We start from the raw sequence: 132,132 nt of genomic DNA on the forward strand, positions 1-132,132 counted from the left end.
CCCACCGCTCTATGCTCCTCACTGTCTCTCCCCTGTGTCACCTGTCTGCCCCCCTATAGTGTAACCTCTCATCCTAACCCACCGCTCTATGCTTCTCACTGTCTCTCCCCTGTGTGTCACCTGTCTGCCCCCCTATAGTGTAACCTCTCATCCTAACCCACCGCTCTATGCTCCTCACTGTCTCTCCTCTGTGTGTCACCTGTCTGCCCCCCTATAGTGTAACCTCTCATCCTAACCCACCGCTCTATGTTCCTCACTGTCTCTCCCCTGTCTGTCTGCCCCCCTATAGTGTAACCTCTCATCCTAACCCACCGCTCTATGTTCCTCACTGTCTCTCCCCTGTCTGTCTGCCCCCCTATAGTGTAACCTCTCATCCTAACCCACCGCTCTATGCTCTTCACTGTCTCTCCCCTGTGTCACCTGTCTGCCCCCGCTATAGTGTAACCTCTCATCCTAACCCACCGCTCTATGCTCCTCACTGTCTCTCCTCTGTGTCACCTGTCTGCCCCCCCCTATACTGTAACCTCTCATCCTAACCCACCGCTCTATGCTCCTCACTGTCTCTCCCCTGTGTCACCTGTCTGCCCCCCCTATAGTGTAACCTCTCATCCTAACTCACCGCTCTATACTCCTCACTGTCTCTCCCCTGTGTCACGTTTCTGCCCCCCCTATAGTGTAACCTCTCATCCTAACCCACCGCTCTATGTTCCTCACTGTCTCTCCCCTGTCTGTCTGCCCCCCTATAGTGTAACCTCTCATCCTAACCTACCGCTCTATGCTCCTCACTGTCTCTCCGCTGTGTCACCTGTCTGCCCCCCTATAGTGTAACCTCTCATCCTAACCCACCGCTCTATGCTCCTCACTGTCTCTCCCCTGTGTCACCTGTCTGCCCCCCTATAGTGTAACCTCTCATCCTAACCCACCGCTCTATGCTCCTCACTGTCTCTCCTCTGTGTCACCTGTCTGCCCCCCTATAGTGTAACCTCTCATCCTAACCCACCGCTCTATCCTCGTCACTGTCTCTCCTCTGTGTCACCTGTCTGCCCCCCTATAGTGTAACCTCTCATCCTAACCCACCGCTCTATGCTCGTCACTGTCTCTCCCCTGTGTCACCTGTCTGCCCCCCTATAGTGTAACCTCTCATCCTAACCCACCGCTCTATACTCCTCACTGTCTCTCCCCTGTGTCACCTGTCTGCCCCCCTATAGTGTAACCTCTCATCCTAACCCACCGCTCTATACTCCTCACTGTCTCTCCCCTGTGTCACCTGTCTGCCCCCTTATAGTGTAACCTCTCATCCTAACCCACCGCTCTATGCTCCTCACTGTCTCTCCTCTGTGTGTCACCTGTCTGCCCCCTTATAGTGTAACCTCTCATCCTAACCCACCGCTCTATGCTCCTCACTGTCTCTCCTCTGTGTCACCTGTCTGCCCCCCTATAGTGTAACCTCTCATCCTAACCCACCGCTCTATACTCCTCACTGTCTCTCCCCTGTGTCACCTGTCTGCCCCCCTATAGTGTAACCTCTCATCCTAACCCACCGCTCTATGCTCCTCACTGTCTCTCCCCTGTGTCACCTGTCTGCCCCCCTATAGTGTAACCTCTCATCCTAACCCACCGCTCTATGCTCCTCACTGTCTCTCCCCTGTGTCACCTGTCTGCCCCCCCTATAGTGTAACCTCTCATCCTAACCCACCGCTCTATGCTCCTCACTGTCTCTCCCCTGTGTCACCTGTCTGCCCCCCTATAGTGTAACCTCTCATCCTAACCCACCGCTCTATGCTCCTCACTGTCTCTCCCCTGTGTCACCTGTCTGCCCCCCTATAGTGTAACCTCTCATCCTAACCCACCGCTCTATGCTCCTCACTGTCTCTCCCCTGTGTCACCTGTCTGCCCCCCTATAGTGTAACCTCTCATCCTAACCCCCCGCTCTATGCTCCTCACTGTCTCTCACCTAACCCACCGCTCTATACTCCTCACTGTCTCTCCCCTGTGTCACCTGTCTGCCCCCCTATAGTGTAACCTCTCATCCTAACCCACCGCTCTATACTCCTCACTGTCTCTCCCCTGTGTCACCTGTCTGCCCCCCTATAGTGTAATCTCTCATCCTAACCCACCGCTCTATGCTCCTCACTGTCTCTCCTCTGTGTGTCACCTGTCTGCCCCCCTATAGTGTAACCTCTCATCCTAACCCACCACTCTATGCTCCTCACTGTCTCTCCCCTGTGTCACCTGTCTGCCCCCCCTATAGTGTAACCTCTCATCCTAACCCACCGCTCTATGCTCCTCACTGTCTCTCCCCTGTGTCACCTGTCTGCCCCCCTATAGTGTAACCTCTCATCCTAAAGCACCGCTCTATGCTCCTCACTGTCTCTCCCCTCTGTGTCACCTGTCTGACCCCCTATAGGGTAACCTCTCATCCTAACCCACCGCTCTATGCTCCTCACTGTCTCTCCCCTGTGTCACCTGTCTGCCCCCCCTTAGGTGTAACCTCTCATCCTAACCCACCGCTCTATGCTCCTCACTGTCTCTCCTCTGTGTCACCTGTCTGCCCCCCTATAGTGTAACCTCTCATCCTAACCCACCGCTCTATGCTCCTCACTGTCTCTCCCCTGTGTCACCTGTCTGCCCCCCCTATAGTGTAACCTCTCATCCTAACCCACCTCTCTATGCTCCTCACTGTCTCTCCTCTGTCTGTCTGCCCCCCTATAGTGTAACCTCTCATCCTAACCCACCGCTCTATGCTCCTCACTGTCTCTCCCCTGTGTCACGTTTCTGCCCCCCCTATAGTGTAACCTCTCATCCTAACCCACCGCTCTATGTTCCTCACTGTCTCTCCCCTGTCTGTCTGCCCCCCTATAAGGTAACCTCTCATCCTAACCCACCGCTCTATGCTCCTCACTGTCTCTCCTCTGTGTGTCACCTGTCTGCCCCCCTATAGTGTAACCTCTCATCCTAACCCACCTCTCTATGCTCCTCACTGTCTCTCCCCTGTGTGTCACCTGTCTGCCCCCCTATAGTGTAACCTCTCATCCTAACCCACCGCTCTATGCTCCTCACTGTCTCTCCTCTGTGTGTCACCTGTCTGCCCCCCTATAGTGTAACCTCTCATCCTAACCCACCGCTCTATGCTCCTCACTCTCTCCTCTGTGTCACCTGTCTGCCCCCCTATAGTGTAACCTCTCATCCTAACCCACCGCTCTATGCTCCTCACTGTCTCTCCTCTGTGTCACCTGTCTGCCCCCCTATAGTGTAACCTCTCATCCTAACCCACCACTCTATGCTCCTCACTGTCTCTCCTCTGTGTCACCTGTCTGCCCCCCATAGTGTAATCTCTCATCCTAACCCACCGCTCTATACTCCTCACTCTCTCCTCTGTGTCACCTGTCTGCCCCCCTATAGTGTAACCTCTTATCCTAACTCACCGCTCTATGCTCCTCACTGTCTCTCCCCTGTGTCACCTGTCTGCCCCCCTATAGTGTAACCTCTCATCCTAACCCACCGCTCTATGCTCCTCACTGTCTCTCCTCTGTGTCACCTGTCTGCCCCCCCTATAGTGTAACCTCTCATCCTAACCCACCGCTCTATGTTCCTCACTGTCTCTCCCCTGTGTCACCTGTCTGCCCCCCCTATAGTGTAACCTCTCATCCTAACCCACCGCTCTATGCTCCTCACTGTCTCTCCCCTGTCTGTCTGCCCCCCTATAGTGTAACCTCTCATCCTAACCCACCGCTCTATGCTCCTCACTGTCTCTCCCCTGTGTCACCTGTCTGCCCCCCCTATAGTGTAACCTCTCATCCTAACCCACCGCTCTATGCTCCTCACTGTCTCTCCTCTGTGTCACCTGTCTGCCCCCCTATAGTGTAACCTCTCATCCTAACCCACCGCTCTATGCTCCTCACTGTCTCTCCCCTGTGTCACCTGTCTGCCCCCCTATAGTGTAACCTCTCATCCTAACCCACCGCTCTATGCTCCTCACTGTCTCTCCCCTGTGTCACCTGTCTGCCCCCCTATAGTGTAACCTCTCATCCTAACCCACCACTCTATGCTCCTCACTGTCTCTCCCCTGTGTCACCTGTCTGCCCCCCTATAGTGTAACCTGTCATCCTAACCCACCGCTCTATGCTCCTCACTGTCTCTCCCCTGTGTCACCTGTCTGCCCCCCTATAGTGTAACCTCTCATCCTAACCCACCGCTCTATGCTCCTCACTGTCTCTCCCCTGTGTCACCTGTCTGCCCCCCTATAGTGTAACCTCTCATCCTAACCCACCGCTCTATGCTCCTCACTGTCTCTCCTCTGTGTGTCACCTGTCTGCCCCCTATAGTGTAACCTCTCATCCTAACCCACCACTCTATGCTCCTCACTGTCTCTCCCCTGTGTCACCTGTCTGCCCCCCTATAGTGTAACCTCTCATCCTAACCCACCGCTCTATGCTCCTCACTGTCTCTCCCCTGTGTCACCTGTCTGCCCCCCTATAGTGTAACCTCTCATCCTAACCCACCGCTCTATGCTCCTCACTGTCTCTCCCCTATGTCACCTGTCTGCCCCCCCTATAGTGTAACCTCTCATCCTAACCCACCGCTCTATGCTCCTCACTGTCTCTCCCCTGTGTCACCTGTCTGCCCCCCTATAGTGTAACCTCTCATCCTAACCCACCGCTCTATGCTCCTCACTGTCTCTCCTCTGTGTCACCTGTCTGCCCCCCTATAGTGTAACCTCTCATCCTAACCCACCGCTCTATGCTCCTCACTGTCTCTCCTCTGCGTCACCTGTCTGCCCCCCTATACTGTAACCTCTCATCCTAACGCACCGCTCTATGCTCCTCACTGTCTCTCCCCTGTGTCACCTGTCTGCCCCCCTATAGTGTAACCTCTCATCCTAACCCACCGCTCTATGCTCCTCACTGTCTCTCCTCTGCGTCAACTGTCTGCCCCCCCTATAGTGTAACCTCTCATCCTATCCCACCGCTCTATGCTCCTCACTGTCTCTCCTCTGTGTCACCTGTCTGCCCCCCTATAGTGTAACCTCTCATCCTAACCCACCGCTCTATGCTCCTCACTGTCTCTCCCCTGTGTCACCTGTCTGCCCCCCTATAGTGTAACCTCTCATCCTAACCCACCGCTCTATGCTCCTCACTGTCTCTCCTCTGCGTCAACTGTCTGCCCCCCCTATAGTGTAACCTCTCATCCTATCCCACCGCTCTATGCTCCTCACTGTCTCTCCTCTGCGTCAACTGTCTGCCCCCTCTATAGTGTAACCTCTCATCCTAACCCACCGCTCTATACTCCTCACTGTCTCTCCTCTGTGTCACCTGTCTGCCCCCCCTATAGTGTAACCTCTCATCCTAACCCACCGCTCTATGCTCCTCACTGTCTCTCCTCTGTGTCACCTGTCTGCCCCCCCTATAGTGTAACCTCTCATCCTAACCCACCGCTCTATACTCCTCACTGTCTCTCCTCTGTGTCACCTGTCTGCCCCCCCATATAGTGTAACCTCTCATCCTAACCCACGCTCTATGCTCCTCACTGTCTCCCCTGTGTGTCACCTGTCTGCCCCCCCTATAGTGTAACCTCTCATCCTAACCCACCGCTCTATGCTCCTCACTGTCTCTCCTCTGTGTCACCTGTCTGCCCCCCTATAGTGTAACCTCTCATCCTAACCCACCGCTCTATACTCCTCACTGTCTCTCCCGTGTCACCTGTCTGCCCCCCTATAGTGTAACCTCTCATCCTAACCCACCGCTCTATGCTCCTCACTGTCTCTCCCCTGTGTGTCACCTGTCTGCCCCCCTATAGTGTAACCTCTCATCCTAACCCACCGCTCTATGCTCCTCACTGTCTCCTCTGTGTCACCTGTCTGCCCCCCTATAGTGTAACCTCTCATCCTAACCCACCGCTCTATGCTCCTCACTGTCTCTCCCCTGTGTCACCTGTCTGCCCCCCTATAGTGTAACCTCTCATCCTAACCCACCGCTCTATACTCCTCACTGTCTCTCCCCTGTGTGTCACCTGTCTGCCCCCCTATAGTGTAACCTCTCATCCTAACCCACCGCTCTATACTCCTCACTGTCTCTCCCCTGTGTGTCACCTGTCTGCCCCCCTATAGTGTAACCTCTCATCCTAACCCACCGCTCTATGCTCCTCACTGTCTCTCCCCTGTGTGTCACCTGTCTGCCCCCCTATAGTGTAACCTCTCATCCTAACCCACCGCTCTATACTCCTCACTGTCTCTCCCCTGTGTGTCACCTGTCTGCCCCCCTATAGTGTAACCTCTCATCCTAACCCACCGCTCTATACTCCTCACTGTCTCTCCTCTGTGTCACCTGTCTGCCCCCCTATATTGTAACCTCTCATCCTAACCCACCGCTCTATGCTCCTCACTGTCTCTCCCCTGTGTGTCACCTGTCTGCCCCCCTATAGTGTAACCTCTCATCCTAACCCACCGCTCTATGCTCCTCACTGTCTCTCCCCTGTGTGTCACCTGTCTGCCCCCCTATAGTGTAACCTCTCATCCTAACCCACCGCTCTATACTCCTCACTGTCTCTCCCCTGTGTGTCACCTGTCTGCCCCCCTATAGTGTAACCTCTCATCCTAACCCACCGCTCTATACTCCTCACTGTCTCTCCTCTGTGTCACCTGTCTGCCCCCCTATATTGTAACCTCTCATCCTAACCCACCGCTCTATGCTCCTCACTGTCTCTCCTCTGCGTCAACTGTCTGCCCCCTCTATAGTGTAACCTCTCATCCTAACCCACCGCTCTATACTCCTCACTGTCTCTCCTCTGTGTCACCTGTCTGCCCCCCCTATAGTGTAACCTCTCATCCTAACCCACCGCTCTATGCTCCTCACTGTCTCTCCTCTGTGTCACCTGTCTGCCCCCCCTATAGTGTAACCTCTCATCCTAACCCACCGCTCTATACTCCTCACTGTCTCTCCTCTGTGTCACCTGTCTGCCCCCCCATATAGTGTAACCTCTCATCCTAACCCACGCTCTATGCTCCTCACTGTCTCCCCTGTGTGTCACCTGTCTGCCCCCCCTATAGTGTAACCTCTCATCCTAACCCACCGCTCTATGCTCCTCACTGTCTCTCCTCTGTGTCACCTGTCTGCCCCCCTATAGTGTAACCTCTCATCCTAACCCACCGCTCTATACTCCTCACTGTCTCTCCCGTGTCACCTGTCTGCCCCCCTATAGTGTAACCTCTCATCCTAACCCACCGCTCTATGCTCCTCACTGTCTCTCCCCTGTGTGTCACCTGTCTGCCCCCCTATAGTGTAACCTCTCATCCTAACCCACCGCTCTATGCTCCTCACTGTCTCCTCTGTGTCACCTGTCTGCCCCCCTATAGTGTAACCTCTCATCCTAACCCACCGCTCTATGCTCCTCACTGTCTCTCCCCTGTGTCACCTGTCTGCCCCCCTATAGTGTAACCTCTCATCCTAACCCACCGCTCTATACTCCTCACTGTCTCTCCCCTGTGTGTCACCTGTCTGCCCCCCTATAGTGTAACCTCTCATCCTAACCCACCGCTCTATACTCCTCACTGTCTCTCCCCTGTGTGTCACCTGTCTGCCCCCCTATAGTGTAACCTCTCATCCTAACCCACCGCTCTATGCTCCTCACTGTCTCTCCCCTGTGTGTCACCTGTCTGCCCCCCTATAGTGTAACCTCTCATCCTAACCCACCGCTCTATACTCCTCACTGTCTCTCCCCTGTGTGTCACCTGTCTGCCCCCCTATAGTGTAACCTCTCATCCTAACCCACCGCTCTATACTCCTCACTGTCTCTCCTCTGTGTCACCTGTCTGCCCCCCTATATTGTAACCTCTCATCCTAACCCACCGCTCTATGCTCCTCACTGTCTCTCCCCTGTGTGTCACCTGTCTGCCCCCCTATAGTGTAACCTCTCATCCTAACCCACCGCTCTATGCTCCTCACTGTCTCTCCCCTGTGTGTCACCTGTCTGCCCCCCTATAGTGTAACCTCTCATCCTAACCCACCGCTCTATACTCCTCACTGTCTCTCCCCTGTGTGTCACCTGTCTGCCCCCCTATAGTGTAACCTCTCATCCTAACCCACCGCTCTATACTCCTCACTGTCTCTCCTCTGTGTCACCTGTCTGCCCCCCTATATTGTAACCTCTCATCCTAACCCACCGCTCTATGCTCCTCACTGTCTCTCCCCTGTGTGTCACCTGTCTGCCCCCCTATAGTGTAACCTCTCATCCTAACCCACCGCTCTATGCTCCTCACTGTCTCTCCCCTGTGTGTCACCTGTCTGTCTGCCCTTTTGCGCCATGTGCTTTTCCCTCCCTTGCTTATACCATCATCTCCTCCCCTTGCGTTCAGCCACTGCTGCATATTTGAGTATTATGACTGCTGATGCAGCTATATTTATACACCTTGTAGTCAGCAATGTTTTGTACTGTAAGTCTCTAAGGTTCTTGTTATGTTTGTGAGGTGCTGCAGAGCCTTGGTGGCTGTATATGAAGGATAACACTGGGGAACAATCAGTCTGATGCCAGGGATTTAACAGTCGATTTCGATTAGTTTTGTTCTCCCGATCATGAATAGGCCATGCTGATTTCTCAATTGGCTCTAGTTTTTGAGATATGCATATATCGTTAATATTTATGAAAAATTAAACAATGTTAAAAATAGTTAAAAAGATATTTTTTTTTATTCTGATTAAATTTGATTCATAAAATGTTATAAAAAGACAGAGGATAATTACATACATAAGTGTTAGGAAGCTATGAGAACCGTTTTTTTGTAGGTTTTGCTTTTGTATTCTGGTTTCGGGCAGTTCATCTGCAGACCCCAACAGTAATCGGCCATCATGTGACGATCCCACCTTCCCTGATATCTTTCTTCCAATACCTGAATATCCTGGTGGAACCGTTCACCCTGTTCTTCACTGAAATCAGCGTCAGCTGTAAATTATTCTATATACAGGGTCTATTTCAGACAAAAAACAGCTGCTATGCTGTGAGATGTATTTATACCGTAGAATTGACTAATTGAACTGTTAGCAAAACCATATATTGATAAGACGGTATATTGTGTTTTCTGTCCAAAAAGACAGAATTTATATTTGTTAGAACTGTATTTTCTGATGATCATTGATGCCGATGGATTATCTCATAAGAATCTGGAATTACTTATTTATGACTATGATGTACCTGATGCAGTCTAAGTGGATATCTTTGAGCTGAAATAAGGAGAGATATATACAATTTTCCAGCCATCTGTCAAACTGAAGACAGTCATTGTAGCTACAGAATTATGGATATATGTATTACTAATGTCATCTATGTCTCTATGTTACACTGACCATCATCATTGCTGAATACACATCAGGTTATGGACAAGTATCAAACTCCACCTAATACTTTTCTGGCCATATCAGTGTATAAATGGCATTAGGGTATATCCATGTACAGACATCAGCCATATAGTGATTCGCTGTATTCCCGTCTTTTCTCGCTTTGTGTGTTTATTGTCAGGAACGATACAGATTACTATGAAATAAAGGCTCCTCCTCTGCGGTATAGGAAATGATCGCTCCTGTATGTTACTAGTAGCGACGTCTCTTCATAGAAAAGTCAGTGAATAATACAGAGAAAATGGTTTCCTAAATTCTGCAAACAAATATTTTCTTGGTTTCAACACGATCCAGAAACAGCGCCTCAGTGTCACAGTGCCTCAGTGTCACAGCGCCTCAGTGTCAGACAGCGCCTCGGTGTCACAGTGCCTAGGTGTCAGACAGTGCCTCAGTGTCACAGCGCCTCAGTGTCAGACAGCGCCTCAGTGTCACAGTGCCTCGGTGTCAGACAGCGCCTCGGTGTCAGACAGCGCCTCAGTGTCAGACAGCGCCTCAGTGTCAGACAGCGCCTCAGTGTCACAGTGTCAGACAGCGCCTCAGTGTCACAGTGCCTCAGTGTCACAGTGCCTCAGTGTCAGACAGCGCCTCAGTGTCACAGCGCCTCAGTGTCACAGCGCCTCAGTGTCAGACAGTGCCTCAGTGTCAGACAGCGCCTCAGTGTCACAGCGCCTCAGTGTCACAGTGCCTCAGTGTCAGACAGCGCCTCAGTGTCACAGCGCCTCAGTGTCACAGCGCCTCAGTGTCAGACAGCGCCTCAGTGTCACAGCGCCTCAGTGTCACAGCGCCTCAGCGTCAGACAGCGCCTCAGCGTCAGACAGCGCCTCGGCGTCAGACAGCATCAGACAGCGCGTCAGCGTCAGACAGTGCGTCAGCAACAGACAGCACCTCAGTGTCACAGTGCCTCGGTGTCAGAGAGCGCCTCAGTGTCACAGCGCCTCAGTGTCACAGCGCCTCAGTGTCAGAGAGCGCCTCAGTGTCACATCGCCTCAGTGTCAGACAGCGCCTCAGTGTCAGACAGCACCTCAGTGTATGGGAAAGATGTCTGGACTGCACACCCTGAATATATATAATGGGAGGTGCTACCTGATGAGACTAATTGCAGGCACAGAACAGACAGATCTCAGGTGCACAACTCCAAATTATTAATAATATATAAATGCAATTACATTTTGCAATCAATAGAGGTTTTTAGCATAATCATGGCCAAGGTATGGGCCTACCCACCATATCCAGGTAACCTCTGTAGGGTAGGTCCCTAACATACTAGGGTTCAAATCCAGAGAGCAGGACCCCCCAAAACTGGCCCAGCCAAGCCGCCCCAGGGCACCATCATAGTAAGAAAAGTGCAGTATCAGACGGCACCTCAAAAAAAATCACAATATGGATTCCACCACCTTGAAGTATTGTTATATTTATTTCTCACAAGGTAAAAACATATCATATAATAACATATAGTAAAACCAAGGTGGCAGCGTACCAGAATTGACCTTTTTAGAAAGGCACAGATACCTTGATAAAGGCTGTGGGCCGAAATGTGTTGGTACCTGTGGGAACTGCCAGTCTTCACCAAAATTAAGATGGACCTGTCATTCTGCAGGGAAGGTGAATTGCTGTTGGGGTGGCATTAACCCCCATTTGCTCTAACACTGCCTTTCTGAAAAGGTCAATTCGTGGGGAGAATTTATCTACCTTTTTCTATACTTTTTAAGAATACCTCATTTAAAAGTTAAATTTTATGTTCTGTAATTATGAATAAGTAAGATACCTGTGATAAAAAAAGTTATTTTTTACTATCTGTGTTTTAGCAAGTTTGCCCCCAGAGTCCGTTTTTTCTCTTTCCTATTTTCTAGATCTTTTTTTTTACATCTCCTAGATTGGATGGGAAGCGATCTAAATGGCTGTACAAAAAATGTACTTTAATACTAATCTTGGCACCTACTTCCTCGAAACATTTTAGCATGTTGTGGACTAATTCATAATAGTTATCTGCCTTGTGAGTGCCTAACACTTTTGAATGACAGCAGGGGCGGATTGGGCCACCGGGAAGTCGGGACATTTCCCGCAGGGCCGGTCAGGACTGGGCTGATCTCGTCCCCACCCCTCCCCCTTGCTGCTCCGCAGGCTGATTCTGTGCAGAAGCACATTGCAGTCAGAGGCAAAGTAATAAGCTGTTCCACACATGACACTGGCTGCAGCAGCGCAGCCACGGCACCTCACAGACACAGTGGCTGGTCCCTCTTCCTGCTCCTCATCTGAGTGACACTGCCAGCCTGGTGCCTGTGCTGCCTCCCCTCACCACGATGTCCTGGCTCCCTGCAACTGCTTTTTACAGTAGAAACCAGAATACCAGGTACCATGCAAGTGATCTGTGTACTTTGTGGTAATATGGGGGGAATACTGGACTGTAATATGGGGGTGCTGTGTGTACTAAACTGTAGTGTATATTGGACTGTGATATGGGCGGGCTGTGTATACTGGGGATGATATGGGCGGGCTGTGTATATTGGACTGTGATATGGGCGGGCTGTGTATACTGGGGGTGATATGGGTGGGCTGTGTATACTGGACTGTGGTATGTGGGTGCTGTGTGTACTGGGGGGTAATATGGGAATGGGGGCTGTGTATATTGGACTAATTGGGTACTGAGGGGTGATATGGGGGGGCTGTCATGTGTATTGGACTATAATATGTGTGTGCTATGTGTACTGAGGGGTAGTATGGGGGCTGTGTATACTGGAATGTAATACGGGGCGCTGTGTGTACTGGGGGTAATATGGGTGGTGGGCTGTGTTTCTGGAATGTATTATGGGAATGCTGTGTGTACCTAAGAGTAATATGGGAGAGTGGGCTGTGTATACTGGTGGTGATATGGGTGGGCTGTGTATACTGGAGTGTAAAATCGGGGCGATGTGTGCTCTGAAAGGTACACTGTGTAGATTATGAGGGGTACTGTGTATACTGAGTGGTATTATATGAGGGGTACTGTGTATACTGAGTGGTATTATATGTGGGTCTGTGTATACTGAGTGGTATTATATGAGGGGTACTGTGTATACTGAGTGGCATTATATGTGGGTCTGTGTACACTGAGTGGTATTATATGTGGGTCTGTGTACACTGAGTGGTATTATATGTGGGTCTGTGTATACTGAGTGGTATTATATGTGGGTCTGTGTACACTGAGTGGCATTATATGTGGGTCTGTGTACACTGAGTGGTATTATATGTGGGTCTGTGTACACTGAGTGGTATTATATGAGGGGTACTCTGTACACTGAGTGGCATTATATGTGGGTCTGTGTACACTGAGTGGCATTATATGTGGGTCTGTGTACACTGAGTGGCATTATATGTGGGTCTGTGTACACTGAGTGGTATTATATGTGGGTCTGTGTACACTGAGTGGTATTATATGTGGGTTTGTGTACACTGAGTGGTATTATATGTGGGTTTGTGTACACTGAGTGGTATTATATGTGGGTCTGTGTACACTGAGTGGCATTATATGTGGGTCTGTGTACACTGAGTGGTATTATATGTGGGTCTGTGTACACTGAGTGGTATTATATGAGGGGTACTCTGTACACTGAGTGGCATTATATGTGGGTCTGTGTACACTGAGTGGCATTATATGTGGGTCTGTGTACACTGAGTGGTATTATATGTGGGTCTGTGTACACTGAGTGGTATTATATGTGGGTCTGTGTACACTGAGTGGTATTATATGTGGGTCTGTGTACACTGAGTGGTATTATATGTGGGTTTGTGTATACTGAGTGGTATTATGAAGGGTGCTGTGCGTAGTAAGGGGTACTATGACAGTGATGTATATAACTAGAAGAGGATATAAGAGGGCAAAATTAGTGTTACATACATGAGCTAGTCCGACCATGTAATGGGGGTGGTGAGCAAAATGCAGCCCTTGTGTCTAAGACTGAAAATTAATATGCAGCTGAAAGACCCTGGCATCTTAGTGGGCGTCTCAATACAATTCCCCACTGCTGTGACAGATCCGCTGCATACAAATTCTCAATCCCAAAGGAATTTGTGTGTTTGTCAGGCCCTAAGTAGGGAATTTACGAAGCGGTGGTTTCTGTAAGATGCTGTTTCCTGGCGGGTTACAGGTCTATCTTTTAAATGGGCACCCGCAGTCAGTGTAAAGCCCGGCATGCCTAACCCTGACTGCGGGTGACATAGCCCGGCATACTTAACCCTGACTGTGGGTGACATAGCCCGGCATGCTTACCACTGACTGCGGGTGACAAAGCCCGGCGTGCCTAACACTGACTGCGGGTGACATAGCCCGGCATGCTTACCACTGACTGCGGGTGACATAGCCCGGCATGCTTACCACTGACTGCGGGTGACATAGCCCGGCATGCCTAACCCTGACTGCGGGTGACATAGCCCGGCATGCCTAACCCTGACTGCGGGTGACATAGCCCGGCATGCCTAACCCTGACTGCGGGTGACATAGCCCGGCGTGCCTAACCCTGACTGCGGGTGACATAGCCCGTCGTGCTTACCACTGACTGCGGGTGACAAAGCCCGTCGTGCTTACCACTGACTGCGGGTGACAAAGCCCGGTGTGCCTAACCCTGACTGCGGGTAACATAGCCCGTCGTGCTTACCACTGACTGCGGGTGACAAAGCCCGTCGTGCTTACCACTGACTGCGGGTGACAAAGCCCGGTGTGCCTAACACTGACTGCGGGTGACATAGCCCGGTGTGCCTAACACTGACTGCGGGTGACATAGCCCGGCGTGCTTACCACTGACTGCGGGTGACATAGCCCGGCGTGCCTAACACTGACTGCGGGTGACATAGCCCAGCATGCTTACCACTGACTGCGGGTGACATAGCCCGGCGTGCCTAACCCTGACTGCGGGTGACATAGCCCGGCGTGCCTAACACTGACTGCGGGTGACATAGCCCGGCGTGCCTAACACTGACTGCGGGTGACAATTTAAATACTTAAATGCTTCTATAAGCCGCTGCTTTGTAAATCTTCCCCTAAGTGTCTTTTGCACAGGGGAGGTTGGGACTTTGGGGTAATTAGGACCAAGCATATTTCTACTTCAGGGTCCATAGGGTATCCACAGGATACCTTGGGGTATAGGTGTGACGTCAGTCGCAGGGCACCAAAGAGTTAAGCTTTCAGCCTCCCAGGATGCACTAGGTCCCCCTCCTATACCCCGCCCCCGAGCCAAGGCACCTCAGTTTAGTTTGGTGCCCGGCCGGAGTCGGGTGCACCTGTTGGAGTGGGGGCTAGAAGAGCCCCTGAAGCTTATTCTTCATGCAGCTGTGGCTGCACAACTGGATGAACAGCATGGACAGTCAGTCCTGACGTCCATGCTGTCTTCCCTACACCCCGCCGGTACCAGAACGCCGGTACTGATCCGGGGATGCTGGTGGGCGTCTGGGGTCACAGCTAGCGGTGACCCCAGATGCTCCGGACCATGGCCGGATTCAAGGGGGACAGAGGTAAGCAGCGGGGTCCCGCGGTGGGTCCCCGCTGATCACATGGTCCTAAGTCCCCAGGCAGGGGGCTCCCTGGGGACTGGCTGCAGCGTGGAGCCAGGCGACCAACCTGCGCTTCCACTACCCCCTGTCTCACAGCCGGCGCCTCCCCCGCTGCACACAGCCCTCTCTGCATGCTGCCGACTGGTCCTGTGGCAGCGCTCCTCCCCCAGGCCAGCCTCCTCTCTGCTCCTCGGCGGCCATCTTCTCCAGAACGCATGGTGAACGCTGCTGGAAGCGCTGAAAGGAAGCATCGTGGTCTGGGTCCCCCCGCATACCTCTCCTCCGCTGTGGTCAGGTCTGTGTATGCAGCGCTGTGTCCTACCAGGCCCTGTGTCTGTGTAGTTGAGTGATCAGCGCTGTTAGTGCAGGAATTGTTATTTCTCTGCATTGTATGTGACTGTGCTAGCGCTGCTGCCTGTAATCTTTTCTTCTCTAAACTGTCAGCTTTATTACTGTCCCTGTTCTTTCTGCTAAAGCCCTTGCGGTGCGGTGCTGCAGGGTGGTCTCTCGCCTATTTAATACTTAATTGGTGAGAGAGGTCACATACGTGGTGCCATCATGTCTGAAAGTGATTTTCCCCTCCGGCTACAGTGTACCACGTGCAAAGTACCGTTAGCGGAGGGGGAGGGTAGCGCGGAGGGCCTTTGCCGGCAGTGTTTGTCCATGGCGCGGCCTATTACGGTTACAGCACCGGTACAGGAGCCGCCCTGGGCTTGTTTCGCTCAGGCGTTAACAGCTTTAGTGGGCCAGTTAGCTCCGCAGCCCGCGTTTACTCCGATGGGTTTGTCCCAGCAGTCTGTGGTGTCGTCACCCATGCAGGGGTTCCCACGACAATTGGTGGTACCCCACAGTCTCCCTATTTCCCCGCTCCCGGGTTCTCAGGAGCCAGCGTGGGTTAACTCCCTGACGAGTTCTGTACAGCACTTGTCGGATGTGTTGCAAGGGGAGTCTGTGATGCGGTCTCATAAAAGGCCGGTGGCGTCTCTGTCCGCTCCTTATGAGGATGACGAAGGGACGTCTGATGATGGGGAGATTCTAGATCCTTACGATCAGGAACCTCTCCATACTAAGGACGCTGATGCTAAGTCCAAAGTATATATTCCTGGACTTATTCGGGCGGTCCGCACAGCCTTGGTGATTGAGGACGAAGTTCCCCCAGCGGCTAAATCTAAGTATGCCTTTTTCAAAGATGTGAAGGGCGATGCCACAGTCTTTCCTCTTTCGGGTCAGTTGGTGGACCATTTAGAGGAGGCGTGGAAACAACCTGGCAAAAGATACCAGCCGCAGAGACGCCTGGCGGTGGCTTATCCGTTCGCGGATAATTATTTTGCGAAGTGGGAATCCCCTCCACAGGTGGATTCTCACGTGACCCGTCTTGTCCGTAGTGCCACATTGCCGATGCCATCCATGTCCTCCCTTAAGGATGCTACGGACCGCAAGGTAGAAATCTGCCTGAAGTCCGCTTATTCCCTTGCAGGGGGGGCAGCACGGCCGGCTATGGCCATTTGCTGGGTTGCCAGAGCGATGGAGCGCTGGGCGGATTCATTAGAGGCTTCTTTTGAATCCGACTGTCCGGCCGATCAGGCGGAGTTGATTGGCAATCTCCGTGATTCGGCCACCTACATCAACGAGGCGGCTCTAGACATTAGTACTCTGGTGTCTAGAATTTCTTCAGCAGCGGTAGCTGCTCGTCGCACCTTGTGGCTGCGATCCTGGAAGGCGGACGCAGATTCCAAGAAAGGTCTGGAAGCGTTGCCGTTTACCGGAGAAGTTCTCTTCGGTCCGGATCTGGATAAGATTGTGGCCACGCTGGCGGCAGCCAAATCTGCCTGTCTCCCGTCGGCCGCTGCTCCTTCTGGTTCGGGACCATCGTCCTTTCGGTCATCTAGGGCCCAGGGCAGGCCCAAACCACAGTCGTTTCCTCGACAGGCTGGCCCTAAGAAATCGGTCAAGCCCCAGAAGCAGGCATGGAGTACCAGACGTCCGGCCCCCAAGCCAGATGACAAGCCTGCGGCCTGACGGTCCGGGCCTCCCTTTGGGGGATCCCAGGGTGGGAGGCCGCCTGCTACAGTTCGCCCAGTGTTGGTCGACCACTACGACAGACACTTGGGTTCTGGAGGTGGTTTCCCACGGATACGCCCTCTCCTTCCGGCACAGACCCCCGGCTCGCTTCTTCACCACGGGTCTCCCATCAGACCGGAACAAGGCTACGGAGCTGCGGAAGGTATTGCACACTATGCTCCAGGCTGGAGTTATAGTGGCGGTTCCATTCTCCCAGAGGGGCCAGGGTTTCTATTCAAATCTATTTTTGGTACAGAAACCCAATGGGTCATATCGTCCGATTCTCAACCTCAAAGCACTCAACAAGTCTTTGCGGGTCCCGAAGTTTCGGATGGAGACCCTACGGTCCATCATTCTGGCGCTGGAACCTGGGGACTACTTGGTGTCATTGGACATACAGGACGCTTACCTGCATGTCCCTATTCTTTGGCGCCATCAACAGTTCCTCAGGTTTGCAATCAGCAGCGACCACTTCCAGTTTCGGGCGTTACCTTTTGGCCTGGCAACAGCACCACGTGTTTTCACCAAGGTGATGGCGGTCATGGCGGCTTCTCTGCGGCTGCAGGGAGTCCGCATGTTGCCGTATTTGGACGACCTGTTATCTCCAGGGCTCCTGTTACGCCACTTGGACCTGACCATTGCACTGCTGCAACGGCACGGCTGGCTAATCAACTGGCAGAAGTCCACTCTAATCCCGTCTCGGAGGATTCTGCATCTTGGAGCCTTATTGGACTCGGGACAGCAAAGGATCTTCGTGACGGAGGACAAGATCTCTGCTTTACAGTCAAGGGTGCGCAGTTGTCTGCACAGCCGCCGGGTGTCCTTACACTCGGCGATGAGGTTACTGGGCTCCATGGTGTCGGTGTTCGACATGGTGGAATACGCCCAGTTTCACTCCAGACCTCTGCAGCACCTGATCCTGTCCAAGTGGAACGGGCTGACTCAGTCTCTGAAGTCCCAGACGATTGTGCTCACCCAGGAGGTTCGCCTGTCCCTTACGTGGTGGTTACAGACGACCCACCTCAACAAGGGACGTCCGTTCTGGGTTCCAAATTGGGTCCTGTTGACAACGGACGCCAGTCTTCGGGGCTGGGGAGCAGTTTCGGGTCCACACTTGTTCCAGGGCAGGTGGACGCCGACAGAAGCGGAGCTTCCAATAAATATCTTGGAACTCCGTGCGGTTTTCAATGCTCTCCAGCAGGCACAGCGGTTTCTCCAGGGTCGCCCGGTGCAGGTCCAGTCGGACAACGCTACCACCGTGGCCTACATAAACAGGCAGGGAGGAACTCGCAGTCGGGCGGCTCTCGTAGAGGTCTCTCGGATCCTGGTTTGGGCGGAGCGCAATCTTCCGGCCATATCAGCGGTCTTCATCCCGGGAGTGCTCAATTGGGAGGCGGACTTTCTAAGTCGCCAGGACGTTCATCCGGGGGAATGGTCCCTGCACCCGGACGTTTTTCAACTACTGGTGGACAGGTGGGGTCTTCCAGAAATCGACCTCATGGCGTCCCGGCACAACAACAAGTTGCCGGTGTACGGGTCTCGCACAACAGACGAAGGGGCGTCTCTGGTGGATGCTCTGTCCGTCCGGTGGACGTTCCGGTTCGCATACCTGTTCCCTCCGGTCTCCCTTCTTCCACGGGTAATCCGGAAATTCAAACAGGAAGGAGGGACGCTCCTGTTGATAGCTCCCGCGTGGCCCAGACGGCACTGGTTCTCAGACCTTCAGGGTCTGTCCGTGGACATTCCTCTGCGGTTGCCGCTACGACCGGACCTTCTGTCTCAGGGTCCTTGCCTTCACCCGGACCTGACTCGGCTGTCTTTGACGGCGTGGCTGTTGAGACGGCAATGCTGAGGTCCCGGGGGTTTTCCAGCTCTGTGGTGCGGACCATGTTACGAGCTCGGAAACCGTCTTCCGCGAGGATATACCATCGCGTGTGGCATACGTTCTTCCAGTGGTGTCGACCGAGAGGTTATGCACCGCGGGAGTTTCGTCTGTCTCGGATTCTCGCCTTCCTGCAAGCGGGACTAGATCATGGGCTTCGCCTTGCTTCTTTGAAGGTACAGGTTTCGGCCCTATCTGTCTGGTTTCACCGTAGGATTGCTACAATCCCGGATGTGCGCACCTTTATGCAGGGTGTTCTCCGCATTCAGCCGCCCTTTGTTCCACCTGTGGCGCCTTGGGATTTGGCTGTGGTCCTGAGGGCTCTCCAAGGACCGCCGTTTGAACCACTGGGCTCAGTGGATCTTAAATGGCTAACAGCTAAGACTGTTTTCCTTCTGGCCATTGCTTCGGCCAGACGTGTTTCTGAGTTAGGGGCTCTTTCTTGTAGACCCCCTTTCTTGGTTTTTTATGGGAACAGGGCAGTGCTCCGCACTCGGCCCGAGTTTCTTCCCAAAGTTGTTTCCCAGTTTCATATTAACGAGGAAATAGTTGTTCCGGCCTTTAACTCACCGGGTCTTTCCGTGGGTGAGGCCTCTTTGGATGTTGTGCGGGCCTTAAGGACTTATGTTGACCGCACTTCTTCGTTTAGGAAGTCGGACGCTTTGTTTGTCCTCTTTGGCTTCCGTAAAAAGGGTTGGCCTGCTTCAAAGCAAACTTTGGCAGCCTGGATCCGTATGGCTATTTCTGAAGCTTATCTTCATGAAGGCCTACCGGTCCCTCCTTCTCTGAAGGCTCATTCCACTAGGTCTGTGGGTCCTTCGTGGGCAGCTCGACGCGGTGCCTCGGCAGTTCAGATCTGCAAGGCTGCTACGTGGTCTTCTGTCCATACCTTCGTGAGGTATTACAGGTTTGACACCTTCGCCTCTCAGGATGCTTCCTTCGGGCGGCGGATTCTCCTTTCTGCACAGGAGCGTCCCCACCCTTAAAGGATACTGCTTTGGGATATCCCCAAGGTATCCTGTGGATACCCTATGGACCCTGAAGTAGAAAATATGAGATATGGTAAGAACTTACCCTTGTTATCTCTATTTCTACGAAGTCCATAGGGTTCCACAGGACTCCCGCCCTGTCGCACCTGTGCTGCAGATGGGCTTTGCTCTGGTCACCGGTTTTCCGTCTCCCTCTGGTGAGAATGTGATTCTTGTATGTGTCCAGATCTTTGTTCTCTCTCTTCCTTCTCCTCCTCCGGCCTATGGCTTGGTAACTAACTGAGGTGCCTTGGCTCGGGGGCGGGGTATAGGAGGGGGACCTAGTGCATCCTGGGAGGCTGAAAGCTTAACTCTTTGGTGCCCTGCGACTGACGTCACACCTATACCCCCAAGGTATCCTGTGGAACCCTATGGACTTCGTAGAAATAGAGATAACAAGGGTAAGTTCTTACCATATCTCATATTTTTGGCTACTGAGCCCATCAGTCGCTGTTTCCAGCTCATTGTATCGTATGAGTGACATGGGCGAGGGGGTAGTGGTGTGCCTGCCTAGCAGCAATTCCTCCCACGGGCCTCCGCTCAGCTCCATTACTCCTCATGGCGCCAGCAGTAACACTGAAGGTAAGGTGCGGCCGGCACTGCTGTTCTGACTGCATCATACAGAGGTGACACAGGGCATACGTCACCGTCATACTGCACACACACAGCGATTGGTTAGCGACAACAGTTGTAGTGAGGGCTTAATCGCGAAGTGATTGACAGGCAGAGGCCTTTTGGGGGAGGTAACGGGCAGTGGAACCAAAAACACATGCGTGTCACAGCCATTTTCTGGGGCGTGTTCACCCTGCAATCCCATACACAATGTGGCCATGCTGCGCAACTATACAGCTATTCAGAACTGTGATCATTGACTAATCTGCGACCGATGCTGCATCTTCGTACGCAGCTCCTGGGATTAGTAAAGCCTCCAGTGGACGTCTCAATACAAATCCAGGCGGCAGCACCATTTGCATATGCATTAATGTACATCTCTGAATCAGCCCAAGGCAGTAAAAATTACATAATCTAATAGTTTGTAATAATATTTAACATATATGTAAATATCTATATATCTCAAAGACAAAAAGAAACGAGGCACAGAGAGTGTAGAATGTTAAACGCACAATGAAAGTTAAACTCTGGCATATGATGGGCATACACGCCAGTCAGTAGAAAGTACCGTGGTTCTGTTTTCAAACCGGGAACCAGCTTCCGATATCGTCTGGACGCGCTTTATACTGACAGGCTTGTGTGCCCCTGATATGATGCCAGATTTTAACTTTTCTAACAAAGGGCTTGTGCAAGATTGACTGTGTACCCATATATTCCACCATCGCTCAAAGCAGCATCTGTAGACATTGAAAGTGGGCATCTCAGTCCTCACACATTCGGCTGTACACCAGGGAAGGGCTTTGTAGCCGCATTAGCTTAAAGTCCCAAACGCAACTGCAGCAATAGACACAAGGAAGACTGCGCCTGCCTTTGACTATAAAAACCGCCCCTCCACAGAGCCGCCCCCATTGGGGCTGCTTTCAGAAATTTCCCGGGCTGGTTCTCCATCCCAATCCGCCCCTGAATGACAGACACATAACTCAGCCATGCTTCAGATTCGGTTTTAGTCATAGATGTGGTAAAATTTGGATCCTTCACAGTTTCAGTATCTGTGGGCGGGGCCATTAAAAATTCCTCCCTTTAAATTTTCAATACTAAAGCTGCGCACACAACGATTTAGTAAATGAACGATTTTAGTAAGCGATTTTCGTTAATTTTTTCCAGGGAAAAATTAAAAATCGTTTACTAAAATCGTTCATTTACTAATTGTAATGAACGATTTTTTTGAACTACAAACGATTTTTGCATATTCCCTTTCTGAAAATCGTTGGGTTGGTCTGTCTGACTGAACTACAAACATGAACACGCATGAACGATAATCGTTCGTTTTAACTCAGAAAGTGAACGATTTTTTCAACGATTTAACGATATCGTTAATGATAATCGTTCAAAAAAATCGTTGTGTGTATGCACCTTGAGGTGGAAATGTTCGACAAATATACATGAAACAATTGCCTGACTTGTCCAATGGTTTTATTAAACCCAGTGTGATATGGAGGCGGCAGTATGATTTTTTTTTTCCTGTCAATTAAGGGCTCATGAATGATGTTGGCTTCTCCTACAGTTACAACGTCTCTTGGAGGCCATACGGTTTGCTGCCAGTGCTTTTGTTTTGCACGACTATCCCATAAGCATGTGACAAGGATACTTAGCCGCGGGCTTATTGGATATGCGCCTAAGTAATGCGCTAGTTGGGATTCAATTAGCGGGGATTCCACACGCGGGTGCACACGAGTCCCTGCTGTTGGGCTTTACCTCGCACCTCCTGCAGTTGCGAGTTAAAATCAGCATGAAGCCGCCCTGTTCGGCCTCGCGCGACAGAGTATAACACACTGATTCCGCAGTTCGCGTGCCAGAGTCCCGTTCTAATGGCGCGGGGAAAAAGCTATTTAGTTGAATAGCTAATCCCCGCGTCACGGGACTTTTGCACAAGAATTAGCCACGGGTGAAACCCCGCGTCTAATTGGTTATGCCCCTTAGTCTATCCACTTTGCTGCCCAAGAAAGTTTACCATTTTTAAATCGACACACACAGACCACTGATGCTGAGAATAAGCTATTTTTTCTAAGACTAACTTGATATTTTTATTCTGTTCGTTAAGGTTTGTTGAATGACCGATAGGAATTGACGCAAATGTATTCCCATCATGCAGTAATATGCATTTTAAGCTCCTTTTAGAACTATCCAAAAAGAGCCGCCAGTCTTCTGCTCTATATTCTGGTAATCCCACCATCTGGAGAAGTTCCGGAATATTGTTGCAATACACAAGATTGTTATCTTGGCTAGAGAACGGCAGTATGTCTCGCTCTGTAATTCCATACGACGTTATAGTAACATCCGGCTCAAGACGCTACTTTTCTTGAAGTCTGGATGCTAAAAGCTCAGCTCCTTTTTTCTTTGATAAATTCAAGTCACAAAATAAATCGTTTAGTTCCTTTTGAGAAAATTTGTTTGGAGTACAGGAACTTTCTTCAATCTCACTTTCATCTGTGTTGTCACTTGCACTGGATGACATTAACATTTCCACATCATCACATTCAACTTCGCGCAAAGAACTGAATGTCGGTACAGGTAAATCCTCGCTATGTGGTATCGGTTGTTTCGCAGAAATCATACTTGGGTATTCCCATTTACGTTTCTTAAATCGATTCATACCCTTCACATTTACAGCACAAATAGCAGTCACTCAAGTGATCTTTTGGCTCACACCACATCATAGGCATGCCGAAATTAAGTCCTTTTCCATCACCTTTAGTCCAATCGCGGAGTGATTCCACGCAGGTTTTACAAACATTGTGAGGCACCCAAATCTGGTTTTACTGGCTTATGTGACGTCCAAAATAATCCTGATACGCTTGTTTTACCAATACAGTTATATTTTTTCTCTCTTGTAACACTATATGTGCCACAAATATAACAAAAACATCAGAGAAGTTAGTACACTGTCTCCAAGAAGAACTAATTTTTACGGCGAAAACTTTCACATTCAGTGCTAACTCCCAACAAAAGACGAGGACGTACTGAACAAAACAAACCCAAACGGCAGGAAATTGGTCGTACTGGGACAGAGAGAGGGCTGAACAAAGGAACAAGAGGTGCGCTAACTGTTTCACTCGGTACTCTCTCTGTATGCGCGGAGGAGGCGTGGCTGTGGAGTGAGAATGTCCCAGCAGGCTCCTCTCTGTATGCTGGAAGGAGGCGTGGCTGTGGTGTGAGGATATCCCAGCATGCTCAGCAGTGCATTGTTCCTCTCTGTATGATGGGAGGCGTGGCTGTGGTCTGAGGATGTCCCAGCAGTGTATTGCTCCTCTCTGTATGCGGGGAGGAGGCGTGGCTATGGTGTGAGGATATCCCAGCATGCTCCTCTCTGTATGCGGGGAGGAGGCGTGGCTATGGTGTGAGGATATCCCAGCATGCTCCTCTCTGTATGCTGGGAGGAGGCGTGGCTGTGGTGTGAGGATATCCCAGCATGCTCAGCAGTGCATTGCTCCTCTCTCTATGCTGGGAGGAGGCGTGGCTGTGGTGTGAGGATGTCCCAGCAGGCTCCTCTCTGTATGCTGGGAGGAGATGTGGCTGTGGTGTGAGGATGTCCCAGCAGGCTCAGCAGTGCATTGCTCCTCTCTGTACGCTGGAAGGAGGTGTGGCCGTGGTCTGAGGATGTCCCAGCAGGCTCAGCAGTGCATTCCTCCTCTCTATATGCTGGGAGGCGTGGCCATGGTCTGAGGATGTCCAGGCAGGCTCAGCAGTGCATTGCTCCTCTCTGTACGCTGGGAGGAGGTGTGGCTGTGGTCTGAGGGTGTCCCAGCAGTGCATTGCTCCTCTCTGTATGCTGGGAGGAGGCGTGGCTGTGGTCTGAGGGTGTCCCAGCAGTGCATTGCTCCTCTCTGTATGCTGGGAGGAGACGTGGCTGTGGTGTGAGGATTTCCCAGCATGCTCAGCAGTGCACTGCTCCTCTCTGTATGATGGGAGGAGGCGTGGCTGTGGTGTGAGAATGTCCCAGCAGGCTCCTCTCTGTATGCTGGGAGGTGTGGCTGTAGTCTGAGGATGTCCCAGCAGGTTCAGCAGTGCATTGCTCCTCTCTGTATGCTGGGAGGAGGTGTGGCTGTGGTGTGAGGATGTCCCAGCATGCTCAGCAGTGCATTGTTCCACTCTGTATGCTGGGAGGAGGCGTGGCTGTGGTGTGAGGATGTCCCAGCAGTGCATTGCTCAACTCTGTATCCTGGGAGGAGGTGTGGCTGTGGTCTGAGAATGTCCCAGCATGCTCCTCTCTGTATGCTGGGAGGAGACGTGGCTGTGGTGTGAGGATGTCCCAGCAGTGCATTGCTCCTCTCTGTATGCTGGGAGGAGGTGTGGCTGTTGTGTGAGGATGTCCCAGCAGTCTCAGCAGTGCATTGCTCCTCTCTGTATGCTGGGAGGAGGCGAGGCTGTGGTGTGAGGATGTCCCAGCAGTGCGTTGCTCCTTTGTATGCTGGAAGGAGGCGTGGCTGTGGTCTGAGGATGTCCCAGCAGTGCATTGCTCCTCTCTGTATGCTGGGAGGAGGCGTGGCTGTGGTCTGAGGATGTCCCAGCAGTGCATTGCTCCTCTCTGTATGCTGGGAGGAGGCGTGGCTGTGGTCTGAGGATGTCCCAGCAGTGCATTGATCCTCTCTGTATGCTGGGAGGAGGCATGGCTGTGGTGTGAGGATGTCCCAGCAGTGCATTGCTCCTCTCTGTACGCTGGGAGGAGGCGTGGCCATGGTCTGAGGATGTCCCAGCAGGCTCAGCAGTGCACTGCTCCTCTCTGTATGCTGGGAGGAGGCGTGGCTATGGTCTGAGGATGTCCCAGCAGTGCATTGCTCCTCTCTGTATGCTGGGAGGAGGCGAGGCTGTGGTGTGAGGATGTCGAAGCAGTGCATTGCTCCTCTGTATGCTGGGAGGAGGCATGGCTGTGGTCTGAGGATGTCCCAGCAGAGCATTGCTCCTCTCTGTACGCTGGTATGAGGCATCGCTGTGGTCTGAGGATGTCCCAGCATGCTCAGCAGTGCATTGCTCCTCTCTGTATGCTGGGAGGAGGCATGGCTGTGGTGTGAGGATGTCCCAGCAGTGCATTGCTCCTCTCTGTATGCTGGGAGGAGGCGTGGCTGTGGTGTGAGGATGTCCCAGCAGTGCATTGCTCCTCTCTGTATGCTGGGAGGAGGCGTGGCTGTGGTGTGAGGATGTCCCAGCAGTGCATTGCTCCTCTCTGCATGCTGGGAGGAGGCGAGGCTGTGGTGTGAGGATGTCCCAGCAGTGCGTTGCTCCTTTGTATGCTGGAAGGAGGCGTGGCTGTGGTCTGAGGATGTCCCAGCAGTGCATTGCTCCTCTCTGTATGCTGGGAGGAGGTGTGGCCGTGGTCTGAGGATGTCCCAGCAGGCTCAGCAGTGCATTGATCCTCTCTGTATGCTGGGAGGAGGCGTGGCTGTGGTGTGAGAATGTCCCAGCAGTGCATTGCTCCTCTCTGTATGCTGGGAGGAGGCATGGCTGTGGTGTGAGAATGTCCCAGCAGGCTCCTCTCTGTATGCTGGGAGGAGACGTGGCTGTGGTGTGAGGATGTCCCAGCAGTGCATTGCTCCTCTCTGTATGCTGGGAGGAGGCGTGGCTGTGGTGTGAGGATGTCCCAGCAGTGCATTGCTCCTCTCTGAATGCTGGGAGGAGGCGTGGCTGTGGTGTGAGGATGTCCCAGCATGCTCAGCAGTGCATTGCTCCTCTCTGTATGCTGGGAGGAGGCGTGGCTGTGGTCTCAGGATGTCCCAGCAGTGCATTGCTCCTCTCTGCATGCTGGGAGGAGGCGAGGCTGTGGTGTGAGGATGTCCCAGTAGTGCGTTGCTCCTTTGTATGCTGGAAGGAGGCGTGGCTGTGGTCTGAGGATGTCCCAGCAGTGCATTGCTCCTCTCTGTATGCTGGGAGGAGGTGTGGCCGTGGTCTGAGGATGTCCAGGCAGGCTCAGCAGTGCATTGCTCCTCTCTGTATGCTGGGAGGAGGTGTGGCTGTGGTGTGAGAATGTCCCAGCATGCTCCTCTCTGTATGCTGGGAGGAGACGTGGCTGTGGTGTGAGGATGTCCCAGCAGTGCATTGCTCCTCTCTGTATGCTGGGAGGAGGTGTGGCTGTTGTGTGAGGATGTCCCAGCAGTCTCAGCAGTGCATTGCTCCTCTCTGTATGCTGGGAGGAGGCGTGGCTGTGGTCTGAGGATGTCCCAGCAGTGCATTGCTTCAATCTGTATGCTGGGACGAGGCGTGGCTATGGTGTGAGAATGTCCCAGCAGGCTCCTTTCTGTATGCTGGGAGAAGGCATGGATGTGGTCTGAGGATGTCCCAGCAGGCTCAGCAGTGAATTGCTCCAATCTGTATGCTGGGAAGAGGCATGGCTGTGGTGTGAGGATGTCCCAGCAGTGCATTGCTCCTCTCTGTACGCTGGGAGGAGGCGTGGCCATGGTCTGAGGATGTCCCAGAAGGCTCAGCAGTGCATTGCTCTTCTCTGTATGCTGGAAGGTGTGGCTGTGGTCTGAGGATGTCCCAGCAGTGCATTGCTCCTCTCTAAATGCTGGGAGGAGGCGTGGCTGTGGTGTGAGGATGTCCCAGCAGGCTCAGCAGTGCATTGCTCCTCTCTGTATGCTGGAAGGTGTGGCTGTGGTCTGAGGATGTCCCAGCAGTGCATTGCTCCTCTCTGTATGATGGGAGGAGGCGTGGCTGTGGTGTGAGGATGTCCCAGCAGGCTCAGCAGTGCATTGCTCTTCTCTGTATGCTGGGAGGAGGCGTGGCTGTGGTCTGAGGATGTCCCAGCAGGCTCAGCAGTGCATTGCTCCTTTCTGTATGCTGGGAGGAGGCGTGGCTGTGGTCTGAGGATGTCCCAGCATGCTCAGCAGTGCATTGCTCCTCTCTGTATGCTGGGAGGAGGCGTGGCTGTGGTCTGAGGATGTCCCAGCAGGCTCAGCAGTGCACTGCTCCTCTCTGTATGCTGGGAGGAGGCGTGGCTGTGATCTGAGGATGTCCCAGCAGGCTCAGCAGTGCATTGCTCCTCTCTGTATGCTGGAAGGAGGCGTGGCTGTGTTGTGAGGATGTCCCAGCAGTGCATTGCTCCTCTCTGTATGCTGGAAGGAGGCGTGGCTGTGGTGTGAGAATGTCCCAGCAGTGCATTGCTGCTCTCTGTATGCTGGAAGGAGGCGTGGCTGTGGTCTGAGGATGTCCCAGCAGTGCATTGCTCCTCTCTGTATGCTGGGAGGAGGCGTGGCTGTGGTCTGAGGATGTCCCAGCAGTGCATTGCTCCTCTCTGTATGCTGGGAGGAGGCGTGGCCATGGTCTGAGGATGTCCCAGCAGGCTCAGCAGTGCATTGATCCTCTCTGTATGCTGGGAGGAGGCGTGGCTGTGGTGTGAGAATGTCCCAGCAGTGCATTGCTGCTCTCTGTATGCTGGAAGGAGGCGTGGATGTGGTCTGAGGATGTCCCAGCAGGCTCAGCAGTGCATTGCTGCTCTCTGTATGCTGGAAGGAGGCGTGGATGTGGTCTGAGGATGTCCCAGCAGGCTCAGCAGTGCATTGCTCCTCTCTGTATGCTGGGAGGAGGCGTGGCTGTGTTGTGAGGATGTCCCAGCATGCTCAGCAGTGCATTGTTCTTCTCTGTATGATGGGAGACGTGGCTGTGGTCTGAGGATGTCCCAGCAGTGCATTGCTCCTCTCTGTATGCTGGGAGGAGGCGTGGCTGTGGTGTTAGGATGTCCCAGCAGGCTCAGCAGTGCATTGTTCCTCTCTGTATGATGGGAGGAGGCATGGCTGTGGTCTGAGGATCTCCCAGCAGTGTATTTCTCCTCTCTGTATGCTGGGAGGAGGCGTGGCTGTGTTGTGAGGATGTCCCAGCATGCTCAGCAGTGCATTGTTCTTCTCTGTATGATGGGAGGCGTGGCTGTGTTGTGAGGATGTCCCAGCAGGCTCAGTAGTGCATTGCTCCTCTCTGTATGATGGAAGGAGGCGTGGCTGTGGTCTGAGGATGTCCCAGCAGGCTCAGCAGTGCATTGCTCCTCTCTGTATGCTGGGAGGAGGCGTGGCTGTGAAGTGAGGATGTCCCAGCAGGCTCAGCAGTGCATTGCTCCTCTCTGTATTATGGGAGGAGGTGTGGCTGTGGTGGGAGGATGTCCCAGGAGGCTCAGCAGTGCACTGCTCCTCTCTGTATGCTGGAAGGAGGCGTGGCTGTGGTCTGAGGATGTCCCAGCAGTGCATTGCTCCTCTCTGTATGCTGGAAGGAGGCGTGGCTGTGGTCTGAGGATGTCCCAGCAGTGCATTGCTCCTCTCTGTATGCTGGAAGGAGGCGTGGCTGTGGTCTGAGGATGTCCCAGCAGTGCATTGCTCCTCTCTGTATGCTGGGAGGAGGCGTGGCTGTGGTGTGAGAATGTCCCAGCAGGCTCCTCTCTGTATGCTGGGAGGAGACGAGGCTGTGGTGTGAGGATGTCCCAGCAGTGCATTGCTCCTCTCTGTAAGCTGGGAGGAGGCGTGGCCAAGGTCTGAGGATGTCCCAGCAGGCTCAGCAGTGCATTCCTCCTCTCTGTATGCTGGGAGGAGGCGTGGCCATGGTCTGAGGATGTCCAGGCACGCTCAGCAGTGCACTGCTCCTCTCTGTATGCTGGGAGGAGGCGTGGCTGTGGTCTAAGGATGTCCCAGCATGCTCAGCAGTGCATTGCTCCTTTGTATGCTGGAAGGCGGCGTGGCTGTGGTGTGAGGATGTCCCAGCAGTGCATTGCTCCTCTCTGTATGCTGGGAGGAGGCGTGGCTGTGGTGTTAGGATGTCCCAGCAGGCTCAGCAGTGCATTGCTCCTCTCTGTAAGGTGGGAGGAGGCGTGACTGTGGTCAGAGGATTTCCCAGCAGTGCATTGCTCCTCTCTGTATGCTGGAAAGAGGCGTGGCTGTGGTGTGAGGATGTCCCAGCATGCTCAGCAATGCATTTCTCCTCTCTGTATGCTGGGAGGAGGCATGGCTGTGGTCTGAGGATCTCCCAGCAGTGTATTTCTCCTCTCTGTATGCTGGGAGGAGGCGTGGCTATGGTGTGAGGATGTCCCAGCATGCTCAGCAATGCACTGCTCCTCTCTGTATGCTGGGAGGAGGCGTGGCTATGGTGTGAGAATGTCCCAGCAGGCTCCTCTCTGTATGTTGGGAGGAGGCATGGCCGTGGTCTGAGGATGTCCCAGCAGGCTCAGCAGTGCACTGCTCCTCTCTATATGCTGGGAGGAGGCGTGGCTGTGGTGTGAGGATGTCCCAGCAGGCTCAGCAGTGCATTGCTCCTCTCTGTATGCTGGGAGGACGTTTGGCTGTGGTGTGAGGATGTCCCAGCAGTGCATTGCTCCTCTCTGTTTGCTGGGAGGAGGCGTGGCTGTGGTATGAGGATGTCCCAGCATGCTCAGCAATGCATTGCTCCTCTCTGTATGCTGGGAGGCGTGGCTGTGGTCTGAGGATCTCCCAGCAGTGCATTTCTCCTCTCTGGGTGGTGGGAGGAGGTGTGGCTGTGGTGTGAGGATGTCCCAGCAGGCTCAGCAGTGCATTGCTCCTCTTTGTATGATGGGAGGAGGCATGGCTGTGGTCTGAGGATGTCCCAGCAGTGCATTGCTCCTCTCTGTTTGCTGGAAGGAGGCGTGGCTGTGGTCTGAGGATGTCCCAGCATTGCATTGCTCAACTCTCTATGCTGGGAGGAGGCGTGGCCGTGGTCTGAGGATGTCCCAGCAGGCTCAGCAGTGCATTGCTCCTCTCTGGATGCTGGGAGGAGGCGTGGCTGTGGTCTGAGGATGTCCCAGCAGTGCCTTGCTCCTCTCTGTTTGCTGGAAGGAGGCGTGGCTGTGGTCTGAGGATGTCCCAGCATTGCATTGCTCAACTCTCTATGCTGGGAGGAGGCGTGGCTGTGGTGTGAGGATGTCCCAGCAGGCTCAGCAGTGCATTGCTCCGCTCTGTATGCTGGGAGGAGCCGTGGCCGAGGACTGAGGATATCCCAGCAGGCTCAGCAGTGCAATGCTCCTCTCTGTACGCTGGGAGGTGTGTCTGTGGTGTGAGGATGTCCCAGCAGGCTCAGCAGTGCACTGCTCCTCTCTGTATGCTGGGAGGAGGCGTGGCTATGGTGTGAGGATGTCCCAGCATGCTCAGCAATGCACTGCTCCTCTCTGTATGCTGGGAGGAGGCGTGGCTATGGTGTGAGAATGTCCCAGCAGGCTCCTCTCTGTATGCTGGGAGGAGGCGTGGCTGTGGTGTGAGGATGTCCCAGCAGTGCATTGCTCCTCTCTGTTTGCTGGGAGGAGGCGTGGCTGTGGTATGAGGATGTCCCAGCATGCTCAGCAATGCATTGCTCCTCTCTGTATGCTGGGAGGCGTGGCTGTGGTCTGAGGATCTCCCAGCAGTGCATTTCTCCTCTCTGGATGGTGGGAGGAGGTGTGGCTGTGGTGTGAGGATGTCCCAGCAGGCTCAGCAGTGCATTGCTCCTCTTTGTATGATGGGAGGAGGCATGGCTGTGGTGTGAGGATGTCCCAGCAGTGCATTGCTCCTCTCTGTTTGCTGGGAGGAGGCGTGGCTGTGGTATGAGGATGTCCCAGCATGCTCAGCAATGCATTGCTCCTCTCTGTATGCTGGGAGGCGTGGCTGTGGTCTGAGGATCTCCCAGCAGTGCATTTCTCCTCTCTGGATGGTGGGAGGAGGTGTGGCTGTGGTGTGAGGATGTCCCAGCAGGCTCAGCAGTGCATTGCTCCTCTTTGTATGATGGGAGGAGGCATGGCTGTGGTCTGAGGATGTCCCAGCAGTGCATTGCTCCTCTCTGTTTGCTGGAAGGAGGCGTGGCTGTGGTCTGAGGATGTCCCAGCATTGCATTGCTCAACTCTCTATGCTGGGAGGAGGCGTGGCCGTGGTCTGAGGATGTCCCAGCAGGCTCAGCAGTGCATTGCTCCTCTCTGGATGCTGGGAGGAGGCGTGGCTGTGGTCTGAGGATGTCCCAGCAGTGCCTTGCTCCTCTCTGTTTGCTGGAAGGAGGCGTGGCTGTGGTCTGAGGATGTCCCAGCATTGCATTGCTCAACTCTCTATGCTGGGAGGAGGCGTGGCTGTGGTGTGAGGATGTCCCAGCAGGCTCAGCAGTGCATTGCTCCGCTCTGTATGCTGGGAGGAGCCGTGGCCGAGGACTGAGGATATCCCAGCAGGCTCCTCTCTGTATGCTGGGAGGAGGCGTGGCTGTGGTGTGAGGATGTCCCAGCAGTGCATTGCTCCTCTCTGTAAGGTGGGAGGAGGCGTGACTGTGGTCAGAGGATGTCCCAGCAGTGCATTGCTCCTCTCTGTATGCTGGAATGAGGCGTGGCTGTGGTCTGAGGATCTCCCAGCAGTGCATTTCTCCTCTCTGGATGGTGGGAGGAGGTGTGGCTGTGGTGTGAGGATGTCCCAGCAGGCTCAGCAGTGCATTGCTCCTCTTTGTATGCTGGGAGGAGGTGTGGCTGTGGTCTGAGGATGTCCCAGCAGGCTCAGCTGTGCACTGCTCCTCTCTGTATGCTGGGAGGAGGCGTGGCTGTGGTGTGAGGAGGTCCCAGCAGGCTCAGCAGTGCATTGCTTCTCTCTGTATGTTGGGAGGAGGCATGGCCGTGGGCTGAGGATGTCCCAGCAGGCTCAGCAGTGCACTGCTCCTCTCTGTATGCTGGGAGGAGGCGTGGCTATGGTGTGAGGATGTCCCAGCAGGCTCAGCAGTGCATTGTTCCTCTCTGTATGCTGGGAGGAGGCGTGGCTGTGGTGTGAGGATGTCCCAGCATGCTCAGCAGTGTATTGCTCCTTTGTATGCTGGAAGGAGGCGTGGCTATGGTGTGAGGATGTCCCAGCATGCTCAGCAATGCACTGCTCCTCTCTGTATGCTGGGAGGAGGCGTGGCTATGGTGTGAGAATGTCCCAGCAGGCTCCTCTCTGTATGCTGGGAGGAGGCGTGGCTGTGGTGTGAGGATGTCCCAGCAGTGCATTGCTCCTCTCTGTATGCTGGGAGGAGGCGTGGCTGTGGTGTGAGGATGTCCCAGCAGGCTCAGCAGTGCATTGCTCCTCTCTGTAAGGTGGGAGGAGGCGTGACTGTGGTCAGAGGATGTCCCAGCAGTGCATTGCTCCTCTCTGTATGCTGGAATGAGGCGTGGCTGTGGTCTGAGGATCTCCCAGCAGTGCATTTCTCCTCTCTGGATGGTGGGAGGAGGTGTGGCTGTGGTCTGAGGATGTCCCAGCAGGCTCAGCTGTGCACTGCTCCTCTCTGTATGCTGGGAGGAGGCGTGGCTGTGGTGTGAGGAGGTCCCAGCAGGCTCAGCAGTGCATTGCTCCTCTCTGTATGCTGGTAGGATGCGTGGCTATGGTGTGAGGATGTCCCAGCAGTGCACTGCTCCTCTATGTATGCTGGATGGAGGCGTGGCTGTGGTCTGAGCATGTCCCAGCATGCTCAGCAGTGCTTTGCTCCTCTCTGTATGATGGGAGTAGGTGTGGCTGTGATCTGAGGATATCCCAGTAGTGCCTTGCTCCTCTCTGTATGCTGGAAGGAGGCGTGGCTGTGGTGTGAGGATGTCCCAGCAGGCTCAGCAGTGCGTTGCTCCTCTCTGTATGCTGGGAGGAGGCGTGGCTATGATGTGAGGATGTCCCAGCAGGCTCAGCAGTGCATTGCTCCTCTTTGTATGATGGGAGGTGGCGTGGCTGTGGTGTGAGGATGTCCCAGCAGTGCATTGCTCCTCTCTGTTTGCTGGGAGGAGGCGTGGCTGTGGTGTGAGGATGTCCCAGCAGGCTCAGCAGTGCATTGCTCCTCTCTCTATGCTGGGAGGAGTGGCTGTGGTGTGAGGATGTCCCAGCAGGCTCAGCAGTGCATTGCTCCTCTCTATGCTGGGAGGAGGTGTGGCTGTGGAGTGAGGATGACCCAGCAGGCTCAGCAGTGCATTGCTCCTCACTGTATGCTGGGAGGAGACGTGGCTGTGGTGTGAGGATGTCCTAGCAGGCTCACCAGTGCATTGCTCCTCTTTGTATGATGGGAGGTGGCGTGGCTGTGGTGTGAGGATGTCCCAGCAGTGCATTGCTCCTCTTTGTATGATGGGAGGTGGCGTGGCTGTGGTGTGAGGATGTCCCAGCAGGCTCAGCAGTGCATTGCTCCTCTCTCTATGCTGGGAGGAGTGGCTGTGGTGTGAGGATGTCCCAGCAGGCTCAGCAGTGCATTGCTCCTCTCTATGCTGGGAGGAGGTGTGGCTGTGGTGTAAGGATGTCCCTGCATGCTCAGCAGTGCATTGCTCCGCTCTGTATGCTGGGAGGAGGCGTGGTTGCGGTGTGAGGATGTCCCAGCATGCTCAGCAGTGCACTGCTCCTCTCTGTATGCTGGGAGAAGGCGTGGCTGTGGTCTGAGGATCTCCCAGCAGTGCATTGCTCCTCTATGTACGCTGGTAGGAGGCGTGGCTGTGGTGTGAGGATGTCCCAGCAGGCTCAGCAGTGCATTGCTCCTCTCTGTATGCTGGGAGGACGTGTGGCTGTGGTGTGAGCATGTCCCAGCAGTGCATTGCTCCTCTCTGTATGCTGGGAGGAGGCGTGGCCGTGGTCTGAGGATGTCTCAGCAGGCTCAGCAGTGCATTGCTCCTCTCTGTATGCTGGGAGGAGGCGTGGCTGTGGTGTGATGATGTCCCAGCAGTGAATTGCTTAACTCTGTACGCTGGGAGGAGGTGTGTCTGTGGTGTGAGGATGTCCCAGCAGGCTCAGCAGTGCATTGCTCCTCTCTGTATGCTGGGAGAAGGCGTGGCTGTGGTCTGAGGATGTCCCAGCAGTGAATTGCTCAACTCTGTATGCTGGGAGGAGGCGTGGCTGTGGTGTGAGGATGTCCCAGCATGCTCAGCAGTGCATTGCTCCTCTCTGTATGCTGGGAGGTGTGGCTGTGGTGTGAGGATGTCCCAGCAGTGTATTGCTCCTCTCTGTATGCTGGGAGGAGGCGTGGCTGAGGTGAGAGGATGTCCCAGCAGTGCATTGCTCCTCTCTGTTTGCTGGAAGGAGGCGTGGCTGAGAGGATGTCCCAGCAGTGCATTGCTCCTCTCTCTATGCTGGGAGGAGGCGTGGCCGTGGTCTGAGGATGTCCCAGCAGGCTCAGCAGTGCATTGCTCCTCTCTGGATGCTGGGAGGAGGCGTGGCTGTGGTGTGATGTCCCAGCAGTGAATTGCTTAACTCTGTACGCTGGGAGGTGTGTCTGTGGTGTGAGGATGTCCCAGCAGGCTCAGCAGTGCATTGCTTCTCTCTGTATGTTGGGAGGAGGCATGGCCGTGGTCTGAGGATGTCCCAGCAGGCTCAGCAGTGCACTGCTCCTCTCTGTATGATGGGAGGTGGCGTGGCTGTGGTGTGAGGATGTCCCAGCAGGCTCAGCAGTGCATTGCTCCTCTCTCTATGCTGGGAGGAGTGGCTGTGGTGTGAGGATGTCCCAGCAGGCTCAGCAGTGCATTGCTCCTCTCTATGCTGGGAGGAGGTGTGGCTGTGGTGTAAGGATGTCCCTGCATGCTCAGCAGTGCATTGCTCCGCTCTGTATGCTGGGAGGAGGCGTGGTTGCGGTGTGAGGATGTCCCAGCATGCTCAGCAGTGCATTGCTCCTCTCTGTATGCTGGGAGGTGTGGCTGTGGTGTGAGGATGTCCCAGCAGTGCATTGCTCCTCTCTGTATGCTGGGAGGAGGCGTGGCTGAGGTGAGAGGATGTCCCAGCAGTGCATTGCTCCTCTCTGTTTGCTGGAAGGAGGCGTGGCTGAGAGGATGTCCCAGCAGTGCATTGCTCCTCTCTCTATGCTGGGAGGAGGCGTGGCCGTGGTCTGAGGATGTCCCAGCAGGCTCAGCAGTGCATTGCTCCTCTCTGGATGCTGGGAGGAGGCGTGGCTGTGGTGTGATGTCCCAGCAGTGAATTGCTTAACTCTGTACGCTGGGAGGTGTGTCTGTGGTGTGAGGATGTCCCAGCAGGCTCAGCAGTGCATTGCTTCTCTCTGTATGTTGGGAGGAGGCATGGCCGTGGTCTGAGGATGTCCCAGCAGGCTCAGCAGTGCACTGCTCCTCTCTGTATGCTGGGAGGAGGCGTGGCTATGGTGTGAGGATGTCCCAGCAGGCTCAGCAGTGCATTGTTCCTCTCTGTATGCTGGGAGGAGGCGTGGCTGTGGTGTGAGGATGTCCCAGCATGCTCCGCAGTGTATTGCTCCTTTGTATGCTGGAAGGAGGCGTGGCTGTGGTCTGAGGATCTCCCAGCAGTGCATTTCTCCTCTCTGTATGCTGGGAGGCGTGGCTGTGGTCTGAGGATCTCCCAGCAGTGCATTTCTCCTCTCTGTATGCTGGGAGGCGTGGCTGTGGTCTGAGGATCTCCCAGCAGTGCATTTCTCCTCTTTGGATGGTGGGAGGAGGTGTGGCTGTGGTGTGAGGATGTCCCAGCAGGCTCAGCAGTGCATTGCTCCTCTTTGTATGCTGGAAGGAGGCGTGGCTGTGGTCTGAGGATGTCCCAGAAGTGCATTTCTCCTCTCTGTAAGCTGGGAGGAGGCATGGCTGTGGTCTGAGGATGTCCCAGCATGCTCAGCAATGCACTGCTCCTCTCTGTATGCTGGGAGGAGGCGTGGCTATGGTGTGAGAATGTCCCAGCAGGCTCCTCTCTGTATGCTGGGAGGAGGCGTGGCTGTGGTGTGAGGATGTCCCAGCAGTGCATTGCTCCTCTCTGTATACTGGGAGGAGGCGTGGCTGTGGTGTGAGGATGTCCCAGCAGTGCATTGCTCCTCTCTGTATGCTGGAAAGAGGCGTGGCTGTGGTCTGAGGATGTCCCAGCAGTGCATTGCTCCAACTATGTACGCTGGGAGGAGGTGTGTCTGTGGTGTGAGGATGTCCCAGCAGGCTCAGCAGTGCATTGCTCCTCTCTGTATGTTGGGAGGAGGCATGGCCGTGGTCTGAGGATGTCCCAGCAGGCTCAGCAGTGCACTGCTCCTCTCTGTATGATGGAAGGAGACGTGGCTGTGGTGTGAGGATGTCCCAGCAGGCTCAGCAGTGCATTTCTCCTCTCTGTATGCTGGGAGGAGGCGTGGCTGTGGTGTGAGGATGTCCCAGCATGCTCAGCAGTGTATTGCTCCTTTGTATGCTGGAAGGAGGCGTGGCTGTGGTCTGAGGATCTCCCAGCAGTGCATTTCTCCTCTCTGTATGCTGGGAGGAGGCATGGCTGTGGAGTGAGGATCTCCCAGCAGTGTATTTCTCCTCTCTGTATGCTGGGAGGAGGCATGGCTGTGATCTGAGGATGTCCCAGCTGTGTATTTCTCCTCTCTGTATGCTGGAGGAGGCGTGGCTATGGTGTAAGGATGTCCCAGCATGCTCAGCAGTGCATTGCTCCGCTCTGTATGCTGGGAGGAGGCGTGGCTATGGTGTGAGAATGTCCCAGCAGGCTCCTCTCTGTATGCTGGGAGGAGGCGTGGCTGTGGTGTGAGGATGTCCCAGCAGTGCATTGCTCCTCTCTGTATACTGGGAGGAGGCGTGGCTGTGGTGTGAGGATGTCCCAGCAGTGCATTGCTCCTCTCTGTATGCTGGAAAGAGGCGTGGCTGTGGTCTGAGGATGTCCCAGCAGTGCATTGCTCCTCTCTGTATGCTGGGAGGAGGCATTGCTGTGGTGTGAGGATGTCCCAGCAGTGCATTGCTCCTCTTTGTATGCTGGGAGGAGGTGTGGCTGTGGTGTGAGGATTTCCCAGCAGGCTCAGCAGTGCATTGCTCCTCTCTGTATGCTGGGAGGAGGCGTGGTCTGAGGATGTCCCAGCAGGCTCAGCTGTGCACTGCTCCTCTCTGTATGCTGGGAGGAGGCGTGGCTGTGGTGTGAGGAGGTCCCAGCAGGCTCAGCAGTGCATTGCTCCTCTCTGTATGCTGGTAGGATGCGTGGCTATGGTGTGAGGATGTCCCAGCAGTGCACTGCTCCTCTATGTATGCTGGATGGAGGCGTGGCTGTGGTCTGAGCATGTCCCAGCATGCTCAGCAGTGCTTTGCTCCTCTCTGTATGATGGGAGTAGGCGTGGCTGTGATCTGAGGATATCCCAGCAGTGCCTTGCTCCTCTCTGTATGCTGGAAGGAGGTGTGGCTGTGGTGTGAGGATGTCCCAGCAGTGCATTGCTCCTCTCTGTATGCTGGGAGGTGTGGCTGTGGTGTAAGGATGTCCCTGCATGCTCAGCAGTGCATTGCTCCGCTCTGTATGCTGGAAGGAGGCGTGGCTGTGGTCTGAGGATGTCCCAGAAGTGCATTTCTCCTCTCTGTATGCTGGGAGGAGGCATGGCTGTGGAGTGAGGATCTCCCAGCAGTGTATTTCTCCTCTCTGTATGCTGGGAGGAGGCATGGCTGTGGTCTGAGGATGTCCCAGCAGGCTCAGCAGTGCACTGCTCCTCTCTGTATGCTGGGAGGAGGCGTGGCTATGGTGTGAGGATGTCCCAGCAGGCTCAGCAGTGCATTGTTCCTCTCTGTATGCTGGGAGGACGTTTGGCTGTGGTGTGAGGATGTCCCAGCAGTGCATTGCTCCTCTCTGTTTGCTGGGAGGAGGCGTGGCTGTGGTCTGAGGATGTCCCAGCAGTGCATTGCTCCTCTCTGTATGCTGGGAGGAGGCATGGCTGTGGTGTGAGGATGTCCCAGCAGGCTCAGCAGTGCATTGCTCCTCTCTGTATGCTGGGAGGAGGCGTGGCTGTGTTGTGAGGATGTCCCAGCATGCTCAGCAGTGCATTGTTCTTCTCTGTATGATGGGAGGCGTGGCTGTGGTCTGAGGATGTCCCAGCAGTGCATTGCTCCTCTCTGCATGCTGGGAGGAGGCGTGGCTGTGGTGTGAGAATGTCCCAGCAGGCTCCTCTCTGTATGCTGGGAGGAGACGTGGCTGTGGTGTGAGGATGTCCCAGCAGTGCATTGCTCCTCTCTGTACGCTGGGAGGAGGCGTGGCCATGGTCTGAGGATGTCCCAGCAGTGCATTGCTCCTCTCTGTACGCTGGAAGTTGGCGTGGCTGTGGTGTGAGGATGTTCCAGCAGGCTCAGCAGTGCATTGCTCCTCTCTCTATGCTGGGAGGAGGTTTGGCTGTGGTGTGAGGATGTCCCAGCATGCTCAGCAGTGTCTTGCTCCTTTGTATGCTGGGAGGCTTGGCTGTGGTGTGAGGATGTCCCAGCAGTGCATTGCTCCTCTCGGTTTGCTGGGAGGAGGCGTGGCTGTGGTATGAGGATGTCCCAGCATGCTCAGCAATGCATTGCTCCTCTCTGTATGCTGGGAGGTGTGGCTGTGGTGTAAGGATGTCCCTGCATGCTCAGCAGTGCACTGCTCCTCTCTGTATGCTGGGAGGAGGCGTGGCTGTGGTATGAGGATGTCCCAGCATGCTCAGCAATGCATTGCTCCTCTCTGTATGCTGGGAGGCGTGGCTGTGGTCTGAGGATCTCCCAGCAGTGCATTTCTCCTCTCTGGATGGTGGGAGGTGTGGCTGTGGTGTGAGGATGTCCCAGCAGGCTCAGCAGTGCATTGCTCCTCTTTGTATGCTGGGAGGAGGTGTGGCTGTGGTGTGAGGATTTCCCAGCAGGCTCAGCAGTGCATTGCTCCTCTCTGTATGCTGGGAGGAGGCGTGGTGTGAGGATGTCCCAGCAGGCTCAGCTGTGCACTGCTCCTCTATGTATGCTGGAAGGAGGCGTGGCTGTGGTGTGAGGATGTCCCAGCAGGCTCAGCAGTGCATTGCTCCTCTTTGTATGCTGGGAGGTGTGGCTGTGGTGTATGGATGTCCCTGCATGCTCAGCAGTGCATTGCTCCGCTCTGTATGATGGGAGGAGGCATGGCTGTGGTGTGAGGATGTCCCAGCAGTGCACTGCTCCTCTCTGTATGCTGGGAGAAGGCGTGGCTGTGGTCTGAGGATCTCCCAGCAGTGCATTGCTCCTCTATGTACGCTGGGAGGTGGCGTGGCTGTGGTGTGAGCATGTCCCAGCAGTGCATTGCTCCTCTCTGTATGCTGGGAGGAGGCGTGGCCGTGGTCTGAGGATGTCTCAGCAGGCTCAGCAGTGCATTGCTCCTCTCTGTATGCTGGGAGGAGGCGTGGCTGTGGTGTGATGATGTCCCAGCAGTGAATTGCTTAACTCTGTACGCTGGGAGGAGGTGTGTCTGTGGTGTGAGGATGTCCCAGCAGGCTCAGCAGTGCATTGCTTCTCTCTGTATGTTGGGAGGAGGCATGGCCGTGGTCTGAGGATGTCCCAGCAGGCTCAGCAGTGCACTGCTCCTCTCTGTATGCTGGGAGGAGGCGTGGCTATGGTGTGAGGATGTCCCAGCAGGCTCAGCAGTGCATTGTTCCTCTCTGTATGATGGGAGGAGGCATGGCTGTGGTGTGAGGATGTCCCAGCAGTGCATTGCTCCTCTCTGTATGCTGGGAGAAGGCGTGGCTGTGGTCTGAGGATGTCCCAGCAGTGAATTGCTCAACTCTGTATGCTGGGAGGAGGCGTGGCTGTGGTGTGAGGATGTCCCAGCATGGTCAGCAGTGCATTGCTCCTCTCTGTATGCTGGGAGGTGTGGCTGTGGTGTGAGGATGTCCCAGCAGTGCATTGCTCCTCTCTGTATGCTGGAAGGAGGCGTGGCTGTGGTCTGAGGATGTCCCAGCAGTGCATTGCTCCTCTCTGTATGCTGGGAGGAGGCGTGGCTGAGGTGAGAGGATGTCCCAGCAGTGCATTGCTCCTCTCTGTTTGCTGGAAGGAGGCGTGGCTGTGGTCTGAGGATGTCCCAGCATTGCATTGCTCAACTCTCTATGCTGGGAGGAGGCGTGGCCGTGGTCTGAGGATGTCCCAGCAGGCTCAGCAGTGCATTGCTCCTCTCTGTATGCTGGGAGGAGGTGTGGCTGTGGTCTGAGGATGTCCCAGCAGGCTCAGCAGTGCATTGCTCCTCTCTGTATGCTGGAAGGAGGTGTGGCTGTGGTCTGAGGATGTCCCAGCAGGGTCAGCAGTGCATTGCTCCTCTCTGTACGCTGGGAGGAGGCGTGGCTGTGGTGAGAGGATGTCCCAGCAGGCTCAGCAGTGCATTGCTCCTCTCTGTATGCTGGGAGGAGGTGTGGCTGTGGTCTGAGGATGTCCCAGCAGGCTCAGCAGTGCATTGCTCCTCTCTGTATGCTGGAAGGAGGTGTGGCTGTGGTCTGAGGATGTCCCAGCAGGGTCAGCAGTGCATTTCTCCTCTCTGTACGCTGGGAGGAGGCGTGGCTGTGGTCTGTGGATGTCCCAGCAGGCTCAGCAATGCATTGCTCCTCTCTGTAAGCTGGGAGGTGTGGCTGTGGTCTGAGGATGTCACAGCAGTGCCTTGCTCCTCTCTGTATGCTGGAAGGAGGCGTGGCTGTGGTCTGAGGATGTCCCAGCAGTGCCTTGCTCCTCTCTGTATGCTGGGAGGAGGCATGGCTGTGGTGTGAGGATGTCCCAGCAGTGCATTGCTCCTCTCTGTTTGCTGGGAGGAGGCGTGGCTGTGGTCTGAGGATGTCCCAGCAGGCTCAGCAGTGCATTGCTCCTCTCTGTATGCTGGGAGGAGGCGTGGCTGTGAAGTGAGGATGTCCCAGCAGGCTCAGCAGTGCATTGCTCCTCTCTGTATTATGGGAGGAGGCGTGGCTGTGGTGTGAGGAGGTCCCAGGAGGCTCAGCAGTGCACTGCTCCTCTATGCTGGGAGGAGGCGTGGCTGTGGTGTGAGGAGGTCCCAGGAGGCTCAGCAGTGCACTGCTCCTCTCTGGATACTGGGAGGAGGCGTGGCTATGGTCTGAGGATATCCCAGCAGGCTCAGCAGTGCATTGCTCCTCTCCGTATGCTGGGAGGCGTGACTGTGGTCTGAGGATGTCCCAGCATGCTCAGCAGTGCATTGTTCCTCTCTGTATGATGGGAGGAGGCGTGGCTGTGGTCTGAGTATGTCCCAGCAGTGCATTGCTCCTCTATGTACGCTGGGAAGAGGCATGGCTGTGGTGTGAGGATGTCCCAGCAGTGCCTTGCTCCTCTCTGTATGCTGGGAGGAGGCGTGGCTGTGGTGTGAGGATGTCCCAGCAGTGCATTGCTCCTCTCTGTTTGCTGGGAGGAGGCATGGCTGTGGTCTGAGGATGTCCCAGCAGGCTCAGCAGTGCATTGCTCCTCTCTGTATGCTGGGAGGAGGCGTGGCTGTGGTGTGAGGAGGTCCCAGGAGGCTCAGCAGTGCACTGCTCCTCTCTGGATACTAGGAGGAGGCGTGGCTATGGTGTGAGGATGTCCCAGCAGGCTTAGCAGTGCATTGCTCCTCTCTGTATGATGGGAGGAGGCGTGACTGTGGTCTGAGGATGTCCCAGCATGCTCAGCAGTGCACTGCCACGCCTCATCCCAGCGTTAGTGAGGAGATATGAATGTGGTGTCTCACACTTGTATCTGCTACGTTATCACACATAAAACAAATGCTTGTTATTGTTGAAAGCCAAAACTAAGTCGATTCTGTTAAGTAAAGCGGCCTAGACTAGTAAGGTACTTCACATGGAGAAAATAATTGCAGTTTATAATTTTTCATTCATTTGAAAACTGGAGCCAATTCAGCTATAGCGAAGATCTAATGCAGAAATAGGACCTGTGAGTACTCTCATACCGATCTTACATCCTGGGCAAGGGAAAAAAAAAATCCCCAGTGTAATAGTAATAACCTGGGCTGATTTCCCCCTCAATGGGGACCCCGGAGCAACTCATTGATAAGCACCTGGGTCTCTTCTTGACCCCTGGATTAATGTGATAATACCTGAAGAAATTATGAGACTTACAAGGGCAGATTGTATTAGCTGTGGATTGAGTCTGGCCCATAGAACTGATTGAGGGGTAAAATATATACCTATATAAATAACTGGTAATAATAAATACCTCTGCGGCCACTAAACTTGGTCTGGGCTACGGTGCACCAGAACCTACTCCCCCGCCTTGATTAGTACCGCATTTCCGATGCGCATATATAACAGCTGTCACTTTTAAAAGAGAATTAAGATTTGGAGCCATGTCTATGAAGTGGTTCCGGTGGTGATGTGAATAGTGGTGTCTGCAGTTGAATTGTGTGGCAGTCAGGATGCCTGGAGAAATTAGATCACTATGAATTGGCAGCGCACGTATTTCTACCTTTGCTAGGATATGGTATTTAAGACGACTGAAAATATTTTCCATAATCTATTTTTCTCTAATTTCACCTAACAAATGACTATGAAAGCACCGAAAATCGACAATAAGGAAGAAAACAGAAAGTACTCTCATTGTTGGGGCACTCACATGAAACTAAAATTTAGATTTTAATAATATTTGTTAAAACACATCCATAGTAGAACACTGTAGACCCGGGGTTCCCAACCACGGTCCTCAAGGCACCCTAACAGTCCAGGTTTAAGGGATAGCCATACTTGAGCATAAGTGACTTAATTAGTGCACAATCACGGATATCACTAAAACCAGGACTGTTAGTGTGCCTTGAGGACCGAGGTTGGGAATCGCTGCTGTAGACAATAATAGTAAGATTACAAACACATTAAATTGTGAATGTCAAACGTTGACCCTGCTACTTATCTGCGTAGAGAGTGGGTGTCAGTAATCTGTAAGAGACTTCTCAGATGTACTATCATATGACATTTTTGGTGATGTGTCAATCATCAGAGCACAAAATATATCCAAACAATTATTGAATGTATAGAAATGGAAAATGTGAACAGCGCTCAACAAGATGTTTATTGTTTTAGGGGGCTGCTTGGTACTGGAGATGTCCTGTCTCCAACAAAATTATACTGATAAAAATAGATTTTGTACCATGCGCTCACCTTGTCTATATATCATATTATAGAAAATGTAGCTAAAGTAAAAAATGTGGAGATGACAACAGATCTAATGAATGTTATAAACAATCTTTTATTTATATAGACACCATATACCAATGCGTCTAGTGATATGGATGGCTATTTTAGACTCTTATATGTCTCCTTTCTGGTAGTAGGAGTATGATGGTAAAATAATCTAATAAAAATTATATATGATGATTAAGTCCTATATGGAAGGATCAAGGTATGTCTGGGTGGCAGGTGTGCCCTTTGAGGGGGTTACCTTTCCGTAAATATATACGGTACCCTTATGTTATAATATCAGCTCAGTATTTGTCCATACCGACTAGTAGCCAAGAAAAAGTCAGCCAATAGGACTGATCCCAAGTGGGTAAATAATGTCCGGGTGGTAGGTGTGCCCTTTGAGGGGGTTACCTTCCCGTAAATATATACGGTACCCTATGTCTAAAAAGACAAGTATGTGTATGTCCCTTTGGCTACTTGCAATGTGCTAGGGAAGTGAGGGTAACCTTATGTAGAAAGGTAGCTCTCCGTATGTGGATATCCACGTACGTGTCCCTGCACTGTCTGAAGCAATGTCCCGGTGATAGAGTGAGCCGTGCAAAGTGTGACTGCAGCGTCCCGCTAGCGGGGCTTACCGGTCGGCGTCTTCACTGAATGTCACGTGTTGCACTGTCCATGTGGTGTGTGGAGGAGGGGAGCAGTGCGGTATGATTTCAATTGCCGCAGTCAGTCCAGCCGGACCACTCGCTCAACCCTCTGCTTCTAATGCACGCTGCTCTGTAGTATGGCAGAGGAGGGTGCTGTTTCCTGCTGTTTCCTGCTAGGAGGATAAGGAGTAGCAGCGTGAGGCTGTGCACAAGGCTCTCTGCTTCCTTAGTCACGTGTGTGGAAAACTGGGCGTCGACGCGTTTCGGCCAATCAGGCCTTCTTCATTCATTAGATCTGTTGTCATCTCCACATTTTTTACTTTAGCTACATTTTCTATAATATGATATATAGACAAGGTGAGCGCATGGTACAAAATCTATAATTATTGAATGTAAGTGGGAGACAAATGCCAAAGTAAAGGTGATGCAGGGCACAACTCGGACAATAATGCTAAGTAAATCACATATCTCATGTAGAATATATGCCTAAATCAAAGTATCCCTCTTTGCCTATTGTTCCAAAAGAAATATCTGTGGGCATAAATTTACTGCATAGGATTTACAACGTGTAAGGTAAGGAGTCGTGGTCCCAAAGCTTTCACCTAACCACCCGTTTACATGTCCCTGCAGCTGTATATCTATATAATAGCGAGAAGGCGTGTCTGTCTGTCTGTCTCTTCGTTTGTCCTTTATGCACGGCCAGAGTTTTGGCTCTAGCTCCACCAAATTTGACAGGGTGGTGTAGTTTGGCCAGGATTAGGTTTTTGCCTAGGTTTGAACTTCATCAGGATATGAGGATATTCTTAATTTACACAGTCTGCCAAAAACCTGTGAGAAAGCTACAAAAGTATTCTTTTAACCTCAGTCTAAGCAAACTTGATGACTCATGTAAGTTCATACTAAATCCAGAGCCTCTCTGATTGCATGTAATGGCATACAAAGAACTTTGTAGGCCACATAGCGACATCTTAAAAGCCCCCCAGGGGTAAAACCCCCCCCCCCATACATTTGCCCCCACGCAGAGTCCGTTCATGTTATGCCACAGAATGCCCATTCAGGTTATGCCACATAGTAGTGCTCCTTATACACATTATGCCACGCAGTAGTAGTGTACTTATACATTATGCTACACATTAATGCCCCTTACACATTATAACACACACAGTAATGCCCTTTACAGATTATGCCACTGTGACCGGACGCCTTTCGTCTATGCCGGCCCTGGTCAATGGTTAGTGCTTTCAGACTCCCACTCACGTCAGTGACCGCCTGTCACTGACTCCGCCCACTGCGCCGTGGGCGTTTACTGAAGCTACCACCACCAAGCTCCTTTCAGCGGCGCTTGGAACCGCTTTTAGTTACACTCAGGCTCCTACCTCGGCACCTGGAACCGCTTCTGCTGCGTATGCATTTGACTAGATTCGGTAACAACCCGATTGGTGTCGGCTGATTCCTCCTGATCCCTCGTAATGGACAAGGTCTGCACGGTAGCTGGCAGAGGGCTTGAACTTGGAGACGCTGAGCTCTTACCCAGAACAGCTGGAGAACGGAATAGCGTTTGGCGCAATTCTGTTGGTCGCAGGGTACAGATGTAATCGAGGTAAAGGCAAAAAGGTGTTTATTGCTCAAAGTCTTAAAGACTCAACCTTCCGAATGAAGGGGAATAATCAGCATACAGGATTCTTATCAGCAGGTCTTCTCCACCAAGGATTTTCAAAGATGTACAACATACAGGGCTCACAGTCCCTCTTTTTATCTCATTTTTACACACAATATCACAGGGGGGTAAATCCGCCCTGGGTTCCACTCAACCAATCAGGCTTCCTCACATAATATAATTTAACAACATATTACATTTCAAAGGAGTTACCCAATTTCCTCCTTTCTAATCCACCCAAAATCAGTTGGCTTCCTAAAGCATCACTTGAGTTAGCATATACTGTCTCTCAAAGGTATATATAATGCAAATTTCAAGGGCATTTGTCCTTTTACATATCTACAACTAAAACCAGTTTTGGGTTTCCCAGTTGTGACACCTTCTGAGTTCTTAGGAAGTTACACCCAATAGGAAAGCCTTAAAAAACAACTTGTTTTTTTTCCCACACTTGCTGGGTATTGTACAGAGATACACAGAGGAGCCTTCCTAGTCCGCATTTCAATGAAAGTGATGTAAACGAAGGGTTTGGCCATATGACACTATCACACCATCACACAGCAAGCTCCCATCCAGGTCTCACCTGGAGCTTACTGACCACAACAGGTCTATCTCTTCATCAGACTGCTAGGAGATGACAATCAGCATCTAATTTCCTGCAGTGACAGACGCTGCTCATGTCTTATACAGGAATATTCAAGAAGTGCATTTTCCTTACAAAATATACATGTAAAATCATACATTGTAAATACATTCACATTTCATGCGTGTGCCCAGCATCAGGCTTTGTACCTACCGTCCTGGATCACTGCTGCACATAACATTTTAAATAAGTTTTTATTTTTTAAACACTCGGCGCCTAGCGCAGAGTACATTTACAATGGGCATCTGGCGCCTTTTGTCCTTTTAAAAATGGCGCCGCAGCACGGGGGTTAACCCCTTCAATGCCACGGCCGCCATTATACACGTGGGGCCAGCCTCCGACCACATATTAGTGCCCCTTATAAGACATTATTCCATACAATAGTAATGCCCCTTACACATTAAGCCTCCCCCCAGCAACTCACCTCCCCGTGTCCCTCCAGCAGCCTCGTGCCTCCCCGTGTCATCAGCAGCCAGCAGGTATGGATTTGGGGCCGGTCCGCCAGCTAATTACAAATGGCGCACCGGCACAATTGGAATCTGGCGCTGGTCGCGAACCAATCAGCCGCCACTGCTGATTGGCTGCCGGTCTACAAGCTCTGTTTGTCTTGCAACCAGCGATGCTGTCTTTCCATGTCTACATGCCAGTGTGCCAGCTGATTACAGAGCCAGCACCAAGTCAACACTGCTAACACCCGTGCCTCCCTCAGCGGCCCTGACTGGACCGGTCCACTTTGTGTGCATGACTGGGTGCAGGGGGAGCGGCGGCCACAGAGGCACCTCGGGCACCATAGTAGCTGCACCCCTTGCACCCACGGTAGTTACGGCACTGTGTGCATGCATGTTAGTGTCAAAGTCAGATATATATTAAATAAAATATAATGACTTATATCCCAAACGTTATGCATTAACTGGCATAGTCTCACAGATTCCAATGTAATAGGTAATCATGTTTGCTGGCCCAGGTTGGAACAAACAACAATGGTGTCCCTGTGTTTGATGTACAAATAAGCTTGTGATGCCTGAGGTCCTTGGCACCAATATATAAATGACTCCTTATCTGCTGTTATTATGGCCCTTTTTCGGACCTTTACTGGACAATGGATGAGCTAGTTTATGACCGCCCCAGGTCTGCTGCACTGAGATTATGATCTCAATTATACGTATCGCCTACCTGTGTATACAAGTGGCCAGTCCATTGTTTTGTGACATAGACAGGAAAACCTGTTTCTTGCATAAATTACTAACCATGGTCAAACAGTAAGAGAAATGCATCTACTATATATATTTAAATCTATTTTAATGTATTTCTTTCTTTGAAATATATATATATCACAGTATTTTTAAAATAACAATTAGAGATGTGTTGTTTCTAGCGATGTCTTTTAATCCTCATATTCCTAGAGATATATTTGATTTTGCAAGTGATATACCAGCTAGCTGCAGTAACAATGCTCCCCCTTTTGGCAGTGAGAAATTGGTTTCATTGGCCACACATTAATCCTAACTTAGATATATCCCAATGCATTTTGAGGCATTTCTTCAAAAACTATTTATTTATTACCGTTTATATAGCGTACACATATTCCGCAGCGCTTTACAGAGAATAGTTGGCCATTCACATCAGTCCCTGCCCCAGTGGAGCTTACAATCTATATCCCTATCACATGCTCACACACATACACACTAGGGGTAATTTTATGATTTGGAGCCATTAACCTACCAGTATATTTTTGGAGTGTGGGAGGAAACCAGAGTACCCGGAGGAAACCCACGCAAGCACAGGGAGAATATACAAACTCCACAGTTAGGGCCGTGATGGGAATCGAACCCATGACCTCAGTGCTGTGAGGCAGTAACGCTAACCATTACACCGTCTGTGCTAATCTTTCCTTTATCTTACTATTTAGTAATTTCAGTGTATATATATATATATATATATATATGAAGAATTAGACATTTATATTACATGTCCAATATATTATATAAATCCCAGCTTTCGCGGCTCACACAATACATATAAATATGTGGTTCCATCCATGGACTATCATGATTAGGCTCAAATTGTGCAGAATTATGTTAGCAGTAATCCGATGGATGCAAATAAACTGTCGCACATTGCGGCAAGCAGATATTAGCAATGTCAGATTTATGTTTAATAATAGCATATAACAATGGTAGATCTTGAGCTAGTTTTTGGAGGGACCCCAGAGGAAAGTTCATGAAACTGCAACCTGAAGCTTAGGCATTGTTTGAGCCAGCCAATGACCCCCAGTGAACTGGAGACATCCCGCCCCTGGACCAATGGAAAGAGACACAACTTGCCATAATGCACACCCATAATTTAACTGTATAAGAATTGGCTCCCCTGATCCAGAGAGCAGTAGCTGTATTCTACCAGTCATCTGGTGACGACTGTACTCTGGTCCTGGAAGCGCATGCGAATGTATGTATACTGGTTTGTAACTCTGACCTCTGTTGTTGAACTGTATTGTACCACTGTATAACTTGTAATAATAATGTTGTATGTTAATAATGTTATATATTCTTTAAATACAATATTTGCTTTTGTGCATTGGACCACAGAAACTGGTGTGTGTGTGTGTTCACTTGCTTTCACATAAGGTTATACTGTTATATATATATTGCTCTGTAATTCATATTATATTTATGATATAAAGATAGTGACTTATGCATTCTAGTGTTGTTACAATAAGGGAAGGTATTGCGTATCACACGCTGTGTACACTGTGCATTCACATTTGCGTATCGCCATACGCAAGGTGGGTCCACATCAAGAGCCATAGAGAGATTTAAAGTAGAATTCCACATTAGGACACAGTGGGGCCCTTTTCAGGATGAATGGAATTAGGTTATATGGGAGGACAATGTAACAAATAAAGGCTGCAGGTGTACTTCAGGGTCCAGTCTTCACCTCGGGTATCCCAGCTAGTTACTTACATAACGATGGCTAATTTGTGAGACAAACTATCCCCCAATGCACACAAATGTTTTGGCATTTAATTCTTGTAACAATTAGAGGATATTGCCCGTAAGTACATAAAGAATCCACTTGTTCTTTCTACATGCTATTTTCCTCTCATGTGTGCACCTACAATATGGATATGTCTTACCTGCTCATTTTTATACATTTAGGAAAAGATTTACCCCTCCTACATTAATCCTTCCTGTGCTTCGGGTAATCCCCCTCCTACATTAATCCTTCCTGTGCTTCGGGTAATCCCCCTCCTACATGAATCCTTTCTGTGCTTCGGGTAATCCCCCTCCTACATGAATCCTTTCTGTGCTTCGGGTAATCCCCCTCCTACATGAATCCTTTCTGTGCTTCGGGTAATCCCCCTCCTACATGAATCCTTTCTGTGCTTCGGGTAATCCCCCTCCTACATGAATCCTTTCTGTGCTTCGGGTAATCCCCCTCCTACATGAATCCTTTCTGTGCTTCGGGTAATCCCCCTCCTACATGAATCCTTTCTGTGCTTCGGGTAATCCCCCTCCTACATGAATCCTTTCTGTGCTTCGGGTAATCCCCCTCCTACATGAATCCTTTCTGTGCTTCGGGTAATCCCCCTCCTACATGAATCCTTTCTGTGCTTCGGGTAATCCCCCTCCTACATGAATCCTTTCTGTGCTTCGGGTAATCCCCCTCCTACATTAATCCTTCCTGCGCTTCGGGTAATCCCCCTCCTACATGAATCCTTCCTGCGCTTCGGGTAATCCCCCTCCTACATTAATCCTTTCTGTGCTTCGGGTAATCCCCCTCCTACATGAATCCTTTCTGTGCTTCGGGTAATCCCCCTCCTACATGAATCCTTCCTGCGCTTCGGGTTATCCCCCTCCTACATGAATCCTTCCTGCGCTTCGGGTAATCCCCCTCCTACATGAATCCTTCCTGCGCTTCGGGTAATCCCCCTCCTACATGAATCCTTCCTGCGCTTCGGGTAATCCCCCTCCCCTCCCTCCTCTTGTAAAAAAAACCTACAATAGGGACTCAGAAAGGACAGTTTGACATGGAAAGCAACGACTTTAATAGAATGTGGACATTTTTATATTCCTTCAGTTCTTAGACTATCCTGTTAATGTCATTCATGTATACGCCCAACCCCTCCCCCACTCAGATTCTTCAGCACACTCACAACAGCTGTTATTGCTCTCAGTATCATTACCATCACAGTCCCCGTGCTCTCAGTATCATTACCATCACAGTCCCCGTGCTCTCAGTATCATTACCATCACAGTCCCCGTGCTCTCAGTATCATTACCATCACAGTCCCCGTGCTCTCAGTATCATTACCATCACAGTCCCCGTGCTCTCCTTACATGGCAGAGTCACTCTGCTTACAGCAAGTTATCAGGTACTGAGGATAAGCTTGGGTGTCATTAAATATGACAAAGATGGAGGGTTTCTGAAGATTATCCACCAGGCTGTCATATCTTCGTGGCACATCTGCGTTGCTGTTTGGCACCATGGGAGGTGTTCGCATGTCTGGTTTTCCCAGGACAAACTCTCCAGTAAGCACCTGAGCAACCAACACATATTTCTTTCCTTCACTGGAGGGTGGAGAGTAAATGTCCAGCGTGGAAATTGCAGCCTCGACAGCAAAATACACCCCCTGACCATACAGAGTCGCTGGGAAGGAGAGGAAATTGGAAAAAAAAAGGGAAAAATTAAAGGGGCAATTATTTAGGAACATGTAGAGATATCGCAGAGCAGGACAGAGGCCCTGATTCAGAGCCGGACGCTCTGAAAGAGCGCTCGCTCTGAATCAGGGCGTTTTTTTTTTTTCGGAGAACGGTCTCCTGGCCGCTCGCATAGCTGTGGGTGACCACCCACAGCTATAGCGAGCGGCCATGATGATGGTCAGACCATCGCGACCATTGGGCTTGCAACGAGACCCTTGTGGTAGGGTCTCGTGGCCGCAAGCCCCAGAGAGCTTTCGGCTCAAACAGACTTGTGATGTCAGTGGGGCCGCCCCCAAACGGTAGGCATTCCCATGGGAACGCCTCCATCTGGGCAGCCACGCCCCCGGCTCCCCCACCAAAGGGGGCGTGCTGTCACTCAACATCGACAGCATGCCCCCTTTGGTGCAAGACCCGGAGCGACAGCTTGCCTGTCGCTATCCGGGTCTTGCGCATGCGCTCTGGGCCACCATCGACCCGGTTGCGAGCGCTCAGCGCTTGCGACTGGGTCTAAATCAGGCCCAGAGCACAAAAAAACACAAAGGGGTCTGATGAATACAATGTGCTGCCAAGAATCACCACCATGCTCTGCTGTGCACACGTCAGCTACTTCTATTGTATTGCATGCACACATCTGTGCAGTGTTCTCCCCAGGCTGCTGGTTACAGGCACAGAAGCAGCTTACCCCCCGCCCGAATGCGCCGTGTCCCCGTACAACTTCATGCCAGGCACTCCCTCCCGCCCCAATGCGCAGCGTTCCCTGTTGCACGGTCACCTTCAACGTGTCCTTGTTACCATGGACACGGATGTGATGCCGAGCTGTGCCGACCTCACATCTCAGTCCGTCTGGTATCTGTGTCCTCCGGTAATAAGGACACATTAGTGAGGGTTCTGGACGACGGGACGCGGCACATTGGGGAGGGAGTTGCTTTTGGTTCATTAACAAGTACTGAGCCAGTTCTATCTCCAGTAATAGAACATCTGATAAATCCTCCCCACCCCCAACATATAATGAACATTTTATTACTGCGAAGGCCCCAACTGGACACTTCTTCATGTACCCGGCTGGAAACATTTCTGGGGAGAACACTGCTGTGGGGTGCGAGGCGAATCTGTCATTCCGGAACGGCACATCGCGCTGAATTAACAGAGCGCTCATTCCCAGCTTTGCATAATATACATGAAATGAGTAGCTATAATTAAGATTATATCATTTAGAAACAATAACAATAAAAAAATATACACTAATAAATCAATGGGTTTTAATCAATAAACAATATCTATAGAAACACAATACTCAGGTATAATTAATGCACTATATTCCTGATACAGTAAAATAATAAACAGGTGAATTCATCCACAGGTAATTGGAAAGTAAGTTCCGAATCCAACAGAGGAGACCTGTTACCGGCACCCCTGAGAATACTCACACTTCCACCCGCCGTTCTACTACTTACATTTATGTTATGGGCAGACGGTGCTTATACAGTATACGTGGCTCATTATATACAGTATACGTGGCTCATCTATACTACAAACTCCACCAACGTCAGCTTTTTACCATTCTGACAAAACAACCTACGTGGATTAGTATTTCTCTGCAATATACAGGGTGCTCTCATTCCCAGTCTCCTCTTAGTGCATAAGCCTCATTTATTGTGGACTAACTTCTCCATTACATTACAGAAGAACTCACCTCATTATTCTTTTCCCCTTCAGGAATATGGTGCTTGAAGTGTAATGTAATTAGTGCATTTGTTATACAAAAGTACTCTATTATTATACTATAATTCTATGGATGCTGTTTATTGATAAACATCCGATGATTAATTATTTTATATTTTTTATTGTGTTATTGATTTTTAACAAATTGCATATTCTTAAATATTATTTCTCTTTTCACGATCTTCCTATACCAGTGTTTTTACTGGCTGTGAATGAACTCAAGTCCACTGTGTATCACTGTGTTTGCCGTTTGTGTATCACTGTGTTTGCCGTTTGTGTATCACTGTGTTTGCCGTTTGTGTATCACTGTGTTTGCCGTTTGTGTATCACTGTGTTTTGCCGTTTGTGTATCACTGTGTTTTGCCGTTTGTGTATCACTGTGTTTTGCCGTTTGTGTATCACTGTGTTTGCCGTTTGTGTATCACTGTGTTTTGCCGTTTGTGTATCACTGTGTTTTGCCGTTTGTGTATCACTGTGTTTTGCCGTTTGTGTATCACTGTGTTTTGCCGTTTGTGTATCACTGTGTTTTGCTGTTTGTGTATCACTGTGTTTGCCGTTTGTGTATCACTGTGTTTTGCTGTTTGTGTATCACTGTGTTTTGCTGTTTGTGTATCACTGTGTTTTGCTGTTTGTGTATCACACTCATCGTGGGTGTTTAACCGTCTCCCAAGACAGCTGAGGGTACATTTATTAAGCGTAAATTTTTGAGCCAATTTTTATGTTGATTTAAATTGCCTGAAATGGGTTTATAACAGGACTTTCTTGTCTTTTCTTTTTTTTCTGTTACCAACATTCGATTTTGAAACTGATTTAAAAATCTTATGCGATGTGAGTAGATTTTGGAAGCTGTAAATGCATTTGTTGGTAATACTCCAAATTTCCATGACCAGAACAGGCTAAAAAGGTCCAGGGCTGTTTTAGGGGGAACCCACACCAATTTTTACTATTTCTTAGCCTAATTTAACCCTAAGAAGCATGCACAAATCATAGTGATCGGTGGACGCTTCTCCCAAACTAGTCCCCCTCCGGCAGGTGTGTAGGTGCTTCTATTTCTAATCCGACTGTTAGTAAATGAGGGGATCCTGTAGTTTGCTATGGGAAGTACCGATGTTTATTTCATGGTTGATTTTGGTAGACATTTGGTTTTATAGTCAATTTTGCAAATCAACTTAAAATCACCTATGAATACACCAAAAAGACAAAATCGACCTAAATCTACCTTTAGTAAATATGTTCACTAGGGGCCTGATTCAGCGTACACAACTGCAATTACGCACGCAATCGGACAATTGTTGTGTTCTGCGCTTGCGTATGCATCGCAGTGTGCACACACGAATCGGCCACAGCAATTGGGACTGCGATCGCAGTGTGCACGCACGAATCGGCCACAGCAATTGGGACTGCGATCGCAGTGACTATCGAGACCTCTCACAGTTATTGACAGGAAGTACTGTTTGTGGGTGGTGACGGGGGGTGGTCGTTGAAACGTGGGCATGTCAGTGCGTTTGAACGCCGTTGCATAGACGTGATTAAATTAGCCGCTGTGATGCCATACGAAGCCTGAGTACTCAAATAGGGGAATTCAATATGGAGCGATAAGTCCGTTTTTTGCGTTAATATCGCACCTATGACGTCATTATCGCAGGTTTTAGTATTACACCGTATTCAATTTAAAAGACTTTTCGCAGTTCGAAGTCTTTGAAACAGAACGGAGATAACTTTTCACCACGAAATAGGTGGCGAAAAAAAGTGCAGAATTGGGGTTTAGGGGTGCAGGCTTAAAAAAAATAGCCTGCACCCCTGGGAATGACATTTTAAAAATAACTGTGTAAAAAAAAAAATGTAAAAAAAAAATAAGGACACCCCAAAAAATTAATTTAAAAATTGGGGTGAAAAAAAAAAAAAAATGGGAAAAAATTGTATAACAATAGGAAAATAGGTTCAGGGCTATTTTGCAAGTATGCGGCACGTGTTTTCTAGAATAGGCCATTAACGGCAGGCGCACAAATGCTGAATTTTTAAAAACTTACTTTAGGGACATAAAAATATGCTAGTACCCATTTTCATGTACCCCAAATTTGATGGGACCACTTAAAAAAAACAAAAACCTAAGTGCTCTTCTGCATCACTTCTTCAATGTCGGGAAAAAAACACCTGCTGCGGCTATTTAAATTCCCGACTTTCATTTGCAGGCTAAAACGGGGGTACCCATAGTGATCCCCCATGTTTTTACAGCTTTAGGGGAGTCCTACAACTTTTTAAGGAAAATTTCGTAATTTAACGCAAATCCCACTTCGCAGGCTCCTGTTTTCGTAGGTTTCATATTGAATACGGGGATAAGCGGGCGCACGTCCGATACTTTATCCCAGGTAAAAGCTCCGATATGAAACGTAAACTTCGACAGCAAAGTTTAAGTTTCATATTGAATACCCCTCATAGTGTGCAATGAAATTAGCAATTCCTGAGAAAGGTCAGAGCTTGTGCAAGTGTGCGTGAGGCTGCGATGTTACTCGCTGCTGTGTGCCGGGAGGACGGAGCATATAGCTGGTCACAACAGAGAGGACGGAGGAGAACAGAGCGCAACTGTATTGTGTGCCGGGAGGATGGAGCATATAGCTGGTCACAACAGAGAGGACGGAGAACAGAGTGTAACTGTATTGTGTGCCGGGAGGACGGAGCATATAGCTGGACATAACAGAGAGGACGGAGGAGAACAGAGTGTAACTGTATTGTGTGCCGGGAGAACGGAGCATATAGCTGGTCACAACAGAGAGGACGGAGGAGAACAGAGCGCAACTGTAGTGTGTGCCGGGAGGACGGAGCATATAGCTGGTCACAACAGAGAGGACGGAGGAGAATAGAGGGTAACTGTATTGTGTGCCGGGAGGACGGAGCATATAGCTGGACATAACAGAGAGGACGGAGGAGAACAGAGTGTAACTGTATTGTGTGCCGGGAGAACGGAGCATATAGCTGGTCACAACAGAGAGGACGGAGGAGAATAGAGGGTAACTGTATTGTGTGCCGGGAGGACGGAGCATATAGCTGGAAAAAACAGAGAGGGCGGTGGAGAACAGAGCGCAACTTTATTGTGTGCAAGGAGGACGGAGCATATAGCTGGAAAAAACAGAGAGGGCGGAGGAGAACAGAGCATACAGCGTGTATGGAGGGCAGAGTGTAACACTACAGCGTGTATGGAAAACAGAGTGTAACACTACAGCGTGTATGGAGGGCAGAGGGCAGAGTGTAACACTACAGCGTGTATGGAGGGCAGAGGACAGAGTGTAACACTACAGCTTGTATGGAGGGCAGAGGACAGAGTGCAACACTACAGCGTGTATGGAGGGCAGAGTTTAACACTACAGCGTGTATGGAGGACAGAGTGTAAAACTACAGCGTCTATGGAAGGCAGAGTGTAACACTACAGCGTGTATGGAGGACAGAGTGTAACACTACAGCGTGTATGGAGGACAGAGTGTTACACTACAGCGTGTATGGAGGACAGAGTGTTACACTACAGCGTGTATGGAGGACAGAGTGTTACACTACAGCGTGTATGGAGGACAGAGTGTTACACTACAGCGTGTATGGAGGACAGAGTGTAACACTACAGCGTGTATGGAGGACAGAGTGTAACACTACAGCGTGTATGGAGGACAGAGTGTAACACTACAGCGTGTATGGAGGACAGAGTGTAACACTACAGCGTGTATGGAGGACAGAGTGTAACACTACAGCGTGTATGGAGGACAGAGTGTAACACTACAGCGTGTATGGAGGACAGAGTGTAACACTACAGCGTGTATGGAGGGCAGAGTGTAACACTACAGTGTGTATGGAGGGCAGAGTGTAACACTACAGCGTGTATGGAGGACAGAGGACAGAGTGTAACACTACAGCGTGTATGGAGGACAGAGTGTAACACTACAGCGTGTATGTAGGGCAGAGTGTAACACTACAGCGTGTATGGAGGGCAGAGTGTAACACTACAGCGTGTATGGAGGGCAGAGGACAGAGTGTAACACTACAGCTTGTATGGAGGGCAGAGGACAGAGTGCAACACTACAGCGTGTGTGGAGGACAGAGTGTAACACTACAACGTGTGTGGAGGTCAGAGGACAGAGTAACACTACAGCGTGTATGGAGGACAGAGTGTTACACTACAGCGTGTATGGAGGACAGAGTGTTACACTACAGCGTGTATGGAGGACAGAGTGTTACACTACAGCGGGTATGGAGGACAGAGTGTAACACTACAGCATGTGTGGAGGACAGAGTGTAACATTACAGCGTGTGTGCAGAGCACAGTGTAACACTACAGCGTGTATGGAGGACAGCGTGTAACACTACAGCGTGTATGGAGGGCAGAGTGTAACACTACAGCGTGTCTGGAGGACAGAGTGTAACACTACAGCGTGTGTGGAGGACAGAGTGTAACACTACAACGTGTGTGGAGGACAGAGTGTAACACTACAACGTGTGTGGAGGACAGAGTGTAACACTACAACGTGTGTGGAGGTCAGAGGACAGAGTAACACTACAGCGTGTATGGAGGACAGAGTGTTACACTACAACGTGTATGGAGGACAGAGTGTAACACTACAGCGTGTATGGAGGGCAGAGTGTAACACTACAGCGTGTATGGAGGACAGAGTGTAACACTACAGCGTGTATGGAGGACAGAGTGTAACACTACAGCGTGTATGGAGGGCAGAGTGTAACACTACAGTGTGTATGGGGGGCAGAGTGTAACACTACAGCGTGTATGGAGGACAGAGGACAGAGTGTAACACTACAGCGTGTATGGAGGACAGAGTGTAACACTACAGCGTGTATGTAGGGCAGAGTGTAACACTACAGCGTGTATGGAGGGCAGAGTGTAACACTACAGCGTGTATGGAGGGCAGAGGGCAGAGTGTAACACTACAGCGTGTATGGAGGGCAGAGGACAGAGTGTAACACTACAGCTTGTATGGAGGGCAGAGGACAGAGTGCAACACTACAGCGTGTGTGGAGGACAGAGTGTAACACTACAACGTGTGTGGAGGTCAGAGGACAGAGTAACACTACAGCGTGTATGGAGGACAGAGTGTTACACTACAGCGTGTATGGAGGACAGAGTGTTACACTACAGCGTGTATGGAGGACAGAGTGTTACACTACAGCGGGTATGGAGGACAGAGTGTAACACTACAGCATGTGTGGAGGACAGAGTGTAACATTACAGCGTGTGTGCAGAGCACAGTGTAACACTACAGCGTGTATGGAGGACAGCGTGTAACACTACAGCGTGTATGGAGGGCAGAGTGTAACACTACAGCGTGTCTGGAGGACAGAGTGTAACACTACAGCGTGTGTGGAGGACAGAGTGTAACACTACAACGTGTGTGGAGGACAGAGTGTAACACTACAACGTGTGTGGAGGACAGAGTGTAACACTACAACGTGTGTGGAGGTCAGAGGACAGAGTAACACTACAGCGTGTATGGAGGACAGAGTGTTACACTACAACGTGTATGGAGGACAGAGTGTAACACTACAGCGTGTATGGAGGGCAGAGTGTAACACTACAGTGTGTATGGAGGACAGAGTGTTACACTCCAGCGTGTGTGGAGGACAGAGTGTTACACTCCAGCGTGTATGGAGGTCAGAGTGTAACACTACAGCGTGTATGGAGGTCAGAGGACAGAGTGTAACACTACAGCGGGTATGGAGGACAGAGTGTAACACTACAGCGTGTATGGAGGTCAGAGGACAGAGTGTAACACTACAGCGTGTGTGGAGGACAGAGTGCAACACTACAGCGTGTATGGAGGACAGAGTGTAACACTACAGCGTGTGTGGAGGACAGAGTGTAAAACTACAGCGTGTGTGGAGGTCAGAGGACAGAGTGTAACACTACAGCGTGTATAGAGGACAGAGTGTAACACTACAACGTGTATGGAGGTCAGAGGACAGAGTAACACTACAGCGTGTATGGAGGACAGAGTGTTACACTACAGCGTGTATGCAGGACAGAGTGTAACACTACAGCGTGTATGGAGGTCAGAGGACAGAGTGTTACACTACAGTGTGTATGGAGGGCAGAGTGTAACACTACAGCGTGTATGGAGGGCAGAGTGTAACACTACAGCGTGTGTGGAGGACAGAGTGTAACACTACAGCATGTGTGGAGGACAGAGTGTAACACTACAGCATGTGTGGAGGACAGAGAGTAACACTACAGCGTGTATGGAGGTCAGAGGACAGAGTGTAACACTACAGCGTATATGGAGGACAGAGTGTAACACTACAGCGTGTATGGAGGACAGCGTGTTACACTACAGCGTGTATGGAGGTCAGAGTGTAACACTACAGCGTGTGTGGAGGACAGAGTGTAACACTACAGCGTGTGTGGAGGACAGAGTGTAACACTACAGCGTGTGTGGAGGACAGAGTGTATGGAGGTCAGAGGACAGAGTGTAACACTACAGCGTGTATGGAGGGCAGAGTGTAACACTACAGCGTGTATGGAGGTCAGAGGACAGAGTGTAACACTACAGCGTATGTGGAGGACAGAGTTTAACACTACAGCGTGTGTGGAGGACAGAGTGGGCACGACAGAGGAGTGCAGCAGGGGAGAGACGGTGCATTATAGACACTGTAGGGAAGGGGAGAGACGGTGCATGATAACACTATAGGGAAGGGGAGAGACGGTGCATTATAGACACTATAGGGGAGGGGAGAGACGGTGCATTATAGACACTATAGGGGAGGGGAGAGACGGTGCATTATAGACACTATAGGGAAGGGGAGAGACGGTGCATTATAGACACTATAGGAAAGGGGAGAGACGGTGCATTATAGACACTATAGGAAAGGGGAGAGACGGTGCATTATAGACACTATAGGGAAGGGGAGAGACGGTGCATTATAGACACTATAGGGGAGGGGAGAGACGGTGCATTATAGACACTATAGGGGAGGGGAGAGACGGTGCATTATAGACACTATAGGGGAGGGGAGAGACGGTGCATTATAGACACTATAGGGGAGGGGAGAGACGGTGCATTATAGACACTATAGGGGAGGGGAGAGACGGTGCATTATAGACACTATAGGGAAGGGGAGAGACGGTGCATTATAGACACTATATGGAAGGGGAGAGACGGTGCATTATAGACACTATAGGGGAGGGGAGAGACGGTGCATTATAGACACTATAGGGGAGGGGAGAGACGGTGCATTATAGACACTATAGGGGAGGGGAGAGACGGTGCATTATAGACACTATAAGGGAGGGGAGAGACGGTGCATTATAGACACTAAAGGGAAGGGGAGAGACGGTGCATTATAGACACTATAGGGGAGGGGAGAGACGGTGCATTATAGACACTATAGGGGAGGGGAGAGACGGTGCATTATAGACACTATATGGAAGGGGAGAGACGGTGCATTATAGACACTATATGGAAGGGGAGAGACGGTGCATTATAGACACTATAGGGGAGGGGAGAGACGGTGCATTATAGACACTATAGGGGAGGGGAGAGACGGTGCATTATAGACACTATAGGGGAGGGGAGAGACGGTGCATTATAGACACTATAAGGGAGGGGAGAGACGGTGCATTATAGACACTAAAGGGAAGGGGAGAGACGGTGCATTATAGACACTATAGGGGAGGGGAGAGACGGTGCATTATAGACACTATAGGGGAGGGGAGAGACGGTGCATTATAGACACTATATGGAAGGGGAGAGACGGTGCATTATAGAGACTATAGGGAAGGGGAGAGACGGTGCATTATAGAGACTATAGGGAAGGGGAGAGACGGTGCATTATAGAGACTATAGGGGAGGGGAGAGACGGTGCATTATAGACACTATAGGGGAGGGGAGAGACGGTGCATTATAGACACTATAGGGGAGGGGAGAGACGGTGCATTATAGACACTATAGGTGAGGGGAGAGACGGTGCATTATAGACACTATAGGGAAGGGGAGAGACGGTGCATTATAGACACTATAGGGAAGGGGAGAGACGGTGCATTATAGACACTATAGGGAAGGGGAGAGACGGTGCATTATAGACACTATAGGGAAGGGGAGAGACGGTGCATTATAGACACTATAGGGGAGGGGAGAGACGGTGCATTATAGAAACTATAGGGAAGGGGAGAGACGGTGCATTATAGACACTATAGGGGAGGGGAGAGACGGTGCATTAGACACACTATAGGGGAGGGGAGAGACGGTGCATTATAGACACTATAGGGGAGGGGAGAGACGGTGCATTAGACACACTATAGGGGAGGAGAGAGACGGTACATTATAGACACTATAGGGAAGGGGAGAGACGGTGCATTATAGACACTATAGGGGAGGGGAGAGATGGTGCATTATAGACACTATAGGGAAGGGGAGAGATGGTGCATTATAGACACTATAGGGGAGGGGAGAGATGGTGCATTATAGACACTAAAGGGGAGGGGAGAGATGGTGCATTATAGACACTATAGGGGAGGGGAGGGATGGTGCATTATAGACACTATAGGGGAGGGATGGTGCATTATAGACACTATAGGGGAGGGGAGAGATGGTGCATTATAGACATTATTACCATTCTTTCCACAGAAGCTGCGATCAAATCCATGGTGGCAGATCTCTCTGGCCGCTCTGTCAGTGGTTCCGTGGTAGAGCGTATGCTCAATGGGTGTCTTAGGATCATATATCATCATGTTCTGCTTTTTCAGCTGGTACTGGTTATACAGCAAAGTATTCTGCACCTTCTCTACCTAGGAAACAACAAGACAGACAAATATCAGATATATAGATATAGGATGTAACCGTCCCAAGCACAAGTATTATAGTATACATCTATTACTGGTGTGACAGCTATTATAGTATACATCTATTACTGGTGTGACAGCTATTATAGTATACATCTATTACTGGTGTGACAGGTATTATAGTATACATCTATTACTGGTGTGACAGCTATTATAGTATACATCTATTACTGGTGTGACAGGTATTATAGTATACATCTATTACTGGTGTGACAGGTATTATAGTATACATCTATTACTGGTGTGACAGCTATTATAGTATACATCTATTACTGGTGTGACAGGTATTATAGTATACATCTATTACTGGTGTGACAGCTATTATAGTATACATCTATTACTGGTGTGACAGCTATTATAGTATACATCTATTACTGGTGTGACAGCTATTATAGTATACATCTATTACTGGTGTGACAGGTATTATAGTATACATCTATTACTGGTGTGACAGCTATTATAGTATACATCTATTACTGGTGTGACAGCTATTATAGTATACATCTATTACTGGTGTGACAGGTATTATAGTATACATCTATTACTGGTGTGACAGGTATTATAGTATACATCTATTAGTGGTGTGACAGGTATTATAGTATACATCTATTACTGGTGTGACAGGTATTATAGTATACATCTATTACTGGTGTGACAGGTATTATAGTATACATCTATTACTGGTGTGACAGCTATTATAGTATACATCTATTAGTGGTGTGACAAGTATTATAGTATACATCTATTACTGGTGTGACAGGTATTATAGTATACATCTATTAGTGGTGTGACAGCTATTATAGTATACATCTATTACTGGTGTGACAAGTATTATAGTATACATCTATTACTGGTGTGACAGGTATTATAGTATACATCTATTAGTGGTGTGACAGCTATTATAGTATACATCTATTACTGGTGTGACAGGTATTATAGTATACATCTATTACTGGTGTGACAGGTATTATAGTATACATCTATTAGTGGTGTGACAGCTATTATAGTATACATCTATTACTGGTGTGACAGGTATTATAGTATACATCTATTACTGGTGTGACAGGTATTATAGTATACATCTATTACTGGTGTGACAGGTATTATAGTATACATCTATTACTGGTGTGACAGCTATTATAGTATACATCTATTACTGGTGTGACAGCTATTATAGTATACATCTATTACTGGTGTGACAGGTATTATAGTATACATCTATTACTGGTGTGACAGCTATTATAGTATACATCTATTACTGGTGTGACAAGTATTATAGTATACATCTATTACTGGTGTGACAAGTATTATAGTATACATCTATTACTGGTGTGGCAGCTATTATAGTATACATCTATTACTGATCTGACAGGTATTATAGTATACATCTATTACTGGTGTGGCAGCTATTATAGTATACATCTATTACTGGTGTGACAGGTATTATAGTATACATCTATTAGTGGTGTGACAGGTATTATAGTATACATCTATTAGTGGTGTGACAGGTATTATAGTATACATCTATTACTGGTGTGACAGGTATTATAGTATACATCTATTACTGGTGTGACAGGTATTATAGTATACATCTATTACTGGTGTGACAGGTATTATAGTATACATCTATTACTGGTGTGACAGCTATGATAGTATACATCTATTACTGGTGTGACAGCTATGATAGTATACATCTATTACTGGTGTGACAGGTATTATAGTATACATCTATTACTGGTGTGACAGGTATTATAGTATACATCTATTACTGGTGTGACAGGTATTATAGTATACATCTATTACTGGTGTGACAGGTATTATAGTATACATCTATTAGTGGTGTGACAGGTATTATAGTATACATCTATTACTGGTGTGACAGGTATTATAGTATACATCTATTACTGGTGTGACAGGTATTATAGTATACATCTATTACTGGTGTGACAGCTATTATAGTATACATCTATTACTGGTGTGACAGCTATTATAGTATACATCTATTACTGGTGTGACAGGTATTATAGTATACATCTATTACTGGTGTGACAGGTATTATAGTATACATCTATTACTGGTGTGACAGGTATTATAGTATACATCTATTACTGGTGTGACAGGTATTATAGTATACATCTATTACTGGTGTGACAGGTATTATAGTATACATCTATTACTGGTGTGACAAGTATTATAGTATACATCTATTACTGGTGTGACAGGTATTATAGTATACATCTATTACTGGTGTGACAGCTATTATAGTATACATCTATTACTGGTGTGACAGGTATTATAGTATACATCTATTACTGGTGTGACAGGTATTATAGTATACATCTATTACTGGTGTGACAGCTATTATAGTATACATCTATTACTGGTCTGACAGGTATTATAGTATACATCTATTACTGGTGTGACAGGTATTATAGTATACATCTATTACTGGTGTGACAGCTATTATAGTATACATCTATTACTGGTGTGACAGCTAATATAGTATACATCTATTACTGGTGTGACAGGTATTATAGTATACATCTATTACTGGTGTGACAGGTATTATAGTATACATCTATTAGTGGTGTGACAGGTATTATAGTATACATCTATTACTGGTGTGACAAGTATTATAGTATACATCTATTACTGGTGTGACAGCTACATGTATGACAAGAATTATAGTATACATCTATTACTGGTGTGACAGAGTTACAGGTATTACAGTATATAAGTGTTACTGGTGTGATAGAGTTACAGGTATTACAGTATAAAAGTGTTACTGGTGTGACAGAGCTACAGGTATTACAGTATAAAAGTGTTACTGGTGTGACAGAGCCAGAGGTATTACAGTATAAAAGTGTTACTGGTGTGACAGAGTTACAGGTATTACAGTATAAAAGTGTTACTGGTGTGACAGAGCTACAGGTATTACAGTATAAAAGTGTTACTGGTGTGACAGAGCCAGAGGTATTACAGCATATAAGTGTTACTGGTGTGATAGAGCTACAGGTATTACAGCATATAAGTGTTACTGGTGTGACAGGGTTACAGGTATTACAGTATAAAAGTGTTACTGGTGTGACAGAGCCAGAGGTATTACAGCATATAAGTGTTACTGGTGTGATAGAGCTACAGGTATTACAGTATATAAGTGTTACTGGTGTGACAGAGTTACAGGTATTACAGTATATAAGTGTTACTGGTGTGACAGAGCCAGAGGTATTACAGTTTATAAGTGTTACTGGTGTGACAGAGCCAGAGGTATTACAGTATATAAGTGTTACTGGTGTGACAGGGCTACAGGTATTACAGTATAAAAGTGTTACTGGTGTGACAGGGCTACAGGTATTACAGTATAAAAGTGTTACTGGTGTGACAGGGTTACAGGTATTACAGTATATAAGTGTTACTGGTGTGACAGGGCTACAGGTATTACCGTATAAAAGTGTTACTGGTGTGATAGGGTTACAGGTCTTACCGTATAAAAGTGTTACTGGTGTGACAGAGTTACAGGTATTACAGTATAAAAGTGTTACTGGTGTGACAGAGTTACAGGTATTACAGTATATAAGTGTTACTGGTGTGACAGGGTTACAGGTATTACAGTATATAAGTGTTACTGGTGTGACAGAGCTACAGGTATTACAGTATGTAAGTGTTACTGGTGTGACAGGGCTACAGGTATTACAGTATAAAAGTGTTACTGGTGTGACAGAGTTACAGGTATTACAGTATAAAAGTGTTACTGGTTTGACAGAGCTACAGGTATTACAGTATATAAGTGTTACTGGTGTGACAGAGCTACAGGTATTACAGTATATAAGTGTTACTGGTGTGACAGGGCTACAGGTATTACAGTATAAAAGTGTTACTGGTGTGACAGGGTTACAGGTATTACAGTATATAAGTGTTACTGGTGTGATAGGGCTACAGGTATTACAGTATAAAAGTGTTACTGGTGTGATAGGGTTACAGGTATTACCGTATAAAAGTGTTACTGGTGTGACAGAGTTACAGGTATTACAGTATATAAGTGTTACTGGTGTGACAGGGTTACAGGTATTACAGTATATAAGTGTTACTGGTGTGACAGAGCTACAGGTATTACAGTATATAAGTGTTACTGGTGTGACAGGGCTACAGGTATTACAGTATAAAAGTGTTACTGGTGTGATAGAGTTACAGGTATTACCGTATAAAAGTGTTACAGACATATAGAACTTCCAATTCCAGCTCCCATGTGAGGAGACGCCGGACAATTCAGCTCTGCTGCAGCCTCAGCTAACAGTAGCACAACAGCAGCTATAGTGCCTGGCTCCTTTGCACCAGAGGCCAGCTACTGGAGGGGTATACACCCAGCCCTATACGGAGAGGTCTTTCTCCCCACAAATGCTAGCAAAGAATTGACGTGCACGCCAGGAGAGGGGATGCACAAAGGCATGGCCACCGCTGCTGATACACAGGTAGGAGATCAGCCTGGACTATTACATATAGATGACTACCAGCCTATCTCCCCTGACTGAGGGTCCTGTCACCGATGGAGAAGTAGTTAAGAGTCATTCAGGACATTGTGGGCCCCATTATGGATTCTCATGCTGCCAAACTAACGCAGGCTGTGCAGGACATCAAATCACAGATCAAACAGCTTTCTTACAGGTAGTCTATACATCTGAGCAGAGAATTGAGGAACTTTTTAAGGATGTCTCCCTCTCTCCAGAAATCTCATTATCAACTCGTAAATAAGGTTGATGATCTGGAAAATACATCCACTAAAAATAATGGCTGTGTAGTGTATGTGGTAAGTATAACAGAAGGCCATGGCCGTGTAGTGTATGTGGTAAGTATAACAGAAGGCCATGGCTGTGTAGTGTATGTGGTAAGTATAACAGAAGGCCATGGCTGTGTAGTGTATGTGGTAAGTATAACAGGAGGCCATGGCTGTGTAGTGTATGTGGTAAGTATAACAGGAGGCCATGGCTGTGTAGTGTATGTGGTAAGTATAACAGGAGGCCATGGCTGTGTAGTGTATGTGGTAAGTATAACAGGAGGCCATGGCTGTGTAGTGTATGTGGTAAGTATAACAGAAGGCCATGGCTGTGTAGTGTATGTGGTAAGTATAACAGTAGGCCATGGCTGTGTAGTGTATGTGGTAAGTATAACAGGAGGCCATAGCTGTGTAGTGTATGTGGTAAGTATAACAGGAGGCCATAGCTGTGTAGTGTATGTGGTAAGTATAACAGGAGGCCATAGCTGTGTAGTGTATGTGGTAAGTATAACAGGAGGCCATAGCTGTGTAGTGTATGTGGTAAGTATAACAGAAGGCCATGGCTGTGTAGTGTATGTAGTCAGTATAACAGAAGGCCATAGCTGTGTAGTGTATGTGGTAAGTATAACAGAAGGCCATGGCTGTGTAGTGTATGTAGTCAGTATAACAGAAGGCCATGGCTGTGTAGTGTATGTGGTAAGTATAACAGAAGGCCATGGCTGTGTAGTGTATGTGGTAAGTATAACAGAAGGCCATGGCTGTGTAGTGTATGTGGTAAGTATAACAGGAGGCCATGGCTGTGTAGTGTATGTGGTAAGTATAACAGGAGGCCATGGCTGTGTAGTGTATGTGGTAAGTATAACAGGAGGCCATGGCTGTGTAGTGTATGTGGTAAGTATAACAGGAGGCCATGGCTGTGTAGTGTATGTGGTAAGTATAACAGGAGGCCATGGCTGTGTAGTGTATGTGGTAAGTATAACAGAAGGCCATGGCTGTGTAGTGTATGTGGTAAGTATAACAGTAGGCCATGGCTGTGTAGCGTATGTGATGTTGTATTTACCTTGAGGACCATTGTTACAGGTTTCTGCTTCTGCAGAGTGCTGAGGAATGGCTGGACAACACGGACATACTCCTCTGAGGTCTCCGACACAGGGATCAATGCTTCTTTATGCTGTACTTCAAGGCTCATCAGCTCAACCTCAGGTTCTGCCCCTCCCTGGAAGGTGCTCAGGATTTGGGAGAGCTCTTGCCGACATTTTGTAGGGCATTGTAAAAATCCTTGTATATGTGCCTGTCCTTCAGACACTGTAATTCTAACTCTGTGCTTCCATTCCAGGGCGGGCAGGATCTCTGCTTTGTGTTGGAAACTGCGGATTCCTTCCAGAGTTACGGTACACAGTTTTGCAGTTACTGTTTTGCGTAGAGCCGCACAAGCCACCACAAGACTGGTCTCATCCCCTGCCAGCACTTTAATCTGGGCGGCATCTGAGGCCTTCTCCATCTCACTGATGGTGGGAACTTCCTCTATGCCAGTAAAGGTCCTCCTCTGACCATATGGTCCTTGGCTACAGAAAGACATTTCTAGTGCTCTTTGCAAGGATTCTTCACTTTCATCTAAGACCTGCTGTTTAAGTGACAGCTGTAATGCTCTCTGCAACTCCTCGTCGTCTTCACGCATGGAGATCTCTTGGGTGTCCATTGACCTTTGAATGGCTAAAAGTAGTTGAGCTTCTTCATCCAGTTCTCTATCTTTATACTCATCACGTGATATCTTACAGGCTTGGTCTAGCTCGTCGTCCATGAGCTCAGATATGGCTTCTTCATCCACCTTTGGAGATATGTCAGTATATATATCTTCCTCAGTGTCCTCTGGACGTATGTTATATTCAGTGGTCATTGCTGGGCATTCCTCAGACAACCTTTCGCTGTGTCCGTCTCCCTCCACATCTCTTAGAAGGCAAGCTATCTGCTTTATACCCTCTATCAAAGAGAAAACAGAGAGAGAAAAGGTAAAAAAACATTTAAAGAGCACAGCGGCCGGTCAGTGTGTGACTGTGTAATATACATGTTGTTACATAACCTATGGGAGCAGCGGCCGGTCAGTGTGTGACTGTGTAATATACATGTTGTTACATAACCTATGGGCGCAGCGGCCGGTCAGTGTGACTGTGTAATATACATGTTGTTACATAACCTATGGGAGCAGCGGCCGGTCAGTGTGACTGTGTAATATACATGTTGTTACATAACCTATGGGAGCAGCGGCCGGTCAGTGTGACTGTGTAATATACATGTTGTTACATAACCTATGGGAGCAGCGGCCGGTCAGTGTGTGACTGTGTAATATACATGTTGTTACATAACCTATGGGAGCAGCGGCCGGTCAGTGTGTGACTGTGTAATATACATGTTGTTACATAACCTATGGGAGCAGCGGCCGGTCAGTGTGTGACTGTGTAATATACATGTTGTTACATAACCTATGGGAGCAGCGGCCGGTCAGTGTGACTGTGTAATATACATGTTGTTACATAACCTATGGGAGCAGCGGCCGGTCAGTGTGACTGTGTAATATACATGTTGTTACATAACCTATGGGAGCAGCGGCCGGTCAGTGTGTGACTGTGTAATATACATGTTGTTACATAACCTATGGGAGCAGCGGCCGGTCAGTGTGTGACTGTGTAATATACATGTTGTTACATAACCTATGGGCGCAGCGGCCGGTCAGTGTGTGACTGTGTAATATACATGTTGTTACATAACCTATGGGAGCAGCGGCCGGTCAGTGTGACTGTGTAATATACATGTTGTTACATAACCTATGGGAGCAGCGGCCGGTCAGTGTGACTGTGTAATATACATGTTGTTACATAACCTATGGGAGCAGCGGCCGGTCAGTGTGACTGTGTAATATACATGTTGTTACATAACCTATGGGAGCAGCGGCCGGTCAGTGTGTGACTGTGTAATATACATGTTGTTACATAACCTATGGGAGCAGCGGCCGGTCAGTGTGTGACTGTGTAATATACATGTTGTTACATAACCTATGGGAGCAGCGGCCGGTCAGTGTGTGACTGTGTAATATACATGTTGTTACATAACCTATGGGAGCAGCGGCCGGTCAGTGTGTGACTGTGTAATATACATGTTGTTACATAACCTATGGGAGCAGCGGCCGGTCAGTGTGTGACTGTGTAATATACATGTTGTTACATAACCTATGGGAGCAGCGGCCGGTCAGTGTGTGACTGTGTAATATACATGTTGTTACATAACCTATGGGCGCAGCGGCCGGTCAGTGTGTGACTGTGTAATATACATGTTGTTACATAACCTATGGGCGCAGCGGCCGGTCAGTGTGACTGTGTAATATACATGTTGTTACATAACCTATGGGAGCAGCGGCCGGTCAGTGTGACTGTGTAATATACATGTTGTTACATAACCTATGGGAGCAGCGGCCGGTCAGTGTGACTGTGTAATATACATGTTGTTACATAACCTATGGGCGCAGCGGCCGGTCAGTGTGTGACTGTGTAATATACATGTTGTTACATAACCTATGGGCGCAGCGGCCGGTCAGTGTGTGACTGTGTAATATACATGTTGTTACATAACCTATGGGAGCAGCGGCCGGTCAGTGTGACTGTGTAATATACATGTTGTTACATAACCTATGGGAGCAGCGGCCGGTCAGTGTGACTGTGTAATATACATGTTGTTACATAACCTATGGGCGCAGCGGCCGGTCAGTGTGACTGTGTAATATACATGTTGTTACATAACCTATGGGAGCAGCGGCCGGTCAGTGTGACTGTGTAATATACATGTTGTTACATAACCTATGGGCGCAGCGGCCGGTCAGTGTGTGACTGTGTAATATACATGTTGTTACATAACCTATGGGCGCAGCGGCCGGTCAGTGTGTGACTGTGTAATATACATGTTGTTACATAACCTATGGGAGCAGCGGCCGGTCAGTGTGACTGTGTAATATACATGTTGTTACATAACCTATGGGAGCAGCGGCCGGTCAGTGTGACTGTGTAATATACATGTTGTTACATAACCTATGGGCGCAGCGGCTGGTCAGTGTGACTGTGTAATATACATGTTGTTACATAACCTATGGGCGCAGCGGCCGGTCAGTGTGTGACTGTGTAATATACATGTTGTTACATAACCTATGGGAGCAGCGGCCGGTCAGTGTGACTGTGTAATATACATGTTGTTACATAACCTATGGGAGCAGCGGCCGGTCAGTGTGTGACTGTGTAATATACATGTTGTTACATAACCTATGGGAGCAGCGGCCGGTCAGTGTGTGACTGTGTAATATACATGTTGTTACATAACCTATGGGAGCAGCGGCCGGTCAGTGTGTGACTGTGTAATATACATGTTGTTACATAACCTATGGGTGCAGCGGCCGGTCAGTGTGTGACTGTGTAATATACATGTTGTTACATAACCTATGGGCGCAGCGGCCGGTCAGTGTGTGACTGTGTAATATGCATGTTGTTACATAACCTATGGGCGCAGTGGCCGGTCAGTGTGTGACTGTGTAATATGCATGTTGTTACATAACCTATGGGCGCAGCGGCCGGTCAATGTGACTGTGTAATATGCATGTTATTACATAACCTCAGACTGCAGACTGCAATTCCTGACAGAATGAAGATTTATGGGTGGAAAATAGAGCAATTATTTCTTCTCTGCTGCAATGTCCCTTGAACCTCACTTCCCCTGCATGTTTGTTAGTACATTCCAGTGCCATTCCACGGCCCTCAAGGCTGCATCCTGCGTCCTAGCCGCACCTCGGTTCATACGGCGCATCCTTCCATGAAAGCCGCACCTCGGCTCACTAGCCCGCATCTTGATACCAAAGCTGCACCTGAATCATCACCAGCCACATAACATCTTGTGGTCATCAGGATAGCCGTGTAAACCCATACTGTCCCGAGTTTAAGACCAGGTGGCCACCTAAGTACCGGTGAGTGCAACCAGCTCTAAGGGAACAGTGGGTGGCTGTAGGGGTCTTACATGGTGATTCCTAGGAGACAATAGGCCATTTGCCTATTTGCAATGCTGAGATCATAATTGTGACTATCATACAAAATAAGATTTATGGAGTTACCTTTGATAACATGGATACCACAGGGATACCATGGGGGTAATGTGGTTGGAGTGATCCAGGCGCCAAACTGTTAATCTGGTCCTCCTCCACATGTACCCCACCCCCGGCCAAAGGCATTCAGTTTGTAAACAAGCCCAAGGCAGGAGAAGGAAAGAGGAGAAGGAAGAACAATCGTACACCAGAAACACTCTAAAAAAATGAGAGAATCCGTGACCGAAAGAAAAATTACCCAATGCAGCCAGGTGCGTCAGGGTGGGTGCTCTATGGACCTCAAAGAAAAACAGTTATCAAAGATAAGTCTACTATAACTCTAATTTTCTCAGGTTCCATAGGGATCCACAGGGATACTATGGGGATGTCCTAAAGCAGTTCCCCTAAGGGCGGGGATGCTCCTGAGCAGAAAGGAGAACTAGTCACCCAAAGGAAGCATCTTGAGAGGCAAAAGTATCAAAGGTATAGAACCTAAGAAAAGTGTGGACAGACCACCACGTGGCTGCCTTGCACAATTGCTCAGCAGCGGCACCACAAGTAAGCACCCACAATGGTCCCACAGACTGGGTAGAACGTGCTGTCGCCGTGCTTTGGACCTGAGAGATAGTCATACGTAACCATCAAGCCAAGGTCTGCTTATTAGCTGGCCATCCTCGTTTGTGAAAACCATATAACACAAAGAGAGCATCAGATTTTCTAGAGTTTATATGCTCAACATAGATAAGGAGAGCACGAACCACATCCAAGGAGGCTTCACCTACAGAAAGGTCTGAAGACTGAAAAGCTGGAACCACAATCTCTTCATTCACATGAAAACGGGACACTACCTTAGGAAGGTAACCCTCCCTTGTACGGAGAACAGCTCTATCCTGGTGAAAAATAAAAAATGTGGAGTGACAAGAGAGTGCTGCCAAATCAGAGACTCTGCGTGCAGAATAGATAGCGAGGATAAAGTATCTCTGCTGTCAACCATTTAAAATCTACAGAGTTCAGAGGTTCAAATGGGTGAGCTTGTAACCCCTTGAGAACCAAAGACAATTCCCACGCTGCTACCGGTGGGACAAAAGGTGGCTGAACTTGGAGAACCCCCTGAAAAAAAAAATCTAACATCCGGCAAAGAAGCAATCCTTCTCTGGAACCAGACTGACAGCGCAGAAACCTGCACTCTCAGGGTGGCCAGGCGGAAACCAAGGTCTAACCCAGCGTGGAGAAAAGCAAGTACCCAGGAAACCCTAAAAACCTTAGGGTCATACTTTCTGTGGGAACACCATTTACCAAAAGAATGCTAAACTCTGTAATAGATATGGGCAGAGGAAGGCTTTCATGCCATAAGCATCATTTGAATCACAGAGCTGGAGAAATCTTTGGCTCTTAAGATGGAAGACTCAAGAGCCATACCATCAAAGACAGACAAGGTTAGTCCAGATGTAGGCAAGGACCCTGCGCTAACAGATCTGGCCATAGAGGAAGAGGAAACGGACTGTCTATGGATACATTCCGTATGTCGGTGAACCAATGGCGTCTGGGCCAAGCAGGAGCCACTAGTATTACTGTTTGCCTTTCTTCTTGAATTTCCTGAGGACCCTTGGGATGAGGGAAATCAGAGGAAAGAGATATGCCAGCTTGAATCCCATCTTACTGCCAGTGCATCCACGAAGGCGGCTGAGGGGTCTCTGGTCCTGGAACCATACCTGGGGACCTTGTGGTTGTGATGTGATGCCATGAGGTCAATGTCCGGTAGGCCCCATTTGTTCACCAACAGTTAAAAACCCCCAGGGTGGAGAGTCCACTCTTCGGCATGTATGTCCTGATGACTTAGGAAGTCCGCTTCCCAATTGAGGGACAAATATTGCAGAGATAGCCGGAACATGATGTTCTGCCCAAATCAGAATGTTTGTCACTTCCCTCATGGCTGCATGACTGTGTGCCTCCCTGATGATTGAGATAGGCTACTGTGGGCGCGTTGTCGGACTGGATCTGGACTGGCCTGCCCTGCGCAGGTCCTCTGCCATGAGTGCTTTGTATAATGCTCGAAGCACCGTTATTGTTTATGGGCAGATGACTTTCCTGATTTGTCCATCTTCCCTGAAAGGTGTGATGACCTGTCACTGCCCCACATCCGGAACTGGCGTCCGTGGTGAGAAGCACCCAATTTGGAATACAGAATGGGCGGCCTTTGTGTAGATGATCCTTTTGTAGCCACCATGAGAGAGAGAGAGACGGACCTCCGGAGTGAGAAGGAGCCTCTGGGGCCTTATTAAATGATACTGTCCATTCCACTGGGAGAGAATCAATTGTTGCAGAGGCCTGGAGTGGTACTGAACATATTCCACCATGTCGAAGGTGGATACCATTGACCTCAGGACCTGCATCGCTGATAGAATGGGTACCCTTCGATTGCGTAGCAATTTGCGCTTTCGCAATGATAGGGCCGCAATTTTGTCCTCCCCAAGATGTACCATCTGCTGTGTTGGAGAAAGAAAGGATTTCTTCCAGTTGATGATCCAACCATGCGTCTGAAGACAGGCCATGGTGAGTTGGAGTTGCTGTTGTAGTACAGCTGGAGACTGTGCCAATATCAGAAGGTCATCCAGATATGGTAGTATTATGGATTCCCAGAAGCCTGAGTCGGCCGTCATAACCGCCATTATTTTGGTTGATAGACCAAAGGGCAGTGCCTGAAACTGGTAATGTTGTCGCAGGACAGCAAACCGTATTAATTGTTGGTGGGATGGAGTAATAGGCACATGCAGATATGCCTGCTGAATGTCCAGGGAATGTTACAAGTGGCGGTCATGACTTGTTTCCCTCCAGCAATATACCTTCATATGCCAGTATTTCCCCTGGAGTCATTCAGTCGTTTGCTAGGCGATCCGGACGCCGCAGGATGTCACGTTTGAACCACAACACAACGTGATTGGATCCTTTCCTTATTTGTACACGCTGATCTTCTGCCGCCTCGCCAACTATAGAGTTTCCTTTTGGATCCCTCGGCTCTGCTGCATGGTCTGTTTGTTATCGTTCCTTATTCCAAGCAGACTCTCATTTACCAGTTTCCACGCTGTTCTGGCTCACCAAGCCGCACTACCGGCTCGCAAGCCGCACCACGGGCTCGCAAGCCGCACCACGGGCTCGCAAGCTACATCACCTGCTCACAAGCCGCGCTAATTACAGATATATCTTCACCACCACCCCGGTACATTTTTCACAGTTTTTCCAGATTGCTTATTAATGTAAATCTGTATTTGGATACCGTAAATGTTTATCTAATGAGATATTGCGCTAACTTATATTGTGGTACAATTGAGAGGTGAATTTTTATCACTGTTTGAATGTTACTATAATATTACATTTCTGTGTTTGTGAGCGCGCTGCCAATTGTCTGTTATACTACCGCCTGTTATACTACCGCCTGTTATACTACTTTGATTTCTCCCTAATTGGCAGCAGCCCCCAGTTACCAGGTTACCCCTGATAGTGCCGAGTGTCAGTATACTGTACACTTCTCTCTTTACAGTTTATTCCTTCAAATGTTGATTGAAATCCCAAATCTTGGGGTACAAATAGCAGCGTGCTCTATTCCTGCCAGGGCCGCGCTCCCATTACACATAGGACACGTGGAGTATGCTGGATCACACGGTCACCTTTTAAAAAACAGATGTGATTGAATTTATGATTGATGAGGTTTCCTTAATAAATACTATGGGGTGTTTTTTAGGTTTGTTTTTTGGGGGAACTTCCACTAAAAAGACTGTCTACATTGGATTGCTCTTTTCCTTTCAAGGCAGCAACCACCACCAATTGGCCTTATTTTATTCCCCAAATGGTTATGGTGCTGGTCCTTAACGCCTAACTACAGAGTAACAGCAAAGGACCCCAAACCTATAAACAGTACACAGACAAATGTACATATACGTTCATGCTGACCCTCACCAATCAGAATTCAAATGGAAAAACCTGAAAAATCTTAACAATTGTAGAGTGTAAGCTCCATGGTCTAAGGAGCTCATTCAGACCTGCTCGCAAGATGCGGTCGCTCGCTGGCGAAAAGGGGTTGGATATTCAAATTTCTCAATCGCACTACGTAGCGTAAGGACGCCCTCTACGGCACTGAGCACTCGCTAGTGTATAAAGACGCCCCCTTTCCCCTCGGACCACAAGTCATCTCCTGGAATGGTTTGATTAATCGGTAACATCGAGAGCCATCGGAGCTGCTCGCAGCCCATGAGGTTGCCTTTCCCCGCCGCAAGCACAGCGATCAGTGCTGGCTGACATACATGCAGGTGACGTGTACAATGACGCTACTTTGCTAATTATGCACGCCCATTAAACTGCGTTTTGGTGGCCTGACACGCCTGCGTCCGTAACACCACTCCCCCATTTACAAGCACCTTCCCCTGTTACCACCCACAAACGGCGCTGTCTGTCATTCCAAGTAGCGACCTTGTAGTGGCTTATGAGCAACCACAGACAGATCGCAAAGACTGGCTTGTGCACTGCGAATTATACGCATGCGCGACTTAGCGACCCGGTCTGAATCAGGTCCTAAGTGCAAACGGGATGTCTTGTTTTTGTTTAATTGTCTTTGCTGCCTGTGGGGTCACACTTCTAGGACTCTGTATGTAACTGATATTGTAGGTGGAATGTGTGACATATGATGTAGTGTGAGCATTGTGTGGCCTTAGAGGAACTGGCCTGCCCTCCTGGTTCTACACTATCACGATGTGAGCGGAGCAGGAACCCTGTGTCCCTCTTACATCTGTGGTGTAACTGACCTAATTCAAGTATACATGTGTTCTATGCCCACAATTATACGGTAATATCCCTACCCATGTCTGCAGTGTTTTCTCCCTCCAACACCTTCTCATTCATTGCGGCCTGGACAGGGGACGTTTCTCTTTGCAGAACCTCATTGACAAAACTCCAAGGATCCATATTCTGTAAGATGCAGAACACAGAATGTTACACGACCAAACAGGAGAAGCCATTTCCTGAGACCACCTAAATCCCAACACCACTAAAGGTGCATACACACATAACACGTAACCATTTTTTGAACGATTTAACTAGAACGACGCTGTTATCGTTCAATCGTGAAAAAATCGTTATAACGATGAACGATTATCGTTCATGCGCGGTCTCGTTTCTAGTTCATTCTGACTGACCAACTGAAGGATTTTCATTAAGGGAAATTACAAAAATTGTTTGTAGTTCAAAAAATGGCTCATTACACTTTAAAAAATCTGACAGATAATCTGACAAAAAATCGTTAGTAACAAAATCGTTGTGTGTGTATGCAGCTTAAAGATCTTTATAGAAGTTGGGATAACACCATGGTATACTGGTTAGCTGTACTGTAATGTGTATAAAGGTTGGGATAACACTATGGTATACTGGTTAGCTGTACTATAATGCGTATAAAGGTTGGGATAACACCATGGTATACTGGTTAGCTGTACTATAATGCGTATAAAGGTTGGGATAACACTATGGTATACTGGTTAGCTGTACTATAATGTGTATAAACGTTGGGATAACACTATGGTATACTGGTTAGCTGTAATATAATGTGTATAAAGGTTGTGATAACACTATGGTATACTGGTTAGCTGTACTATAATGCGTATAAAGGTTGGGATAACACTATGGTATACTGGTTAGCTGTACTATAATGCGTATAAAGGTTGGGATAACACTATGGTATACTGGTTAGCTGTACTATAATGTGTATAAAGGTTGGGATAACACCATGGTATACTGGTTAGCTGTACTATAATGCGTATAAAGGTTGGGATAACACCATGGTATACTGGTTAGCTGTACTATAATGTGTATAAAGGTTGGGATAACACTAAGGTATACTGGTTAGCTGTACTATAATGTGTATAAAGGTTGGGATAACACTATGGTATACTGGTTAGCTGTACTATAATGCGTATAAAGGTTGGGATAACACTATGGTATACTGGTTAGCTGTATCTGAATCCTTTGTCAGAATATTGCTTTGGCTGTAACAATAAGATAAATGAAGCATTATTAGTGACAATAAGAGGGAAAACATAAAAGTGCAATGGGAGGTTCTGGAACGCTGAGGTATAGTGCCCGTCCCTCCATCCATTGAAGCTAACCTGCTGGGAACCAGTTGTTTTCTAACAAAGTCGAAATGGAGAAATTCAGGGGAAACTGAAGAAAAAGAGAAGACGATTGCATGAGGCGTCCAATGTCCCCAATGCACAGTGGAACACCAAGGACATCTGAAAGATGCCAGATCATCCCAGTCCTGGGAATTCGCCAAGGAAGAAGGATGAACCGGAAGGACAATATCCTTTTGTAAGTACATGGCCGAAACAAGTGTCGGCTGGAACATAAAACCTTTACGGAGCAACCGCACAATCGTCATGGAAGACAAAAGGTGGCTTGCCAACACTAAATACGGAACTATGCAGAGGGAAGGCAATAGCCCTATGGAGAACCAGCTTCCAAACACTAAATGAGGATCCATTGAGCGCAACGACTCCAATGGAGCCTGGATGAGAGCCGATAAGACTAGATTAAGATTCCACAGCTCCACCTGTGGACGAAACGGTGGCTAAATATGCAGCCCACCTTGTAAAAATGGTTTGGACCGCCCGGAAGGAGTGCCAAATGCCGCTGGAAAGAACAGGACATGGCCCAAGCCTGTATCATCACAAAACAAAGTCGTCAAACGGCATCCAAACCCTCCAGAAAGAAGGCAAAGAAATGTGAGAGGTGAAAACTGTAACGGTGACACCACACGAGTTGGAGTTTCCAAACCCGGAGGTGAGCGCGAAATGGAAATGGGCTCGCAGCCTAGTATGGACCACAAGAGAGAAAAACCTGCAGCTTTCTCATTCTCAGAAGCCCTGTCGCAAAAACCAACCAAGGAAAGTGCCCTAGTAGAAATGGGCCAAGTGGCAGCAGGTTTGGACAAAGTGGAAGATGCCACCCCTACCGACCTTGGGAGAACGTCCATGTACCATGTCTAGCGTAGCCAGACTGGAGCCACTAGGATTATCCTCACTCTAGAAGCCTCAATGCCCCTGGAGACCTGAGGGAACAGTGCGGATGTCGGAAACAGATGCTCAGGATGAAAAATTCCATGGAACAGTCAAGGCAGCCACTTGCAGTGGAGCCTCTCAAACGTGCAGAGAGGCCATGAGATCCCCGTGCCGAAGGCCTCACGCCGAACAGAAGGAAGACCACTGGAGGGAGAGCCCACTGCCCTGGCAGAAATGTGGTTCTGCTGAGGAAGTCCACTGTCCAATTTCCCTCTACAGGTACACCTACCGCTGAGAGAGATGGAATAAAGGTCTCCGCCCAGGAAAGACTTCGGCATCGGCACTGCACTCTTGTGCCTGCCGAAAGATGTACATATGCCATTGCCAGGATGTTTATCCCGGCCAGCCGGTGAGGAAGGACAGGGCCCCCAATAGAGCCAGAACGATGGCTTGTAGCTCGAGGCCATTGAACAGCCGAGCCAATGTAGACAAAGGATTGGACCTGGAGAACAACAGAAATCCCTCCACCAATGAAGAGTGACGAGTGCTGTCAGACAGAACGGGAACTGAGACGATTCCAAGCAACCCTTTCAAGTTTGGAGAATTACCCACTGGGACTCTCGCTAGTAGTACCTGGTCCACAGAATGGTCCCCAAGTGAAGACCATAATGCCCAACAACTGAATGTTCCAAAAGGTCGACGGATGAGGCACCGACTGAACCGTTGACCAAGGTTGGTTGAGTCCGTTGACTGGCCGCCGCAAGAAAAACACCACTGGAGAGAGGTGTGGGAGGCCACCCCCCAGAACTGAAGGCGCAGACAAGGAAGCAAGGCGCAGACGAGGAAGCAAGGGAGACCTTGCAAAAGTCTGGATACAGCACTGATCCGAAAGTACTTGAAAGAAGCGACCTAGGAAAGTCCGTAACTGTGAAGCCGAAGTATCCTTCACAAACAAAACCTTCAAAGAGGTCTGATTTGTTATACAGTCTGTGTGCAATATGCACGGCATCACAAACCTGTGTTTCAAACACACGGAGCCGGTGCGCCACCGAATGGTAGGATCTGGAACAGACAAGGAACAGGGTCGATTGAAGGAGGACGCCCCACCTGAAAAAGAACCTTAAGATACACGTTGCAGACAGCCAGTGAGGATTTGAAGGCCTCAGAGTTGTGGTGTCCCGATCGAAGACAGTTCATGTGAACTGAACTACCCACCCCCTGTTGCACAAGGCACGAGGAGAAAAGATCTTCCTGAATGAGCTGGTCGGCATTCGAACAAGCAAGGCGGTAGAACCCCAGTTTGCATTCCAGTGGCGGAACTGGAGCAAAAACTTGCCAGCTGAGAGGAGTGGAATGATAACACAGCCCAACGTCAACGCGTTCTTCCTGGGGAAGAGCGATGTTAAGAACCAAACAATGCTGAGGCGGTCCAAGGTGGAACCATATCGAATGATGCCAATCACCCAGCTGTCTGAAGACTTTACTCAATGTCACTGAACCGGAGCAACCGCCCTACCCCTTGCACGCAAACTGCGTAGAGCGAGATAGAAAGAGAGACCCCTTGCACGCAAACTGGGTAGAGCGAGATAGAAAGAAAGAGACATTCTGTTAGGCCCTAAGTTTCCTTGGAGCATAGCCCCCAGAACGGTGAATGGGACTAGAAAACCTGTTCCCGGAAATCGAACACCTGTACGAATCGGCTTGTGTCAAACTGAACTTCCAAGTACAAAGGGAGGAGCCCCGCCATTAGGTTGATTGGAGATGGAATCAAAGCACAAGTTATGGAAAACATGCAGACAGGCTCCTACTGAACGAGATCCCAGGATATGAGGGCTGGGAAGTCAGACATTTAGCTAACTGAGCCCCTTCGCTCTGTTGATCTTCAGATGGACTGAAGCATTAACCTCCGAAAAACTTCTGTGGAACGAATGCAGCGAAAATTTGTTCTGGCCTGAGAAAGAGAGGGACTCTAGAATTCTTCGATTCTGTGTCCACTTCCCTAGCTCAAAGCCACAATGCACAGCGTGCCGTGTTTACCAGGTACCCAGGCACTTCATGGATATGCTCAAGAACAAGTATCTTCCTGTCCGCCCTGTCCCTCACTGCATCAGCATTTGGAATCATAACCTTCTATTAGGTCTGGTCCTCCAATGAGGGGAAGGAAACATTCCTCCTCTTAAACAGAGAATTGTCGGGTGCAGCCAACTCTCACTTTCCTGAATATTTAGGACTTGTCAGATGGCTCTAAATACCCTACTCTTAGATACCCGTAGAGTAAAAGGACCACAATAAATGTAATTTCGAAACTTTGGCCACCTCACCTTACTTTTGGAAGGACTTCTGTGGTTTAGTTGCCAGTCAGATTCTATTATTTTTTTCAGGAATCATGAAAACTTACCAATGTCCTGCACCAACTTGCCCAAGCCTTTTGGCCAAGCTGGCTCATCTGCAGCAGCAGAGCCCACAGTCTGCTGGCAATGTGTTACAGATAGGGAAGGATTTTTTACCCATTGAGAGGGTAAAAGAGGGTAGGCCCCGGCTTGGCTCCAGCTACAAAGGCTTTGTAAGGGCTAAAAAACATGTCTAGGTAGTTTAGGTCATTACAAAGGACCCTTGGGAGACAAGTGCAACTGTTGGCCTTCCAACTCACATAATGAGTATAACTTGGCACCGAGGCGGGCTGACCACAACTAGCAGCCCTTACCTTAAAGTGGTCCAGTGCTGTTCTAGCTGCCTGATGGCAGTGAATGGATTACTACTGTGGAGGCAGACATGTGGTGGAAGATGGTACCAACGGCACTAACGCCAAGGCTTAGGTATCCAGCAGCTGTTCTGGCTGTGAAGATGCTAATTTGTGAGCTGAATAATTAAGAAAATGGCAGCTTTGTCCCGCAGGTCTAACAGCAGGCGCTAATGGTACACACGTGAGCAGTTTTGACATTTAAACCAATTTTAGTGCCCTAGCTCCAGTGAAAGCATCGATAACACAGTGTTCTATATCCTGTATATAGGAGAATTTCAGGTTTTTCCCCATAAAGTTTCCATTTGCTTCTATTTCACTGTATTCACCAGCAGCTGAAGTGAAAAGTTCTCAGGGACGAGAATAGAGGAGGGCACCAGGGGAACCCAAAAGAGGGAGGTTCCATTCCGAAAATGAAATCTCTTTAGTTTGGGGATCAGTGGCTGACACTTACCTTACAATCCAGCCCCTTCCAGCTGAGCCGAGACGCGTCTATGATACAGTGATGTAGCTGTTCAGTTTCATACAGTGCCCGCTGCCCTTCGTCTTCCAACAGGAAGAGTGACACCCCTGGGTACTCTAATGTGACAGTGCGGGAGGACAGAGAGGACACTATGTGCTGGAGTAGTTCCACAGCTGTTTTACAGGAAACTGCATCTCCCGTTACCTAGAATACATAAAATGAATGAGAAAGTCTACAAAGCAGAGTAAGAGACAGCAGGGACATAAGAGACAGCAGGGACGTAAGAGACAGCAGGGACGTAAGAGACAGCAGGGACGTAAGAGACAGCAGGGACGTAAGAGACAGCAGGGACGTAAGAGACAGCAGGGACATAAGAGGCAGCAGGGACATAAGAGGCAGCAGGGACATAAGAGGCAGCAGGGACATAAGAGGCAGCAGGGACATAAGAGGCAGCAGGGACATAAGAGGCAGCAGGGACATAAGAGGCAGCAGGGACATAAGAGGCAGCAGGGACATAAGAGACAGCAGGGACATAAGAGACAGCAGGGACATAAGAGGCAGCAGGGACATAAGAGGCAGCAGGGACATAAGAGGCAGCAGGGACATAAGAGGCAGCAGGGACATAAGAGACAGCAGGGACATAAGAGGCAGCAGGGACATAAGAGGCAGCAGGGACATAAGAGGCAGCAGGGACATAAGAGACAGCAGGGACATAAGAGGCAGCAGGGACATAAGAGGCAGCAGGGACATAAGAGGCAGCAGGGACATAAGAGGCAGCAGGGACATAAGAGGCAGCAGGGACATAAGAGGCAGCAGGGACATAAGAGACAGCAGGGACATAAGAGGCAGCAGGGACATAAGAGACAGCAGGGACATAAGAGGCAGCAGGGACATAAGAGGCAGCAGGGACATAAGTGACAGCAGGGACATACAGAGGACACAAATGATCCTAATAATCCCTGAGTATAATAATATTACAGAGGACACAAATGATCCTAATAATCCCTGAGTATAATAATATTACAGAGGACACAAATGATCCTAATAATCCCTGAGTATAATAATATTACAGAGGACACAAATGATCCTAATAATCCCTGAGTATAATAATATTACAGAGGACACAAATGATCCTAATAATCCCTGAGTATAATATTATTACAGAGGACACAAATGATCCTAATAATCCCTGAGTATAATATTATTACAGAGGACACAAATGATCCTAATAATCCCTGAGTATAATATTATTACAGAGGACACAAATGATCCTAATAATCCCTGAGTATAATATTATTACAGAGGACACAAATGATCCTAATAATCCCTGAGTATAATAATATTACAGAGGACACAAATGATCCTAATAATCCCTGAGTATAATATTATTACAGAGGACACAAATCCTAATAATCCCTGAGTATAATAATATTACAGAGGACACAAATGATCCTAATAATCCCTGAGTATAATATTATTACAGAGGACACAAATCCTAATAATCCCTGAGTATAATAATATTACAGAGGACACAAATGATCCTAATAATCCCTGAGTATAATAATATTACAGAGGACACAAATGATCCTAATAATCCCTGAGTATAATATTATTACAGAGGACACAAATCCTAATAATCCCTGAGTATAATAATATTACAGAGGACACAAATGATCCTAATAATCCCTGAGTATAATAATATTACAGAGGACACAAATGATCCTAATAATCCCTGAGTATAATATTACAGAGGACACAAATGATCCTAATAATCCCTGAGTATAATAATATTACAGAGGACACAAATGATCCTAATAATCCCTGAGTATAATAATATTACAGAGGACACAAATGATCCTAATAATCCCTGAGTATAATAATATTACAGAGGACACAAATGATCCTAATAATCCCTGAGTATAATAATATTACAGAGGACACAAATCCTAATAATCCCTGAGTATAATAATATTACAGAGGACACAAATGATCCTAATAATCCCTGATATATGAAAACAAATAAAAAATTCACTATTTGACTATTAACTAATTTGGCAAAAATAATCTACAAATTAGCTTAATTTGGGCAATAATGAAATAATTTTGGAGTGAAAAAATAAAAGTAGTGGAAAATGGATTTAAAGTACTGAGTCAAGTATTTTGTGGGGCTGCATGGATGGGACAGGTATTTTGGGGGGAGCTGTATGGATGGGACAGGTATTTTGGGGGTTATATGGATGGGTCAGGTATTTTGGGGGGAGCTGTATGGATGGGTCAGGTATTTTGGGGGGAGCTGTATGGATGGGTCAGGTATTTTGGGGGGAGCTGTATGGATGGGACAGGTGTTTGGGGGGCTGTATGGATGGGACAGGTGTTTGGGGGGCTGTATGGATGGGTCAGGTATTTTGGGGGGAGCTGTATGGATGGGACAGGTGTTTGGGGAGCTGTATGGATGGGACAGGTGTTTGGGGAGCTGTATGGATGGGTCAGGTATTTTGGGGGGGCTGCATGGATGGGACAGGTGTTTGGGGAGCTGTATGGGTGGGACAGGTGTTTGGGGAGCTGTATGGATGGGACAGGTGTTTGGGGGAGCTGTATGGATGGGACAGGTGTTTGGGGGGAGCTGTATGGATGGGACAGGTATTTGGGGGGAGCTGTATGGATGGGACAGGTGTTTGGGGGGGCTGCATGGATGGGACAGGTGTTTGGGGGCTGCATGGATGGGACAGGTGTTTGGGGGCTGCATGGATGGGACAGGTGTTTGGGGGCTGCATGGATGGGACAGGTGTTTGGGGGCTGTATGGATGGTGAATGTGTTTGGGGGGGCTGTATGGATGGGGAAGGTGTTTGGGGGGCTGTATGGATGGGACAGGTATTTGGGGGGAGCTGTATGGATGGGACAGGGGTTTGGGGGGGCTGCATGGATGGGACAGGTGTTTGGGGGCTGCATGGATGGGACAGGTGTTTGGGGGCTGTATGGATGGTGAATATGTTTGGGGGAGCTGTATGGATGGGGAAGGTGTTTGGGGGAGCTGTATGGATGGGGAAGGTGTTTGGGGGGCTGTATGGATGGGACAGGTGTTTGGGGGGTGCTGTATGGATGGGGCAGGGGTTTGGGGGGGCTGCATGGATGGGACAGGTGTTTGGGGGCTGCATGGATGGGACAGGTGTTTGGGGGCTGTATGGATGGTGAATGTCTTTGGGGGGGCTGTATGGATGGGGAAGGTGTTTGGGGGGCTGTATGGATGGGTCAGGTGTTTTTAGGATTGCAGGTGGCTGCAGCAGGAATACTTTTTAAAGAAAAAATAAATGAAAACCACTTTATAGACACAAAATTATACTAGCACCCATTGTAAATCTACCCCTAATTTAACTAAATCATTTATTTTCTCCACAAAATATTGTTTTTTTATAATTTTTCAACATTAAGCAAATATGCATAAAACAACCAGTTGACACGAAGAACCCAAAATAATTTTATTAGGGCCACTAATACACTTCTATATTGATTTCCTACGTCAGTAAGGCTGTTTGTGGGGTACAGACTGATTTCCCCAAAATGTACTGTACTTTTTGCTGGTTTCACCATGCGCAGTTTTCGCATGGAAGCGTTTTTCCATCTTTTGTAATAGGATAGGGCAAAAAACGGGAGCACGCATTGCCAAAAGACGCAAAAAAATTGCACCAAAACACGTGAATAGTGCGAAAACTTCTCTGCTGTTAAGTTTTTGTTTTATCGCAGCTAATTGAATCTGGCCCTAGATGTGAAAGTGGAAATAATAAAAAACTGTACATAACACTAGGGGCTTCATTTACGCTTTTATAAGCCCCTGCTTTCTGGCAGGTTGCAGGTGAAATTTGATGCACAAACCAATGTGCTTTACAACGCGCCAGGAAGCGAAGGATTACAAGAGCCGCTGCTTCGTAAATAAGCCCCAGATCTCAGGCAAAGTCTCAGGCAAAGTTTCCGCACTCTAGAAGGTGTAACAAAGTATAAACATTACATCAAAATCCGCCTTCCTACCGCTTTACTACAACCCCTCTTTCCTGCAATATTGCTTGCTTCAGGTTCATTTACATCTTAAATAAAATGAGAGTGAGGGGCATCAGGGCCAATGGAATGCCACATCTTTTTGTAACCATCTAATTTCTGTTCATGCCGGCTTCATCTCCAAATCTCCTACCCTAGCTATCACCTGGCTCTCCCCTTACAGCACCCACTTTCTCGTCTGCTATCTCACTTGGGGTCTCTCTCTGTCCCACAACCCACATCTTGGCAACCAGAAAGGAGGTGGCAAGTGTATCCTTCTCTCCTCTGATTCCACATTCTATGTCCTACTCCCTAAACCCTCTCTCTACTTCTTCTACTTAGAGGTCCACTCAATCTGCCTCTTCATCTTTGAGTCAGTCATCTACCTTTGACATGACCCCACTTTCTCTGTCGTGACCTTTGTCGAAGCTGAATAATTGGCTGAGACAAGTTCAGTTTAAAATTTAATCGCGGCGACGCCATCTTGCGACTGGCCGCAAGACGCCATCTCGGAAATGAGATCGCAAGACAGCCATTTTGCGAATGGCTGCCTGAGCGCCATTTTAGATAAACACACATTTTAGTACATGTGGCGATGATACTATTAGCACCATGCGATTGCATTTTTCACCATTTCTCATACACACATTAATACGCACAATTGCGCTGTTAACTAGTCGCATATTAGCGAATGCATAGGACTTTGAATGAAACCGCTGTTTTATCAGCTTTATGCGCACACATCTGCCCCAAGTTAACTAGCGTCCTTATATCAAACCCTGAATACCCACACATTACATATTCACACATAAGGTTTAATAAGCTTTAAAGTATATGATTTAAGTTGGTTCAGTTAGTTTAAATGCTGAGAAATAAAGGTATTTGATAACTAAGGTATTATACATGCTAAACAAGTCGTGTTTGGTTTTGTTCTGATGCGTATTCTTTTTACAGTATTCCGATGTTATCAGTGGGGAGACCGCATCATGCAAACTCAAGTTATGGATCGCAGAGCCTACAAGCAACAAAATGTATATTTCATGAACAACTGTTAGGATGTTGCAGGGGGCGTGAAGAGGAAGACCCCCAGCTGTTAGAGGCAGGGAGAGTCTATTTGAACCAGCCTGTTAAATGTGCTGTAACAGATGCTTCTCCCCTGGGAACCAATGACATCAGCAACAAACTTCCCTATTGTCCTGTTAATTCTGGGGGGGGTATAAATATGTGTGCTCGAACGCTGGTTCTTAGTCTTTGTGCTGAATGCTGTATGACTAGGGGTCTCTTGCTGATGCCTATCTCCGGGTCCGGAAGCGCTGCGTATGTATACTGTACTTGGGTCCCGTATAATTTCCTTTTGCGCCTAAATTGTGTATGGATCAATTGCGTGTAACTGTCTGAACTTTTACCTGAATAATACTTGTGCTTTGGCACCACAGATTCCACATCTAAGTCTTTATTTACGGTATGACTGCGTATGCAAATTAGCGTAATCTTTAGAAGGTATAGGCAGCATATTAGAAGGTATAGGAAGGTGTGTATAGAGGTTCTGATCCAGTATCGTTACCTTCTATCCTTACGCCGGATGACTTTCACACTTGACAATCCCATTGTTACAGCGGCTTCCAAATTTCACTCCCTTTCTTCTTCTTTTGACCTTACTTGATTGACTTTCTCCCCTCCAATACTTAGATCCTGGATCTAGGATTCTTCCACCACTGTGTCATGACTGACTACACTAGCTCATCCTTTCCTCTGACCATCATCATCTCTCCTTTAGCCTCTGCCTCTCCATCCCTTCTTCCCTCTGACCATCATCTCTCCTTTAGCCTCTGCCCCTCCATCCCTTCTTCCCTCTGACCATCATTATCTCTCCTTTAGCCTCAGCCTCTCCATCCCTCCTTCCCTCTGACCATCATCATCTCTCCGTTAGCCTCTGCCTCTCCATGCCTCCTTCCCTCTGACCATCATCATCTCTCCTTTAGACTCTGCCTCTCCATCCCTTCTTCCCTCTGACCATCATCATCTCTCCTTTAGCCTCTGCCTCTCCAACCCTCCTTCCCTCTGTCCATCATTATCTCTCCTTTGGCCTCTGCCTCTCCAGCCCTGACCATCATCATACCTCCTTTAGCCTCTGCCTCTCCATACCTCTGACCATCATCATCTCTCCTTTAGCCTCTGCCTCTCCATCCCTTCTTCCCTCTGACCATCATCATCTCTCCTTTAGCCTCTGCCTCTCCATCCCTAATTCCCTCTGACCATCATCATCTCTCCTTTAGCCTCTGCCTCTCCATCCCTTATTCCCTCTGACCATCATCATCTCTCCTTTAGCCTCTGCCTCTCCTTCCCTCTGTCCATCATTATCTCTCCTTTGGCCTCTGCCTCTCCAGCCCTCTGACCATCATCATCATCTCTCCTTTAGCCTCTGCCTCTCCATCCCTGCTTTCCTCTGACCATCAACTCTGCTTTAGCCTCTGCCTCTCCATCCCTCCGACCATCATCAATTCTCCTTTAGCCTCTGCCTCTCCAGCCCTCCTTCCCTCTGACCATCATCATCTCTCCTTTAGCCTCTGCCCCTCCATCCCTTCTTCCCTCTGACCATCATCATCTCTCCTTTAGCCTCTGCCTCTCCATCCCTCCTTCCCTCTGACCATCATCAACCCTCCTTTAGCCTCTGCCTCTCCATTCCTTCATCATCTCTCCTTTAGCCTCTGCCTCTCCATCCCTCCGACCATCATCAATTCTCCTTTAGCCTCTGCCTCTCCAGCTCTCCTTCCCTCTGACCATCATCATCTCTCCTTTAGCCTCTGCCTCTCCATCACCCCTTCCCTCTGTCCATCATTATCTCTCCTTTAGCCTCTGCCTCTCCATCCCTCTGACCATCAACATCTCTCCTTTAGCCTCTGCCTCTCCATCCAACCTTCCCTCTGTCCATCATTATCTCTCCTTTAGCCTCTGCCTCTCCATCACTCTGACCATCATCATCTCTCCTTTAGCCTCTGCCTCTCCAGCCCTCCTTCCATCTAACCATTATCATCTCTCCTTTAGCCTCTGCCTCTCCATCCCTCTGACCATCATCATCTCTCCTTTAGCCTCTGCCCCTCCATCCCTGACCATCATCATCTCTCCTTTAGCCTCTGCCTCTCCATCCCTTCTTCCCTCTGACCATCATCTCCTCTCTTTTAGCCTCTGCCTCTCCATCCCTTCTTCCCTCTGACCATCATCATCTCTCCTTTAGCCTCTGCCTCTCCATCCATCATTATCTCTCCTTTGGCCTCTGCCTCTCCAGCCCTCTGACCATCAACTCTCCTTTAGCCTCTGCCTCTCCTTCCCTCCATCCCTCTGACCATCATCATCTCTCCTTTAGCCTCTGCCGCTCCATCCCTCTGACCATCATCTCTCCTTTAGCCTCTGCTTCTCCATCCCTCCTTACGTCTGACCATCATCATCTCCCCTCTGACCATCATCATCTCTCCTTTAGCCTCTGCCTCTCCAGCCCTCCTTCCCTCTGACCATCATCATCTCTCCTTTAGCCTCTGCCTCTCCATCCCTCTGACCATCATCTCTCATTTAGCCTCTGCCTCTCCATCCCTTCTTCCCTCTGACCATCATCTCTCCTTTAGCCTCTGCCTCTCCATCTCTCCATCCCTCTGACCATCATCATCTCTCCTTTAGCCTCTGCCTCTCCATCCCTCCTTCCCTGTGACCATCATCCCTCCTTTAGCCTCTGCCTCTCCATCCCTCTGACCATCATCATCTCTCCTTTAGCCTCTGCCTCTCCATCCCTCCGACCATCATCATCTCTCATTTAGCCTCAGCCTCTCCATCCCTCCGACCATCATCATCTCTCCTTTAGCCTCTGCCTCTCCATCCCTCCTTACCTATGACCATAATCTCTCCTTTAGCCTCTGCCTCTCCATCCCTCCTTCCTTCTGACCATCATCATCTCTCCTTTAGCCTCTGACTCTCCATGCCTCCTTCCCTCTGACCATCATTATCTCTCCTTTAGCCTCTGCCTCTCCATCCCTCTGTCCATCATTATCTCTCCTTTAGCCTCTGCCTCTCTATCCCTCCTTCCCTCTGTCCATCATCATTATCTCTCTTTTAGCCTCTGCCTCTCCAGCCCTCCTTCCCTCTGACCATCATCATCTCTCCTTTAGCCTCTGCCCAAAATCTCTCCTTTAGCCTCTGCCTCTCCATCCCTCCTTCCCTCTGTCCATCATTATCTCTCCTTTAGCATCTGCCTCTCCATCCCTCCTTCCCTCTGTCCATCATTATCGCTCTTTTAGCCTCTAACTCTCCATCACTCCGACCATCATCTCTCCTTTAGACTCTGCCTCTCCATCCGTCTGACCATCATCATCTCTCCTTTAGCCTCTTCCTCTCCATCCCTCCTTCCCTCTGACCATCATCTCTCCTTTAGCCTCTGCTTCTCCATCCCTCCTTACGTCTGACCATCATCATCTCCCCTCTGACCATCATCATCTCTCCTTTAGCCTCTGCCTCTCCAGCCCTCCTTCCCTCTGACCATCATCATCTCTCCTTTAGCCTCTGCCTCTCCATCCCTCTGACCATCATCTCTCATTTAGCCTCTGCCTCTCCATCCCTTCTTCCCTCTGACCATCATCTCTCCTTTAGCCTCTGCCTCTCCATCTCTCCATCCCTCTGACCATCATCATCTCTCCTTTAGCCTCTGCCTCTCCATCCCTCCTTCCCTGTGACCATCATCCCTCCTTTAGCCTCTGCCTCTCCATCCCTCTGACCATCATCATCTCTCCTTTAGCCTCTGCCTCTCCATCCCTCCGACCATCATCATCTCTCATTTAGCCTCAGCCTCTCCATCCCTCCGACCATCATCATCTCTCCTTTAGCCTCTGCCTCTCCATCCCTCCTTACCTATGACCATAATCTCTCCTTTAGCCTCTGCCTCTCCATCCCTCCTTCCTTCTGACCATCATCATCTCTCCTTTAGCCTCTGACTCTCCATGCCTCCTTCCCTCTGACCATCATTATCTCTCCTTTAGCCTCTGCCTCTCCATCCCTCTGTCCATCATTATCTCTCCTTTAGCCTCTGCCTCTCTATCCCTCCTTCCCTCTGTCCATCATCATTATCTCTCTTTTAGCCTCTGCCTCTCCAGCCCTCCTTCCCTCTGACCATCATCATCTCTCCTTTAGCCTCTGCCCAAAATCTCTCCTTTAGCCTCTGCCTCTCCATCCCTCCTTCCCTCTGTCCATCATTATCTCTCCTTTAGCATCTGGCTCTCCATCCCTCCTTCCCTCTGTCCATCATTATCGCTCTTTTAGCCTCTAACTCTCCATCACTCCGACCATCATCTCTCCTTTAGACTCTGCCTCTCCATCCGTCTGACCATCATCATCTCTCCTTTAGCCTCTTCCTCTCCATCCCTCCTTCCCTCTGACCATCATCTCCCCTCTGACCATCATCATCTCTCTTTTAGCCTCTGCCTCTCCAGCCCTCCTTCCCTCTGACCATCATCATCTCTCCTTTAGCCTCTGCCTCTCCATCCCTCTGACCAACATCTCTCCTTTAGCTTCTGCCTCTCCATCCCTCCTTCCCTGTGACCATCATCTATCCTTTAGCCTCTGCCTCTCCATCCCTCCTTCCCTCTGACCATCATCAACTCTCCTTTAGCCTCTGCCTCTACAGCTCTCCTTCCCTCTAACCATCATCATCTCTCCTTTAGCCTCTGCCGCTCCATCCATCATTATCTCTCCTTTAGCCTCTGCCTCTCAATCCCTCTGACCATCAACCCTCCTTTAGCCTCTGCCTCTCCATCCCTCCTTCCCTCTGACCATCATCATCTCTCCTTTAGCCTCTGCCCCTCCATCCCTCTGACCATCATCATCTCTCCATTAGCCTCTGCATCCCTCCTTCCCTCTGACTATCATCTCTCATTTAGCCTCTGCCTCTCCATCCCTCCTTACCTCTGACCATCATCATCTCTGCTTTAGCCTCTGCCTCTCGATCCCTCCTTTAGCCTCTGCCTCTCCATCCCTCCTTCCCTCTGACCATCATCATACCTCCTTTAGCCTCTGCCTCTCCATCCCTTCTTCCCTCTGACCATCATCATCTCTCCTTTAGCCTCTGCCTCTCCAGCTCTCCTTCCCTCTGAACATCATCATACCTCCTTTAGCCTCTGCCTCTCCATCCCTTCTTCCCTCTGACCATCATCATCTCTCCTTTAGCCTCTGCCTCTCCAGCTCTCCTTCCCTCTGAACATCATCATCTCTGCTTTAGCCTCTGCCTCTCCAGCTCTCCTTCCCTCTGAACATCATTATCTCTCCTTTAGCCTCTGCAAGCCTCCTTCCCTCTGAACATCATCATCTCTCATTTAGCCTCAACCTCTCCATCCCTCCGACCATCATCATCTCTCCTTTAGCCTCTGCCTCTCCATACCTCCTTCCCTCTGACCATCATCATCTCTCCTTTAGCCTCTGCCTCTCCATGCCTCCTTCCCTCTGACCATCATCATCAGCTCTTCTTTAGCCACTGCCTCTCCATCCCTCCGACCATCATCATCTCTCCTTTAGCCTCCGCCTCTCCATCATCATCTCTCCTTTAGCCTCTGCCCCTCCTTCCCCCTGACCATCATCATCATCTCTCACTTAGCCTCTGCATCCCTCTGACCATCATCAACAATCCAGTAGCCTCTGCATCCCTCCTTCCCTCTGACCATCATCTCTCCTTTAGCCTCTGCCTCCCCATCCCTCCTTCCCTTTGACCATCATCTCTCCTTTAGCCTCTGCTTCTCCATCCCTCCTTTCCTCTGACCATTATCATCTCTACTTTAGCATCTGCCTCTCCTTCCCTCCATCCCTCTGACCATCATCATCTCTCCCTTAGCCTCTGCCCCTCCATCCCTCTGACCATCATCATCTCTCCTTTAGCCTCTGCATCCCTCCTTCCCTCTGACCATCATCATCTCTCATTTAGCCTCTGCCTCTCCATCCCTCCTTACCTCTGACTATCATCATCTCTGCTTTAGCCTCTGCCTCTCGATCCCTCCTTTAGCCTCTGCCTCTCCATCCCTCCTTCCCTCTGACCATCATCATACCTCCTTTAGCCTCTGCCTCTCCAGCTCTCCTTCCCTCTGAACATCATCATCTCTCCTTTAGCCTCTGCCTCTCCAGCTCTCCTTCCCTCTGAACATCATCTTTCCTTTAGCCTCTGCCTCTCCATGCCTCCTTCGCTCTGACCATCATCATCATCTCTCCTTTAGCCTCTACCTCTCCATCCCTCCGACCATCATTATCTCTCCATCCCTCCTTCCCTCTGTCCATCATTATCTCTCCTTTAGCCTCTGCCTCTCCATCCCTCCTTCCCTCTGTCCATCATTATCGCTCTTTTAGCCAATGCCTCTCCATCCCTCCTTCCCTCTGACCATCATTATCTCTCCTTTAGCCTCTGCCCCTCCTTCCCCCTGACCATCATCATCATCTCTCCTTTAGCCTCTGCCTCTCCATCCCTCCTTCCCTCTGACCATCATCTCCCCTCTGACCATCATCATCTCTCTTTTAGCCTCTGCCTCACCAGCCCTCCTTCCCTCTGACCATCATCATCTCTCCTTTAGCCTCTGCCCCTCCATCCCTTCTTCCCTCTGACCATCATCATCTCTCCTTTAGCCTCTGCCTCTCCATCCCTCCTTCCCTCTGACCATCATCATCTCTCCTTTAGCCTCTGCCCCTCCTTCCCCCTGACCATCATCATCATCTCTCCTTTAGCCTCTGCATCCCTCTGACCATCATCAACAATCCAGTAGCCTCTGCATCCCTCCTTCCCTCTGACCATTATCTCTCCTTTAGCCTCTGCCTCCCCATCCCTCCTTCCCTTTGACCATCATCTCTCCTTTAGCCTCTGCTTCTCCATCCCTCCTTCCCTTTGACCATCATCTCTCCTTTAGCCTCTGCTTCTCCATCCCTCCTTTCCTCTGACCATTATCATCTCTACTTTAGCATCTGCCTCTCCTTCCCTCCATCCCTCTGACCATCATCATCTCTCCCTTAGCCTCTGCCTCTCCATCCCTCTGACCATCATCATCTCTCCTTTAGCTTCTGCCTCTCCATCCCTCCTTCCCTCTGACCATCATCTCCCCTCTGACCATCATCATCTCTCTTTTAGCCTCTGCCTCTCTAGCCCTCCTTCCCTCTGACCATCATCATCCCTCCTTTAGCCTCTGCCTCTCCATCCCTCCTTCCCTCTGACCATCATCATCTCTCCTTTAGCCTCTGCCCCTCCATCCCTGACCATCATCTCTCCTTTAGCCTCTGCATCCCTCCTTCCCTCTGACTATCATCTCTCCTTTAGCCTCTGCCTCTCCATCCCTCCTTACCTCTGACCATCATCATCTCTGCTTTAGCCTCTGCCTCTCCATCCCTCCTTACCTCTGACCATCATCATCTCTGCTTTAGCCTCTGCCTCTCCATCCCTCCTTACCTCTGACCATCATCATCTCTGCTTTAGCCTCTGCCTCTCGATCCCTCCTTTAGCCAATGCCTCTCCATCCCTACTTCCCTCTGACCATCATCATACCTCCTTTAGCCTCTGCCTCTCCATCCCTTCTTCCCTCTGACCATCATCATCTCTCCTTTAGCCTCTGCCTCTCCATCCCTCCTTCCCTCTGACCATCATCTCTCCTTTAGCCTCTGCCCCTCCATCCCTGACCATCATCCCTCCTTACCTCTGACCATCATCATCATCATCTCTGCTTTAGCCTCTGCCTCTTGATCCCTCTGACCCTCATCCCTCCTTTAGCCTCTGCCTCTCCTTCCCTCTGACCATCATCATACCTCCTTTAGCCTCTGCCTCTCCATCCCTTCTTCCCTCTGACCATCATCATCTCTCCTTTAGCCTCTGCCTCTCCAGCTCTCCTTCCCTCTGACCATCATCATCTCTCCTTTAGCCTCTGCCTCTCCATGCCTCCTTCCCTCTGAACATCATCATCTCTCCTTTAGCCTCTACCTCTCCATCCTTCCGACCATCATCATCTCTCCTTTAGCCTCTGCCTCTCCATACCTCCTTCCCTCTGACCATCATCATCTCTCCTTTAGCCTCTGCCTCTCCATGCCTCCTTCCCTCTGACCATCATCATCATCTCTCCTTTAGCCACTGCCTCTCCATGCCTCCGACCATCATCATCTCTCCTTTAGCCTCCGCCTCTCCATCATCATCTCTCCTTTAGCCTCTGCCCCTCCTTCCCCCTGACCATCATCATCTCTCCTTTAGCCTCTGCATCCCTCTGACCATCATCAACAATCCTGTAGCCTCTGCATCCCTCCTTCCCTCTGACCATCATCTCTCCTTTAGCCTCTGCCTCTCCATCCCTCCTTCCCTATCTCTTCTTTAGCCTCTGCCTCTCCATCCCACCTTCCCTCTGACCATCATCATCTCTCCTTCCCTCTGACCACCATCATCTCTCCTTTAACCTTTGCCTCTCCATCCCTCTGACCATCAACAATCCTTTAGCCTCTCCATCCCTCCTTCCCTCTGACCACCATCATCTCTCCTTTAGCCTCTGCCCCTCCGTCCCCCTGACAATCATCATCTCTCCCTTAGCCTCTGCCTCTCCATCCCTCTGACCATCATCATCTCTCCTTTAGCCTCTGCCTCTCCATCCCTCCTTCCCTCTGACCATCATCTCCCCTCTGACCATCATCTCTCTTTTAGCCTCTGCCTCTCCATCCCTCCTTCCCTCTGACCATCATCATCTCTCCTTTAGCATCTGCCTCTCCTTCCCTCCATCCCTCTGACCATCATCATCTCTCCCTTAGCCTCTGCCTCTCCATCCCTCTGACCAACATCTCTCCATTAGCTTCTGCTCTCCATCCCTCCTTCCCTGTGACCATCATCTCTCCTTTAGCCTCTGACTCTCCATCCCTCCTTCCCTCTGACCATCATCAACTCTCCTTTAGCCTCTGCCTCTACAGCTCTCCTTCCCTCTAACCATTATCATCTCTCCTTTAGCCTCTGCCTCTCCATCCCTCTGACCATCATCATCCCTCCTTTAGCCTCTGCCTCTCCATCCCTCCTTCCCTCTGACCATCATCATCTCTCCTTTAGCCTCTGCCCCTCCATCCCTGACCATCATCTCTCCTTTAGCCTCTGCATCCCTCCTTCCCTCTGACTATCATCTCTCCTTTAGCCTCTGCCTCTCCATCCCTCCTTACCTCTGACCATCATCATCTCTGCTTTAGCCTCTGCCTCTCCATCCCTCCTTACCTCTGACCATCATCATCTCTGCTTTAGCCTCTGCCTCTCCATCCCTCCTTACCTCTGACCATCATCATCTCTGCTTTAGCCTCTGCCTCTCGATCCCTCCTTTAGCCAATGCCTCTCCATCCCTACTTCCCTCTGACCATCATCATACCTCCTTTAGCCTCTGCCTCTCCATCCCTTCTTCCCTCTGACCATCATCATCTCTCCTTTAGCCTCTGCCTCTCCAGCTCTCCTTCCCTCTGAACATCATCATCTCTCCTTTAGCCTCTGCCTCTCCAGCTCTCCTTCCCTCTGAACATCATCATCTCTCCTTTAGCCTCTGCCTCTCCATGCCTCCTTCGCTCTGACCATCATCATCATCTCTCCTTTAGCCTCTACCTCTCCATCCCTCCGACCATCATTATCTCTCCTTTAGCCTCTGCCTCTCCATCCCTCCTTCCCTCTGACCATCATTATCTCTCCTTTAGCCTCTGCCTCTCCATCCCTCCTTCCCTCTGTCCATCATTATCTCTCCTTTAGCCTCTGCCTCTCCATCCCTCCTTCCCTCTGTCCATCATTATCGCTCTATTAGCCTCTAACTCTCCATCCCTCCGACCATCATCTCTCCTTTAGCCTCTGCCTCTCCATCCCTCCTTCCCTTTGACCATCATCTCTCCTTTAGCCTCTGCTTCTCCATCCCTCCTTTCCTCTGACCATTATCATCTCTACTTTAGCATCTGCCTCTCCATCCCTCTGACCATCATCATCTCTCCCTTAGCCTCTGCCTCTCCATCCCTCCTTCCCTCTGACCATCATCTCCCCTCTGACCATCATCATCTCTCTTTTAGCCTCTGCCTCTCCAGCTCTCCTTCCCTATGACCATCATCATCTCTCCTTTAGCCTCTGCCTCTCCATCCCTTCTTCCCACTGACCATCATCATCTCTCCTTTAGCCTCTGCCTCTCCATCCCTCCTTCCCTCTGACCATCATCATCTCTCCTTTAGCCTCTGCCCCTCCTTCCCCCTGACCATCATCATCATCTCTCACTTAGCCTCTGCATCCCTCTGACCATCATCAACAATCCTGTAGCCTCTGCATCCCTCCTTCCCTCTGACCATCATCTCTCCTTTAGCCTCTGCCTCTCCATCCCTCCTTCCCTTTGACCATCATCTCTCGTTTTGCCTCTGCTTCTCCATCCCTCCTTTCCTCTGACCATTATCATATCTACTTTAGCATCTGCCTCTCCTTCCCTCCATCCCTCTGACCATCATCATCTCTCCCTTAGCCTCTGCCTCTCCATCCCTCTGACAATCATCTCCCCTCTGACCATCATCATCTCTCTTTTAGCCTCTGCCTCTCCAGCCCTCCTTCCCTCTGACCATCATCATCCCTCCTTTAGCCTCTGCCTCTCCATCCCTCCTTCCCTCTGACCATCATCATCTCTCCTTTAGCCTCTGCCCCTCCATCCCTGACCATCATCATCTCTCCTTTAGCCTCTGCATCCCTCCTTCCCTCTGACTATCATCTCTCCTTTAGCCTCTGCCTCTCCATCCCTCCTTACCTCTGACCATCATCATCTCTGCTTTAGCCTCTGCCTCTCGATCCCTCTGACCCTCATCCCTCCTTTAGCCTCTGCCTCTCCATCCCTCCTTCCCTCTGACCATCATCATACCTCCTTTAGCCTCTGCCTCTCCATCCCTTCTTCCCTCTGACCATCATCATCTCTCCTTTAGCCTCTGCCTCTCCAGCTCTCCTTCCGTCTGATCATCATCTCTCCTTTAGCCTCTGCCTCTCCAGCTCTCCTTCCCTCTGAACATCATCATCTCTCCTTTAGCCTCTGCCTCTCCATGCCTCCTTCCCTCTGAACATCATCATCTCTCCTTTAGCCTCTACCTCTCCATCCCTCCGACCATCATCATCTTTCCTTTAGCCTCTGCCTCTCCATACCTCCTTCCCTCTGACCATCATCATCTCTCCTTTAGCCTCTGCCTCTCCATGCCTCCTTCCCTCTGACCATCATCATCATCTCTCCTTTAGCCACTGCCTCTCCATCCCTCCGACCATCATCATCTCTCCTTTAGCCTCCGCCTCTCCATCCCTCTGACCATCATCATCTCTCCTTTAGCCTCTGCCCCTCCTTCCCCCTGACCATCATCATCATCTCTCCTTTAGCCTCTGCATCCCTCTGACCATCATCAACAATCCTGTAGCCTCTGCATCCCTCCTTCCCTCTGACCATCATCTCTCCTTTAGCCTCTGCCTCTCCATCCCTCCTTCCCTATCTCTTCTTTAGCCTCTGCCTCTCCATCCCACCTTCCCTCTGACCACCATCATCTCTCCTTCCCTCTGACCACCATCATCTCTCCTTTAGCCTATGCCCCTCCTTCCCCCTGACCATCAACAATCTTTTAGCCTCTGCATCACTCCTTCCCTCTGACCATCATCATCTCTCCTTTAGCCTCTGCCTCTCCATCCCTCCTTCCCTCTGACCACCATCATCTCTCCTTTAGCCTCTGCCCCTCCGTCCCCCTGACAATCATCATCATCTCTCCCTTAGCCTCTGCCTCTCCATCCCTCTGACCATCATCATCTCTCCTTTAGCCTCTGCCTCTCCATCCCTCCTTCCCTCTGACCATCATCTCTCTGTTAGCCTGTATCTCTCCATCCCTATCTCTCCTTTAGCCTCTGCCTCTCCATCCCTCCTTCCCTCCCACCGTCCCTCACCTCCTCTTTCTCCCATGGTTCCTCTTATTAAGAAAACCTTTTTTGCAACAGGCTCTGCCTTTTTCTACCCCTCTCTGGACTCTCTCCTTTCTATTATAGCCACCAGTTCCTGTCATGACCAAGCTTTCTCCCTCTACAATACTTTCTTCTCCCCCCTTGACGCCATTGCCTCAGCTGTAACCTAATCTCTGGTGGTCTGCACCTCAACCCTGGTATTCTAAGTTCACAGAGTACATTTAAAAAATGTTCCTACATTGATTAACAGTACTGGAGGAAAGGGCACTGTCATGCTGATTTCCTCAATTTCAAATTCATACTCTCCTACAGCTCTGCCCAAAACCACACTTAGCAGTCACTGTCCACTCATCCTTCATGCATGCCCTTGTCTCCCTGCTTGATCCCGACTCTACTATCCTATGTCTTTTCTTCCATTTGCCTCCAAGCTCCCAGAGATGGTTATCTATCTCCTCCCACTCACATCTTCACCCTTGTCAATCTGGTTTCTGTCTCCTCTCCACAGAATCTGCCCTTACCTAGGTCACCAATGAAGCCCTCAAAACCGAACCCAATAGTCACTTATTCTCTTACATGTCTCTGTTGCTTCTGACAATGTTGATCAGCCCTTCCTCCTTCAAACCCAACATTCCATCGCACTCCATGAATCTTCTCTTTGCTCACTTCTTTATTCACTAACCATATGAATCTATAAACCCTCCTCCTGTACCTGTCAGTGTTCCCCAAGGGTTCCTCCTTGCCCCCTCCTCTACACCTTCTCTCTTGGAAACCTCATAAACTACATCTCTCGAATACTACTTCTACATGGATGACACTCTGATATACTTCCATGACCTCTCCCCCTCCATACTCTTTCGTGTCTCTGCCATATCATCTTGTATGTCTCTAAGCTATCTAAAATTGAAACACTAAACTCATAGCTTTCCCCCCTTTCAGGGCTCCATCCTCTCCCCACTATCTATTGATGAAATCTGCCTCCCTGCCGTCCACCAAGTCTGCTAACTGGGTGTCATCTGTGAGTCCTCTCTTTCTCCCCTCTCTCACTCCTGCTATTATCCACCTCTCTAACATCTCTCACCCTCCATGCCATTATCCACCTCTCTAACCCTCCATGCTATTATCCACCTCTCTAACATCTCTCACCCTCCATGCCAATATCCACCTCTCTAACCTTCCATGCCATTATCCACCTCTCTAACACCTCTCACCCTCCATGCCATTATCCACCTAACACTTCTCACCCTCCATGCCATTATCCACCTCTCTAACATCTCTCACCCTCCATGCCATTTTCCACCTCTCTAACCTTCCATGCCATTATCCACCTCTCTAACACCTCACACCCTCCATGCCATTATCCACCTAACACCTCTCACCCTCCATGCCATTATCCACCTCTCTGACATCTCTAACCCTCCATGCCATTATCCACCTCTCTAACACCTCACACCCTCCAAGCCATTATCCACCTAACACCTCACACCCTCCTTGCCAATATCTACCTCTCTAACATCTAATACCTATGTATAATACATATATCTCCATAAATTAGTTCACTTAGGGGTATAAAACACACTTTGTGCACTAAGAGTCCAAAGAGCTGAGTGGCTTTATAATGTGTTAGAAGTGCAGTGTTGGCCTGGAGCATGAAGGGCCCACAAGGGGAAATGCAGTGGTAGGGGCCCACAGGGGGAAATGCAGTGATAGGGGCCCACAGGGGGAAATGCAGAAAATATAATGTAACATATGTCTAATGTATAATGCAAGTGCACAGTCTGTAGCCTGATCTCTAGAGGAGGGGGTGGGCCCCCCGCCCGCGGGTTTCCCCCATGCCTCTGTGGGCCAGTCCGACCCTGTAGAAGTGTCTCTGGATATAAAGTTCCTGTATATGAACATAAAAGATGGTTAGTTAGGTAAATGGTGGGATACCCATGATTAGGACCTTGGTGAAGCTGGATATACCAATATTCCAATGTTGTAGCAGTAAAAGAGTAGTCACAGCCACATACTGTAAGTATATACATTGCGTTTCCCTGTACCAGGCAGCCTCCGATGAAGCTGTGGTGGCGGCTGTGACTACTCTTTTACTGCTGGATCACTGGTATATCCTCAGAGACCACCCCCCACACAGGAGCCGGACCTGCACACAGCTGCAGGGACTACTCTTTTACTGCTGGATCACTGGTATATCCTCAGAGACCACCCCCCACACAGGAGCCGAACCTGCACACAGCTGCAGGGACTACTCCTTTACTGCTGGATCACTGGTATATCCTCAGAGACCACCCCCCACGCGGGAGCCGGGACTGCACACAGCTGCAAGGACTACTCTTTTACTGCTGGATCACTGGTATATCCTCAGAGACCACCCCCCACACAGGAGCCAGGACTGCACACAGCTGCAGGGACTACTCTTTACTGCTGAATCACTGGTATATCCTCAGAGACCACCCCCCACACAGGAGCCGGGACTGCACACAGCTGCAGGGACTACTCTTTACTGCTGGATCACTGGTATATCCTCAGAGACCACCCCCCACACAGGAGCCAGGACTGCACACAGCTGCAGGGACTACTCTTTACTGCTGAATCACTGGTATATCCTCAGAGACCACCCCCCACACAGGAGCCGGGACTGCACACAGCTGCAGGGACTACTCTTTACTGCTGGATCACTGGTATATCCTCAGAGACCACCCCCCACACAGGAGCCGGGACTGCACACAGCTGCAGGGACTACTCTTTACTGCTGGATCACTGGTATATCCTCAGAGACCACCCCCCCCACAGGAGCCGGGACTGCACACAGCTGCAGGGACTACTCTTTTACTGCTGGATCACTGGTATATCCTCAGAGACCACCCCCCACACAGGAGCCGAACCTGCACACAGCTGCAGGGACTACTCCTTTACTGCTGGATCACTGGTATATCCTCAGAGACCACCCCCCACGCGGGAGCCGGGACTGCACACAGCTGCAAGGACTACTCTTTTACTGCTGGATCACTGGTATATCCTCAGAGACCACCCCCCACACAGGAGCCGGACCTGCACACAGCTGCAGGGACTACTCCTTTACTGCTGGATCACTGGTATATCCTCAGAGACCACCCCCCACGCGGGAGCCGGGACTGCACACAGCTGCAGGGACTACTCTTTACTGCTGGATCACTGGTATATCCTCAGAGACCACCCCCCACACAGGAGCCGGGACTGCACACAGCTGCAGGGACTACTCTTTACTGCTGGATCACTGGTATATCCTCAGAGACCACCCCCCACACAGGAGCCGGGACTGCACACAGCTGCAGGGACTACTCTTTACTGCTGGATCACTGGTATATCCTCAGAGACCACCCCCCACACAGGAGCCGGACCTGCACACAGCTGCAGGGACTACTCTTTACTGCTGGATCACTGGTATATCCTCAGAGACCACCCCCCCCACACAGGAGCTGGACTGCACACAGCTGCAGGGACTACTTTTTTACTGCTGGATCACTGGTATATCCTCAGAGACCACCCCCCCCACACAGGAGACGGGACTGCACACAGCTGCAAGGACTACTCCTTTACTGCTGGATCACTGGTATATCCTCAGAGACCCCCCCCCACACAGGAGCTGGACTGCACACAGCTGCAGGGACTACTTTTTTACTGCTGGATCACTGGTATATCCTCAGAGACCACCCCCCACACAGGAGCCGGGACTGCACACAGCTGCAGGGACTACTCTTTACTGCTGGATCACTGGTATATCCTCAGAGACCACCCCCCACACAGGAGCCGGGACTGCACACAGCTGCACGGAAGCTTTTATGTATCTGACAATTCACCTTTTCCTTTTTTTATTTTTATTATATTTGTATTGACTCCAAAGCATATCAGTTTTCACAGTGTATTACAGAGCACAATGCACTAATCAACATATAATTATTATACAACAGATCCCATAGGACATGAGCCTTTTCCAACTCTATAGACTGTATAACAGGAACTGGTAACAAACATTTTTTGTTCATATAGAGGAACTCTGGCCCTCATTCAGAGCCGTTCGCTATTTGCGGTCGTTCGTTCAAAGACAAGGGGTGGCTATTCAAATGATCCGTTCGCAAATTGCAGTCTGTTCACACCTCTAAGTCTGAACGAGCGAGCAAAACATACGCTCGTTTATTTGTTAAAAACGCCCCCTGGCCGCACGCACCATACGTCATGTCCGCTATTTATTAGATTAATCGAGTACATCGACCCGTATGAACTGCTCGCTATTCTTGTGGTTGGTGTTTGCTACCACAAATTTGCGAGCAGTTCTGGCTATAAAATAACCCAGTGACGTGGTCAATGACGCTGCTGTATTAATTATGCACACCCATAATACGCCCGTTTTGACCTTTAAGCACGCCTGCGTTCGGATCTCCACTCCCCATTTTCAAGCACCTTCCCCTGTTACCACCCACATACGCCTCATTCTGTCACTCAAAATAGCAGGCACTCGCTATATAGCGTACAAACGATTTTTGGCCGCACTGACTGGTTCGCGCATGCGTACTAAAAACCGTACGCATGCGCAGATGTGCAAACATCGCTCGGAACGAGCGTACTGCCGCTAACGAGCGGCTCTGAATGAGGGCCTCTATTTCCAGACACTTCTAACACTCATTATAAAGCCTCTCAGCTCTTTGGAAGTGTATCTCTCCAAATTTATGGAGATAAGTGAATTATACATGGGTAAATATTTTTCATTGTTATATATTCTCACGCAAGTTATCTTTAGCATTTTTCTTAGGTAGTGTATGCACATTGTATTGCGCTGTTATTGTTTCTTATTCTTATACACAATTTAGTTTTCTTCTTGCAACACATGTGACTATAATGTATCTAACAGCAACAGTCTGTGCATACACAATTTAACAAATATTGTTTTGTAATTGAGTAATTTTTTCTTAAGTTTATAAAATACAAACATACAGAAAACAATGAAAGAGAAAAAAAAAATAAAGATACACACAATCAATATTAACAACTCAAATAAATGGTATGGACCCACAGACATCTGCATTAGTAAACCCAGATCTTATACAAAACTATCAAATTTCCCACAACCAATAATGTAAAACAGCAAATACAATATACAAATTCCAATAAAGAAAACAAACCAAAAAGATATATTATTATATATATATATATATATATATATATATATATATATATATATATATATATATATATATATATAAACCACCATATATTATAATTGTGCATTATTGAATTTTTTTTAACAAATATTTATTAGTATATTTATCTGTCATTTTTATATCCATTTTAATCTATTTGGTACAATTTTTAATTCTGTAGTTTATGATATGTCAAATTATACTGTTCCTATCTATATTCCTTGTATGGAGATAAAGAAACTTTGTGACACCTGCAATATAAAGGATTTAGCCACTTGTAATGTTTTTATTTCTAGTTCTGTTTTTCTTTGCTTTGTGCTTCTGACTAGTTTTGTTTCTGCTCTATTGTTGCCCTGGAACCTTGAGGTAGATTTAATAAGCCTTGGATGGAGATAAAGTGAACGGACATAAAGTACCAGCCATTCAACTACTAACTGCCATGTCACAGTGTTTACAAAATGACAGTGAGGAGCTGGTTGGTACATTATCTCCATCCAAGGCTTACTAAATAGACCCCCTTGCTCTTCTTGGTTTGATAGAATTACAGCTGGATAAAATCAAAGAGCCTAATAGAAGACACAAATCACAGACTATACATCACTGAGCTCTAATCTATAGCACAAGGTCTCACCTATAGCACAAGGTCTCACCTATAGCACAAGGTCTCACCTATAGCACAAGGTCTCACCTATAGCACAAGGTCTCACCTATAGCACAAGGTCTCACCTATAGCACAAGATCTCATGTGTCCTTGTGTTTCATACGCTTTGGCAGAACGGTAGAACATAAAAGGCGACCACACCAAATAGGTGCCTGTGCTGCACCTTGCTTATACTGCACTCTTATATCAGGGACAGAAATCTTTTAATCATCTTAATGATCTTATATAACGCAGACGGACACTCACATTAAAGCCAAACTTCTCTTCTGCATCCAGTGGCATGATGGTCACCTGGTCCATCCCTGCCAGAAGGTCATGATGATATTCCTGAATAAAACGAAGCTCCGCTGCTTCCATTAGAACTTCTACTTCAGGCATGGATGCTACTGAAGAGTCCACCTCACTGAAGCACTCTGTGTCCCCCGAGGACAGCCCTGGGGAAGCAAGCTCTGATAAATATCCCGTGTACATTTCTTCATTTACAAGTTTAGGTTTCACTACTTGTGGGTCCTTCAGCTCTTTATATGTATCAGCTATCTCTGACCCAGTCTGAAGTCCACTCTGATATCCCCCAAGGTGCTCACTCATGTCAGCCTGAACCCTCTCTTGGAAGTCCTCCTGTTTTCCCTTCTGAAGTTCAAACTCATTTCCATGCTGGATCCTCATTTTCTCCTCAGGATTTATGCAACTCTGCTCTTCATTCCTGTACGCTGGGCCCCTCTGCAAATCACCACTGCTCTCCTCAGTGTTCCTAACGCCAGCAGCCTCTCTGTCCTCTTCTTCTGCTGGTCCACTCTCTTCTCTGTTTGTGAATCCCAGGAGATCAGGGTAGAATGGAGACACAACTAACTCACATTTCTCCAGACAATGAGACCTGCTGACAACTTTTGCAGCCACTGAAATTATAGAGACAGCAAAGCCTTAGAGAAGCTGGTTAAAGAATATAGTTATCATAGGCGCTAAGCAGGATACGTACAGTGCATCCAGAAAGTATTCACAGCGCTTCACTTTTTCCACATTTTGTTATGTTACAGCCTTATTCCAAAATGGAATAAATTCATTTTTGTCCTTTGTTACATACTGATTACAGAATCAGTATGTAACAATCCCGACAGCGGCAGCTCGGCAGGGGTGCATATCCCGATCATCTATTTTTTTAAGCATTGCTAATCCTACTCCCCCCCCCCCCACCCTAACGCTCAGCCTCCTTTAGGGGTGCCTAACCCTAACCTTCCCTTCCCCTAGCCTTGACCTAAGACTCCCGGGAAGGGGGTGCCTAACACTAAGTCCCCCCAGGAGCCCTAAAACCTAACCCCCCCAGCAGCTGGCCGCGCCGGCTTACCTTCGTTCGGTATGCCAGGCGTCGGGGTCCCGGCGTAGGTCTAATAACATGCGTCGGGATTTGATGCCTGTCATTAGTACCTTGCCTGGATTAGACAGTCGGGAAGCCGGCAGTCGGCATTTAGCCCGTCGGTTTCCTGACTGCATCCCCATGGTTACATGGGGCAACGTGGGAGAAATTTCAGAATCTACTGTACATCTCGCTGGTAGACAAAACACGGCACATGCTGACCCTCTTGCATTGGCAAAAACAAATAAACTTTGAATTTAATGAAGCAGAAAGTTCTGTTACCAGTGAAATGGTGCTTTAATGGGACCGGTATGAATCCCTACGCTGGAAGGTAAGTATTTTTTATATTTACTAACCTAACTCCCCCCCCTAAACTAACCCTCACTTAGGGGTGTCTAACCCTAACGCCTGCCCCCCCCACCCCCCCAAGTGCCTAACCATAACACCCACTGTAAGTGCCTAAACCTAACCCCCCCTTCCCCTAAACCCCCTAACCTAAATGCGGCTGTCCACGGGGCTTACTTACGATCAGTATGCCGGGCGTCAGGCTCCCGCGTAAGTAAAATGACAGACGTCGGGATTTCGACTCCTATCATTAGACACCTGCCGGAAATAGACAGTCGGGAAGCCCGGCGGTCGGCAATTCGACCGTCGGCTTCCTGACTGCAACTTGTTTTAATCATGTTAGCAAATATATAGGGTGAAAGAAACAAAAATATTCTGCATAACACGTTGACATAAATATCATCAACTGTATTCCATGGGATCTGATGCAGACGGAGTTTGTTACCTCCTTATATTCCCACTACCCCATGTATCTGCATTACTGGGCTAAACATTACACCAGAAATAAAGCATTTATATATAGGACCATCATGCCTATCCCTTGGCTTAATGATGGTGCAGGTGGCACAGAGCAGAGTCACAGGAGATGCAGTTACAGAAGTCTAAGTGTTTGCTGATGTGTAGATTACACACACTGTATTGTCATCAACAACAAAACAACACGTTAATTGTCAACGAAATGATTGAAGCCGGTGACCAGTGACGGAGTTGTAATTCCTGTGATTGTATTAGACGTTCTGTATATATATAGCATTACACCCCTAATACAGCTAGCCTGACAAGAACTCACCCTCCCAGTCACAAAAAGACACGACAGCAGCAGAATTATTCCTTAGCATGGTGAGCGAATGCACTGCGCCCCCTCCACTCCGTCTGCTCTCAAAATACATCTCCAGGAGCTCAGAGGAGACACGACTGGTCACATTCTCCACCAGAACCTCGGCACAGGCCCTCACACGCTGCACAGATAGAGACGCCTGGTGTAATCTCCGGGCTTTAACACACTCTGCCAAATGCTCAAATTCTGGATGTGAAAAATAAAATTATATGGATGAGGGTCATTACCATGTGCGATTGTGTCACTAGTCATTGACTAATCACCACTCACCTTCATCACTTAGTGGCTCTGGGAAGGAAATCAGCACTGTGCATCGGTCCACAGATCGTCTTGTGGTGAATTCCTCTCGGCCACTTACATTCTCCACATACAATTCCAGCAAAGAGTCTTCTGTGTCCGGATGTAGACAACACAGAGCTACTTTGCCGGGATCCCATGGTGGTGGACGTCTCACATGTATTTTTACATTGTTCACTAAATGTTCCTCCTTGGACAACACATTCTCTGCATCTGAGGAGTAGGCAACATATGTTACATACACCATCTTCTAGTCCACAGACATAAAACACTACATCCCCAACATGTCCTGACCGCTGTACATGACCATAATACACATCTATTACACTGTATACAGACATAGGACACTACACCCCCAACATGTCCTGACCACTGTACATGATCATATTACACATCTATTACACCGTATACAGACATAGGGCACTACACCCCCAACATGTCCTGACCGCTGTACATGACCATAATACACATCTATTACACTGTATACAGACATAGGACACTACATCCCCAACATGTCCTGACCGCTGTACATGATCATAATACACATCTATTACACCGTATACAGACATAGGACACTACACCCCCAACATGTCCTGACCGCTGTACATGATCATAATACACATCTATTACACTGTATACAGACATAGGACACTACACCCCCAACATGTCCTAACCGCTGTACATGATCATAATACACATCTATTACACTGTATACAGACATAGGACACTACACCCCCAACATGTCCTGACTGCTGTACATGACCATAATACATCTATTACACTGTATACAGACATAGGACACTACACTCCCAACATGTCCTGACCGCTGTACATGACCATAATACACATCTATTACACCGTATACAGACATAGGGCACTACACCCCCAACATGTCCTGACTGCTGTACATGACCATAATACACATCTATTACACCGTATACAGACATAGGGCACTACACCCCCAACATGATCTGACCGCTGTACATGATCATAATACACATCTATTACACTATATACAGATATAGGACACTACACCCCCAACTAAAGTCCCGTTGTGTTTTAATATTTTATTATTTTAATGAATGTGCTTTATTCATAGATCCTTGTGTATCCCACCTTAGTAATATATAATTCCAAGATGGAGAGGGAGATGTCAAGTAATTATATTTAATTATCTAGTATGCATCGTACAAGTTAGAAGTGCTTAAGTTATCCTAGTAACATAAGTTAACCAAAGAATGATACACGGGCTGTCTATATCAGTCTCAAGTTTAAAGATTCAGCCTAATTTGTCTAGTGTATCCTTTTATTGGTCTTTACCCTTAACAAAATGAGGGGGAAATATTATATATAGTGAGGGGATAGGAGATTTGGGGCTTACATATAAAATGCTTTTATAGTATCAGCGCTCAATGTCATTCTTATCTCACATTTAACTACTTGCTATGTGCAGTTGTACCTCTGTACAGCAGTACGGTATATTAGATTGGTTATTATCGTATAGATGTTATGCCAGCACTATGTGGTATATGGTTTTAATGACAATATAGTTACAGCATTTTGTGTTTGTGTTTCAGCTGCACAATTAATCAAAGTGGAGTAAGGAACATTATCCTCCTCCACGAGGTGGGTACACATATATTCCTCTCACATTTAAATGTCAGGAACCAGGTTCCCCTGACATTATGATTATAGCATTTTATTGTTGATTATGTCAGTGTATTAATTTCTTCCTCACAGTCAAATTGTTATCTGGCTCAGCACGTGGAACTCCTCATTAGTTCACTCCGTGCAGTTTTAACCCCGTCTCTTATTATCACCGTAAACCAGTAGAGCGTGCCTTTGAGCACATTCCATATATGTGAAGGACTTTTTTATACATACATTCCAACACTTATATTGTCATTAGTCCTTAACATATCATACACATTGGAGGATATACGATTGCTACATATTATTAAATGAAATGAGTAACACACGCCAGAGACTGATGCCGACGCGCGTTTCGCTGGTAATAGCTTTTTCAAGGCTAACCAGATTGCCCTGTTCAGTGATCTGATATACGCTGCGTTATTCAATTAACATCAGTTCCATTGGTCAGGTGTTTATTCTGACCAGTCGAGTTTGTTCCTTCATACTAGTCTTCTTCTCCACTCCTCTTGTCATCATAGGTCTGATAGAATTCAAATTGACCTATTATATCAGCTCTATTTATTCACTATACAATTAAGTATTGTAAATGTGTGATGTAAAGATCATTTAATTACATTAAATTATTTTATATCTACTGTACATTTGTTGGAATTTATCCAAACATTCAAATTCTTTTAGTTTTTCTTCCAAGAGGTTAATCTCTTTAGCTGTTCGGGTCAGGGTAATTTCATCATGTTTTATTAATATTTTGATAAGTTCTTTGGAACATTGTGTTTATTTATTTTCCCATTCTTTTTTAAGGTCATCACTAGCCAGTTCAAAAAATGGAAACCATTTGGCCTCTTGGAATCATATCATAATTTTCAGAGGTTGTCCTATTCCACCAGGTCTTACTCTGTTTCTTCAGTAATTGTTTAAGTATAAATAAATTCTCTGACCAGTTTTTATTTGTTTGATCACTTCTATCTAGATTGGTTCCAAATAATGTATCCATATACCATAACTAAACATAAATACCTATGATACTCTTTGAATATTTCTAGAGAAGGGAATATCCATTAATTAAGATACTGAGGTGTTACCTAATCTAATCCTCCTCTCCCTGAAAAGTGACTCATATTACGTTACTCATACTCCTTATAAATACTTTTATATTTATTTCTTGGTATTTGGTATATATTATAATCTCTTTGTAGAATATGCATACAATACCAATTATAGATTATAACTAATTGAATATAATAATATAACAAAATACTAATTATATTTTTTGTGGTGCATTTAGATAGTGTAATATCTGCTAATAAATGTAAATACAGAGATGATATTCAACAGAATTTTAATCCTTATTAAAAACTGGATCAAACTACACTTTACCAATTATATAAGGACACATTTATATTTACTTCTGTGTAAATTAGTACAAAATTTCACACAAAAAATGTTTTTTTTCTTTTTAGCACTTATATACACAATATTCATTCACTTCTTTTTTTTTGCATTGTTTTTAACCACTCACTTATTTGCCTATAAGCTAAATATATTCAGATAATACATCTAAAGAAGGTATTTTTTACAATACACAAAAATATCACTCCATCACTGTGTAACACTAACTTAATTATTTAATTATTCTATATTACTTACTATATCTAGAAAAACTCTCTTTTAGATTTAAGATGTACAGCACAATACTCACTTACTAATAATTTATGACAGGGATATAATTTATGTTTACTAAGTATTTATAGAGCACCACATATATCTTACATTTTTATATATAATTGGCACTAGATAGGAATACAACACCATTTAATAAATTTCTGGATTTTTACAAAATAATTTATTACTTTAATAATTAACATCTATCTATTCATTATTTATTGGTACTGTTAATTTTATTTTATCTTTAATTTAATATCAATTTATTTTTATACAAGGTTAATAATTGTATTGATTAGTATAATATTAAGTTTTGGGGAGAATAAGTTCAATAAAACAAAGCACGCATGGGTGAATTTTATTTATAAGTTACCTATAGAATTATATAGATTCATTATTATTCATAAATATGGGAATAAAATTAAAGTTTATTACTAATATACTATCGGATGCACCAAAATACTAGGATTAATGTAATTAAATGATCTTTACATCAGACATTTACAATGCTTATTTGTATAGTGAATCATTCCAGCTGATATAATAGGTCGATTTGAATTCTATCAGACCTATGATGACAAGAGGAGTGGAGAAGAAGACTAGTATGAAGGAACAAACACTCGACTGGTCAGAATAAACACCTGACCAATGGAACTGATGTTAATTGGATAACACAGCTTATATCAGATCACTGAACAGGGCAAACTGGTTAGCCTTGAAAAAGCCATTACCGGCGAAACGCGCGTCGGCGTCAGTCCCTGGCATGTTACTCATTTCATTTAATATGTAGCAATCGTATATCCTCCAATGTGTATGATATGTTAAAGACTAATGACAATATAAGTGTTGGAATGTATAAAAAAGTCCTTCACATATATGGAATGTGCTCAAAGACACGCTCTGCTGGCTTACCGTTCTAATAAGAGATGGGCTTAAAACTGCACGAAGTAAACTAATGAGGAGTTCCACGTGCTGAGCCAGATAATTTGACTGTAAGGAAGAAATTAATACACTGACATAATCAACAATAAAATGCTATAATCATAATGTCAGGGGAACCTGCTACCTGAAATTTAAATGTGAGAGGAATATATATGTATATCCACCTCGTGGAGGAGGATAATGTTCCTTACTCCACTTTGATTAATTGTGCCACTGTGTCTTGTCCCTTCCCCAGTAATCAAACACAAAATGCTGTAACTATATTGTCATTAAAACCATATACCACATAGTGCTGGCATAACATCTATACGATAATAACCAATCTAATATACCGTACTGCTGTACAGAGGTACAACTGCACATAGCAAGTAGTTAAATGTGAGATAAGAATGACATTGAACGCTGATACTATATAAGCATTTTATATGTAAGCCCAATATCTGCTATTCCCTCACTATATATAATATTTCCCCCTCATTTTGTTAAGGGTACAGACCAATAAACGGATACACTAGACAAATTAGGCTGAATCTTTAAACTTGAGACAGATATAGACAGCCCGTGTATCATTCTTTGGTTGACGCTTAGGTTACTAGGATATTTTGCAACATTGTGAACAATACAAGTTCATTGCTCTTATTGTCTAAGAAACTTAAGCACTTCTAACTTGTACGATACAAACTAGATAATATAATTACTTGACATCTCTCTCTCCATCTTGGAATTATATATTACTAAGGTGGGATACACATGTATATATGAATAAAGCACATTCATTAAAAAAAAAAACACAGTTTAGTTTTAAAAAACACTTTATTTTGGTTTTTGTTATGTCAAAACAATGTATGTATTCTTATGTCTAGGAACAATGGGCCTGATTCAGAGCCGCTCGTAAGCGGACGCTCGTTCGTTCCGAGCGATTTTTGCCCAACTGCGCATGCGTACGGATCGTAATACGCATGCGCGAACCAGTCAGTGCGGCCGAAAATCGTTTGTTCGCTAAATAGCGAATGCCTGCTATTTTGAGTGACAAGAGGAGGCGTATGTGGGTGGTAACAGGGGAAGGTGCTTGAAAACGTGGAGTGGAGATCAGAACGCAGGCGTGCTTAAAGGTCAAAACGGGCGTTTTATGGGTGTGCATAATTAATACAGCAGCGTCATTGATCACGTCACTGGGTTATTTTATAGTCAGAACTGCTCGCAAGATTGTGGTAGGAAAAACCAACCACAAGAATAGCGAGCAGTTCATACGCTGGTCGATGTACTCGATTAATCTAATAAATAGCGGACATGACGTAGGATGCGAGCGGCCAGGGGGCGTAGTTATCCAAAAAACGACCGCAAGTTTTGTTCGCTCGTTCAGACATAGAGGCGTGAACAGACCGCAAAGAGCGAACGGTTCATTTGAATAGCCACCCCTTTTTTCTGAACGAACGACCGCAAATAGCGTCCGGCTCTGAATCAGGCCCAATGTGTTCCTTTTAATCATTTCGCTGTTGCTAATATAAATATACAATTTTATATATTGAAGAATAAAAGTTATATTTTAAACAAAACTTATTTAGTGCGACACAACAAAGGACAATTCTGTTCTATCCTTTTCAATTTGTACACTTATTATCAGTAGGAAGAACCCCCAGTATAGTGACTGTACTAAGAATTTTTGGAATATATGTACAGTATTCCATAAGATAATATGGGGTTTTCTCTTAATGAAATACTAATAATTGGAATGGTACTAGTGCAGCAATCACTCTCTTTGCTTAATGGACAGCTAAAGGGCCTGGCACTCAGAGAGGTCATGTCCTGGCCCTTTCAAGAAAGGCCGACTGCAGAATTAATTTTGAAACCATGAGTCAGAATTAAAGATGCACTTTTAAGCCCGTAATCAACAACCAGGAGAATTCCTGCGTGAATTTGCTCTTAAGCTGGCCACACACTAGACCAACTTACATCCAACCAGCCAACTTGTTGATTGGTTGGAATGAAAATCTGGTAAGGAATGAATGCAAATGACAATCAGCAATTTGCTCCCAAACGCCGGGAAATGGACAAAAACTGTTGTTTGAACAAATTGTTTAGATCAAACATTTAACAAACTTTTGTCTAACGACCATTTTCATCTGTTTTCTGGCATTTAGGAGCAAATTGCTGATCATCAGTTACTCCCATACGTTACTAGATTTTCATTCCAACCAATCAACAAGTTGGCTAGTTGGATGTAAGTTGGTCTAGTGTGTGGCCAGCTTTAGCCTCCAAAAAGCACTCTGGACCATTCAAGCATTTGACCCAGCAGAAGGCAGGCAGGCTGATGCGACATTGGTAAATCACTTCATAAAGGGGTCCAATGGAGAAACTGTGAAAACCCAACTACGCCTGCTGCAACTGCATTCTCCAAGTAGCTGTTGCTTTCAAGTCCAGGAAACAGCTATCAAAGTGGTGGGGGCTAGTAAGATGCAAGACACACACTTTCCACAAATGATGGGCTATCAAGAGGTGAAACATCTCCCTGAAGTTAGTTATATCAGCCTTCGGACTAATTCGCTGATGCAAGAGACTGCTATCCAAAGTGTCCAGGTACTGTACCTGACCCCATCCATGCCCTGAAGGGACACATTTCAAAATTTAACTTTGGAATTTTCAGAAATGTGGAAAGAGCGCCAGAAAATGTCAGATCCATAGTTGGCGCTTTGAGAAAAGTTGACGTAATAAGTATTAGTAAAACCCACCTCACAGTATGGGAAGAAGACCCTTCAACTAGTTTGACTCAAAAGAATGGCCTACATGTAGGCGATGCAATAGCAGAGGTAATATAGAAAAGGCCTGCAATCAAGAAAAGTTTTTAAACTCAAAGGCCAATGGCCAGGCCTTTAGAAATTAGGTCCATCCTTAGCTGAAGGACATCCAAAAGATGCGGCTTCAAGTCCAGTCTTGCAGAACCAAGTAAGAGTGGGAGTTGCACTAGGTACAGAAACTCGTCCTCAAGTTAATGCAAGAAAAGTCTTGGGGAAAAGTTGTATGGTTTAATGTGCGTCATGGCGAGAACGTTCCAATAATTTCATCAGACTGTGGAATAAATATTGTTGTTAGATTGTATCTGAACTATCAGACTGGCTGCTTCTCCCATGTGCTACCCCCAGGTATCACCATCCGCAGTTTTTTAGTATTCTACACAATATTATATTTAGGGGAGTATTTAAAGTTAAGAAGATTTCTTCTTCGGGGTCCATAGGGTCCACAGAAATTACCTTGGGGTATGTGGTTGGAGTGATCCAGGCACCAAACAGCTAACAAGCTCTCAGCTCCCAGGATGCGCTGGGTCCTGCTCCATATACTGTATACCCCGCCCCTGGCTACAGGCAGTTAGTTTTTTGCTTGGTGCACAGGAGGCACCTTACTGACAGTGGGACTGTGGCAAGCCGCCCCAAACAAGGTGGACGTCAGTCTTCCCCAGACGGCGCCACAATACCAGTGAGGGAACTGGTGATTTCGGCGGGTGTCAGAAGCGGAGCCCAGGACTGCAGCTGGGAACATCGGGGACGTAGGTAAGGTGGTTCTCCGCGGCCGCTGTGGGGGGAACCATGTGCCAGTCGGTGCCTCCGGTGGTGGAGACTCACCGGAGGACGCTGTATTGAGGAGCCAGGTGAACTGCCTCCCACACTGGACCACCGGGACATGAGGGATCCTGACAGCCGGGGGTAAAGTAAATGGCGGCAGCCATGTCAGTGTCCGGGTGGATCTATACAGCAGAGGGGAGGTACTCTCTCCCCGGCGAACCCTCCCCTGACACAGACGCTGGTCCAGAATCGAGGTATCCAGCGTCCTGGTTGCTCCTCCCAGCCTCTCTGTATATGAGTCGGCCAGAGACCACTCTCAGGTGCTCTCGGTGTGCTCAGGAGGTTGGGTCAGTCTCCCTGTATGCCTCTCCTGCGGTGATCAGGTCATACAGAGTTCCATAGCCTACGTGGCCTGAGGCGGTTTGTAGTTGATTAAAATAGCTTACTGCATATAATATATATATAATAAATTGATATTGTATATCATTTGCATTGCATGTGACGTGAAATCTGCTGTGTGTTATACTGCCTTTTTGTTCCTGAATGACTGTCAGTTATAGCTATCACTGCTGTGTCTCCTCATAAGCCCTCTATTACAGGTGTGGGGGTTATTGTGGGTGGGAATCACTGCCACATTGTATAAGTACTTTGCATAGCATTAGTGATATTGTTCTGTCCAAAGAAACTGAAAAGCAGGTGGCTGAAGCCCCTGTGCTGGTGTCCTTTATGGCCTGTAAAGCGGGGTTATCCCCTCAGGATTTCATACAAGATGGATTATGTGGTCACTGTTTTAAGGAGTCATCACATCAGTGAAACCTACCAGCTCCTGGGCAGGAACCCCCCTTGGGATTCCTTTTCCCAGATCATGGCGCAGGTTACAGGCCAGTTAGCGGCCCCTAAGCTGGCGCCGACTATGGGTTACCCTCAGCAGCTACAACCTACTATGTTTATGCTCCCTATGTATCCGTCCTGCATGGACGTTTATGCCCACTCAGGTCAGAGTATGGCTTCGTCCTCTGCTGCCTTTCAGCAACCACTGCAAGCAGCTAGACCGGTACAGCCTAAACCCAGCCTCATCCAATCATTCCGTCCAGCCTACTGACTCTGGTGCATCTTCTGATGAGTATGGGGATATACAGGGCTCCTCTCAGGAATCTCTCAGGAAAGGAGGACCATTTTCCAATAGCGGATGTCCCCTCTTTGATTAGGGCAGTCAAAGCTGTGCTAAACATAGATAATGAGAAGCCAGAACTAAGAAAGGCTCCAGTGTTTAAGGGCCAGAAAGTTGTGAAAGCTGAAAATCCCAAATCTGGCCATCTCTCGGAACTTATGTGGGAAGCATGGAGTTCTCCGGATAGGCAATTCCATATTACAAAGAAGGTTGCGGCCTTATACCCCCTTCCACCGGACGAGTGCGCTAAGTGGGAAGCTCCACCTTCAGTAGACGCGCATGTGGCACAACTGGTCAGGAGCGCCACGTTGCCCATACCCGCTGCATCCACTCTTAGGGGTTCCACAGATAGGAGACTTGAAGCATGTCTCAAGGCAGTCTTTTCTCTATCAGGAGCTGTTACTCACCCGGCCATGGCTACGGCCTGGGTGTCTAAAGCCATTGAAGAATGGATGAAGGCACTGGAAGACACTCTTCCAGAAGCTTCTAGAGATCAGCTGACAATTATCTCCTATGTTAAGGAGGTGACTTCCTATTTGGATGCGGTCTCAGTTGTGACTCGCAGAGCACTTTGGTAAATGGACTGGAAAGCAGGATCCAAAAAAGCCCTGGAACCCCTTCCGTTTTTATAGGGAGGAATTCTGTTTGGTACTGAACTGGATAAGATTGCTGCTACAGTGGCAGCCTCTAAAACTGCTGGTGTACCCTCAGCTTCGACTCCTAGACCAAGGAAAAGCAAAAGGTCATGCTCCCTCTAGAACCAGTTCTCGCAGGAAATTGCAATCTAAGAAATCCTGGCCAAACAGATGTCCGGCTTCCAGATCTGGGGATAAACCAGCAGCCTGATGGGGCAGGCCTCAGGGTAGGAGGCAGACTTCTTCAGTTTTCGGACACCTGGCATTTCACGACAACAGACACCTGGGTTCGGGAGGTGGTCTCTCAGGGGTACGCCCTTACTTTCTGGAGAAGTCCCCCGCAGAGATTCTTCTGCACAACTCATTCAGAGTCGTCTGCGAAAGCCTTGGACCTCCAGCAGGCCATTAATTCTCTGCTGGTTTCAGGGGTAATAATCCAAGTTCCAGTGAATAAACTAGGAAAGGGTTATTATTCCAACCTGTTTTTGATCCAAAAACCCAATGGGTCTCACCAGCCTATTCTGAATCTAAAAGGCTTCAATACATTTACCTGGGTACCCGGATTCTGAATGGAAACCCTTCCGTCAATTGTGTTGGCAATTAAACCAGGGGATTTTATGGTGTCCTTGGACATAAGGGACGCATATCTTCATGTGCCAATTACACCGTACCATCAACGGTTTCTGAGGTTTGCGGTGCTGCAGAAACATTTCCAATTTCAGGCGCTGCATTTTGGGTTGTCAACAGTCCCTCGGGTGTTTACCAAAATCATGGCGGTAATGACGGCCTGCCTCAGGCGTCAGAATACTGCCATACCTGGACGATCTCCTGATATTGGCACAATCAGCGCAGGTATTGCAGCGTCATCTCAGACTGACGATTACCTGTTTACACAGACACGGCTGGATCACAAATTGGAAGAAGTCGTCGCTTCTCCCAGTACAACAGATGGCTATATCTGCCAGAAGACAAGATTGCAGCCCTACAGTTGCAGATACGCAGGTTTCTCCACAACCAGTCACTGTCTGTTCACTCAGCAATGGAGGTTCTGGGATCCATGGTGTTCACCTTCCACTCCAGACCATTGCAAGGGTTAATCATCTCACATTGGAACGGGGAGTACCACTCAATAAAGTCAAACGATTCGTCTTTTGTCATAGGGTAGACAGGACACCCACCCTAACGTACCTGTGTTATTGGGTACTCTGTTCTTTTGTATATTTTATGATTCCCTCTTCTTAAGAGAGAATGTGTCTAAAGTACAATTGTCCTTCCTTCTCCTCTTTCCTTCTCCTGCTTGGGCAACAAACTATCTGCCTGTAGCCAGGGGCGGGGTATATATGGAGGAGGACCCAGTGCATCATGGGAGCTGAAAGCTTGTTAACTGTTTGGTGCCTGGATCACTTCCAACCACATACCCCAAGGTAATTTCTGTGGACCCTATGGACCTCGAAGAAAAAAAGTTAACAAAAAGGTATGTTATATCGAAACTCTTAATTTTGTGATATGTGTCATGAAGGGTTCCAGCAGCATCATTATACTACATTATGGATATACCAGCAGCGATGATATATACAGTCAGGTGCATAAATATTGGGACATTGACAGAATTTTCATATTTTGGTCTCTATTCACCACCACAATGGTTTTGAAATGAAACAAACAAGATGTGATTTAACTGCAGACTTTCAGATTTAATTTGAGGGTAATTACATCCAAATCAGGTGAACGGTGTAGGAATTACAACGGTTTCTATATGTGCCTCCCACTTTTTAAGGGGCCAAAAGTAATGGGACTATCAACTCAAAAGCTATTTCATGGACAGGTGTGGGCTATTCCCTCGTTATTTCATTATAAATTAAGCAGGTAAAAGGTCTGGAGTTGATTCTAGGTGTGACATTTGCATTTGGAATCAGTTGCTGTCAACTCTCAATATGAGATCCAAAGAGCTGTCACTATCAGTGAAGCAAGCCATCATTAGGCTGAAAAATCAAAACAAACCCATCAGAGAGATAGCAAAAACATTAGGTGTGGCCAAATCAACTGTTTGGAACATTCTTAAAAAGAAAGAACGCATCGGAGAGCTCAGCAACACCAAAAGACCCAGAAGACCACGGAAAACAATTGTGGTGGATGACAGAAGAATTATTTCCCTGGTGAAGAAAACCCCTTCACAACCGTTGGCCAAATCCAGAACACTCTCCAGAAGGTAGATGTATATGTGTCAAAGTCAACAATCAAGAGAAGACTTCACAAGAGTGAATATAGAGGGTTCACCACAAGATGTAAACCATTGGTGAGCCACAAAAACAGGAAGACCAGATTAGAGTTTGCCAAACAACATCTAAAAAAGCCATTACAGTTCTGGAACAACATCCTATGAACAGCTGAGACAAAGTTCAACTTGTACCAGAGTGATGGGAAGAGAAGAGTATGGAGAAGGAAAGGAACTGCTCATGATCCAAAACATACCACCTCATAAGTGAAACATGGTGGTGGTGGTGGTAGTGTCATGGCGTGGGCATGTATGGCTGCCAATGGAACTGGTTCCCTTGTATTTATTGATGATGAGACTGCTGACAAAAGCAGCAGAATGAATTCTGAAGTGTTTCGGGCAATATTATATGCTCATATTCAGTCAAATGCTTCAGAACTCATTGGACGGAGCTTCACAGTGCAGATGGACAATGACCCGAAGCATACTGCAAAAGCAACCAAAGAGTTTAAGGCTAAAAAGTGGAATGTTATGCAATGGCCAAGTCAATCCCCTGACCTGAATCCGATTGAGCATGCATTTCACTTGATGAAGACAAAACTGAATTCCTACACCGTTCACCTGATTTGGATGTAATTACCCTCAAATTATATCTGAAAGTCTGCAGGTAAAGCACATCTTGTTTGTTTCATTTCAAAGCTATTGTGGTGGTGACTAGAGGCCAAAATATGAGAATTCTGTCAATGTCCCAATATTTATGCACCTGACTGTATATATCTTATACTATGGATATACCTGTACTGTATGGCGGCAGTGATGATATATATATTACACTATGGATATACCTGTATGGCGGCAGTGATTATATATATTACACTATGGATATACCTGTGTGGTGGCAGTGATGATATACTGTAGATTACACTATGGATATACCTGTATGGTGGCAGTGATTATATATATTACACTATGGATATACCTGTATGGCGGCAGTGATGATATACTGTAGATTACACTATGGATATACCTGTGTGGTGGAAGTGATGATATATAAATATATTACACTATGGATATACCTGTATGGTGGCAGTGATGATATATATTACACTATGGATATACCTGTATGGCGGCAGTGATGATATATATATTACACTATGGAAATACCTGTATGGCGGCAGTGATGATATATATTACACTATGGATATACCTGTATGGCGGCAGTGATGCTATATATCTATATTACACTATGGATATACCTGTATGGCGGCAGTGATGATATCTATATTACACTATGGATATACCTGTATGGCGGCAGTGATGATATCTATATTACACTATGGATATACCTGTATGGCGGCAGTGATGATATCTATATTACACTATGGATATACCTGTATGGCGGCAGTGATGATATATATTACACTATGGATATACCTGTATGGCGGCAGTGATGATATCTATATTACACTATGAATATACCTGTATGGCGGCAGTGATGATATATATTACACTATGGATATACCTGTATGGCGGCAGTGATGATATATATTACACTATGAATATACCTGTATGGCGGCAGTGATGATATCTATATTACACTATGAATATACCTGTATGGCGGCAGTGATGATATATATTACACTATGGATATACCTGTATGGCGGCAGTGATGATATATATTACACTATGGATATACCTGTATGGGGGCAGTGATGATATATATTACACTATGTATATACCTGTATGGCGGCAGTGATGATATCTATATTACACTATGGATATACCTGTATGGCTGCAGTGATGATATATATTACACTATGAATATACCTGTATGGCGGCAGTGATGATATATATTACACTATGGATATACCTGTATGGCGGCAGTGATGATATATATTACACTATGGATATACCTGTATGGGGGCAGTGATGATATATATTACACTATGTATATACCTGTATGGCGGCAGTGATGATATCTATATTACACTATGGATATACCTGTATGGCGGCAGTGATGATATCTATATTACACTATGGATATACCTGTATGGCGGCAGTGATGATATATATATATTACACTATGAATATACCTGTATGGGGGCAGTGATGATATATATTACACTATGAATATACCTGTATGGCGGCAGTGATGATATATATATATTACACTATGGATATACCTGTATGGCGGCAGTGATGATATATATTACACTATGGATATACCTGTATGGGGGCAGTGATGATATATATTACACTATGGATATACCTGTATGGCGGCAGTGATGATATATATTACACTATGGATATACCTGTATGGCGGCAGTGATGATATATATTACACTATGGATATACCTGTATGGCGGCAGTGATGATATACTTACATTTCCACAAACAAAACTTACCACAAGTATGTAGAAAGGTAATTAGAGCCACAGATCCATTCCGTGTGTAGGACTGTACAGAACCACCTCCGGAGTGTCGCTTACTCTCAAAGTACAGGACCAAAAACTCGGTGTCCACATTGTCAGTGAGACCACGCACCTCCACCTCCATGCTGCCAATAAATAATAATTATTCATTATATATATATATATATTTATTAGCAGTTACTTATATAGAGCAAACATATTCCTTATCACAGAGACTATTTCATCCTTCACATCAGTCCCTGACACAGTGGAGCTTACACTCTATATTCCCTACCACATGTACACAAACATATATAGACTACGTTGTAAACTGCCAGAATGTGGAAGGAAACCGGAGCATCCGGAGGAAACCCATGCAAACAGGTAGGGGGACATACAAACTCCACACAAACAGCGGAGTGGTGGGAATCCATTCCAGGACCTCAGTGCTGCGAAAGGGAATGCTGTACACTGACACCATGCCAAGATGTAACATAATACATAATAACCCACACTCATACCCCTCATCTGTACTGTAATAGAACATCTATACTAATATTATTAGGACGTTGTGTCTGTCCATTCAACGTTGGCGCAAAAAACGACTGAACCGATATTCATGAAGACTGCATCATTGTGTAGTGGAATCTCCCAGAAATAACCTCACTTGTTACATCTCCTTCTGTCACGGTAATGTTGAGCAATAACAAAAACAAACTTTAATGACTTCATCAATGCAAGAGATAGGTGTGGTACCGCGCACGTGGACGGTGAGGGGAAGGGGCTTTGGGCCTGCGGTCACATGAATAGGATAGGTTACATAGCAGTCTGTGCACAGGGCACACAGTGACATTGGTGAGATAGGTGTGGCACCATGTGTGTAGCTGGTAAGGGGTGGTGGGAGAGGGTCTTTGGGCCTGCGGTCACATGAATAGGATAGGCTACATAGCAGTCTGTGCACAGGGCACACAGTGACATTGGTGAGATAGGTGTGGCACCATGTGTGTGGCTGGTAAGGGGTGAGGGGCTTTGGGCCTGTGGTCACATGAATAGGATAGGTTACATAGCAGTCTGTACTTAGGGCACACAGTGACATTGGTGAGATAGGTGTGGCACCATGTGTGTGGCTGGTAAGGGGTGGGAGGAGAGGGCATTGGGTCTGCGGTCACATGAATAGGATAGGTTACATAGCAGTCTGTGCACAGGACACAGTGACATTGGTGAGATAGGTGTGGCACCATGTGTGTGGCTGGTAAGGGGTGAGGGGCTTTGGGCCTGTGGTCAGATGATTAGGATAGGCTACATAGCAGTCTGTATACAGGGCACACAGTGACATTGGTGAGATAGGTGTGGTACCATGTGTGTGGCTGGTAAGGGGTGGGGGGAGAGGGGCTTTGGGCCTGTGGTGACATGAATAGGATAGGCTACATAGCAGTCTGTATACAGGGCACACAGTGACATTGGTGAGATAGGTGTGGTACCATGTGTGTGGCTGGTAAGGGGTGGGGGGAGAGGGGCTTTGGGCCTGTGGTGACATGAATAGGATAGGCTACATAGCAGTCTGTATACAGGGCACACAGTGACATTGGTGAGATAGGTGTGGCACCATGTGTGTGGCTGGTAAGGGGTGAGGGGAAGGAGCTTTGGGCCTGCGGTCACATGAATAGGATAGGCTACATAGCAGTCTGTGCACAGGGCACACAGTGACATTGGTGAGATAGGTGTGGCACCATGTGTGTGGCTGGTAAGGGGTGAGGGGCTTTGGGCCTGTGGTCAGATGATTAGGATAGGCTACATAGCAGTCTGTATACAGGGCACACAGTGACATTGGTGAGATAGGTGTGGTACCATGTGTGTGGCTGGTAAGGGGTGGGGGGAGAGGGGCTTTGGGCCTGTGGTGACATGAATAGGATAGGCTACATAGCAGTCTGTATACAGGGCACACAGTGGCATTGGTGAGATAGGTGTGGCACCATGTGTGTGGCTGGTAAGGGGTGGGTGGAGAGGGGCTTTGGGCCTGTGGTCACATGAATAGGATAGGCTACATAGCAGTCTGTGCTCCGGGCACACAGTGACATTGGTGAGATAGGTGTGGCACCATGTGTGTGGCTGGTAAGGGGTGGGTGGAGAGGGGCTTTGGGCCTGTGGTGACATGAATAGGATAGGCTACATAGTCTGTGCACAGGACACAGTGACATTGGTGAGATAGGTGTGGCACCATGTGTGTGGCTGGTAAGGGGTGGGTGGAGAGGGGCTTTGGGCCTGTGGTCACATGAATAGGATAGGCTACATAGCAGTCTGTGCTCCGGGCACACAGTGACATTGGTGAGATAGGTGTGGCACCATGTGTGTGGCTGGTAAGGGGTGAGGGGAAGGAGCTTTGGGCCTGCGGTCACATGAATAGGATAGGCTACATAGCAGTCTGTGCACAGGGCACACAGTGACATTGGTGAGATAGGTGTGGCACCATGTGTGTGGCTGGTAAGGGGTGAGGGGCTTTGGGCCTGTGGTCAGATGATTAGGATAGGCTACATAGCAGTCTGTATACAGGGCACACAGTGACATTGGTGAGATAGGTGTGGTACCATGTGTGTGGCTGGTAAGGGGTGGGGGGAGAGGGGCTTTGGGCCTGTGGTGACATGAATAGGATAGGTTACATAGCAGTCTGTGCACAGGGCACACAGTGACATTGGTGAGATAGGTGTGGCCCCATGTGTGTGGCTGGTAAGGGGTGGGGGGGGAGAGGTGCTTTGGGCCTGCGGTCACATGAATAGTATAGGTTACATAGCAGTCTGTGCTCCGGGCACACAGTGACATTGGTGAGATAGGTGTGGCACCATGTGTGTGGCTGGTAAGGGGGGGGGGGGGGGGGGAGAGGTGCTTTGGGCCTGCGGTCACATGAATAGGATAGGTTACATAGCAGTCTGTGCACAGGGCACACAGTGACATTGGTAAGATAGGTGAGGTACCATGTGTGTGGCTGGTAAGGGGGGGGGGGGGGGGGGAGGTGCTTTGGGCCTGCGGTCACATGAATAGGATAGGTTACATAGCAGTCTGTGCACAGGGCACACAGTGACATTGGTGAGATAGGTGTGGCACCATGTGTGTGGCTGGTAAGGGGTGAGGGGCTTTGGGCCTGTGGTCAGATGAATAGGATAGGTTACATAGCAGTCTGTGCACAGGGCACACAGTGACATTGGTGAGATAGGTGTGGCACCATGTGTGTGGTGGGTAAGGGGTGGGGGGAGAGGTGCTTTGGGCCTGCAGTCACATGAATAGGCGTCATAGCAGTCTGAGCACAGGGCACACAGTGACATTGGTGAGATAGGTGTGGCACCATGTATATGGCTGGTAAGGGGTGGGGGGAGAGGGGATTTGGGCCTGTGGTCACATGAATAGGAGAGGCTACATAGCAGTCTGAGCACAGGGCACACAGTGACATTGGTGAGATAGGTGTGGCACCATGTATATGGCTGGTAAGGGGTGGGGGGAGAGGGGATTTGGGCCTGTGGTCACATGAATAGGAGAGGCTACATAGCAGTCTGTGCACAGAGCATACAGTGACATTGGTGAGATAGGTGTGGCACCATGCACATGGCCGGTAAGGGGTGGGGGGGAGAGGGGATTTGGGCCTGTGGTCACATGAATAGTATAGGTTACGTAGCAGTCTGTGCACAGAGCATACAGTGACATTGGTGAGATAGGTGTGGCACCATGTGTGTGGTGGGTAAGGGGTGGGGGGAGAGGTGCTTTGGGCCTGTGGTCACATGAATAGGATAGGTTACATAGCAGTCTGTGCACAGGGCACACAGGGACATTGGTGAGCTGGTAAGGGGTGTGTGCCTGTATGTTTAATAAACTTTTACTTTGTACGTTGTGTGTGTGTGTCCTGTGTTTATTTTAATATTTCTTTTGCTGTAGAACTACAGGTACCAGTGTGCCCGTAATGCCCCGCATGCTGGTGCTTGTGGTTCTCCAAGTACCAGCATGCAGGGGAGGCTTGCTGGGACATGTAATACCACAGCTAAAGACAATATTAACAATTCTAATTTTAACACAACACATTTACACTATCAACCTGGCACCCACCGCCCCAGGGGTAGCCCCGGGCTATCAGCCTAGGCCTGGGGTGCCCTGGAGAGGGGGACACCTTTATTGGGGGGTCCCCAACTCCCCATGGATCCCCGGCCTGGGCTGACTAGCGGTCAGGGTTGATGCTTCGGCTGGGGGCCTGGTGACAGGGCTCCCCAGGCTGTGGCATCAGCACCCCGAAAGAAAAAGTCTGGTGCTGGTTCTGGAAAATACAAGGGAACCCTACTAATTTCTTCCCCTGTATTTCCAGAACCAGGACCGGCTCAGAGCACAGTGCTGGTTGCGCCGAATACAGGGGACCTCTATGTCGTTTGTCCCCCGTATTTTGGAAACCAGGACTGGTTCTGATTTGCCTGGTGCTGGTTGGGCTTAATATGGGGGGACCCCTACGTCGTTTGTCCTCCGTATTTTCACAACCAGGACCAGCGGTGAAAAGCCTGGTGCTGGTTGTTTGGGGGGGAGGGGGGGTTGGGGGTTCATGTCCCTTTTTTTTTTATTTTACACAAATTCAAATTTTAAACGCAGATGCATAGATGGATCTCACTGATGCATCCATGATGTGTGTCTTATTTTCTCAGATGAGCACCTCTGTCACCCACTGATGCCCCTGTGCACTGCTCCACGGCTGACACTGGTCTGCACCCTGCTGCCCCGCACTCCTGCAGCCAGTCTCTCGCTGTGCATCTCCAAAACACCGCCTGTCTGCCGGCCTTCCTCCACCTGCGCTAATGTACCATTTTGTTGTCCTTGTCCCCTGCAGGTGGCCCGGTTTGCTCCTCCAAACCCTGATAGTTAATACATTTTAAAAAGGCAATGAAATTCCATAGTTTGTCCATAAAGGGATAAAGCCGTGTTATATGGAGGAATTGCTGAACTGGCTGTAGGGAAGCAGACCCAAATTCAGCTATTACATGCAGAGTGAGGAAAGGAGGGCAGGAGCGAGAGGTGTTACAGAAGCTTACTCCATCTGCGAGAGGTGTTACAGAAGCTTACTCCATCTGCGAGAGGTGTTACAGAAGCTTACTCCATCTGCGAGAGGTGTTACAGAAGCTTACTCCATCTGCGAGTGGTGTTACAGAAGCTTACTCCATCTGCGAGAGGTGTTACAGAAGCTTACTCCATCTGCGAGAGGTGTTACAGAAGCTTACTCCATCTGATGACAGTGACGTTTTTCTGTGCACTTTGAGCGTACTGCTGCACGTTTATAATGGCCTGGAGTGGGCTGCCCGACTTGCTCCCTGTGTCACAGGGGAACCTCAGAGAGCATATGTTGATTTAAACGTGACTGAGGCAAACTCCTATTCGCACTTAAAAAAGGCCATATTAAGCAGAGTTGGAGTGACTGGACCTAGCATAGCTCAGGAGTTTCAGGAATGGGGATTAAACCTGTCTGAAGCTCCGAGGGTCCAGCTGGCCAAATTAGCCAGGCTGAGTAAAGGCCCCCATACATCAGCAATTGATTGCAGCGATCGTGCAATTTACAATCGATTGAAAAAGGGAAAGCTTTTTATACACAAATCGATTGCAGATTGCTGCAATCAATTGCTGATGTATGGGGGCCTTTGCTTAGTGTATATTAGATATGGTGGCTTTGGACCACGCTGTGCGGGTACTAGATCGTATGGTGCAACAGTTGGCTCTACAGGCTAATCCTCAAACGTTTGAGGAGTTAGCAGTGGTGATTGAACGATACCTGACTTTTGGGGTAAAAGAAGCCAAACAGGCATTCCAGACAGTTCCCTAGCCTAGAAACCAGGTCCCAGTTGTTAAAGCCAACAACCCACCTCCAGTTTGTGTTTTGACTGCGGTGAGCCCGATCATTTGTGTCGGCATTGCCCAAAGCCGGGCGAGCCTATGGACTGTAGCGCTGGTAAAACAACTCGACCAGTGGTCAGCATGGCAGCTGGATGCACCTCACCGGCGCAAACCACCTTGTTTCGTTTGATGGTGCGAGTGGAAGGCCGGGAGGTCTGGGCCTTAGTGGATACTGGCAGCGAATTAACCATCATCTCTGCCAACCTGGTTCCACCTGGGGCTGATCAGGTGCTACCCCGGTAAAGGTTAGATGTGTACGTGGAGATGTAGAAGAATGTCCCCAAGTGCACTTCCCGACAGTGGTCAAAGGGCGATCCCTGAAGATGACAGCCGCAGTAGCCACAGGCCACCCTACCCATTGATCCTAGCTCGGGACTTTCCGTTATTACAAGAGGTGGTTATGTGGAATCGGTATGGTTCGATTCCCGGCAGTGCCTGGCCGACAAAAGCAGAGTTCCCGGCAGCGGAAGCCCGACAGCGCTGGAAATCCTGATGGTCGCTAAGGTAAGTATAAACTAACCTAACCCCCTAACCCTCCTTAGGGGTGCCTAACCCTAACCTCCCCCCCAAGTGCCTAACCCTAATCCCCCCGGGGGGGGGTGCCTAACCCCAAGTCCCCCCCGGGGGGGTGCCTAACCCTAACCCTCCCTCCCCCTAGCTTAACCCTAACCTTCCCGGGGGTGTGCCTAACCCTAAGTCCCCCCCGGGTGCCCTAAACCTAACCCCCCCCCCCCCGCGGCTGTCCGCTCGCGGCGCCCGGCGTCGGGGAAATGACAGGCGTCTAGGTATAGACGCCGGTCATTTATCCCACGCCGGGATAAAGCAGTCGGGAAGCCGGCTGTCGGGATTCCGGCAGCCGGCTTCCCGATTGTATACCGGTTACATGGCATGATGACAGCAGAAGGTGTACCATACTTTGCATTGAAAAATGATTTGTTATATTGTGTAACCTATTTGCAGAGAGTAGACCAATTGTTGGTTCCCCGGAAACACGAGCCGTTGGTGTTGAGGGCGGCTCATACCCACCTGTGGGGTGGCCATTTGGGGGAGGAGAAAACTCTCCAGCGTATTCAGGTAAGATTCTCCTGGCCCGGCATTCCTGCAGCAGTAATAAGGTATTGTCAGGAATGTCCAGTCTGTCAGAAGGCAGCACCCCGGCCAGGGATTCGGGCACCCGTGGTTCCCCACCCTGTCATTTCTGTACCTTATGAGAGAATTGGTATGGATCTGATCGGGCCGGTGGAAACATCTGCTCGTTGGCATCAATATTAATGGTGGTAGATTATGCCACAAGGTACCCGGAGGCCATCCCGCTACGTAGCATTAAATCTAGCACTATTGCCGGGAATTGTTGATGCTATATACCAGTTTGGGAATACCAAAGGAGGTCTTACAGCTTTTGTCTCTAAACTAATGAAAGATATGTGCCGACTGTTAGGTGGATAGGATTACTACTTCAAGTGTTCACAGGCAGGGCGCCGGAGCTAGAGAGGGCACTTACATGCACGCGCGCCCGAAAAGGTGGCGTGGCCATTGAAAAGGGGGCGTGTCTATAAGACGCATCCCCTTTTTGTCGCTCGGGGGCGTGCCCGGCACTTACGGACGCGCTGGGCAGCCCCCAAGCTCTGTAGACAGGGAGAATAGATGCCAGGCGCATGCGCCCGGCGTCTATTCTCCGGTGGTGACTGGGTCACTGCACATTTCCACACCCGCGGGACACTGCGACCCGCAGGTGAAGACGGCACCCACAGGCTGTGAGGGCAGGGGCGCTTTTTGCCCTCCTCCCACTAAAACATACTTCAGTTTACCACCCGCAAACAGATGGATTTGTTGAACGCTTTAACCAGACCCTTCAATGATAAAAAGGGCGGTGTCGGAGGAAAAGAGAGATTGGGACTTACGCCTACCCTAATTAATGTTTACAATGCGAGAGGTAGCCCAATCCTCTACGGGATTTAGGACCTGATTCAGAGCCGTTCACTAAGGCGCGATCGCTCGCTGCCGGGCGATTGTTGCTCAGTGCACATGCGTATAATTTGCAGTGTGCATGCGCAAGGCAGTCTCAGCGATGGGGACTCGTGCGCTCGTAGTATACAGACTGCCCACTACTTTGAGTGACAGACAGCGCCGTTTGTGGGTGTTAACAGGGGAAGGTGCTTGTAAACAGGGGAGTGGTGTTACGGACGCAGGCGTGTCAGGCCGACAAAACGCCGTTTAATGGGCGTGCATAATTAGCAAAGTAGCGTCATTGTACACGTCGCCTGCATGTATGTCAGCCAGCACTGATCGCACTGCTTGTGGCGGGGAAAGGCAACCTCATGGGCTGCGAGCAGCTCCGATGGCTCTCGATGTTACCGATTAATCAAATCATTCCAGGAGATGAGTTGTGGTCCGAGGGGAAAGGGGGCGTCTTTATACACTAGCGAGTGCTCAGTGCCGTAGCTCGCTAAGACACAGAGGGTGTCATTACACCACGCAGTGCGAGCGTTTAATTTAAATATCCGGCCCCATTTTGCCAGCGAGCAGCCGCATCTTGCGAGCAGGTGTGAATGAGCTCCTTAGTCCCTGTGATCTCCTCTATGGGAGGCGACCTAGAGGGATTTTAGATCTGTTGAAGGAAGGGTGGGAACAAGACTCATGCCAAGAGCCTAACATCGTTCAGTTTGTGACCCAATTGTATGGCCGTTTAAGGTAAGCTGCGCCACTCGTGAACGAGCACATGGATAGGGCACAACAGCGGCAAAAACGTTGATATGACGTGACTGCGGTTAATCGGTCTTTTAAATGGGGAGACAAGGTGCTGGTTCTGATACCCACCACTGAAAGCAAGATGTATGCCCAGTGGAGAGGCCCTTATGAAGTTAGAGGCAGTGGGACCTGTTAATTATAAGGTGTGACAGGAGGGCAGAAGGAAAGAAGTGCAAATCTACCATGTGAACCTGATAAAACCCTGGAAAGAGAGCGCTGGTCAGCCCTCATTGGTTGCCATAAAAAAACCCGGAATGTCAGGTACCCATTGAAGTTACCCTTAGTCCCCGCCAGAAACAGGAGACGATGAGTTTAGTAGCGCGTCACCAAGATGTGTTCTCTGCCATTCCGGGGAAAACACAAATTACCCAGCATGATATAGTTACTCCTCCTGGGGTGGTAATAAAACAGAGGCCATGCCGTATACCCGGGGCAGAGCGGGCAGCGGCTAAACAGGAAGTAGAGGAAATGCTGCGCCTAGGGGTCATAGAGGAATCCGATAGCGGATGGAATATTCCCATAGTTGTAGTGCCTAAGCTTCAGGTGCTCTAAGACTGTGCAGTGATTTTCCAAATTAAATGGTCACAGTTTGATTCCTATCCCCGGGGTGGATGAGCTGGTGGAGAATTAGCAACATCCAGTATCTCACCCCCCTAGATGTGACAGAAGGGTATTAGCAGAGTCCTTTACCTGAAACAGCTAAGGCCAAAACAGCCATCGCTACCCCAGGAGATTTGTATTAGTATAAAATGCTGCCGTTTGGTCTGCATGGGGCTCCGGTAACCTTCCAGAGGGGTATGAACAGGTTGCTGTGACCTCACAAGGAATATACAGCTGCATATCTAGAGGACATGGTCATCTTTAGCCCCGAGTCACACCTACCAAGAGTAGAAGAAGTGTTACAATCTTTACGGGCACATGGGTTTACTGCCAATCCTGAGAAATGTGCCATTGGAATGGTGGAGAGATAATATTTGGGATATATTGTAGACAGAGGGTACGTAAACCTCGGCCTAGTAGGGTGGAGGTGGTCCTCACATGTCCTAAACCCAAATGTAAATCCCAGCTCAGAACATTCCTTGGCCTAGTGGGTTAGTACCGCAGATTCATTCGTGAGTTTGCCACTAGGGCAGCACCATTAACTGAGTGTCTTAAACAGTCCCCAGACAAGATAGTATGGTCTAGAGCAGCAGAAGCTGCATGGCAGGATTTAAGGCGCGCCTTGTGTGCAGAACCTGTTCTACAGGCTCCTAACTTTAAAAAGCAGTTTATATTGCAGACAGATGCCTCAGGTACAGGATTGGGAGCTGTCCTTTCCCAAGTGGTACAGGGGGAAGATAAACCCATCCTCTACCTCAGCCGGAAATAGCTGCCCAGGGAGCGCAAGTACTCAACTGTGGAGCAAGAATGCTGGGCGAAAAAGTGGGCGGTAGATTAGTTAAAATATTATTTGTTGGGGCGGAAGTTTGTGTTGGTTACAGATCATGTTGGTTACAGATCATGTTGGTTACAGATCATGTTGGTTACAGATCATGTTGGTTACAGATCATGTTGGTTACAGATCTTGTTGGTTACAGATCTTGTTGGTTACAGATCTTGTTGGTTACAGATCTTGTTGGTTACAGATCTTGTTGGTTACAGATCTTGTTGGTTACAGATCATGTTGGTTACAGATCATGTTGGTTACAGATCATGTTGGTTACAGATCATGTTGGTTACAGATCATGTTGGTTACAGATCTTGTTGGTTACAGATCTTGTTGGTTACAGATCTTGTTGGTTACAGATCATGTTGGTTACAGATCATGTTGGTTACAGATGTTGTTGGTTACAGATCATGTTGGTTACAGATCAGGCCCCCTTACAGTGGATGCACATGAACAAAGTAGCGAGTGCTCGTGTAACCAGCTGGTTTTTGTCTTTGCAGCCATTTAAGTTTGAGGTGCAGCTTCGTCCGGGGAAACAGCACCTCAATACTGATGCCCTT

The 132,132-nt window shown here is 48.5% G+C and overlaps 1 protein-coding gene across 2 annotated transcripts; it reads right to left on the reverse strand.

The window, feature by feature from the left end:
- Nucleotides 1-50,242: 50,242 nt before the first annotated feature.
- PARP10 (poly(ADP-ribose) polymerase family member 10) lies at nt 50,243-121,669 on the reverse strand. Of its 2 annotated transcripts, XM_088461567.1 has the most exons (10): nt 121,486-121,669; nt 107,219-107,458; nt 106,901-107,134; nt 104,999-105,310; nt 104,661-104,848; nt 81,592-81,804; nt 76,208-76,316; nt 67,305-68,224; nt 61,245-61,419; nt 50,243-50,868 (listed from the first exon to the last, which is right to left on the reverse strand). In XM_088461567.1, the coding sequence occupies exons 1-10, from the start codon at nt 121,634-121,636 to the stop codon at nt 50,555-50,557; spliced, it is 2,856 nt and encodes a 951-aa protein (XP_088317693.1). In that variant the 5' UTR covers nt 121,637-121,669; the 3' UTR covers nt 50,243-50,554. The 2 variants fall into 2 exon arrangements, with proteins under 2 accessions (XP_088317693.1, XP_088317692.1); XM_088461566.1 differs by having other exon boundaries at nt 104,661-105,310.
- Between the last annotated feature and the right edge of the window lie 10,463 nt (nt 121,670-132,132).

This window comes from Taudactylus pleione, unplaced genomic scaffold, assembly GCF_031769625.1.
Source record: "Taudactylus pleione unplaced genomic scaffold, aTauple2 ptg001069l, whole genome shotgun sequence".
NCBI lineage: Eukaryota > Metazoa > Chordata > Amphibia > Anura > Myobatrachidae > Taudactylus > Taudactylus pleione.

Excerpts from the sequence above, each read along its gene's own strand:
- PARP10 (XM_088461566.1), bottom strand. The coding sequence starts at position 121,636 with ATGGAGGTGGAGGTGCGTGGTCTCACTGACAATGTGGACACCGAGTTT. Across the intron at positions 76,317-81,591 it reads GGAAGGGGCTGGATTGTAAG|AATATGGATCCTTGGAGTTT; the intron begins GTAAGTGTCAGC and ends TGCATCTTACAG. Across the intron at positions 61,420-67,304 it reads CTGTAACAATGGTCCTCAAG|GTAGAGAAGGTGCAGAATAC; the intron begins GTAAATACAACA and ends GTTGTTTCCTAG.